Source organism: Eschrichtius robustus, chromosome 2 (assembly GCF_028021215.1).
Source record: "Eschrichtius robustus isolate mEscRob2 chromosome 2, mEscRob2.pri, whole genome shotgun sequence".
Classification (NCBI taxonomy): domain Eukaryota; kingdom Metazoa; phylum Chordata; class Mammalia; order Artiodactyla; family Eschrichtiidae; genus Eschrichtius; species Eschrichtius robustus.
In genome coordinates, this window is record NC_090825.1 from 113326716 (window position 1) to 113470894 (window position 144179).

The 144179-nt window shown below is 45.9% G+C and overlaps 2 protein-coding genes and 1 pseudogene across 3 annotated transcripts; 2 read left to right on the plus strand and 1 right to left on the minus strand.

The window, feature by feature from the left end:
- Positions 1-50093: 50093 nt before the first annotated feature.
- On the plus strand, positions 50094-92819 carry SLC25A48 (solute carrier family 25 member 48). 2 transcript variants are annotated; one of them, XM_068535929.1, is made up of 8 exons: positions 50094-50189; positions 54631-54674; positions 58141-58212; positions 60210-60468; positions 75629-75886; positions 78423-78556; positions 88342-88460; positions 91619-92819. In XM_068535929.1, exons 1-8 carry the CDS (start codon positions 50096-50098, stop codon positions 91632-91634), a joined length of 996 nt encoding a protein of 331 aa, XP_068392030.1. In that variant the 5' UTR covers positions 50094-50095; the 3' UTR covers positions 91635-92819. The 2 variants fall into 2 exon arrangements, with proteins under 2 accessions (XP_068392030.1, XP_068392031.1); XM_068535930.1 differs by having other exon boundaries at positions 50104-50189; positions 88331-88460.
- A 16616-nt stretch (positions 92820-109435) lies between these two features.
- IL9 (interleukin 9) lies at positions 109436-112495 on the minus strand. Its single transcript, XM_068534447.1, has 5 exons — positions 112382-112495; positions 112226-112261; positions 112108-112140; positions 110741-110872; positions 109436-109546 (listed from the first exon to the last, which is right to left on the minus strand). Exons 1-5 carry the CDS (start codon positions 112493-112495, stop codon positions 109436-109438), a joined length of 426 nt encoding a protein of 141 aa, XP_068390548.1.
- A 9168-nt stretch (positions 112496-121663) lies between these two features.
- Positions 121664-122483, plus strand: LOC137758920 (small ribosomal subunit protein uS2-like; annotated as a pseudogene).
- The last annotated feature ends 21696 nt before the right edge of the window (positions 122484-144179 follow it).

Consider the following 144179-nt stretch of genomic DNA (forward strand, 5'->3'; position numbering starts at 1 on the left):
GAGAATTTTCCAGGTGCCCCAGCTCCATTCTTATTGTAAAGCACATGTGTTTGAGTGGGCTACTTCTTTCAAGGGCAAATTTATGACCCCAGTACATATCCACCCCCTCTTTGGGCCCCTTCTGCAGCCTTACAGTAGACACGTTGGAGAACACACAGAGAGAAACAAAGACAAGAGAGGAGAGAGGGGCTGAAGAAGGGGCCACACCCCACCCCACTCCTCCTGAGATCTGATGAGTTCCCTGCCTCAGGCTCTGAGTTGATGCTTTGTCCTAGGATAATGTCTGGCTTAAGCCAGTTTGTTCCCTGAATCTAAACAGTCTCAAGTAAGGCCCACCGAAGACCAGCTTCCTCCCCTTGCACACCTGTAGGGAGAAGAGGGTGCCCAGAAGAAGCTGCCCGAGATCTGTGCTCAATCCAGGCCAGCCTCTTGCCCCTGGGACAGCCTGCCTTTCCACAAAGCATCTGGGACACAGCTGAGGAGCCCACGAAGTGTGTGCACCTGTCCCCTCCTCCAGACCTCCCCTCCCTCAAATGCCCCTGTGCCTCACTCTGTCCTGTAGATGGTTAGACCATCCTCAGTGGCCACCATTGAGGGAGGCCCCATATTCTAGAACTTGCCCATTGTCAGGCAACCCCCTCAAAATTTATCCATCCTGTGTTCTTCTCCCCCCAAATCCTGCAATTAGCTGATTGAATAAACTAAGTAACATTTTGGATTTAATGAACCGTAATCGCTCAGCATTAACCTAATACCTTGTTATTCAAAATGTGGCCACACACCTTATCTCTGATAAAGGAGGCAAGACTATACAATGGAGAAAAGACAGCCTCTTCAATAAGTGGTGCTGGGAAAACTGGACAGCTACATGTAAAAGAATGAAATTAGAACACTCCCTAACACCATACACAAAAATAAACTCGAAATGGATTAAAGACCTAAATGTAAGGCCAGACACTATAAAACTCTTAGAGGAAAACATAGGCTGAACACTCTATGACATAAACCACAGCAAGATCCTTTGTGATCAACCTCCTAGAGAAATGGAAATAAAAACAAAAATAAACAAATGGGACCTAATGAAACTTAACAGCTTTTGCACAGCAAAGGAAATCATAAAAAAGATGAAAAGACAACCCTCAGAATGGGAGAAAATATTTGCAAATGAAGCAACTGACAAAGGATTAATCTCCAAAATATACAAGCAGCTCATGCAGCTCAATATCAAAAAAACAAGCAACCCAATCCAAAAATGGGCAGAAGACCTAGACATTTCATCAAGGAAGACATACAGATGGCCAAGAGGCACATGAAAAGATGCTCAACATCACTAATTATCAGATAAATGCTCATCAAAACTGCAATGAGGTATCACCTCACGCCCGTCAGAATGGCCATTATCAAAACAGCTAGAAACAATAAATGCTGGAAAGGGTGTGGTGAAAAGGGAACCCTCCTACACTGTTGGTGGGAATGTAAATTGATACAACCACTATGGAAAACCGTATGGAGGTTCCTTAAAAAACTAAAAATAGAACTACCATATGATCCAGCAATCCCACTACTGGGCATATACCCTAAGAAAACCATAATTCAAAAAGAGTCATGCACCACAATGTTCATTGCAGCACTACTTACAATAGCCAGCACATGGGAGCAACCTAAGTGTCCATCGACAGATGAATGGAAAAAGAAGATGTGGCACATATATACAATGGAATATTACTCAGCCATTAAAAGAAACTAAATTGAGTTATTTGTAGTGAGGTGGATGGACCTAGAGTCTGTCATACAGAGTGAAGTAAGTCAGAAAGAGAAAAACAAATACCGTATGCTAACACATATATATGGAATCTAAAAAAAAATGGTTCTGATGAACCTAGGGACAGGACAGGAATAAAGACACAGATGTAGAGAATGGACTTGAGGACACCGGGAGGGAGAAGGGTAAGCTGGGACAGAGTGAGAGAGGAACATTGACATATATACACTAACAAATGTAAAACAGCTAGTGGGAAGCAGCCGCATAGCACAGGGAGATCAGCTCGTGCTTTGTGACCACCTAGAGGGGTGGGAGAGGGAGGGTGGGAGGGAGACGCAAGAGGGAGGGGATTTGGGGATATACGTATGCATATAGCTGATTCACTTTGTTATACAGCAGAAGCTAACACAACATTGTAAAGCAATTATACTCCAATAAAGATGTTTAAAAAATAAAAATAAAAAGAATGACGTGTAAACTCAAAAAAAAAAAAAAAAAAAATGTGGCCACAGACCAGCAGCAGCAGCAGCACTTGAGAACTTGTTAGAAATACGGAATCTCAGGTTCACCCCAGACCTTCTGAATCAGACTCTCCAGTTTAACAAGATCCCCAGGTGATTCTAATGCACATTAAAGTGTGAGAAGCAGTGAGATTTAAACGACATTTTGTCCCTTTCGGCGGATTATTTTTAATGTGAGACATTTCATGTTAATGATGCTGGTGGTTTGGCATTTTCACACTTTTACTAAGCTTTTTCACAAATATGAGCTTCTGTGGTTATCAGAGCAGCTAGATTATGAGTTCCTGGAGATGCCAGGACCCGAGGGATTTCTCCTGGCAGCCCCCCTCAGGCCTGGCATGTGACCCCAGTTTAATAAGTAGCTGAACAAATGAATAAATTTAGGGGCCCCTGAGGGAGTGAACAGCAGTCATTATTTCCATTTTGCACATGAGGAAACTAAGGCTCAAATAGGTTGAGACTTGCTCTAGTTTAGTTCATAAGTGTCAGAACTGAAATTCCATCACTAGCTTCTAACTTCCCATCTCCAAGTGATGGAGGCTTTTTGATGCTCTGTTTCAGGGAGATTTGTGTGGTCCCAACTCCCCCACCCCACCTCTCCTCCTTGTAGCTGTGGTGTCTGCGTGGAACGACCTCCCTGCTCTGGGGCTGGGTGAGCGGAGAACCCCGTGGCACTCCACACAGCCCACCTGAGCCTCCATTCCGGCAAGCTGTCACAGGCCTGTGTCCACAGCGTGCTCCCCTCGACACCCAGGTGGCCAGCTGTGGGAAACCATGCCAGAAGCAGTTCCAGGAGAAGGGACTCCTGCAGCTCACCTCCCTTGCCCCTCCCGGCAGGAGTACGGGCAAGGCTTATTGAGAATGATTTCTGGGTTGTGAAGCTGTTAAGTTGGAATCATCTACTCTGGGATGCCCCCTTCCCTCTGAGGGCTCTGGCCATGCACGTGGAGCAGGTTAGATGTGGCCCGGTACAGAGAGGCACATATTCATTTGCTTGTAGGACCTCTGGGTGAGACCCTCAGGCAGAGTAAGTAATCAGGCAGAAGTGGGGAAATCCCAGACCACAGGAATGCATGGAGCCTCCCACGGGGAATTACTGCAAAGGATGGAAGCAGATGAGGGCTTTGCGGTTCCACTGATTCCTCCAGCCCCCGTCCTGGGCCTCACAAATGGGGCGCACAGACAAGGAAGGAGCCAGGAGGGTAGATGTCAACCTTCATCCTTTCCCACAGCGGCAGCCCATCACCTCGTGCCTTCCTGCAATCACTTCAGCTTGTTTGCAGGTGGAAGCCTGCCTCGATCTCTGGCTTGCAATGCAGACCAACCCCAGTGGGGTTGGGTATGGTCACCCCCTACACAGTGTGGCTTAGGTGCCCTGGACACCCAAAGCACTGAGGAAAGGTAAAATCACTAGTGAGAGTTGGCACTCTTTGAGCACTTCCTACACCTGGCACCTTCTAAACACTTTACCTGCATCAAGTCATCTGATCCCCACCCCAGACCAAAGAGATAGGAAGACTCTGTGATTATCCCCATTTTACAGATGAAGCAAAAGAAGCCCAAAACAGCCACGTGATTGCTCAAGCTCACACACTTGTGAGTGGAAGACCCCTTTTAACCACATCTCGGGGTTAGTGAGTTAGGGGACGACAGCATGGCTTGGAGGTAGGAGGGGTCCCTGTGGCCCTGTACGGTGCAGTTAGTCTCTGTGCCAAGGTGACATGCAGACCACACTCTGCCCAGTGTTCTGGGCTCAGGCCTGGAGTGGGGGGCGATGACACTGGAGAGATGATGCCGAGGGGCAGGCCAAGGAGTCTGAGCTTTCCCCACAGACGAAGGGAATCCCTGAAGGGGAGTAGGAATCTGACCCATGGTTCAGGAAGGACCCATGGTTCAATCTTGGGGGCCCGACTGGAGAGGCAAAAGACAGGACTCCTAGAGGCTCAGAGAAGGCTCTTTCGGCAGGCAGGGCAGACCGTAGGAGGTGAGGGCTGAACTGGGGCAGAGACAGTGGGGCTGAGCAGGCAGGCCATATCTGAAAGAAATAGCAGAGGTGCAAATCAATAGAATGGGACCACTGATTCAATGTCTGCAGTGGTTCCTCTTCTGGGCTGGGGTTTCAGCCCAGAATGGGCACTTTGCTGTCTGTCTTTCTCTGTGGATGTGGGAGTCACTACGGCAGGGAGGAAGTGGGTCAGGGTTGTGTTCAGGTTCCTGGAGTTGGCCCAGGGCCCCCCGCCCCAGCAGGGTTGCACCACTCTTCCCGAAAGCCTAATGCGATGGTGAGTGACTTGGGATGGCTCCCCTCGGCTTCGGTGGCCTTTTCAACCCCACCTTCCCACTCCTCCCACCCTCCCCCGCATGGCCTGAGCCATCGTCCCTTCACGGGCTGATGTAGACACTGTAGTGTAGCTGCTGGCTGGGCTGCTGCCCAGGAGGGGGTCAGGAGGCTCTGACTGGCAGAGGTGACTTCTCCTCTCAGGACTCTCTCTAAAGCCCCAGGGGGTGGATGAAAGGTTTGGATACGGGAGAGATGGCATAAAAATGCACGTGTAGAAAAAACCAAATTTCTTAAATTACTAATCCATCCGTTCTGTGCTAATGCCTCCTGAAAGAAAACTTTCATCTTGGATAACACAGCCTTTTCTCTCTTGGAACCATTCATACCTGTAATTAAGAAGCTGTGCCTCATTAAAGCCATGGCCCTGGATTACAAAGCTGGAAGGCCTGGCTTGACCAGGGTGTAGCTTTCTGGGGCTAAAATCAGGTTCACGTGCCCTTGCCCTTGTGCAGTCCTGTCTCCCTGGGCTGCATGGCTCCCTCTTTATATTTCCTGGCTTTTACTTGGGTCTAGTAGATGCCTGTCGTGATTTATTCTTTAATTCCTAGCACTATTAACTGTGCCAGTTACCCAGAAACAGTTTCCAAGAGTCTGTTTTCCAAGGCTTTGTGGTAGATGTAGCTTGGACCCCTTGTCACCTGGTGGTGTGTTTCCACCTTGAAACACGACTCTCACTGTTGAGAAGACATTTTGACAGAACCGTCTTCCTTTCCTCAAGACAGAGGCTGTTTCCTACAGGGAAAAGTGACCTTCGGTCTTACCTAGCTCCCAGATCCAGGACATCCATCAGATCCTCAGCAGGGAGAGAAGCAGGGCTGAGCGCAATCACTGAGAAAACTCGGGGAGAGCTGCTCAACTCCACAACCCCCCACCATGCACGTGGTTGGTGTACTGACTTACACAGCTGGGGGTTTTTTGGTTTTTTTTAATCTTTTTTTTTTTAACATCTGTATTGGAGTATAATTGCTTTACAATGGTGTGTTTCTGCTGTATAACAAAGTGAATCAGCTATACATATACATATATCCCCATATCTCTTCCCTCTTGCGTCTCCCTCCCACCCTCCCTATCCCACCCCTCTAGATGGACACAAAGCACCAAGCTGATCTCCCTGTGCTATGCAGCTGCTCCCCACTAGCTATCTATTTTAAATTTGTTAGTGTATATATGTCAGTGTTCCTCTCTCACTTTGTCCCAGCTTACCCTTCCCCCTCCCCGTGTCCTGAAGTCCATTCTCTACATCTGTGTCTTTATTCCTGTCTTGCCCCTAGGTTCTTCAGAACCTTTTTTTTTTTTTTTTGATTCCATATATATGTGTTGACAGCTGGGGTTTTAATGAGCACCTTTATATGGGCCCACGGGTAGGTGGTGGTCTGGGTTTCAAGCAGAAGAAGGTGAGCTTACTGCTGACCTAAGCACCTCCAGAATCTCCTGTACAGCCACAGAGGGTAGATACAATTTCCCACAGGGACCATTCTCTGATCTCATTGGTTATCATTTCTTTACACCTTAGTGTGAATGAGTCTGCTACTTCCTGAGGAGTAGTGTGTAAACCTCTCTCATGGTAGACAGTTGGCTTTGTTTCCTCTTCAAGAGGTTTCAGGCATCTGTGAGAGGAATCTTGTCCAACAAAGAGTCTTTCCTGATATTGTGACAGAAAGGCAGTCCCTGATTTTATCTATGTAAAAGGTTAATAAGGGATATAGACCCATGGGTCTGAAACCTTAAATTACAAATATGGGATTTGGGTTGTGGAAAGCTCCAGATTAGGAAGAATGGCCTTTGAGATCATTTACCCCAAGCTCCTGCCAGCATGACAGTCCCCTAGTAGCAGTGTTTCTCAGGCTATTTAGACATTCCCCCCCTAATTGCTGCCTTCTGTGAAACTTGAGTATCAGTTACATCATATATCTGTTTGTGTACTATGGCCCTTTGGAGGGCGACAGCCATTATAATAGCTAAGACTTTTTGTCCCCCAAGCACTGATTTTGTCCTGTTGGTGTGTATCCCTCTCCCTGAGAAAGCTTGCTCTCTAGCCTATCCGTGAGCAGTAGCTATGCAGCTTCTGCTTGGATGTCACAAGTATCAGGGAGCTCACTACCTGTCTCCTTCTCAGGGTAGCCTTGGAATACTGCTCAGCAAGAGAGAACTATTGATACACACAACTTGAATGACTCTCCAGAGAATTATACCATGTGAAAAAAGCCAGTCCCAAAAGGTTACATACTATATGATACCATTTATATTATGTTTTTGAAATGATAAAATGTTAAAAATGGAAACCAGGTTAGTAGTTGCCAAGCATGAGGTGTGGTTATAAAAGGGCAATGAGAGGTATCCTGTGGCTCTGGGGCTGTCCTGTATCTTAACTGTAGGGGTAGATACAGTAACCTACACACGTGATAAAACTGCATTGAGTTGAAGACACACACATACACACACACACACACACACACACACACACAAGTACGAGTCAAAATAGAGAAATCTGATGGATTGTATGGTTGTCGGTATCCTGGTTGTGATATTGTGCTATAGTTTTACAAGATGTTAGCATTGAGGGAAACGGGATGAAGGGCACAGAGAATCTCTCTGTATTTCTTAAAGTTGCATGTGAATCTACAATTATCTCAAAATACGTTTAATTTTTAAAATAGCTAACTTTGAAAATAGAAATTAAACAAATTAAAGAGCCTATGTTTTCATTTTACAAATCTAGGATTTGTCTTTCCCTTTGGAATTTTCTTAGGGCCCACATCAATTGTCAGAGTCAGTCAGATTGACTTAAAAGACATGCAAATGAGCCCACTTGTGTACCAGAGGCAGCAAGAGTGTGCATCCCAGTGTCCTAGAGGTGGGGTGGGGGGGGGCCGTGTTTGCTGGGTGGGTCAGCGGAGCTGTTCAGACACGCAGGAGAAGCAGGAAGAATGGAAACCTGGCTTCCCTCCCTCCCCATGGAGCCCCAAGGGGAGGGACGGACGGGGAGAGGTAATGGGGGGCAGGAGAGGATGCTCCCATATTCCCCCTGGGAAATCACCTTCAAAGGAGCAGCAGGGGCAGGAAGGGAAGGCACTCAAGCTGCTACATGAAGAAGGAGCCAGGCAGAGGCTGAGAGCCCACAGAACCTTCAGTCAGGGAAGTGCCTAGACCTGCTCAGGAATGTGGGAGGGGGTTCGGGCAGCCCAGAGCTAGTCTCTGTGGATTGCACCTGCCCTGCCTCTGCCCCTTCTCACATGGCAGGGACATGCACCCCTTCTGCACCAACTTGGAGGTCACGGGTGCAGAGGCTCTGCCTAGCCCAGAGCAGAGCTTGGCTGCAGCCCATCCAGAAAAGGTTTTTTTTTAACCAGATTCTGAAGGGGCTCATAGATCAGTTGGATCAACAGTCCCCCACCAAAGTCATCTGTTTTGAAAACTCTATGTAATCCATTTCATTCTTACAGCTGGCTGAGGTTGCAAATGCAGTGGCCCAAAGTCACTGCAGCCCCTGCTCATTTTAGCAGCTGAGCTCCTTGATATGAGGTGGGGCTTTTCCCCAGGAAGACCCCCCCAGGGTGATCCAGGTGACTCAGACCCATCCCTCTGGCCTTACAGACAAGCCCCGTTTCTTGGGTCCAGGGCCGGCTGAAGCGGACTGCTGCCTGGACCCACAGAAGGGATTTGCATTGCCTACGTGCCCCTCCGTTGCCAGGACACAGCCAAGGTGCTTTTTAAGCACCTGAAAGCCTTGGTCGATGTGGAATCACTGCCTAGGCCCTCTGTGAAAGGAAGATGTGGATTTGGTGATGGGGGCCAGGCCCTGTGCTGAGCTCTTCACAGACACACAGACACAAACACACACACACACAGAGCCTCCACATTGCCCCAGTCTGACTTTGTCCTCCGTTCTCCTGCAGACGAGGCTTACAGAGATGAAGGAACTTGCCCAGGGTCCCAGCACTGGCTGTGCTCACCCTGAAACTCAGGTGTGTCCAACTTCAGAGCGGAGCTCTACACAACACGGCTGTCTGCTTTCTATTCACAGGTCCCACTCTGCAGGGCCTCTTCTCACCCCTCTCTGTACCTGATGAGGCAAGGCAGGTGGGGATTATGATCCCCTCAATAGAGGGGAGCCCAGATCTCAGAGAGGGCAACGTGTCCAGAGACCCCCAGACTTGGCAGCAGAACTGCTCTCTGCTGCTGACTTCAGTGTCCTTCCACCTAAACCACGAGACACCTCCTGTGACCTGAGAGACTTGTGTGACTGAGGACACACCTACAGAGGAGGAAGCTGGCTCTCATGGGAATCAATGTCCTTGTGACCCCAGTATTTGCTGTCACTGGTACTCAATGACAGTGGTTTCCTCAGCTGCTTTGATGCCCAGAGAAAGTTCCATAACACCTTTGGTACAGGTGTCCGTCTGGCCCTGCACAGCCCAGCCCCGGCACTACCCTGGCGGATCCTGGTCTCCTGATTGCCCGCCACAGCCCATTGCACAGAGATGCCAGGGTGGGGCAAGAAGGGAAAAGAGGAAAATCCTAGAAACCACTGGATTTACACCAACAAAAATGGGGAGTGGAGCAGGGGAGTGTAGGGATGGGACAAGACTATTTTCTGGGCTTCTCCTGGGGGGCGGGGTGGGTCCTCCAGCCGGAGTTATAGCACACCCAGGTTCTGGCTCCACCTCTGGCACTGACCCATGTTGTCTTCGCATTCTTGGGCATATCAGAGTGCAAGTGCTGCCCTGACGAAGGGGTGCTCTTAAGGGTAGCAGAGAGGGACCTGGCCCGAGGGCTCTGAGCTCCTGTTCCCGTTTCAGCTAGCATTGTTCCACCTCTGTCTGATTATACAAGGGCGCCCACCTAAGATTGCTGTTGAGAGGATTCCACACCTGAAGCTGGTTGAAAGCTACCAGCTGGGTGGTCTGAGTGCTGCACGATGGCAGCAGACCTCTGCTCTCCAGAACCGAGTGTAAGAGCTAGGAGAAATAAGAAGTAAGGACAGTTCCTGCAGGAGGAAGAGACTTCTAAAGGGGGAGTGGGTCAGGGAAAGGGAGAGGAGGCGACAAAGAAGAACTGTGTGTCCACAGAGGCTGCTGACAGCCCTGATCACTGACTGGACTGGTGCCAAAGCTCTGGGAAGATTACCTGGCCTCAGCCCAAGGAAGACGTGGTCGTGATGCCCTGGACTTCCTCTTCAATTATCATAAGATGTGCTCTGGTGACAACATGTTGCTGAAAACCAGAAATGACCAGCAGAGAGGGCCTGCAGCCCAGGTATGTGGGACTTCTCCCAGCCTGGGCAGAGTGCAGTCTCCATTCTGCAGGCTCCAGGCGCCATGCTGGAGGGGATGGTACAGTGCGGTTTTGCCTTTGTTGTGAACAATTTCAGAAGGCCCAGAGCAGAGCAAAGGCTGAAAATCAATTCTCTTCTCTTCCGAATCTCTGTGTAAGCATGCTAATTGAGCGGGCAGGGATCAGGAGTCTGTTTTTCTCTTTTAAATTTCTAACATTTCTCACTCACGTTTGCTCGACTTGAACACAGCACTGTGTCGGGCCCGACACAGTGCTGTCTGGGTCTGTCTGTCTGTTGGTCCATCCACCTGAAGGTCTATGCTGCCTGTCCCCAAGCTTCTCGCACTGTTAATAGCAGTGGGTACCTTCTGGGCAGTTTGACCATGTAAACTGGCTGGCTGAGGGATCCGTCGGTTGGTGTGTGAGCACAGAGGGAATTTTGTTTCCTTCCTCTTTCCAGGCCCTTGGCTGCTCCTCCACATTTTCATTTGGGCGGACAGTCAGGAACATGGTGTGGATTTGCATCACGCTGTCACTTACAAGGACATGTGGCCTTGGCCCTCGGACGAGTTCCTTGTTCCTTTGGAGACTCAGTTTCCTCACCTGGAGAGATGCATTCCAGTTTATGGACTGCCTGGGAGAGGCCACAGGAGTGGAGAGCCTGAGCCCCATCACAGCTGAGCTGAGGTGTGGCCTGGCCCGGTCCCAAGGAGGCTGGCATTCCAGGGCATCTTCCAAGATCCCCGACTGTCAGGACAATGACGGGAGTCATTGCTGTTGTTCAAACATGAGTGATTGTTACAGGTACTGCATCTCTCCACCCTGGCCACCCACAGGGGTCACCAGACAGGGCCAGAGCACAGGGGCCTGATATCCCTAAGTGACCCCTTTGCTCACTACACAACATCTGCTTCTCTTCCAAGAGGTCTGTATGGCTGGGTATCTTATGGCTGATGAAGTAGCTGGTCCTTGTGGGCCTCTACCTGAGGGTTCAAGGTTTCTTGATTCACAGGCTCCTTGCAGGCATGGGTTTTCATGGTCTGGCTCCCCCCAAACTTTCCCTTTGCCCTTATGTCTCTTTAACTCCCCATTGTGCCAAAAGTCTTGATGACAAAGCCCAACAATGTTTTTTCACTGGCCAGTCGATTGGCTATTATTTTATTTTATTTTTTTTTAAGATTTATCTTATTGATTGATTGATTGATTGATTGATTGCTATGTTGGGTCTTCGTTTCTGTGCTAGGGCTTTCTCTAGTTGCGGCAAGTGGGGGCCACTCTTCATCGCGGTGCGCGGGCCTCTCACTATCGTGGCCTCTCTTGTTGCAGAGCACAGGCTCCAGACGCGCAGGCTCAGTAGTTGTGGCTCACGGGCCTAGTTGCTCCACAGCATGTGGGATCTTCCCAGACCAGGGCTCGAACCCGTGTCCCCTGCATTAGCAGGCAGATTCTCAACCACTGCGCCACCAGGGAAGCCCCTGGCTATTCTTTCACCTACTGTAAATTTGCAAAATTCCCTCTTCAATAGGTCCTTTTGGGCCTGGAGCCATTTTGAATGGTAGCAAGTGGGAGAGGTGGAATATCAGAGAGAGAGAGAGAATGAATGAGGGGGACAGCTCTAGGGGTGGCGCCAGGGGCCCCTGAGCTACACATGCTCCCTTATCCTCTCTCTCTCTCCCTTTTTTACTTAAAAAATGGGACAAACCACAATGTAACAACTATAACAAAAATGTTGCTTTAATCACTCCTAATCCCATCAGTCAAGCAAATCAACTGTTTTTAATTTTCGCTTCCAGAGCTGGTCTGTAAGTAGACATTTTTCTAAACAGCTGTAATTGGAACACAATTTTGCATTCTGTGTTCCCCTTCTCTGGTAAGCCTGGCCTCACATTGCTACACAGTCTTCATAAGTATCATTCTTAATGGCGCACTCAATTGTGGCCTCTGAAATTTACTTGCCATCCCCATAAATGGCCATCACATCATTACTTGTAAGAGCTAAAATTATCTGGGAAACAAGTATCTAGGTTATTCTATAATTTCTCAATGTAACTGAATTCTAGAAGTATCTGGCCTTAACATGCTTCTTTGGGAAGGCACATCACTGTTCCAAGCCTGGAGCTGTTCTCCATGCCTCTGGTGTAAATAAATTTTACATTTTTGAAGGAGGCTCCAGCCCAGACCCCTTTGTCTGTCAAGAGCACAACCACAGGTCATTCTTTTCACGGTGACTTTTTTGAGTATGAATTCACCTTGATGGAAGACAGATCTTCCATCAACATTATCATCATCATCATCATACTAAGAGCTGCCGTTTATTGAGCATTTACCCTGTGCCAGGCACTGTGTTTTACATCATTATTTTGTTTAATCCCATCACTTGCTACTGCTTTTATCCTCAGTTACAGATGAGCAAACTGAAGCTCAGGATGCTGAAGTGGCTTGTCCGAAGTCTAATAGCTCTCAAGTGTCAGAGGCCTTGTCCAGCCCCACACCCCCTGGGAGGCATCCCTCCAGGATGGGTGAGCCTTTGCACCATCTACCTCCTCATGTGAGGGCCTTTCATCCAGGGCAGAGTTTGTCTAGAGCTCCTAAGGTGGGCTGCTGGGCCCAGGGAACCTACTGTCTTAGTCCATTTTGGCTGCTATAACAAAATACCACAGACTTGTGGCTTCCAAACAACAGAAATTTATTTCTCACAGTTATGGAGGCTGGGAGGTCCATGATTTATGGCACTGGCAGATTCAGTGTCTAGTGAGGGCCTGCTTTGGTGTAACCTCACATGGCAGAAGGGCAAGGGAACTGTCTAGAGTCCCTTTTGTAAGGGCACTAATCCCATCCTGAGAGCTCCACCCTCATGACTTAATCACCTCCCAAAGGCCCTACCTCCTAACATCACTTTGGGCATTAGGTTTCAACATATGAATTTGGGGGACGCAAACATTCAGTCCATAGCACTTACTACAATGAACCTTTCTTTAGAAGGGAAAGGAGACCTTCTCCCACCCCACAGAAGCCCTGGGCAGGATGGAGTGCCTGGTGAAGATAGAGCCGGGAGGCCATGTTTACTTTACAGAAATCGAGGCCCAGAGACGCCCAGAACTGGGAAGGGCCTCACCCAAGGTCACGGGGTGAGTCACTGGCATAGCCAGCACCCACAGGAGCTGGGTCTCCTGACTCTGTCCTCCTCACTGGGAAGTGATTTCAACAGACTACACCTCAAACTGAAGGAGAGGCTTTGGAATAGTCTAACCTCTCAGTTCTCAGAACATGTTGGTGCTGTCACATAGACAGTGCAGGGCAGGAACAGGAGAGAAGGCAGTGACTGGTGGCAAACAACATCGACTCAGATATGTCAGAAACACAACCCTGACTTGGCTTGTCAGACTTACTACAAAAGCTCCAGCCGAAGGGATTGCCAAAAAGGTGGGGCTCTTTGCTCTTTTGAGTCTTCCATAGGCAGCAAAACCCCCTGAGAGGGACCTTTACTATGACCACAACCTTTCCTGGGCAAAATTAAAGCTGCTATAGGAAGAGAGACAGCTTCATTCACTGATTCTTTCAACACTTATTTATTGAGAGTTTCTGTGCCAGGTAATGGGGATAATGGGGGAATAAGACCAGCTTCCGGTCCTTATGGAACATCCTCTTTGGTGGGGAGAATAAACTAGTAAACAAGATACTTCCTGAAGATAAGTGCTTTGAAGGAGGAGGGAGGTGTGGTGAGGACAGTGGGTGGAGGTGAGGGCAGGAAACCAACTTGGAGGCAGTTGTCAGGGATGGACGGCCCTTCTGGGGAAGAGGCGTGTGTGCTGAGACCCAGCAGAAGCTGCTCAGATCTGGGGGCAGAACACTCAGGCTCTAAGGTCGAAACAGCTGGGGGAGTTGCCGGAACAGAAAGAAGGGCAACGGGAAGAGATGTTGTTTTAGGTTCAGCATTAGTGCTGTTTAGAGCAAAGAGAGAACCCGCTGGGATTCCTGGCCTGTCTCCCCTTCCTCAGTCATCCACCTGGGCTGTATTCCTCCCTTGCCTCTGTACGTCACTCCAGATTGTCCCCTCATGAGCTCTGTGTGCACGCTCCAAGGAGCAGTGTGTGGCTGGGCGCTAGTGCAGACAGTAGCCCTTCGAGATGCACTGCTCCCTCCAGATTCTCAGTTCTCTCAGTCTGATGGCTTGTGTACATCTCTGATTGCTGCCTCCTCATTAGAAGCTGTTAACAGATCAAAACAGCTTTTCTTGGACTTTGTAAAGTAATAAGTCATGTTATGTTTACCTTTTGGTTACTAGGCGGAGTGCTAGGGTTTGCAAAAAGCCTGCCTGTGGTTATTTAATTGGAGAAAGCTGCTCTTGTTAAGGACTCAGCTCAACAGCCATTAGTTCCGGGAGAGACAGCCCTGAACAGGCCGTGCCTACTCATTTGCTGGTTCCTGATGGACACTAACTGACTCCCAGATCTCACTGCCCGTTGGCAGGGCTGATCCAGGTGTGCCCTGCACTGAGGCTCTGCTGCTGGGGTCTGGGCCTGGCTCAGCACTGACTGAGGAGAACCCCTGCCATCCCATCTCCTCTTCTCCTGAGGCTACAGACAGGGCAGGGGAAGGGAGTGCCCTGGGGGCTAACAGTGGACCCCCACCCCCATGGCTCTGACTCTGTGCTGCCACCTCAACAATGAGGCACTCCCAGGTATAAACGATATGCCCCATCTGTGTCCCCTGTGGGATTCAAGGCCTTTAATGAAGCCCACAGTACACAGCCTCGTGTCTGCCAATTTTCTGGGTATGGTCTCATCTACTTCTTTTTTCTTTTTTTGCCTTGTTTCAGATTTTTTTTTAATAGATCTTTATTGGAATTTAATTGCTTCATAATACCGTGTTAGTTTCTGTTGCACAACAAAGCGAATCAGCCATATGCATACACATGTCCCCATATCCCCTCCCTCTTGAACCTCCCTCCCATCCTCCCTATCCCACCCCTCTAGGTCATCGCAAAGCACCGAGCCAATCTCCCTGTGCTATGCTGCTGCTTCCCACCAGCCAACTATTTTACATTCAGTAGTGTATATATGTCGATACTACTCTCACTTCTCCCCAGCTTTGCCCTCCCACCCCATGTCATCAAGTCCATTCTCTATGCCTACCTCTTTATTCCTGCCCTGCAACTAGGTTCATCAGTACCATTTTTCTTTTTTTTAGATTCCATATATATGCATTAGCATACGGTATTTGTTTTTCTCTTTCTGGCTTATTTCACTCTGTATGACAGACTCTAGGTCCATCCACCTCACTACAAATAACTCAATTTCGTTTCTCTTCATGGCTGAGTAATATTCCATTGTATATATGTGCCACATCTTCTTTATCCATTCATCTGTCGATGGACACTTAGGTTGTTCCCATGTGCTGGCTATTGTAAGTAGTGCTGCAATGAACATTGTGGTGCATGACTCTTTTTGAATTATGGTTTTCTCAGGGTATATGCCCAGTAGTGGGATTGCTGGATCATATGGTAGTTCTATTTTTAGTTTTTTAAGGAACCTCCATACGGTTTTCCATAGTGGTTGTATCAATTTACATTCCCACCAACAGTGTAGAAGGGTTCCCTTTTCACCACACCCTTTCCAGCATTTATTGTTTCTAGCTTTTTTGATAATGGCCATTCTGACCGGCATGAGGTGATACCTCATTGCAGTTTTGATGAGCATTTCTCTAATAAATAGTGATGTTGAGCATCTTTTCATGTGCCTCTTGGCCATCTGTATGTCTTCCTTGATTAAATGTCTATTTAGGTCTTCTGCCCATTTTTTTTTTTTTTTTTTTTTATTTATTTATTTTATTTATGGCTGTGTTGAGTCTTCGTTTCTGTGCGAGGGCTTTCTCTAGTTGCGGCAAGTGGGGGCCACTCTTCATCGTGGTGCGCGGGCCTCTCACTGTCGCGGCCTCTCTTGTTGCGGAGCACAGGCTCCAGACGCGCAGGCTCAGTAGTTGTGGCTCACAGGCCCAGTTGCTCCGCGGCATGTGGGATCTTCCCAGACCAGGGCTCGAACCCATGTCCCCTGCATGGGCAGGCAGATTCTCAACCACTGCGCCACCAGGGAAGCCCTTCTGCCCATTTTTTAACTGGACTGTTTGGTTTTTTGATATTGAGCTCCATGAGCTGTTTGTATACTTTGGAGGTTAATCCTTTGTCTGTTGTTTCATTTGCAAATATTTTCTCCCATTCTGAGAGTTGTCTTTTTGTCTTGTTTCTGGTTTCCTTTGCTGTGCAAAAGCTTTTAAGTTTAATTAAGTCCCATTTATTTATTTTTGTTTTTAGTTCTGTTACTCTAGGAGGTGGGTCAAAAAAGGTCTTGCTGTGGTTTAGGTCAAAGAGTGTTTTTCCTATGTTTTCCTCTAAAAGTTTTATAGTGTCTGGTCTTACATTTAAGTCTTTAATCCATTTGGAGTTTATTTTTGTGTATGGTATTAAGTAGTGTTCTAATTTCATTCTTTTACAGGTAGCTGTCTAGTTTTCCCAGCACCACTTATTGAAGAGGCTGTCTTTTCTCCATTGTATGTTCTTGCCTCCTTTGTCGTAAATTAGGTGATCATATGTACATGGGTTTACCTCTGGGCATTCTATCCTGTACCATTGATCTATATTTCTGTTTTTGTGCCAGTACCATACTGTCTTGATTACTGTAGCTTTGTGGTATAGTTTGACGTTGGGGAGCCTGATTCCTCCACGTCTGTTTTTCTTTCTCAAGATTGCTTTGGTTTTTCAGGGTCTTTTGTGTTTCCATACGAATTGTAAGATTTTTTTGTTCTAGTTCTGTGAAGAATGCCATTGGTAGTTTGATAGGGATTGCATTGAATCTGTAGATTGTTTTGGGCAGTATAGTCATTTTCACAATATTGATTCTTCCAATCCAAGAACATGGTATATTTCTCCATCTGTTTATGTCATCTTTGATATCTTTCATCAGTGTTTTATAGTTTTCTGAGTACAAGTCTTTTGCCTCCTTAGGCAGGTTTATTCCTAGGTGTGTTATTCTTTTTGTTGCAGTGGTAAATGGGAGTGTTTCCTTAATTTCTCTTTCTGATTTTTCATTTTTTGGTGTATAGGAATGCCAGAGATTTCTGTGCATTAATTTTGTATCCTGCAACCTTACCAAATTCATTGATTAGTTCTAGTAGTTTTCTGGTAGCATCTTTAGGATTTTCTATGTATAGTATCATGTCATTGGCAAATATTGACAGTTTTACTTCTTCTTTTCCAATTTGTATTCCTTTTATTTCTTTTGCTTCTCTGACTGCCATGGCTAGGACTTCCAAAACAACGTTGAATAATAATGGTGAGGGTGGACATCCTTGTCTTGTTCCTGATCCTAGTGGAAATGCTTTCAGTTTTTCACCATTGAGTATGTTGCTTGCTGTGGGTTTGTCATATATGGCATTTATTATGTTGAGGTAGGTTCCTCTATGCCCATTTTCTGGAGAGTTTTTTTTTTTTTTTTAATTTATTTATTTATTTATTTATTTTATGGCTGTGTTGGGTCTTCGTTTCTGTACGAGGGCTTTCTCTAGTTGTGGCAAGTGGGGGCCACTCTTCATCGCCGTGCGCGGGCCTCTCACTATCGCGGCCTCTCCCGCTGCGGAGCACAGGCTCCAAACGCGCAGGCTCAGTAATTGTGGCTCACGGGCCTAGTTGCTCCGCGGCATGTGGGATCTTCCCAGACCAGGGCTCGAACCCGTGTGCCCTGCATTGGCAGGCAGATTCTCAACCCCTGCGCCACCAGGGAAGCCCTCTGGAGAGTTTTTATCATAAATGGGTATTGAATTTCGTCAAAAGCTTTTTCTGTATCTATTGAGTTGATCATATGGTTTTTACTCCTTAATTTGTTAATGTGGTGTATCACATTGATCGATTTGTGTATATGGAAGAATTCTTGCATCCCTGGGATAAATCCCACTTGATCATGGTGTATGATCCTTTTAACGTGCTGTTGGATTCTGTTTGCTAGTATTTTGTTCAGGATTTTTGCATCTATGTTCATCAATGATATTGGTCTATAATTTTCTTTTTTTGTGATATCTTTTTCTGGTGTTGGTATCAGGGTGATGGTGGCTTCGTAGAATGAATTTGGGAGTGTTTATCCCTTTGCAATTTTTGGGAAGAGTTTGAGAAGGATTGGTGTTAGCTCTTCTCTAATGTTTGATAGAATTCACCTGTGAAGCCATCCGGTCCTGGACTTTTGTTTGTTGGAAGATTTTTAATTACAGTTTCAATTTCATTACTTGTGATAGGTCTGTTTATATTTTCTAATTCTTCCTGGTTCAGTCTTGGAAAATTGTACCTTTCCAAGAATTTGTCCATTTCTTCATGGCTGTCCATTTTATTGGCATATAGTTGTTTGTAGTAGTCTCTTATAATCCTTTGTATTTCTGCAGTGTCAGTTGTGATTTCTCCTTTTTCATTTCAAATTTTATTGATTTGTGTCCTCTCCCTTTTTTTCTTGGTGAGTCTGGCTAAGGGCTTTTCAATTTTGTTTTTCTTCTCAAAGAACCAGCTTTTAGTTTTATTGGTCTTTGCTACTGTTTTCTTCATTACTATTTCATTTATTTCTGCTCTGATCTTTATGATTTCTTTCCTTCTACTGACTTTGGGTTTTCTTTGTTCTTCTTTTCTCTAGTTGTTTTAAGTGTAGGGTTAGATTGTTTATTTGAGATTTTTCTGGTTTCTTGAGGTGAGATTGAATTGCTATAAACTTCCCTCTTAGAACTGCTTTTGCTGTGTCCCATAGGTTTTGGGTCGTCGTGTTTTCTTTGTCATTTTTTTCTATGTATTTTTTTATTTCTTCTTTGATTTCTTCAGTGATCTCTTGGTTATTTAGTAGTGTACTGTTTAGCCTCCATGTATTTGTGTTTTTTACAGTTTTTTTCCTGTAATTGATTTCCAATCTCATAGCGTTGTGGTCAGACAAGATGCTTGATACGATTTCGATTTTCTTAAATTTTCCGAGGCTAAATTTGTGACCCAAAATGTGATCTCTCCTGGAGAGTGTTCCATGTGCACTTGAGAAGAAAGTGTATTCTGCCACTTTTGGGTGGAATGTTCTATAAATATCAATTAGATCTATCTGGTCTATTATGTCATTTAAAGCTTCTGTTTCCTTATTTATTTTCTGTTTGAATGATCTGTCCATTGGTGTAAGTAGGGTGTTAAAGTCCCCTACTATTATTGTGTTACTGTCAGTTTCTCCTTTCATGGTTGCTAGCATTTGCCTTATGTATTGAGGTGCTCCTATGTTGGGTGCATAAACATTTATAATTGTTATAACTTCTTCTTGGATTGATCCTTTGATCATTATGTAGTGTCCCTCCTTATCTCTTGTAACAGTCTTTATTTTAAAGTCTATTTTATCTGATATGAGTATTGCTATTCCAGCTTTCTTTTGATTTCCATTTGCATGGAATATCTTTTTCCATCCCCTCACTTTCAGTCTGTGTGTGTCCCTAGGTCTAAAGTGGGTCTTGTAGACAGCATATATATTGGTCTTGTTTTTGTATCCATTCAACCAGTCTGTGTCTTTTGGTTGGGGCATTTAGTCCATTTACCTTCAAGGTTATTATCAATATGTGTGTCCCTATTACCATTTTCTTAATTGTTTTGGGTTTGTTTTTGTGCGTCTTTTTCTTGTGTTTCCCGCTTAGGGAAGTTTCTTTAGCACTTGTTGTAAAAGCTGGTTTGGTGGTGCTGAATTCTCTTAGCTTTTGTTTGTCTGAAAAGCTTTTGACTTTTCCATCAAATCTGAATGAGATCCTTGCTGGGTAGAGTAATCTTGGTTGTTGGTTTTTCTCTTTCATCACTTTAAGTATATCCTGCCACTCCCTTCTGGCCTGCAGAGTTTCTGCTGAAAAATCAGCTGATAACCTTATGTGAATTCCTTTGTATGTTATTTTTTGTTTTTCCCTTGCTGCTTTTAATATTTTTTCTTTGAATTTAATTTTTGTAAGTTTGATTAATATGTGTCTTGGTGTGTTTTTCCTAGTGTTTATCCTGTATGGGACTCTCTGTGCTTCCTGGACTTGGGTGACTATTTCCTTTTCCATGTTAGGGAAGTTTTCCACTATAATCTCTTCAAGTATTTTTTCCCTTTCTTTTTCTCTTCTTCTTCTGGGATCCCTATAATTCGAATGTTGGTGCATTTAGTGTTGTCCCAGAGGTCTCTGAGATTGTCTTCAATTCTTTTCATTCTTTTTTCTTTATTCTGCTCCTTGGCAGTTATTTCCACCATTTTGTTTTCCAGCTCACTTATTCATTCTTCTGCCTCTGTTATTCTGTTATTGATTCCTTCTAGTGTATTTTTCATTTCAGTTATTGTGTTGTTCATCTCAGTTTGTTTGTTCTTTAGTTCTTCTAGATCTTTGTTAAACATTTCTTGTATTTTCTCAATCCGTGCTTCCATTCTATTTCCAAGATTCTGGATCATCTTTACTATCATTACTCTGAATTCTTTTTCAGGTAGATTGCCTATTTCCTCTTCATTTATTTGGTCTTGTAGGTTTTTACCTTGCTCCTTCATCTGTGACATATTATTTTGCTGTCTCTCTTTTTTTTTTTTTTTTTTTTTATATTAGTGGGATTGTGTTCCTGTTTTACTGGTTGTTTTGCCTGAGGCTTCCGACACTGGAGTTTGTAGGCTACTGGGTAGAGCTGGCTCTTGGTGCTGAGATGAGGAACTCCGTGAGACCTCACGCTGATGAATATTCCTTGGGGTCTGAGGTTCTCTGTTAGTCCAGTGGTTCAGACCCTGAGCTTCCACCGCAGGAGCTTCCCCACCTGACCCCCGGCTTGCAAATCAAGATCCCACAAGCCACATGGGGTGGCAAAAAAAAAAAGACCAATAACAAAGTAAAAAATAAAATTAGACTAGGAAACTAACAGATATGTTAGAAAGAATGTAAAAATAAAAATATAGATGAATCAACAACCAGAAGGTAGGTGTTGGCTGTGGAGAGCCGGGGCCTAAGCAAGGGCGAGGTTTGGGCGGTGGGTGAGGCCAATGCTCAAGACCCACAGGGCTGGAAAATGCCCTGGGGGCTGTGGGGGGTGGGACTTAGGCTCAAGGAACAGAAGGGGCCCAGGCGTGCCCTCCAGCCCAGTCTCAGAGGGCAGGGGACCTCACCTGGGAGCCCAGCAGGCTTCCTGAGCTCAAGAGGGTGGAGCAAACGCCCTCCTCTCCTCTCCTGCTCCTCCAGTCTGCGGTCTGGGAGGACCCCTCCTGCCTGCCTCTTCTGATCTCCCCGGCCTCCCTCCTGTGCCTCCAGGACCAATGCGGCTGGTGGGGGTGGGGAGGGTGGAAGTGGGGGCCTTGGAGGGCAGGGGACTGGCCTGGGAGCTCAGCAGGCTCCCCGGGCCTCAGTGAGCAGGGCAAACTCCCTCTGCTCCTCTCCCGCTCCTCCTGGATGGCCCCTCCCACCTGCCACTCCAGATCTCCTGGCCTCCCTCCTATGCCCCCAAGACCCACGAGGCCTGGACGGGGCTTTGGAGGGGGGAAGCAGCTTGGGATCTCAGTAGGCTCCCCTGCCCGAGTGGGCCAGGTGATCGCCCTCTGCTCCTCTCCTGCTCTTCCCAGAGAGTCCCTCCCACCTGCCTCTCCTGATCTCCCTGGCCTCAGGGGCGCTGATCTTGTCTGACCTCCACTTCTGCTCCGCCCTTGGTCCCCCTACGTCCTACTGGTTCACTGTGGGGTTCCTCCCATCTCTTTGGGGGTCAGAGTCCCCCAACAGTGGCCAGCAGGTGCCCTAGTTGTGGAGAGATGCTAACTCCGCGTCTTCCCACACCGCCATCTTCTCATCTACTTCTTATTCTTTTTTTTTTTTTTCTTTCATGTGAAAGCAGCTTTATTTTTGTTTTCCACTGACCCCTTAAATTTATTCTACAGAGTTACTTCTTCCCTTGCTCCTAGATAACCTACTTCTTATTCTAATTAAGCCTTTTATTTTGAGATCATTGTAGATCCACATGCAGTTGTGAGAAATAGTACAGAGAGATCCCACATAGCTTTTATCAAGCCTCCTCCAATGGTAACGTCTTGTAAAACTCTAATACAGTATCACAACCAGAATAGTGACCTTGATAGTCAAAATATAGACATAAGGATCCCCATGTTCCCCATAAGGATCCCTCGTGTTGCCTCTTTACAGCCACACCCTCTCCCCATCCCTCTACCCCTCCTTTACCATTTGCACAACCATTAAACTGTTCTCCATTTCTGTAATTTTGTCATTTCAAGAACATTATGTAAATGGACTCACCCAGAATGTACCTTTGGAAGTTGGCTTTTCCCACTCAGTGTAATTCTCTGGAGAGTCATGGTTGTTGTGTGTATCAATAGTTCCTTCCCTTTTATCATCAAGTAGTATCCGTGGTACGGATGGGCCTCTGTCTGCTTAACCTTTTACCCATTGAAGGACATCTGGGTTGTTTCCAGTTTTGTGCTACTCTGAATAAAGCTGCTATATACATTCATGTACAGGTGTTGGTGTGAACATAAGTCTTCATTTCTCTAGGATAAATGTCCAGATGTGAGATTGCTGGGTTCTATGATAGTTGCATGTTTAGTTTTTTAAGAAACTGTTTTTTTGAGGGACTGTTCTATTTTACATTCTCACCGGCTTTGTATGAGTGATTCAGTTTCTATATATTTTCTCCAGCATTTTGTGTTGTCACTCTGTTTTATTTTAGCCATCTGATAGGTACACAGTGATATCTCACTGTGGTTTTAATTTACATTTCCCTAACAGGTAATGGTGTTAAACATCTTTTCATGTGCATATTGGCTATCTTCATTATCCTGTTTGGTGAAATATCTTTTCTTGTCTTTTGTCCACTTTCTAATTGGATTGTTTGGCTTTCTTTTTACTGTTTGCTTTTGTAATTTGTTTACTTGCAAAGGATACTAGTCCTTTGTCAGATATGTGGTTTGCAAATATTTTCTCCCACTCTATAGCTTGTTTTTTCATTCTCTTAGCAAGGTGTTTTTCAGAGCAAAAGTTCTTAATTTTGATGAAGTCCAATTTATCAATTGTTCACTTTATGGATTGTGCTTTTGACGTTATATCTATGAACCCTTTCCTGGCCTTGAAGACTTTCTAATTTTTTCTAAAAGTTTTATAGTTTTAAAATTTACATTTATGTTCGTGATACACTTTGAGTTAATCTTCATATAAGAAGTGAGACTTAGGTCAAGGTTCATTTTTTTTTAACCCACAGATGTCCAGTTGTTCCAGCACCATTTGTTGAAAAGATTATCCCCTCTATTGATTTGCTTTTGCACTTTTGTCAAAAGTCAGCTGGGCATTTATCTGTGGGTCTATTTCTGGGTTCTTTTCTGTTTCATTGGTCTATGTGTGTCTCTACCAATACCACACAGTCTTGATTGCTGTAGTACATAGTAAGTCTTGAAATCAGGTAAAGTGATTCTTCCCATTTTATTCATTTTTCAAAAATTATTTTAGCTATTCTAGTTCCTTTGTCTTTCCATATAAATTTTAGAATAATCTTGCCTATATCTACAAGTTATCTTGCTGGGGTTTTGATAGGAATTTTGGGTTCTGTCTTTTTATAAATAACTTTTCTGTAGCTAGCACATAATTTGTGTATTATTTTTAATAGGATGAAAATTTTAAATTAGCAAAAAGAGAAATGATAACATCTACAAGTCTACCAATATATATATATCCTGCATAGTCTATTTCATAACCAAGCTGTCTTTCAGTTAGTATATTATGACTCTTTTCCCATAGCAGTATATACATTTCTATGTTATAATTTTAAATTGTTTCATAATATTTACCTGTGTGGCTATAGCATCCTTTATCTGATCAATCCCCCATTGTTGGATATTTAGGGATTTTTCTTTTTTTAATTTATTTTTCATTTACTTTTTTCTGTTATAAACAACACTGTAATAAGTATCTTAAAGCCACATCTCTGAAAATATCTTCAATTATTCCCATAGGAAAAACTTCTTTGAGTAAGTAGCTGGTGTTGTCTAGACTCTTATGTTTTTCTGAACTTAGATGGAGATCCAGTTCCTGGAACTGAAGATAATTTGTTTGTTTATTAGCTCAAAAAAAGGATTGAGCATCAAACCGCTTTTTACCTCTGGCTTGCCTACCACCTCGGTTTCATCCTCTTGGAATGCCCCCACTGCCACCCCACTCAGGCTTGGATGGGAGAGGGGACAGATGAGAGATCCAAGTTCTCCACAACTCTCTGTTCTTAACATCTTCTTTGAGGCTCTCCCTGTAGTTCAGAGCTCTGTGTCCTATTTCTAACCCCAGATGTAAAACAGATGGGAAATGGATCCTGTGCTTTACTCTTAGATTTCCCCCATACCCTTGCATTTGCCCAGTGATTCTCTAAAGCTGGTTCTGCCTTTCCTGAAAAAGGTACACAGGGACTCATGGGCCCTGCTTCCACCTCCATTGTCACTTACAAGCCCCTCTCCCCAACCCTGAGTAGCGTGTGACTATTTTCAGAAAACTCTTTAAGGGCTTCAAAGAGTAATAGGATAGTTTTCTGGGGTGCTTGTTAAAATTCTTGAATATATTTAAGGGATTTACATTTTCAAAGAGAGAATGTTTTCTGTTTGATGTTGAGAAAAGATGTTTTTTCTTTCCTGTGAATTTAAATAATTTGCTTGACTTTCTAGTGGAAAGACCACAGTGTTCTTACATTCTGGATGTGGCATTTGTTAGACTGCTTAATGACTGACTGCAGGGAGAATGTGTGTGTAAATCATTTTGAAATATGTTTTCAAACCAATGGCCATCTGTAAGTTGTCAGCTTTAAAAAAAAAAAAAAAGGCATCTTCCATGAATAGAGACGTTTCATTTCTTTGAAAGAAATAGTCACACAAAAAATCATAGTAGTTTTAAATGATCTTTAATGATGACCCAAAAGGTGCCTTCCAGAAGAAATGGAATAAGTCTTCCCCCTTGTGGATAACTAGGAAAGTACCTATTTCTCCAACTAAAATTTACATGCAAGAGTTCTGAGGGAACTGTAGGACATATGAATTTTTTTCCTTCTCATTTAAAAGTACATTTAAATAGTACATTTTATGTAAAATCTGTGTTGAAGTAACAAAATATCTCTGTAATGACTGATTGGCTTTATGACTGGTATTTTAAAATACACACACAAAGTTAGTACAAAGGTTAATGTGAGAGTGTATATATAATTTATACAATATTCCTTGAGAGTGTATATATAATTTATACAATATTCCTTTCTATCTGTCTGTGTATCTATGTATCTATGTATCTATCTATCTGTCACTTTAGAGATTCCTGTCCCGCATCCTCAGAGCCATGGCATCCCTGTGGGAAAGGTCACTCTTCATGTCCCCGTCGAGGTCTTGTAAGCTGAGAGGTTTAGGGTGCACCAGGAGGTTGTGTTCTCACAGGAGAGGTAACAGTAATCATCACTGTCATCTGGTGGGGAGGTTACTATGTTCCAGGCACTATTCTTACCATTTATGACTGTTCTCTAAATTAATTCTTGTCACAAGCTTAGGCTGTTATTATCCCCATTTTACAGCTGAGGACTCTGAGACTCAGAGATGGCTAGAGACAAACTCCCTGCAGGGGACAGGGGACAGGGAAAGCACTAGAGCAGCTCTGGGCATTCGGGGAGGCAGAAGGAGGCCATTCTCTCTGTAATACAGTCTGAGAAAGGCGGACAGAAGAAGTATGAGGACCTGTTATAAGCTGAATTGTATTCCCCCACATTCATATGTCAGAGCCCTAACCCCTAGTACCTTCAAATGTAATTTGGAGAGAGGGTCTTTAAAGAGATAATGAAGGCAAAATGAGGTCATTCAGAGGGGGCCTAATCCAATATGGCTGGTGTGCTTATAAGAGGAGATTGGGACATGGATGCGCACAGAGGGAAAGTCGTGAAGACACAGGGAGAAGGGACCCATCTACAAGCCAAGGAGAAAGGCCTCAAAAGAAATCAACCCTGCCTCTACCTTGACTTCAGACTTCCAGCCTCCAGGACTGTGAGAAAATAAATTTGAGTGTTTTAAGTCACCCAGTCTGTGGGGTTGTATTGTGGCAGCCCTAGAAGACTAATAGAGCACCTGTGGCCACCCGGGAGGTTTCTTGGAGGAAGGCTACTGGCTTGCTCTGGTGGGAGTAGGGTTGCCGTGTGAGAGAAGGCACAGGGGGCATTGTGCCGGGTCTTTTAAGGGCAGCGCAAGTCCAGTGGGCCGGAGGGGGCACTTGCTTAGTGGAGAGAGGAAGCTAGATGGTGAAGGGCCTAGAATGCCAGACCAGAGAGTTTGGATTTGGTTTCCTAAGCAAGAGGGAGCCACCAAAGGTTTTTGAGCAAGGGAGTGATAGGATAAAATCCGAATTTTAGAAAGAGAAGTCTGGGAGCAGGTTAGGTTGGCAGGGGAGTGTCTGAGGTTGGGACCAGCTGAAAGAGGCTGCAGTTGCCTGGGGTGAGAGTTTTAAGGGTCTGAATGAGCATGACTGGGGAACAGGTCAGAAGTAGATCCCCAAGAAGGAAGAGTTCATAGGTGACATGGAGGCCCCACAGGAGGGACCCGCATGGCACTGTCTGATAGGTAAGAGATATGATGACCAGAGTGTAGGGGGAGGCAAGGGTCGGAGAAGGAGGAGGACTTGGGTAAGAGCCGTAAACCCTTAGTGGCACCCGTCTGTTACTGTGACTGGTATGTATAAAAGCACGTCTTTGATTTGCCAGCATTGAAAAGCAGACAGTCCTCTTAGGTGAAAGTTTGTCCTTCTGACAAACTTCTTATCTGAATTGGAAGAGGGGCTAGTTGAGCAGCTCATATGGGGGCCCAGCTGAAAGGGGAAATTAAACACGTCAACAGTCCTTTCAAAAAGAAATAAACAATGTTAAAGGTACCAGGGGAGTTTCACACTCTTGAAAAGCTGCGGGTACCATGGCATGCTTCTGCCCCGAGATGGTTTAGGACAGGAACTTTATTGGAGCTTTTCCTGAAAAACAGTAGAAAGTAAGAAAATCCTGGGGGGAGAGAAGGAGGGAGACACCAGGAGCATGGGGGAGAGGGGAGAACACCCCCAATCGGTGGGAGGAAAGTTCTGCTCCTGGACGCACCCCAGGTGAGGGACTTAGGACCAAAGGCCTCAGTTTCTCCTGACAGAGTGACCTCAGGCCACCTAAGAGCAGCTTCAGGGCGATAAAGGTGTCACTTCTGGCAGGAGGAGGAAAACGCAAAGGACAATTCTGACCGCCAAAGACACAGATGTGGTGGAGTATTTTTTCCAACAAAGAAAAATCAAGTTGGCAGTTGAAACAGAATCCGCACTGTAGTTGAGCTCCAGGTTTTGAGCTGACATCTCACTGAGCATGGGCTACCCATCATGCAGGTCTCTGCACTCTGGGCCTTAGCTCTGCACCCCTCGCTCTATTCCCTTAGCTGACCACTCCTGTCTTATCGAATCTCTGCTTTCTCCAAACTCCACCTGGATTTTAGCAGCACAGGGATCATGTGTCCCTGCAAATCCGAATTTCAAACCTCCTGCAAGACGGTCACATGGTCCCTGTTACACAGATGAGGCATGAGGCACAGGGAGGGCTGATGTCCCTCCCCGTCTAGACTGTAATCTGTCTGGGCAGAGAGCACATTCTGCCTCCAGAGCAAGTGCTAGAAGCACAGGCTCCGGAGTCAAGGGCCCTGGGCCGAGACGCTTAGCCACACTGACCTGGAGTGAGAATCTCCACAACTGCGCTCTGAGTCCCTGCCCCTGGGATTATGAGGGTTTTTAAAGTGCTTCCTCAGCACAGTGCCTGGTGCTGAGTCCTGGCTCTACCTGGATAAGTCAGTCCCCATCCCTGGGCCTGATGATGCCCTGCTGGTCACGAGTGTGAGGATCCAGTGAGGATTCAGTGGGGCCAGGAAGGCCAACGCCTTGGGAACTGGCAGCAACGCCCAGCGGGTGGGCCCAGGGATAGGGGCTCTGCTGGACCAAACACTTGAGCTGCAGTTGGAGTACACTCTGGCTTGTACAGTGAGTTAGATGCATCTTCTCCGGGGCTCTGTGGGGCCGGGATGGCTGAGGGTTTGCCACACAAACCCCGGAACCCTGGACTTGCACAGCAGCCATGGGGAGGTGGCTCTCTAAAAGTCACCTGAAATGTCTTACAGGTAAAAAAGGCATCAACCCCACAGAAAAGCCTGAGGGGCTGGCCTTAAACTGTCTATATTTATGGGTTAGGGCAAAGTCTAACATGTGTTATGAAACGAAGATAACAACTTGTGATACATGATTTCCTTTACGTAAAATTAGTTATCCTCATCCACATCGACAGATACACGTGGACACAGGCCAGCCTGGAACCACATTCGCCAAACCAGAAGGGACAAAGTGTAGTGTCTGTGTCCCACAGCACAGACATTCTCACATCTCCTCCATGTTCTTTCCGCATCTGATTACAACCTATGATACAGATATTTAAAGACTCATATTTTTATTGAAAGAAAATCTACCTTGTCCCAAGCAAAAATATCTATAAAATCATAGCTTTGATGTGATAATTATATTTTTTCTAATATACATTAAATTAAATATATTTGCTATCAAAATAAGAACTGTTCCCCTGTGTGTCACCTGAAATCATTCTTCAATGGCAAAGTGATTAAGTACTTCAGCTTTGGAGTCTAACTGCCTAAGTTTGAATTCCAGCTCTGCCACTTAATACTGGCCATTGATTACTCAATACATTCTTAAACTTTTTAAACTTCATTTTCTTCTCTTTACATACCTGATAGGATTATTAAGTGGAAATAATCAATGAAAAATGATCAATATGGTTCCTGGCATAGAATAACCATGCAAATAAATGTGACTCTTGAAAATTGGTTCTCTTCATGCCGAAGTGTAACTAGTACTAAATTTGCCCTCCCACTGTGAATAGGAAAGTGGATAAACCAGGAAACCACTATTTTAAGACAGTGGAAAACAGAAAATGCAGGACAGTGATTCAGGCAAGAAAGGGAACAAAGGAGGTGAGCCCTAAAATCACCCCAGCTGTCCCTCTGAAGACCCTTTTCAAAATGCAGCAGGGAGGGGATACTCATTCAGAGCACAGTGCCTCAGTCTCTCTGAATCGAGAAGGCAGAGATGGATGTTCAAGAAAGATGAGATAACCAGAACTTGCATATGATTCCTTTTGTGTGATTTTAGGGGGAAGGCAAAAACCAAAGGGACAGATAACAGATCAGTGGTTAAATGGGGGTGAGGAGAAGGGGGTGCCTTCTACCAAGTGGTACAATGAGTGGTGGCCAGGAGGTACCGGGTTCCACCTCACAGGAGCCCCGTCTGCACCTCTCTTCCCAAGTGCACATTGAGCCGTGCCATGTGAGCATCTTGGAATCAGTCAGGTAGGAGTGTCTACACCAGTGAAATCAGCGGACACTCCCATCAGGGCTTGGTCGTGGTGTTTGTTTTTGAGAGCTGGTTTACCAGAACACCACTGGGCAAAAGGAATTTTGGGGGGGGGGTGATTAAACTGTTCTGTGTGTTTTTTATTGAAGTATAGTTGATTTACAATGTTGTGTTAGTTTCAGGTGTACAGCAAAGTAATTCAGTTATACATACATGTATATCTTTTTTTTTTTTTTAGATTCTTTTTCCTTATAGGTTATTACAAAATATTGAGTGTAGTTTCCCGTGCTATACAGTAGGTCCTTGCTGGTTTTCTATTTTATATATAGTAGTGTGTATTTGTTAATCCCAAACTCCTAATTTATCCCTTCCCACCCTCCTTTCCCGTTTGGTAGCCATAAGTTTGTTTTCTACATCTGTGGGTCTATTTCTGTTTTGTAAATAAGTTCATTTGTATCTCTCTCTCTCTTTTTTTTTTTTTTTTTAGATTCCACTTATAAGCAATATCATATGATACTTGTCTTTGTCTGACTTAACTTAGTATGATAATCTCTTGGTCCTTCCATGTTGCCGCAAATGGCATTATTTCATTCTTTCTTATGGCTGAGTAGTACTCCATTGTATATATGTAACACATCTTCTTGATCCATTCATCTGTCGTTGGACATTTAGATTGCTTCCATGTCTTGGCTATTGTAAATAGTGCTGCATGTATTACAGCACTGGGGTGCTGTATCTTTTTGAATTATAGTTTTCTCTCGATATATGTCCAGGAGTGGGATTGCAGGATCATGTGGTAACTCTATTTTTAGTTTTTTAAGAAACCTCCATACTGTTCTCCATAGTGGCTGTGCCAATTTACATTCCCACCAACAGTGTAGGAGGTGAACTGTTCTATATTTTGATTAAGGTCATGATTACATGTTGGTGTGCATTTGTCAAAATTCGTAGATCTGTACACTCAAAAGGGTATATTTTATTAACTAAAAAAGATATATATATAAAACTTGAAATATTTAGAAGTTAACATAAATTTATATGAAAATGCAAAGGACCTACAGTATGTTTTTATTTTTATATTTTAAAAATGTAAAATATTTTTTCAAATGACCAAAGCTGACAGACTCCTGTAGCTGATTTCAAGGAATATAGTAAATTTATAGCAATGGTTCACAACTGAAAGCTATTTTCCCCCCAGGGGACATCTGGCAATGTCTGGAGACATTTTCGGTTGTCATAACTCAGGGAAAGGGGTGCTACTAGCACCTAGTGAGTAGAGGCCAGGGATGCTGTTAAACATCCTACAATGCACAGAATAGCCCTCACAGCAAAGAATCATCTGGCTCAAGATGTCAGTATTGCCAAGATCGAGAAACTCTGATCACAGTAATCAAGGCAGTGTGGTATGGATCAACAAAACAGAACAGAGAGTCCAGGATATATGGACCCACACATCTATGACTGAGCTTTGACAAAGGTGCTGACGTATTTCAATGGGGGAAAGGAAAATCTTTTCAACAAGTAGTGTTGTCATAATGGATAGCCGAATGGAAAAATAAATCTTGATCCCCACCTCAAATCATGTCAATTAACTCAAAAGAATCATAGATCAAAATATAAAAGCTAAAGCTATAGAGCTTCCAGAAGAAAACAGAAATAAATCTTCACAATCTTGGGATAGGCAAAGATTTCTTAGGATTCCAAAAGCACAAATGAAAAAAAAAAATGGATTTCATCAAATTTAAAAACTTCTGTTCCCCAGAAAGACATTGTTAAGAAAATGAAAAGGCGAGACACAGCTTGGTAGAAAATATTCACGATAACATATTTCTGACAAAAGACTTGTATCCAGCATATATAAAAGCTCTTACAACATAACAATAAGACAGACAACCTTACAAAAAAGATATTTTGGAAAGGAGTTTCCTTTTCTAGCATGATAGTGTAAGCTCACTATTGTTCATTCCTCCCATTGATTATGACTAAAGATTCTGAACAAGATATAAAAACCAACTACCTGAGAACTCTAAAAAGTAGATGAAACAGATTATGGAGGAGAGTCAAAACTTGGACAGGTGATCCATGCAGGGGTAGTTTTACTAGGTTCCTTCTTTTTCTCTCTGTGTCTCTGTATCTGTCTGTCTGTCTCTCTGCTTTGCCTAGAGGGCCAACTCCATGAGCACAGTAGCAAAAGCAACAGTGGAAGGAGGGGGACCCTGGAAGGACAGAGAGTGTGGGGGAAATCCAGGAGGAGAGGGAGCCAGAAAAGAGGTCCCTTAATTCTTTAAACCTGCATACAAGTGTTGACCTAACCCCTGAGCTACACATGAGTGGGACAGACCCAAACCAGCACAGCCAAGCTTTGAGAACCAAAATCAGGTTTAAACCGTGTGCATAAAAACTTTTTTAAATGAGTTGTATGATTTCAGGGACCCATATTTTTAGCCTAATCACTAAATAATGTAAGTTCAGGACAGACCCAAACCACCACTACAACACAGCAAAGGTTTAGAAAACTGAACTTAGATTTGAACCACTGCATACAGAAGGTAAGACAGAACTTGCAGCTTGAACCTAACAGAGTTGATTGCCTTCTAAAACAAAAACATCAACTGTCTCCAGAGGATGCTATACAGGACCCAAATCTACACAACATAATATTCACAGTGTCCAGGACATTTCAGAATTACCCAGCACACAAAGAACCAGAAAAATGTGGCCAGTTCTCAAGGGAAAAGACAAGAGATGCCAGCTTCAAGGTAACCCATGTGTTGGAATTATCAAAGACTTCAAAGAAGCTTTTATAACCATGCTCCATCAGGTTAAAAAAAAATTCAGAATGAATAAAAGGGTAGAAGTTCTCAGCAGAGAAATAAAAACTATAAAAAAGAACCAGATGGACATATTAGAACTGAAAAATACAAAATCTGAAATTAAGAAGTTCACTGGATGATTTCAACAGCAGATTGGTGATGACCAGAGGAAAAACCTGTGAACTTGAAGAAATCAATAGAAATTACACAATCTGAGGAACAGAGAAAAAAGAAAATTAGAAAAATAATGAGCAGAGCCCCAGGGATCTGTGAGAAAATATATATTATAAAAATAACATATGTGTCATTGGAGTCCCAGAGGGAGAGGAGAAGTAAACTGGGAAAGAAATACTTGAAGAATATTTGGCCTAAAGCTTCCCCAATATGGTGAAAGACATAAATTGACACATTCAAGAGGCTCTACCAACTCCCAAAAGGATAAGAATATGAAAAATAATCTATAGAGACAGAGAGCAGGTCATAGTTGCCTGGGGATGGACCTGGAGGGAGGGAGAGATTACAGAAGTGCCGGAGGAAATTTGGGGGGGTTGATAAAAATATTTGTTAACCTGACTGATGGCTTCTCAGGTGTGGACATAAGTGAAAACTTATCAAACTGTACACTTTGAATAGATGCAGTTTATAGTACTTTAATGATAATAAAGTTGTTAAAATTGGCAAAAGATTTGGACGCTTGCAAATGAAGATACATGAATTGACAACGTGCACGTGAAAAGATTCTGTGTCATTAGTAATTAATGCAAATTAAAACCATAATGACATACCACTATATACCCACTAGAATGGCAAAAATTTAAAAATGATGGCAAGAGTGTGAAGCAACTAGAATGTTCCATACATTGCTGTTGAGAATATAAAAATGGTACAACCATTTTGGAAACAGCGTGGCAGTGTCTTATTTAGTTAAACATGCACTTACCATGTGATCAAGCTATGCGCATCCAAGGTATTTACCTAAGAGAAATGAAGACTATGCCCACATAAAGTCCTGTACCTATTCAGAGCATCTTTTTAATGGAAATGACGGAAACGCCTCTACACAGATGACTGGATAAACACACTGTTATGCCATACGATGGTGTACTGCTCATCGATAAAAAGGAGCGAACAGTGCCACAACAGGGATGAATCTTCAAATGTGGAATAAAAAGCTTCACACAAAAGTATGCGTATTGTGTGATTCCAAAATGAATCAGTAGCATCAAAAAGCAAATCAGTGGTTGCTTGGGGTTGGGAAGCAGAGAGAGGATTACCTGAAAACAAGTACTTCTGTATATTAATTCTGGGGTTGTTACATTAGTGTATAGATTGATTGGTATTGGTGAACCATATACTTTTTAGTGTATGTAAAGTAGACCTCGATAAAGTTGATGGTTTAAAAGATGACTGTATAACATGAATTGAAATTATGATAAAACTAAAGAGATCAAAACAATATGGTATTGGTACAAAGAGAGACAGAGAGGGACAGAATAAATTCGAGAAACTGACTTGTGTTTGAAATAGTTAAGAACTTAGAATGTGGGTTTACTTTGGTATTTCAAATCAGGTTGGGGAGAAATAAATTATTCATAAATGATGTTGAGTCAACTGACTAACCATTCAAAATATAAAATAAAATTAGAGCCTTATCTATTACCACTTACAAAAAATAACTTCCTCATGGATTCGAGAGTTAAGTCTATTAAAAGAGAAAAGCGGGCTTAAACGGCCCAGCAGTCCATGGGTCCCAGGGCAGAGAGATGGGGGAGCCCTGCCTGGGCCCCGGGGGGTCCGCTGGGTCACGCTTTGCCTGGAATCCTGCACTGCGGAAGCCTGAGGTCCTGGAGACGCCCAGGCCTTGTGGCTCCCCCGTGGTGGGCTGGGGCTCTCCTGTCTTGAGCCCTCAGGCTAAAGACTAACTCTGAAGTCCTCTTCTCCAGGCTGTCTTAGTGCTGAGGCTCAACTCTCCAATCTGTAAAATGGCCTAACAGTGATGCACTTTCTGACTTGAAAGTCTGTAGTGAGGACTGCATGTGGGAATCACCCAGTGGGTAGGACCCTTGGGAGGTGACGACAAATGCCAGTCTCTTCCCTCTGAGCAGGAGTACCAGAACTGGCAGAGAAGCCGGGGCTGCTGGCTCCATGGGAGAAAGCAGGCATTCGGCATAATCAGTCCTTCCGCGGCCGTCTCACTTCGTGCTCACTAGTGACCAGGGAAGAACAACACAGGAGGGGCTGCTGAGATGGAGAGCAGAGACCCGGGTCTCGGCTGCATCCCCGAGGGGACTGAGGCCCCCAGGTAAAGAGACGTCCAGACGCCCTGGGCGGCAGAACAGGTCCTTGGGACTCCTCCTCACCTCCTGCCAGAGGCCCCGGGGGACTCCACGAGTCTCGGGGCACAAGTCCCTGAGCAAGCTCACTGGCCCCGTCGTGGAGAACTGATCTGATTCCAGAAGATGTCCGCCTTCCCTTTGTCCCCCTGAGTCTCTGGGGGAGAGCTGGATTAAACTGAATTAAGAGGCAGGTGATGATCCCAGGTGTTGGGCGCTTGGGCAGGAGTCTCCATGGTAACAGAGCCATCTGGCTTTCTTGCCTGGCACCAGGCCTTGTGACTTCACGATGGAATCTTCTCGGACAGGCAGAGGGGGATTTGCTAGGGGGAAGAGGAGGTCAGGAGGAAGGCACCTGCTGAGGAGACTGTCTTTTCAGCCCGACTCTGAAGATGAGACTTGATCTTGTCATGACTCGGGGCTACTGCTGACTCTGGAACGGCCTCTGGAGGCGGTGTCCCAGGGACAGCGCAAGCAGCATTGTGCACGTGCCATTTTGCCGCGCCCCTCTGGGGAACTGGAGGCACACCTGGCCTCCTTCAATCCAGGCCTGGCTGGTGAAGTGGAGCCAGGACCCAGGCGGGAAAGGCTGCGGTTCAGGAGAGCTGCTGGCCCACCGCAGGGAGGTCCACGCTGGGCCAGCACTACCACATGGCAGGAAGGGTAAGGCCTAGGTGAGCCCAGCCCACAGAGGGGGCTGCCGTCATGGCGATGGGCCTCTCCCCACAAGCTGCTCACCAGGTGGGGCTGGGAAAGTGCTGCCAGTCTTCATCCTTATGCCGGATCCCTTCATCCACGCAACCAGCCGTCCAGCCGACCTGCGTGAACTAGTGTCCTAGGGCTGCCGAAACAAGTCACCACAAACTGGGTGCCTTCACACACGCAAATGTATTCTCTCACGGTTCTGAAGTCCAGGAGCCAAAATCAAGGTGTGGGCAGGGTTCCTTCTTCGGGGCTCAGAGGGAGAATCTGCTCCTTGCCTCTCTCCTGGCTTCTGATGGTTGCTGGCAATCCTTGGCATTTCTTGGCTTGCGGCAGCGTCGCTTCAGTCTCTGCCTCCATTGTCATGTGACATTCTCCCTGTGTCTGTGTCCAAATTTCCCTCATCTTATAAGGACACCAGTCATTGGATTTAGGGTCCACTCTAATCCAGGATGACCTCATCTTAACTGGGTTCCATCTGCAAAGAGCCTATTTCCAAATAAGGTCTCATTCATAGGTACCAGTGGTTAGGACCTCATTTCTTGTGGGGGACACAGTCCAACCCACGATACCATGTAAGTCACAGTGAGAAGACCACAGGCTTCAGAGCAGGGCAGACTCGGGCTCAAACCCCGGCACTGCTACTAGTCTGTCCTGTCTCTTTGGCACAACAAAGCTGGAAAGGCAAGTCTCTCCTCACAGGCCTCTTTAGGATTCCTGGAGAGAGAGGACTGCACAGCACAGTGCCCATGGGGTGTCTGGGGAGTGGCAGAAACTCAGCAAAGGTGGCTTGAGCGAGACACGTGGAACTCAGAAGAGGGCCTGGTACCCACTCTCCAGGAAGTTGCAGTCAGTAGGACAGCAGGCATTTAGCAAGGGTTAAGACTTACGATGGGGACCGTGTGCTCAAGCTGCACACAGGAGTTGGGGTGAGCATGGACCACATGGCCTTTGGTGAGGGAGGGGCGCTCAAGGCCCAGAGTCCCCATCAAGGATCAAGAAGGCCACGGCCAGACCACAATAGGTCCCTCCTATTGGGAGGGTCCTCCAATAGGGTCCCAGAGGCCACACATGTACCCCATGGACCCCACCACGTACCCATGGCCCTGATAGGCAAAGGTGGAGCATGGGCTGGCTTTTCACTGACAGGTGCTCTGGGTCCCTATGTTCCCTCAGGGCCTGGGAAGTAATTCCTCATTCTCCACCCCACCCTCCCCCACAAGAAATGGCTTCTCCCTCCTGTTGACATTGACTCTGGCAAAGACTTTGTTCCTGGCCAAGCCCAGTTCAGTACTCTTTCTTTCTTCCTCTTTCCTTCCCTCCAACCTTCCTTTCATTTCTTCCAATATTTGGTATCTACTGTATGCCAGGGCTCTTCTAGGCTCCAGGGATACGGAAGACAGATGGGCCTTGCCTTGGTGGACTTTATAAATTGTAGGATGAAAGGCGTTAATCAAGTAATCATGCAGACGAATGTTTCACAGCAGAGGAATGGGTGCCTTGAATGAGAGGAATCAGGATGGTGGGAGTCAATGGTAGAGTGATGCAACCAGACCAGGGGAGTACAGGAAGAGACCTTAAGCCAAGAGCTGTAGGAGAAGTCAGCTAGGAAGAGGGAGAGGGGAGAGATTCCAAGCAGGAGCATTAGCAAGTGCAAAGGCCCTGTGGCAAGAGGATGCTTGGCAAGTAAGAAGCACCTAGAGAAGGTCTATGTGGCTGGACTGGACAGAGTGAAGGGCGTATGAGATGCACGGAGAGTCAGCAGACTAGACTGATCATTTGTTGGAAAAGTATAGGCTGAGTGCCTACAATGAGCCAGGAACACCAGACAAAGACCACCGCACACATGCAGCAGGCAGACCACTGACTAAGAAAAATGCTTCAGTGCAGAAGTGAAGGGCGAAGTGATCCGGAGTCACACGGGGGAGGCAGGGGCTGGAAAGGCTCCTCTGAGCTGAGAGTCTAAGAGAGTCTTTAGAGCACAGGCTCTAAAGTGGGACCTGCTTGGTGTGACTGAGGAAGGGCAAGAAGGCTGGTGTGTCCCACGGGGAGCTTGCAAGTGAGGCTTGTGGGTAAGCCGACCCTGGATGGGAGCCACCCTGGGTTGTAACGAGGACAGCCACATTTGGAAAACCCCTCTGGCCTCCAGTGTAGGCAGGAGCTGGGGCGGGAGCTGAAGGGGCTGGGGGAGTTGGGTGCAGTGACAGATGGAACTCCTTTCTCTTCCCAGACGTCCCAGAAGAGCTGCGAGGCTGAGCCCAGAGTCTTGCCCTCTGAGAGCCTCCTGCAGGAGGACGACCCAGAGCCCCCGTCCCGGCAACTGCAGGCCACCGGTTCAAGGGACAGTGAGCCCCGCAGCAACCTTTACCTCTCCCATGGGCCCCTGGTGGCCTTGGAGTACCTGCCCTTCTTCCGCACCTACGGGCAGCTCCTGGCTGAGGAGGAGTTGGCCCCGCGGCCTGAGGTTTGCAGGGACCGAGGAGGAGACCAGAGTATCAGAGAGGAGTTCCCAGAACCGCCCAGTGGCTTCTTCCCTCATTACCGCTCCAAGGAGGAGAGTTTTCCCAGCCTGGCCCTTCCTGGCAGGTGGTGTGCAGGCTCCCATGACCCACCCACCCGGAGGGAGCTGCAGGCTTGCTGCTGCTGCAGGGTGACAGTCAGCGGCAGGTGTTCTGTGAGTTGGGGAGGCCACAGAGGGTGCAGGGGGCAGCACTGGGAGCCCTGGCAGACCTCTGTCCCGGGGCCCCGCACCCCAGGAGGCTTGACCAGGCCCCCGAGGTCGCTTGGGGCTCCTGGAGCAGCGTGTCGTTAGATAAGGGCACAGAGCCTGGAGGCAGGCCGCCTCAATCCCAGCTTGGCCACTTGCTCGGAGAGTGGCCTGGTGAATGTGTTTTAAGCCTCATGACCCTCAGTTTCCTTATAAAAGACAGAAAGTAGTAGTAGCTACTATTTGTTTAGTCCTTAGGCTCCCAGACAAATGATTCGTGTGTGTCGTTTCCTTTTTCCTAGTAATAGTCCTATGAGGTAGGTCTTGTTATTATTCCCATTTTATGGAATGAGCCTTGGAGAAGTTAGGCGACTTGGGCAAAGACACTGCTAGCAAGAGCAATCCTGGGATTTGACCGAAAGCCCGTGCCCTCCAGAGTTACTAAAGCCACTTCAGCCCCACAAAGCTGGCAACTTGCCCTGTGACTGCAGGATAGAGGAGGTGGGATGAGTGGGCTCTAATCCCAGCTGGGAGCCCTGGGAGGGGCGAGTGACATCACATCACCGAGTGCTTCCCTTCTGTAGAAGGTACGGCCCTGCCTTCTTCCCCTACGCTGCTGTGGAGTGGAGGCACAGGCCAGTCCTGGGAGCCTGGCTGACCATCTTGTCTCCTGCTGACCCAGGCTGGCCCAGCAGGCCCAGACCTCATCTCTGGGCTCTCTCACTCACCGACTCGCTGCCCCATCCTGCTGGTCTCAGCAGGGCACTCCCGTGACAGCGGCCTGGATGCACCTGTCTCCAGCGACGTTGCCTTCGGGGGCCAGGCCCTTTGTGCTTCAGGATTCGTGCCTTACCACAGAACCCCTGAGGAGTGGCTGCGCACGAGCCCTGGGCCTCCCGCCTGTCCACTTTGGGGCCAGGAGCCCACAGGGAAGCTGCCCACGCCTGGTGCAGCCTCCCTGTGCGGGAGCAGGAGCTGGGGGCGGCAGGAACCACCGGAGAACAGCCCCCAGCGCCTGATGATCAGCACACAGGCAGTGAAATGGCTGGGGGTGAGGTTCCCAGAGTTCAGTTTGCCCTGGAACTGGAGCTGGCCTGGGACTGCAGCCTTCAGGCCTTCATTTTCCCTCCCGGCGGGAGGACCCCAAGCCCCGGCAGGCTCCCCTGTTGGGCTGGAAAGAAGACCCTGCACCCTGCTAGCCAGTGGCTGTACCCCGGGCTCTGACTCAGCAGAGGGGAGAGCTCAGCCTGCACCCTACGTTCAGCCCCACCCCCAGGAAGTGACCCTACCACCCCGGCTGCTCCCACTCATCTCTCCTAGCTGGGAAACCTGCCCAGTGGAGAGCAGCTGCCCCCAAAGTGCCTCCACAAAGCAGAAGGAGCAGGGCTGGCTGGACACCTGAGAGGCGCAGAGACCAGAGACGAGTTTGTAAATAAATCATTCCACTAGAAGGGTTGGCGTTGGTGCAGTAATTTGATGCTTTGAAGTTATACCTGTGGCTTCCGTTTATTGAGCATTTACTATGTACTAGGCACCTCACAGAGACCACCTCCATAATCCTTAGGGGCATACACTTGTGTCTTCGCCATCCTACAGTTGAAAAAACAGGCTCAGAGAGGTTAAGTAACATGCCCGAGTTCACACAGCTCACCAACAGAGGAGCTGGGATTCACACCCAGGTCTGTCTGACCGGGGGGCCTGAGTGCTTGAGCACTTCCCCACATGCCCCTCCTCGGTGAGTCTTCACACGGCAAGGAGAGAGCCAGCTGCTGCCTGCCAGGCTCCCTTGGACCCATCCCCAGCTCTCCTTTCCTCACTGCCCCTCTGCCTTTCCTTCCCCAGCTTCCTGCTCTTCGGAGCAGCAGGCAGGACACGGCGACACAGCACACATCTGCCGAGGCCCTGCCTTCTTGGACTTCGTGGACGTGCTGTCTGGTGCCCCAACTCCAGGTTCCCCCCACGCACCACAGCAGAGGGCCCTGAGGCTGAAGCACGTGGGATGAGGACACATGGGTGTGTCCGCCCACCCCACCCACTCCTGGGACCGAGCACACGGACGTCAGCTTCTGTTTGAAACTGTCCTTGAGTGCCCAGTCATACACGTCATGTCCCACATTCACAGCCAGTCTGTCCCGCGGTGCTGATGCCATGACCCACACACCCCTGACGGCTGATTCCTATTCCTGCACCAGGGGAATGCCTGCACCTCCTCCCCACTCTTCCTGAGGATGAGGAAGTTGAGGAGGAGGGGAAAGAAATCAGTCGGTCACACTTCAGGTACATGGAAGAATTTCTTCTAAAAAAATCCACTTTTTGATATTTCCTGCGACTTCCCTTTGGGCTGGGGGACTTGGGGTTGGGAGTGTGATGGATGAAATCTAGGTGCCCTTGCTGGAAGACTCCTTGGCTTTGCTCTTGGAGTGGGGGAATTGGCCTGGTCCCTTGTGTGTTCCTCAGGGCCGAGTCTGGGCTGGGTCTGTGCTGGCTGGCATCCTTGAGCCCTCACTGCCCTCAAACAGTTGGGAGGTGTCTGGGTGTGAGTTAGAAACCAGGGGGGGCCACTCTTTCTTTGTGCTCTCCGAGCTCGGTCCCAGGTACGGCTCCCTCGTTCCATGTGTGGGGCTTGTAGAGCACAGGTAGGGCTGGGAGCCCTGCAGCCAAGTGCCAGGGCTGAAGAGACCCTGGAGCTTTTCAAGACTGAGAGCTCTCTTGAGGGAGTGGTTTGCAGGAAGGGTCTGGGGCAGAGAGATCCTGGGTAAGGGGATGGGCTTATCTGCAAGAGCAGTTTGCTCTCATCCATCCAGCTGGCACTGGCCGGGAGCTGCTCTGTGCCGACACAGACGTGAGCACATGTGAGGAGGCAGAGGCCGGAACAGTGGTGAGGGTTAACTTTTGTTGAGTGTTTACTGTGCACCAACCACAGTGCTGAGCACTGTACATGACTTAACACATTGATTCTGACTTTGGTTAGGTACAGGTAGCAGCCCCATTTTACAGAGGAGGATGTCCAGCCACAGGGAGATTAAGTGGCCAACCGAAGAATACAGAGCTGGAAAGCTTTAGAGCTAGGATCTAAACACTATCTAGCTCTGGGGTCCATGCTCTTAACTATTATGCTTGTATTAGATGTCTATTTCCATGTAATAAATTACCTCAAAACTTGGGGGCTTAACATAACAATAAACACAACTTCTCACAGCATTAAGGTTCAGGAATCTGGGAGCAGCTTGGCTGGGTGATTGTGGCTTGAGATCTCTCGTGAAGCTGCAGTTAAGGTGTTGGCCAGGGCTGCAGTCATCTGAAGGCTTGACTGGGCCTGGAGGAACTGCTTCCTCCCTCACACGACTGGCAAATTGGTGCCGGCTCATGGCAGGAGGCCTCAGCTCCTCACCTCGTGGGCCTCTCCACCAGGCTGCTTGAGCAGCTGCACAACATGGCAACTGGCTTCCCCAGAGCAAGTGATCCCAGAGACCAAGACAGAAGCTGTAATGCCTATTAACAACTGAGCCTCAGAAGTCACATATTTTTACCTCTGCCATATGCTGTTGGCCACACAGGTGAGCTCTAATTCAGTATAGAAAGAGACCTCACAAGGGCATGAATGGTGAGAAACATTGGTGACCATCCTGGAAGATGGGCTACCATATGCTCTAATATAAGGTATAGTGCCAAATTCTGGGGATTTGTGGGGAGAGAGGGCTCATTCACCAAAGCAGGCCCTGGAGTTGGGGTGTGGCATCAGAGGGGAGTGGCATTAACACTGTACTTGGGAGGGATGTGCTAAGATAACAGGGCTGTATCCCCAGAACCCAGCATTATGCCTAGTTCATGGGAGGTACTCAAGCATTCATTGTTGGATGAATGGATGAGGCATCAATAAAGGCAGAAAAGGGGGCACATTCTGGTTTTATGGGGCCTAAACTTAGGGGAGGAGTGGAGGAAGGGGGATGGAAGCCACCTTGGTCATTCTGAGGCACCTTCGGAGGCTGCATGCAAGAGGAAAAGGGTGGAGCTCCTCAGGAGAATGTGGAGAGGGGTCTGGAAGAAGTGACAGGCAGGGGCAGAGCCGGAGCTCGGCTGCTTTGCTGGGAGACCCGGCTGCAGCAGAGCCATGTAAGGCATGGGGCAGTGGGCAATTTCCCTTCTGCACCGCCCTCCCCAAGTGGACTTGTACCTCATTTAAGTCTGGTTCTCCTCAGCCTTCTCCCTGGCTACAGATTTGTCACTTAGGAAATCTGTATTTTGGAGAAAATTGAATCCACATGGTTTTGAGATTTTGTTCTTTTAAGTTTTTTCTTTGTACTTGCATCAAAAATGAGATGTCCTTGGAGTCCTTTAAATCTCCCCTCTCTTAAAAACAGGAAGTTGCTCTTTGCCATGTTCACACTGACCCTGGAGCAGACAGCAGTGGGTTTGGGTGGGTTCCAAGCTGAGAGTTCTGTCACCCCGTCTCTTTCTTCGAGGTGTGGGGTCTTAAGTCTGGCCTTTCTTTTAATAGATGGAGAAACTGAGGTCCGGAAGGAAGAGTGCATCCAGAGATGCACGGCAAGTGGGAAGACCTGTGCTATCTCTGCGGACGGAACACGTTGCTGGTTCTCGTGCCCACACCCCACCCTCACCCAGAGGCTGGTGAGTGTGCTGTGCATGTGCTGGGGTGAGGGGAGCGAAGGGACACCACAGCCCTTCTGAGAGGCTGGACCAGCACAGGCCTCAGCCTCCCCAGGCAAGCCCGCCAGGTTCCCACAGAGAGCAAGGCTGGTGTGCAAGGAGCCCAGGCCCGCTTCAGGGTGGGCCAGGGAGGTCTGTCCAGGTGAGATGCAGCTAGCTCCCAGATGGGTCCTCCGTCCACTCACAGGGGCAGCAGGAGGACTGGGGACTGCCGATAGACAGCAGATGCTACCGCCCACAGAGTCACCTGGCCAGCCAGGGTCCTGGAGCTCAGACTCCAAGCCTTCAGCCTCCTCTGCCACAGCAGGCGAGCTCTTTTGGCTCCCGTGGTCTCTCCTGGCTGGGGTCACTCAGCTCTGCCCTCTGCCTGTGATGTGATGGATGCCCTCTCTACTGCCTCCACAGGCCAAAATCCAGATCGGCTTTTTAGGACCAGCTCCTTCCTGAGACTTCGGAGTCTGGCTCCTCTTCTTTTCAGCTCAGGCATGAGATGAGGTTTCCTGGTCTCCCTCGGAGTCCCACAGCTGGAGTTTGAGCCGCCGGTGGAGGAGACTCGCCACACGGCGGCAGAGATGGGGCCGCCATTCCCGACACAGACTCCGCTCTCACCATCCGAGTCACCAGCTCTCTGCACCCCAGGCAGTTCAGCACACAGCAGTGCTCAGCAGGGGCCGCTGGATGTGACCTCAACAGCTGCGGTGGAGTCCCCCCGCCATCGCCCACCCCACGCCCCTCTTCTCCTGCAGAAATCCCTCAATCCCAGGTTTCCTGGTCCCTGACTTGCCCGGCCTCTGCTTGTCCTCCGCACAAGCCCGCTTATGCCCATCAGCTGAGAAGAAAAGGGCGGGCTTGCCTTGTTCTCAGATGTGCAAAGAGCCATCTCGGCCCACAGGACCCTGGCAGGGAGGCAAGGACTGAGGGCAGCCCAGGGCGCTCCCCTTGATTCCTGAGACATCTGCTCCAGCAGCCCTAAGAATGTGAGCGTAGTTGGCAAAGGTTAATACCATCTCCCCGATGGTGGAGAAGCTGAGTCAGAGAAGTTAGGACATTTATGCACAGGGGCCAGGCCAGGGAGGGGGCAGGGCTTTGGGGAAAGTCACCTCCACTTTCTGAGGCTTGGCCAGGAGGCAGCACCTTGGTTATGAGCTGGGTCCTGGAGTCAAACTAAAGGTGTGAATCCTTAATCCTCCACTCACGGAGGTTTTGTGTGGTTTTGGAGAAATTGCTTAACCAACCTGAGCTTCATTCTTCTCACCTGAAAAGTGGGGAATTGCCTCACAGAATTCGATGAGCTAGTGTAGGAAGAACATATAGCACTGGCCCAGCTTGGAGCGCTGAGGTGGAAAAGAACCTGGTAAATCTGAGGCCTGGATGAGTCAAGGCAAGTGAAGAGGTGGAGGTGTCACCTCTCCTTACTGGGGGCTCTCCCTCCAAGTACAGAGTCAGCTCCCAGGAAGCCTCAGATGGGTCCTCATCAAGCCCCTCAGAGGTCCTCTCTGGTACCCTCAGACTCCTCCTGAGCCTCCCGTGTCAGCACCTCTTTCGTTGCCCAAGTGTATACTGGCTCTGACTCTGCCAGCCCAGTGCCAGGGAAACTGGGCCAGGAACCTCTCCCCCTGCTGCAGCCAAGCCTGTCCTTTCCTCCTGGGAGTTCCAAGTGCTGTGCAGCAGCGCCCTCTGCTGACATATCTTAAGAAGACACCCACAGCCAGCATCTCCATGGCCCAGAATTTTAGAGTTCTCTGGACACTGAGGAGACTCGTCTCAACTCTACAAAAAGCAGAGGGGAAATTGAGCCCTGGACTTGCCCAAGGTGCCCAGTGAGCAGCAGCACCAGAAGCAGAGCCCAGGCAGCCCAGCCTCCCAGCAGCTGCTTTGCCCCCTCACTTCACGGCCACTCGCCTCTGTTACTTGGCTTGGAGCATCAAATTGAATGGGCACTGGACCAAATACAGTCAGAACATGCTCTGAACAGACTCTCTCAAAGAACTCTCAGTAAAAGAAGGAATCCTGCCCCAAATGAGAAACTCCAGTAGCACCTTCAAAATCACTCATCAGAGTCAGGGAAGGGACCCCAGAGCTCCCATTGTCTGAGGCCGGCACAGGGGTGATGCAGCAGGTACAAACACCCAAAGAAGAAAGACAAGACATGCATGTGTCCCACTTCATTCATTCATTTGCACTCAATCATTAGTCATTGCCGTTCATCTGCTCTGCAGCAGAGGCTTAGAATGCAGCAGCAGTGGACAAGGCGGTCAGCTCCTACCCTCCTGGGCCTCCCAGGCATTGCACAGACTGACCAACACGGTGAGGGCTGGAAGGAGAAGCAGGGGGCCTCGAGAGGGGCAATGAGAGAGCCCTCTCTGCAGAGGATGTTTCAGCTTAGTCCCAAGGGAGGTAGAGCTGGCCTTGAGGATGGCAAGAGGAGGGAGCTGCAAGCAGAGGGAGCGATTAGTGCAAAGGCCCTGAGCTGGAAAAGCATCTGGAACTTTTGAGGGCCTGCAAGGAACCAGGCTTCTGTGACACGCCAAGAAAGACCCTGGTCTCTTCTGCTCTGCCTTGTATCTGGACTCCCTTTTTGACTGCCAGCAGGCAGCAGGCCCTTCAGACTTGGTCTCCATGGCCTCCCTTTTTAAGGCCCGCTGAGCAGGGATGTCCACCAGGCCTCTGCCAGGCTCTGCAGGTCCAGAGGAGAATAAGGCAGTGCCCTCTTCTCAGTGTGTCCACAGTCCTGACGGGAAGACAGACTATAATCCATAGAGCGTGATGGCAGTGCTATGCCTATGCCTGGAATGTTCTGGAAATACAGTTGAAAGACAGCAGATCCAGCATGGAGTGGGCCGTGAGTGCTTCAAGGAAGGCCTATCAGGAGAAGCTGTCTGAGTTGAGTTTCAAAGGAGTAAGGTGTGAGGGTTAGCTAGAGAAGAAGTGGGGAAAAGGGGGTTCCCAACAAGGGAACATGTGGGCGGGCACACATGTGAAAAGCATGTGGGGCGTGGAGGACATACCACTCAGCTGGGGCTTTGGCCTGAGGGGAGGGCTGGGGTGGTAGGAGGTGAGAAGTGGAAAGGCAGCCGAACCCAGGCCCACAGACCCTCACATGCCAAGCTAAGGAAGTGGAATTAGACTCAAGGTCGTGGGGAGTCATTGGAGGTCTGTCAGCCGGGGAGCAGGAGCAGATTCAAGGTCTCAGAAGCTCACTGTGGCAGCTGCTGGAGGGACAGAGGGTTGGGGCAGAGGGACCCAGGGGCTTCTGTCCACCATGATCCAGGCAGTCAGAAGCACAGGGCTGGGCTGAGCTACATTGGGAGACGTCAGAGAGGGATGGATGTCGGGGCTGGGGAGGAGATGGACCCTGGACTTCACGGCTGATGGGATGAGGCCTTGGGGGAGAGAACAGAATCGAGGGTGATGCCCAGTGTCTGGTTTGGGTGGCCAGCTGGGTGGGGCACTGGAGGGATAGTTAGAGAGTTAGTTAAACAGAGAGTCCATAAAAGGATGCGCTGAGTTAGAGATGACATGGGGCCATCCAAGTAGAGGAGTTGAGTAGAGGAGAGACAGGTAGGAGATGAGGTGTCGAGGCTGTGATCTGAGAGGTGACGGGTATGGCTGGGAGAGGGTCCAGGTGAGGGCCCTGAGAGTCCCCAAACGGAACGAGGGGCAGGAAGTGAGTACCAAGAACAGAGAGAAGGAGAGAGAGCGCAGTAGTCAGGGAGAAAGGCCGCCCCACCGGGTGAGGGCAAGCTTCCAGAAGACAGAGGAGAGCAGGGAGCAGGGCAGGGTCTCTGCCACGGGGTGTCAGGTGGGAGCAGCTGGCCCAGGTGTAGCAGGTGGGGGACCTGGGCTTGGCCAAGGAGGTGGAGCCATGCGGCTGGAGAGACTCAGGGTGTAGCCAGGGGGCTGCAGGCCCGGGGGAAGTGGGGGGCCTTCCCTGACTGCTGACTGACACTTGACTCCCCTCAGTGCTCTCACAGCCGCCCCCATGTGGTGTCTCAGGCAAACGGTCCCCTCTCTGCCAGAGACCTTCCCAAGAGCAGAGACTGACACAGACTAGGTGCTTGGGAAACTGTTTACCTGAAAGGGCAAATGAGAAATGGGAAGTGGGCCACTCATTATCAAAGACTGTCAGCATCGCCCAGCTGCTTATCCCCACTGCAGTGGAAGATGCTCTGGGGGTTACCTTTGGGGAAGGAGCTGAAGAAGAAAGGAAATTGGGCTTCTTTCTGACCCTAGCAACCCAGGGAGTTGATCTCTCTGTGCCTCAGTTGCTTTACCTGCTCTCTCCCAAGGGTGGAATACAAGTGTGCACGGCAGCGCTACAAATGCTGCCCCAAAGCAGGGAAGCCAGGAACAAGTAGCAGCTCAGAGTCCTCCCCAGAGTCAGCATTCTGCTGGGTCTAGGATTCTCTGGCCAGGCCGTTGGCTGCCACGAGACCTGGGGCCTCCCCCTACCTCCCTCGTTGGTGTGCCTGCTGGGCAGATCTGTGGCCCACATTTGGGAATGGAGCACAGAGGTTCCTCCTGGAAAGGAGCCCACACCCTCCGCTCTGCTGCAGCTCATTAGCAGTTCAAGCAGCCGCTTTCTGGGCCCGGGAGGCTGTCCCAGGGCTCCGGAGCCTCTGCCTGCCAACTCAAGGCTTTCTTACTTGGTGCCAACACAGGACTGAGGGAATGACAATCCGCCTGGCACCCTCTGGGTGGTCCTCCAAAAGAGCAGGCAGGCCTTGGTGAACTGGCAGGCTCTCCACCTGTGGACCGGCTTCAAGGTGAGTTCACACAATGACCACTCTTTGGAGACCTTTCATTTCTCATAACTGTCCTGGCACGCGTCCCAAGCATGGCAGGGCACAGCATGGTGAGGGGGGAGAGGTGCTACTGGTAGCCCCACTCCTCTCAGCCCTTTTCGGATCAAGCCTCAGTGGCAAACTTTGTCTTGCTTTGGAAGAAGGAGCCCTGGGCAGCTGCCACACCATGATGGTCTTGATGATGGGACATAAATGTGCCAGTGGGAGAGGCCCAGCAGAGGCCCCTTCCTTCAGACATTACCCCTCACCATTTTTTGCAATCCCAGGTGCTAAGGCTGGGTCCCTGCTGGAAACTAGCAGGACACTGAGGTACACCAGTCCTCCTCCTTCTTGGAGGGAGGCCAGGGAGCTCTCACTGGACCAAAAGCACCTCCACGTAGCCAGGTCACATTTCCCGGTAAGCATGGACCTCCAGCTGGGACCTGGCTGGGTGCAGGGCTGCCTACAGAGAGGGAGTCTGAGAGAGAGGTGACCACCCCTCTGCTTTCCGGGCTGGCTCAGGCTGAGCCTGGGCCTGGAGGGGGCTGGGCCCCTGCAGAGTCAGACATGACCCTGGCCCTCCAGGTCTTGCTTGCTCTGGGGCCAGGGCCTGGGACATGGCTGGAATGGCAATAAGCATCACTGCCTGGGGGTGGGACAGGGAAGAGAGAGCCCATGGCTGATGGCGATCAGCACAGGCTCAGGGAGACATGAGCACCCCATGAAGCACCATTTCAGGACAAGGAGCTGGATAGGAAAGTGGAGGGCAGGGTGAGAAGTGTGTGGAGAGAGGTCAAGAGCAAGGCTGTCCCTAGAATTCCTCCACCAGCTCACAGCTGGGGGGCATGAGACCCCCTGACTGGTTAGGGTCTCATTAAACCTCCCTGAGTCTCCTATGAGCCGCCTCATCTCTATTTTACAGGTGTACACAGTTAGGGTTCTACCAGAGAAACAGAACCAGAGGGAACCTCTATGTTACATAATTGTAGGGTCTGGCTGGGCAAGTGTGAAATCTGGAGGGCAGGCTGGCAGGCTGGAAATGCTCATTCCACAGGTGGCATTTCTTCCTCAGGGAAACCTCCATTTTGCTCTAAAGGCTTTCACCTGATCGGACGAAGCTCACCCAGATTATCAAGGATAAGCTCCCAGACTTAAAATCAGTTGGTCGTCACCTCCACAGAATCCTTTCCCGGCAACACCTAGATGAGTGTTTGATCAAATCACTGGGTACCGACCGTCACCCAGCCAAGTTGACACATAAAAGTGACCATCGCCGGGATGACCCCCAGTGCCTGCTCACAGCTACTGTGAGGGGGAGTGAGGAAGTAAGACTGTGCACAGACTCTGGCTTGAAAACATCCTCAGGGCAAGGCAGCTCTGGCTCCGTGTGCTTGTCTGGAGCGTGCGGGTAGTGCGTTTGCGGGCTGGTCGGAAGTGTTTGAGCCAAGGAGGCTGAGCTGGGTTTGGGTCTGCTTGTCTGCAGGGGGTGGGGGCTGGCTCAGAGAGCCCTGGGGGCTTTGTGGGTGCGGCATAAGCGGCTTCGGGGAGCTTCGAGGCAGGCACTTCCAGAGGCACAGTGTGCTGCCTGGCCACCCAGACCTCACGCCCAGGCAGCTCTCAGAGGAAATTTCCAGGCTAGCCTCATCCCTCCTGAAAGCCTGGCCAGGGGCAGGCTGAGAGTTTTCAGGGCTCTGGAAATTCCCACCTGGCCCGGGTGCTCTCAGCAGGGGGCTGTGTGCCCTCAGCCGGGGGGTGCTGCAGGACCTTCAAGTCTGGGTGGGGTCTCCCCTGGGCTCTCCACCGTGGCAGCCAGGTCTTCTGGGAATAAGCTCAAATCTGTCCTCACACAGCTAAACCTATAACTCAGGTGCGACAACTTTCATCTCCTAATCTGGACCAGTTTTCTAAAAGATTAAAATCTGTGTGTCATACAATCATTTCCCTAGGAATGGGGATAATAATAACACCCATCTCACGGGGCTGCTGTGAGGAGTAAGCCCAGGTACAGTGAAGGGGGCCCGATTTCAGTGCCCAGGAAATGTTGAACATTATTAAGAGCGAGTACTTATTTAGCGCTGATTTGGAGCCTGCCCCTGGGCTAGGTGCTTTCCACACATTATTTCAGTAATTCAGGAATAGATAGGGTTTTGAAACCTGGGGGCTGGAGAAAGGTGTGGAGTGCAGGCGGGAGAAGAGCCCCTGACCACTAAAGTTGTTATGGAAAATTGTGTGTCCTTTGTATTTTATAGCGAAACTGTCCATGGCTTTCAATCAGCTCAAAGAATTGAGAACTTCTGGTTTAGTTGATAGTTGGACATTCAATTATAATTATTTCAGCTCTGTTTTAGCTTAAAAGAGGATGTGTCCACCCAGCTAAATAATCCTATCACAGAGAGACCTTGGTGTTTGTAATCAAATACTTCTGGACCTCGGATAAAGCCTTCCTCTGTACCTCTTGTCATGAACTTTGAAAAAATGTCCCTGAAATCATTTCCAGTGTCTCGGAGGAGATGTGAAGAACTACCATAACTACCGGTGGACACTCCCTCGCCCGGTCCGCGCGCTGCGCCTTTAAGGTCTACTGGGGGCGTGATGTCAGCTGCCCGCGGGCACTTGGAGCGGGACCCGGGCGGCCCGCGCGCTTCGGCGATTCCGAGCCATTCCGAACCCGGCGTGGAGGAGGAACTCCCGTGAGCTCCGCGTTCCTGACTTGGCCCGACCGGCGCGCTCGCCCGTGGGCCATGACCAGCAGACCCTGAATGGGCACCGACCCGGCTCCGGGAACGCGAGGCTCTGCGGCCCCGGCCATGGGCAACTTCCAGCTGGAAGACTTTGTGGCGGGCTGGATCGGAGGTGAGCGCATCCCCGGATGGGAGGGACCCCCAGAGGTGAGTGCGCTGACGGGACAGCCCGGCCCGAGAGGAAGAGAGCGAGCCAGCCGGGAGTTGCGCAGGCGGAGTTGCCACGCCGTGCCGGGTCAGGGAGCTCCGCGCCCGGGCGCTGCCCACACGCGCCCTAGGTGCGCGCTGCCCGCCGCCCGGCTGGTCTTGCCGCTCCTCGCCTGCTGCCGCGACCCCGGGGGAGCTTCATCCCGAGCCTGCGATTTGCCTCAAAGTTTGGGTCCGCGGAACTTGATCCTGTAATGATTAAACCGCTGGTCAAAGCGGACAGCCAATGGAACGTCCCGGCGCGTACACACCCTTCGGCGCCCTGGTGCGCACCTGAGTCTGGGGACTCTGGGCTCACAGGAACTCGTGTTTGAGGGTGGCGTTTGACCGCCGCCCGCCCCCGCGCGCGGGATGCGGAGCCCGGCCTGGCGCTCAGGCCGACCCTTGTGGCGTCGGGCTGTGGGGAGCTGAGCGCACAGCTGGGAGCCCGGCACCGGCTGCAGGTGTCCGCTGCCAGATAGGAGGAACCCTTCGCGTTTTCAGCACAGCCAACTGTCACGCCTCTCCTCGGGCACTGTTGGGCCCGCCGGTCCCTTCCTACCACTCTTGGAGCCGCTCTCTGCTGAGCCTGGGGTGTGTTTGCTTGGGCGATAGTCGCATCCATTGCCTTGATTCTCCATTCTTCTCTTTCCAATAGGTCTATCCCTCCTCTTTGCTCAGCTATTGGGGGGGACGGGGTTGGGGGACTTTGCTTATCGTCAGATATAGCCTTTATTTTGGCTCCATCTAAGAGGACCATCAGAAAAGAGCTGTTGGCGAATGCAGCCCCTCCCCAAAGTAAAACCCTGAGACACTCAGGTAGAGGCTATGGCTAGCGTGTTTGTGCCCCACCAAGTGTTCTAAGTATGGAGACCAGGAGATTTGTAGGAAAGGAAAAAAAAACAAAAAAAGTTACTAACCAGCTAGGATCCTGGGTGGTTCCCCTTCTGGTGGCACCCTCCCACCTCCTAGCAGGAGTCCATGTCTGTCCTCCACAGGTGACAGGTGGCCGCAGGGCCCCTGCTTCTCACCCTCCCAAGCAAAGGTGATTCCTCTCACTGGGGGCAGTTCTTTTGCACAGGCTCCCTTGGGTAGGGCTGAGACCTGCCTCTCCTGACTTTGCCAGTCAGGGTGCTGTGCCCAGGGATCTACCAGGCACATCCAGACCCTCTTTGGACAAGCTTTCAGCCATTCGGAGGGAGAGGCTTTCCTCGGCTGCCCTTTAAATAGTCAGACCAACTTCAGTAGGGCTGCCAGGGGCTTTGTTTGAGAAATGTCCTGGAGGGTAAGACTGTCAGAGTAGCTCAAAATCTCTGATGACACAGAGACCCTCCCCAACTCACGCAGCAAGTAGTGGGTTGTCCTTTATTCTGCGATTGCCCTTACTTTGTTGATGTCAACATGGTTTTGTTTGTTTTTGTTTTTGCTTCCATGAAATGAACATGAATATATAGTAGCAATGAATACTTCATAAGTGTCAGGTGCTGTTTAAATGCTACATGGATACTTTTAAAGCAACTTTATTGAGGTTATTTTACATATCATAAAATCCACTCATTTCAAGTGTACAATTTAGTGATTTTTAGTAATTTTACCAAGTGGTGCAACCATTACCATAAACTAGTTTTAGAACATTTCATCCCCCAGAAAGATCCCTCATGCCCATTTACAATTAAACCCCATCCCCTGCCTCTCTCTCTGGGCAACCACTTTCAGGCTCTGTAAATTAGCGTTTTCTGGACACTTTATATAAACAGAATCATACAATGTGTGGTCTCAAGTCTATGTATATTTCTTTATAGCTCTATGAGGTAGCTACTATCATTACATCCCCATTTGACAGATGAGGAAATGGATACTCAGAGAAATTCAATGACTTGCCCAAAACCATACATCTAGGATGAACACTAGGATTCCAACCCAGACAGTCTGGTACCAGGGCCATTTTAAGCCCTGTACTCATCTATAGCTGTTTTCTCTCTCAATGACCTGTCATGATAAACTTTCACCATTACATCCTTCACATTTTGTTTGAAATTTTACTGGTCTGTAATATCCCAAGGTCTGGAAACCACTGACCTGATAATTCTGTTTCTTATCTTGTATCCCTGCTTTCAGATGGGTGGACTAATGAGTATGCAGGGAGATAATGGCCCAAGGCTGGGTCTGGGGCTGCTGCCCTGGGCTGAGGGATGCAGCCAGAGCCTGAGGACCAGAGCTCCTTCCTTCCCCTGAAGGGAGGAGTTCCTGTAGAGTGAATGGCCCGTCTTTCCGCTGCCCACCATCTTTCTGCCTCTGCCCCGTTCTGTGGGAAGGAGGGGTTGAGAGGGGCCTAGAGGTTCTAGACCAAGGGAACATTTGTTCTGGAATAGCTGGTTTCTCTGCCCTGTAGATATCTAATATTCCAGGACCCCTGATCTGCCCTACCTGGTGCAGTCACTCCTGCTGGCAGAGACACTTCCTTCCTCATCAGCGTGATGGGGAATTGGTCTCAGAAGGATGGCTCCTGTTTCAGTCTCACAATCACTGCCTTCTGTGGCATGGCCTCAGGGCGGTCTTGCTTGCCTCCAAAATCGTTCTGGCCTTCTGAATGTGTGTGCGGATGGGCATTTTTCATTGAAAAGATCCAGAGTATCCATCACCTTTTCAAAGAGGCCTTCTTAAAAAAAAAAATCAATAGGGATGGCAGCCCCTTTTGAGCATCCTGTAAGTGCCAAGCTCTGCTGGTACTTCACATTTTTTACTTCATTTCATTCTTAAAATGGAACCGTGAGGTAGGTGCTAATATTATTCCCACTACACATGCTAAAAGGGAGGTGTAGAAAAGCTAAATAACCTGCAGGAACCTGAAAAGTTTCTGGGTTTTCTCTTCATACCCTCCCTCTTTTTTTGAGGTGAAATTCACATAACATAAAATTAATCATTTGAAAGTATACAATTCAGTGGCATTTAGTACAGTCACAGTGTTGTGCAACCATCTATCTAGTTCCAAAACATTTTTCTCATGCCCAGAGAAGTTTCTGGACCCATTAAGCAGGTACTGCCATTTCCCCTCCTCCAAACCCTGGCAATCACTAATCTGCTTTCTGTCTCTATGGATTTACCTATTCTGGATAATTCATATAAATGGAATCATACAATATGTGACCTTTTTTGTCTGGCCTCTTTCACTTTGCATAATGTTTTCCGCATTCATCCACACTGCAGCATGTATCAGTACTTCATTCCTATTTATGTCTAGTAATATTCCATTATATGGATATACCACATTTTATTTAGCCATTCATCCAGCAGTGGACATTGGGTTATTTTTACCTTTTGGCTTTTTTGAATAGTGCTGCTATAAACATGTGTGTATATGTACTTGTTTGAGTGCCTGTTTGCAGTTCTTTTAGGTATATTTCTAGCAGTGGAATCGCTGGGTTATAGGGTAATCCTGTGTTTAACTTTGTAATAAGCCAAACTGTTTTCCACGGCAGCTGCACCATTTCACATTTCCACCAGCAATATATACGAGTTTCAATTTCTCTATATCATCACGAATACTTGTTATTTTCCTTTTCTTTCTTTTTTTTTTTTTTTTATTATAGCCATCCTAGTGGGTGTGAAGCAGAATCTCACCGTGCTTTTGACTTGCATTTCCCTAATGACCAATGATGTTGAGCATCTCTTCATGTACTTGGCCGTTTGTATATCTTCTTTGGAAAAATGTCTATTCAAGCCCTTTGCCCTTAAAAATCATTTTTTTCTTTTTAGTTGTTAGAGTTCTTTACATATTCTGGATATTTGACCCTTATCAAATATTCGATTTGCAAATATTCCCCCCCGCCCCTTCTGTAGGTTTCTTTACTTTCTTGAGAGTGTTCTTTTATGCACCAATGTTTTTAATTTTTATGACACCCAATTTTTCTTTTGTTGCTTGTACTTTTGTTGTCATATATAAGAATCTGTTGCAGATCTACATTCGTGGAGATTTCCCCCTATATTTTAGCATATGATTTCTATAGTTGCAGTGCTTCCATTTAGGTCTTCAGTTTCTTTTGAGTTAACTTTTGTATATAGTATGAGGCAGAGGTCTATTTATTCTTTTGCATGTGGGTAGCCAGTTATCCCAGCACCTTTACCTCCCTTTTTTTAGGGTACTTGTTTCTTGAGGCAGGGCCCAGGTTTTACTCCATTTTCTTTGCCTTCCTCCATGCGTGAGCCTGTGCCTAACACACTGTGGGGGGGGGGTCCCCTCTGGTGACTGGGCATTGACTGAATAAGTGAATGTAAGTGTCTGAGTCCTCTGTTCCGTCCTAAGAGCCAGCCAGTACAAGCGAGGAGTCCAGGGACTGAGTAACCAGGAAGTCCTCTTTGATCCACAGGTGCAGCGAGCGTCATCGTTGGCCACCCTCTGGACACAGTCAAGGTACAGTAGCCGTGTTGCCATTACCTTTTGGAAAGGGGCCTGGAGTGAGTCTGACTCCGGGAACGTGCCTGCTGTTTCTGACCCCCAGAAGGCCACCAGCGCAGGACAGGCTCTCTGTGCCAGTCCACGGGGGCGGAGCGCTAGGAGGCCCGGTTGGAATGCTCCCCCCTCCTTGCTGGGCAGTGATTTTGTTTTTGTGAAGCTCCATTTCTGCCTCCAGGCTCTCATGAGCTGCAGGGGAGGGGTGGGGCACTGTGAGTGCTCTCCTGCAAGCCTCTATTGAGCGAAGGAACCAGAATCTGGGCCCATAATCTAAGGTTGGGCCATTGGAAAAGATACTCCAGGCACAGAGAACGGCATGGGCAAAGACCGTGAGGTGGGGACACCACCAGGGGGCCATGCTTCGGAAGGGCCAACATGGCCACTTCTGCTGATGCATCAGGTTTGTGAAAGCAGCTACGGATCAGAGTCCAGGACCGGTAGGTCGGCACTCAATCCTTGGAGGCCTTGAACTTCAGGTTAGGACTCTAGACTTAGGTTGGGAATGGGAAGCCGTGATAACTTGACGGAGCCAGCAAAGCCACCTGGCATTGGGATCATCCACGCTTCTTGTTCTACACATGTGGAAACTGCCCCAGAAAGGGGAAGGGTGTCACCTCAGGTCACACAACAAATCGAAGGCTTGAGGAGTGAGATGTTACAAAGGGACATTCTTTGGGTCCACCCCCACCCCTGCCACCTGTCCCCATGGCGAGCAGCACTCACAGCTGTACCCTGAGAACGTGGCCACAAACAGTGCCTCCTCACCCTGACTTCCACATTTGTATCTAATGCTCTGCCGGGATCGTGCACAAAGAGGACCTCCCAGGCCCTTCTCCAGTGGCCACTGTGGTCCCCTTTCTCCCCATCTTCCTCCCTGCGTGACCGTGGGCCCCTCCTCAGTCAGAGCCCAGGCCTGCTCTCTTCTTGATGGGGGGGGAGGTCAGCCTATGTGTCTAAATAGTTAAAGGTATTTCCTGGCTCCTCACACCCCTCACACAAGCCCAGCCTTTTGCTCATACATCAAATGCATCTTGGATGCTTTCTCTGTGCAGGCACTGTGGGGCTGGCAGGGCAGCAGTGGTGGACAAAGCGAGTCCAGTCCTTGCCCCCGCAGGCCTAACAGCCACATTTCTGACCCGGGCAACCAGTGTCTCTCCCTGGTAGAGCATCCTTCCCTCACCTGCAGCTTGGTTAGGGGATGGTAGAGCTTGTTGGAACCCCCATCCTCATCCCCTGCCCCTGGCACAGGCAAGCCTGGCCACTCTTTGCCTGGCCACATGTCACCTGTAAAGACCAGGACTCTCCTTGTTTTCTCCACTCTGCCCCCTGAGCCTCTGCAGGGAACCTTTCCTGATACATAAAATCTTGTCTCTGTTCAGCCTGAGAACCTCTCTGCTGAGGGTCCCAGCCTAAAGATGCTGGCTTACATGGCTGGCCTCTGGGTCCAGCCCAGGGCTGTGGCCTGGGGCCCTTGTTTCTCTCCAGAACATCCCCCTTCATTCTGGCTGGCATTTTCTCTAGAGTTCCTGTTCACTGAGAAAGGTCTGGGCAAGAGCCTCAGAGTCAGAATAACCTGGAGTCCAGTTTCAGCCTCCCACATACTCTCCTGTGCCTAGGGCACAGCACTTAAACTCCCCAAGCCTCGGTTTCCTCATCTGTAAAATGGGCAAAGAGCACCTCCCCGGTGGGGCTGTCATGAGGATTGTCAAGTGGCAGTGAGGATAGAGTAGTGAGCGATCCCCTCCTGTCCTGAAGAATACACACATTGGAGTGTGGGGAGGCAGATGAGTGACTTGTTCCTGGTTTCCGGACTCGCCCCTGGGAGAGCCAAGCTAGAAGGATCTGGGCTGCTGACCTGGGTCAAAGACTCATTCCCTGCCCGCAGCTGCCTCACCACAGGTGGGAGAGCCGGCACTGGCTACTTGGTGGCAGTAGAGCTGGGGTCAGGATTCACTGCTGGCTCCCGGCACAGCTGGTGCATTTCAAGTTTATGTCTGATGCAATGTGACCAGGGTTTTCTACTCAGGGCTCAGCTCTCTATAGCCCAACTAGAGCACTGTAAGAGAATAAATTTGCATCGTTTTAAGCCACTGAATTTATCATAATTTGTTACAGCAGCGATCGGAAACATATACAGGGAATCAGCTTTCTTCATCTGTGAAGTGGGGATAGTATCCATGCCTCAGAGCATTTGTGGGATTCTGTGAGATAAGTTCCGTAAGATTTCCAGTGTTTTCCCAAGAATGCAGTTGGTGCATACTAAATGCCAACTCCTGTTACAACTGGAGGCCTTAGAGGCTTGAGCTGTGCTGCTGGCCTCGGTGGCAGCTTCCTCAAGAGTTGACAGACTTTTGCTCTGGTCTAGACCCAGAGTGAAGTGTGCTCTGGGCTCTTCTGTGGCTTTTCTCAGACCCTCTGCCTGTCTACGGATGCCCCCAGTCACCAGAGCCAGCCTCCATTAGAGGATGCCACAGTTTCACCCTCCGGCCCCTTGGTTAGCCAGTGCAAAGGGCCAAGTGCCACGGCCACGCTCGGCTCCAGGGACGAGAGGGGAATACAAGACGGCCCTGCCCCCAGAGGGGGAACCCAGATAAACCCTAAGTAAACAGACGAACAGATCACATCATTGCAGCATTTAAGCTCAGCCCCAAAAGATGAGCAGAAGCTGGAGAAAGAGCCTTCCAGGGGAGGAACGCAGGTGGAACATTCCGGAAGTGAGAAAAAACTGATGCTCCAGGGTCCAGGAATGTGCCGTGTGGCAGGCACAACGGGTGCGGAGGAAATGACATGCGAGTGGTGAAAGCCACGCTTCTGGGTGCTGGTTAAGGGTGGAATTTATTCTGAGTTTGGTGGGAGGCCACTGGAGAGCTTGAAACAGCAGTGACAAACATTCATCGTTGTTTGGAAAAGATTAGTCTGACTGTTGTGTAGACATAGGCGAAGGAGTTGGGGTGGGGGAAGCAGGAGGCCAGCGAGGAGCCCAGCCCATCATCAGGGTGAGAGATGCAGGGGTTCTGGAGATGAGAAGAGCAGGTTGCTCCTGAGAGTATTTAGGAGGGCAGAGTGACGGACAGCAGGTGGGCCAGAGCCGCGGGTTAGCTTTTTGTACTCAAGATGCAGCAGCATCATATGTCGCCACACAAACATTGCTTTTGCACAACAAACTGGCCTTTGTTCTTCCCTCAGACCAAGGGGACTCCTGCTGCATTTAGCAAGGTGAGAACGGGACTTGCAGGGAGGCGGTGCAGGTAGAGGACGCAAGGCCAGCCAGGCCGGGACTGAAGTCCAGGCCTCCTTCCTGACGGGGTCGCTGGGGCAGGGGCTTCCCTTCTCTGGGCTTCAGTGCTGGGAGCCCAGAGCCGTGAGGGAGGTGGGGGCGTAACCTGTCTCCGGCTGGCCCTCACGCCCTTGTCTTTCTCCGCAGGCTCGCCTGCAGGCCGGCACTGGCTACGGGAGCACGCTTAGCTGCATCCGCACTGTGTACAGGAGGGAGAGTGTAAGTGCTCCCGGGGTGGGGTCTCCTCCTGGGGACCGAGGTCACAGCCCTCACACGCGAGCAGCGGCACGCCCAGCAGGAGGCCTGTTCATTCCGCTCATCACCTTGGGCTCAATTTTCTCTCTTCATCTCACACCACTCCTCCAATATTATGTGTTACCTAAACTTAACCCTGCCCCCAAGTGGGATGTTATTGAGGAAAAAAACTGGTTTTGTGTCACCTCTCTGGAGAAATTCGGAGGCATTTAGAACCACAATGTGGAAAATTCCTACAAAAACAGGATGACCTGCCAGGTTTTCAAAACCAAATGTGTGGTGGTAAACCATGTGTTCGCAGGCTCCCTTTCTCCCAGCATGGGGCGGAGGGTGTGGGGGGCAGGCTCTTCTGATCCCAGACACCCAGAACGGGCTTGCACCACAGGTCACTCCAGACCGTGGGACCCAGGGGTTTTCTCTGCAAAGGGGAAATTCTGAATAACATTTTGTAGAAGAAGCATCAGGTGACCTTCTTGAGAATGAGTATGAGCTTTTGGAAGACTTTCCAAGGCTCCTCCTTGGGGAATTTAAAATAAGTTTTAAAATTTAGGATGAAATGACCTGTTGGTTTAAAGAAATAGTCAGGTGTAAGCCCTGTGGCAGCCCTGGGCTTTTCCTTGAGTCACTGGAAATGTGGCCCCGTTATTGACTGCTGTGCCCCCCAGGCTCCATCCTAGGAAGTGCCCTGGAGCTCGGGGGCCTCCTGCCTGCACCTGGAGGTTCTTCTCTTCAGACAAAATATGTCTGGTGTCCTGGTGTTGTTCTGACTCTCTTGATCGTCTGCTTTAAAATCAGGGTGAGCGCTGTAAACCCAGCACTCGTTGTTCCGGGGTAACGTTGTCCGATTCCTGCGTCCCCTGAATGGCAGCTGTTGAGCCTCCTTTTTGGCACATGTTCTCCGCAGTGTCTGCCAGCCAGCATCTCCACTCTGGGGTTTCTGTGGGGACTGTGGGCGTTCCTCTGAGACACAGCAGCTCAGAGCTAAGTGATGTCTCAAGTTATCTGAGAGACCTTGTTGTAGAGGAAGAGGCTGAAGCATGGTGCGTGCGTGCATATGTGTTTGCGTGCACACGTGTGTGTGGACGCCTGTGTGAGGAGGTGTCCTGCCCCTTGCCAATAGGGGGCATGCATTCAGGTCAGGATTAGTGGCTTTGAGTACAGCCTGGAGTTTTTGCAATGGCTTCCCGGTGCTTTTTCATCTTTGGCGCCATGTGTGCTGCACTGACTCCTCGAAGAGCCTGTGGAATTTTCCAGTTTCAGTGGAGCATCCGTGGTGTTTGCTGAGAACGCGGTGTGTATGGACAGAAGCCTTTTCGTGCTGTTCATCCGGGGACTCCCCCTCTGGCTTTTTTCCAATAGACTCCCATGCTCGGGGCACCCAGCTACATGCTGGCCCAGGTGCCCCTGGGATGCTGTGGGACCCTTCTTACCCCCTCACTACAGGCTTAGCGCTTTATATTTTAATTACCTGTCAGTTTGTCTGTCTGGGTCCCCCCTCCCCTGCCCCCAGACTGTGAGGTCAGTGAGGGAAGAGAGTGTGTCTTTCTTGTTGTCCTCCAGGGCCTGGCACATGCCCAGAGAATGCTTTTGTTGGAGTGACACATGAGGGAAGAGTGTGTGGTGCTTGGTAAGCCCACTACCCACTGGGGCTCCATGGGCTGCCCTCGGCCACAGCCCAAGAACACTGCCACTCCAGTGACAAATGCAGGTTCCAGGCCCAGCACATCACGGCTCAGGAACCAAAGCTTCATGCAGAAGCCGGTTCCTCCTCGGGTTAAGGATGCTCTCGCCCTCCCCTGTCTCTCCTCTCACATCAGCATCCTCTTTTATTCTTTCCACCAACGTACTGGTTTGCTTTTCCTATGGTGTCTCCCCCGCCAGCCCGTAGGCTCCAGGAGGGCAAGGTCTCTGCCAAGGGCAGCATAGGCCCTCATGCTTCCTCCCCCTGGGTCTCCCCACAGGTGTTTGGCTTCTTCAAGGGCATGGCCTTCCCCCTCGCCAGCATCGCTGTCTACAACTCAGTGGTGTTTGGGGTCTTCAGCAACACACAGAGGTTCCTCAGCCACCACCGGTGCCAGGAGCCCGAGGCCGGCTCACCCCGCGTGCTGTCCGACCTGCTCCTGGCCAGCATGGTGGCTGGCGTGGTCTCTGTTGGGCTGGGTGCGCCCGTGGACCTCATCAAGATCCGGCTGCAGATGCAAACACAGCCATTTCGGGAAGGTAAGCGGCCAGGGGAGGTGGCCTGGTGTCTGGGGACCTGTGACCCTTTCCTGGTTTCCCAGATCTGGGATTTGGTTAATAATCTTTTTGCGGAGCAGGGCATCTATGTTGAATCATTTTATCTATAGTGGTAACTCTTACTGGTTAAGGATTTTCTACGCGCCCAGCGCTTGCAAAGAGCCCCGCATGGGTTCTCTTAATTCATCTTCAGCACAATTCTCTGAGGCAGGTGCTGTGATTTTTTCCATTTTACAGATAAGAAAACTGGAGTTCCCAGAGGTTAAGATACTTATTCAAGGACACACAATTAATGACTGGCCAGTCAGGACCAGCTACATAATTTGCAGCCCCCCAGGGTGAAATGAAAATGCGATCTCTTGATCACAAATTAGTAAGAATTTTAAAAGGGCAACAGCAGAGCATTGTCAAGTGAGGGGCCCTGTGTGACTGCCCAGGTCTCAGACCCACACCTGCCCCCCACACACCAGGGAGTGCAGCCAGGGAGGCCTCAAGCTGGACTGGCTGCAGGGCCATGAAGCGGGCCGCCCCTCCCTCACCCTTGATGTCCCATTAGAGCTTCATTTCTTATGTGCTACATAGCTACTCCTGCGCCGCGAGCTGGAGCTGTCATCTCCTCCCTGCTGGGAAGGAGGTTTCTGACTCTTCTCCTGGAGCAGTTTTGATAAAGGAGGATGGAAAGAATGGGAAGGCACTTGCTGTGCAGAGCAGAAAGTGCCAGCTCCAGAGGAAGGATGAACTGGGGGGTCTTAGACAAATTTCAATACCTTGGGGTTTGGTCCTTGGCTCTCATTTTACTCTGTCTCCTCAGGGAAGATACTATCCCTTCCTGGGCCTCAGTCTCCTTTTCCGTATAATGGAAGGATTGCATCCCAGGTCCTTCCTGTCACCTCAGATACATACCTGACAGATCTCGTGGGTAAGACCCCTCTCCTTGGCAGCCTTCTGAATGGCCTCCGTGTGAACCCTCTGCCCACAGAGGCGGGGGGGTCGGCTCTGCCCCGTGGCTGAAGCCGCAAAAGCTCACTCAGGAGCGTCCGAGGCCAGTGCCTCTCCTGCCGCCAACCCAGGTTCCTCGAGTCAGCCTGCACTCCCTGCTCAGCCGGGGCGGTGTGTAGGGCAGGTCTGCACACACTCTGAGCAGAGTGCCGATGCCCCTCACAGGGGTCCCTGCCACCCCAAGAACATGAGCCACACCTGCTGGATGCTCACGGTCACTGTCAGCATGCGGGGAGATGCAGGGCAACAGACGGGTTGGCTCACCCGGAGGGTCACAGAGCGTGCTCCCATGGGGGCCGCCCAGGGAGATACGGGGCAGGCAGATCCTCGCCTCCATCTACCTGACATACTGAATCGTGTCTTGGTACAGCTCAGTTTGACCAAGGGGTCACACCTCTGAGAAGAGTTTGAAGCTCGCTGATCTGGTCCTATCCCAGAGGCAAAAGCAAAGATGTAGAGAAATGAAGGGCATCATGGACAGGCCTAGAACCCAGGAGCCCTGGCCCCCAGGCTGGTTTTTTGCGCTATCCTGTCTTACTTCCAAAAAGCTGTGTTAGTCTAGGGTGCAGAGGAAATCTCTCCATAGGCCTTAAAGCTCTTTGGGGTCCAGATGTTGCAAGAGTCTCGGTGATGAGGCTCCTGGGGGCAGCCCCACCTCCTTCACAACCAGGGCGCCTTGTCCACGGAAGGGGAGGAGAGAGGGGTAGGCATGCTTGTGTACGTGTGAGGGGGCCCTCAGCCAGCCTAGACACCAAGGAAGGTGTTTCTCAATAAATGCCGGTACATTTGGAGGCAAGTTAATTGGTAAACTTTCTCCACAGTGTTTGCTTCCATCCTCTGTTCTGTCCTCACCCACCTACACTTTTCCTGCAGAGGGTTCTAGAATGGTGGCTGACTTGGCAGGCTAAGGGCTGAGCTACAGGGGCCCTGAGGCCAGACTAGAAGCCTCCGGAGACTGGAGGAAGGATAGGAGCAGAACAGCCAGACCCCAGAAAGCCCCCAACGCTGGGCGTGCAGGAGCCTCACTTTTAGGGAGCTGAGCAGCCTCCGTTAGCAGCTGCCAAAGTTGCTAAGTGTTCATCGTGTCCTGACACTGTGTTAAGTGCTGTATGTGCATCATCTCATTTAATATCCACCCGACAGTGGGAGGTCAGCATGACTGTTAGCCCTGTTCATTTACCCAACACACCATAATTATGTACCTGCTGTGTGCCAGGCACAGGGCTGGGTGCTGGGGACATAGAGATGACCAAAAGACTCCAACCCTCTGGTAGTGCTCTGTCCAGCAGACGGGCAGACAGGAATTGGGCCACTCCAAACAGGGTGGGTGGCAGGGAGTGGGTTGGGCTGTCAGCCAGGCTGGGGGTCAGGAAGGGCTCTGGGGCAGGTGGTGGGAGGGGTGGAAGGAGAGCGTGGAGGTCAGTACCGTGCACCTAGTTAGGGCAGCACTGAGGGCCACCCACGCCTGCTCTCCTGGGCCATGGGAGCCTGAGGCACAGCCCACCTGGGCTGGGACTCTCTGGAACTGCCCGTCCAGGAAGTTGGGACCCTTCTGGAGCCTTGTTTCCTGGATAAGCCCTCTGAGCAGGGAGAACATGGGGATGGTGTGCCCTCCCTGTCCTTCTCCAGCATCTCAGGGCGGGAGGCGGTTTCTTGACCCTACTCCTGTACAGACGGGACCATGGCCTCAGGCTGTAAGTTCATCCGCATGGTGCCAGAAGGAAACCGGTTCTTAAGTAAACTGCTTGAGGCAGCAACAGAAAATAAAAATGTGTTTGTTCTGTCTTCCCCAGTGTGCCAGGAAGCTGACCTTTGGGGAGCTCAGGGAAGGCTCTTAATAAGAGACCAAGGGAGGTCCTGCACACAGTTTTTTCTCAGCCCTGCAAAGCTCGAAGTCATTATCACCTGATCCCAGGGGCTTAGCTGGCAGTGCGGACACAAAACGGTTGACCTGAGTGGGCGGAGGGAAGGTAGAAACCAAGACTGGAGGGTCCGCCTCAGCTGTGCCCCTAGAGCCTCTGATCTGGACTAACCCAGAATAGTCACAGCTATGGGGGCTGAGGAGCCAGTATTTACTTAGCCCTTACCATGTGCCAGGCACTGTGCGAAGAACTTAGTGTGTGTTTAATCTTCACAACAACCCAATTCCTAGACATTTACAAAGGGGAGACTGAGGCACAGAGAGATTCCATCACCTGCCTGAGGTCACTGCCCTAGTGGAAGGTGGAGCTGGGATACAGACCCAGGCAACTGACTCAGAGCCCACTGATGCTATTTCTGCTTCTGCCCCAGGGTTTTGTAGAAGCTGAGGCTACAACAACTTTGGTAATATCTGGGTCTTTGCACAAAATCATCATGTGCAAAACCAGTTGCAAACTTTGAGGGAGGAAAGGGGACTTGGAACATGTCTCCAAAATGACATTGTTCAAGTAGTGGGCATAGCTTGTGGGCTCCGAGGGATGGGTCTGAGTCCTGTGGCTTTGGGCAGCTCCGCTCTGCATGGCCCACTCTTCCTTACCTTCCCCTGTCCCCCCAGATGCATGGGGAAAGGGCTTTGGTGACTACAGGTGCTGGTCAGGATCAACTATTGGGGATAAAGCATGGGAGGCAGGCAGTGGGTCACCAGGCAGTACTTTCTGCCAGGAATCTCTCCAGAAGATGAGGAAGGATGTGGTTATCTTTCACTTGTTCCTCGGGAACCCTCTAGGCCAGAGATAGAAAACTCAAAGGCTCACTGGGACCAGGGAGGTAACATAAGTAAGCACGGGTACCTGGAAAATGTACCCTTTTCCATTTTTTGGACACCTACAGCCCTCCTAGCCTGTGTTTCGTTTTTCCTCTTTTTATTGAAACACAGAACATGCTTCACTTTCCATATCACTCTGCTGTTAGAAACACAGCAGTTCAAGCACATGTGTCGGCCTTGGTGCTGGGAAGGCAAGTCGGGAGCGGTACACACGGTTGCAAGCTGCCCAGATCCTGTCGGAGGGGTGGCTGCAACCCTGCTCCGGCTGACTGTTGCCGCGCGGCCTGGATCTTCTGCTTTTTAAGAGAAGGCAGAAAGCTAGATTTTCCCAGGGTCTTCCGATTGGAAATTGTCAGATAATTCAAGTAAAAACAAAACCAAACACAAACCAACGTAACACCATGCAGCCCAGAGCATCGTGTGGACGGGACAGTGTGGGGCTGCGGTTGGCTGCGAGCTTGTGGTCTCTGCTCTGAGTCAGGCCCGCTCTCCCTGATAACTGGGCTGAGATGGGTAATTGCAGGCTACCCTGTGCAGGGCTTGTGGGATTGCTCATGGCTTGTGGCTTTACCCCAGAATTGCCAGTCCACTTCCCGGGTGGAGACAACGAGCTATGAGAGACTAAGCCACGTACTGAAGGCAGGTGCCAGAGGCCTCTGGCTTCCCTGCTTTGGGGCATGTGTCAAGTAGAAAGGAGGCCATGGCGAGGTGAGAACTCAGCTCATCTGGTTGGAGACGTGCAAATATAAAGCCACTGAGTTCATCCTGACTGTCTGAATGTGGAGGGAGAAAGCGCCCATCCACCCAAATACAGTCACCGTTAACACATTCATATGTTTCCTTTTTCTGTTCTATATGCATGGATTAAATGTTTTAAGAGGTTGTACTTATATAGACAGTTTCATATCCTGTTCTTAATTCAATGTAAAACAGAAGCATCTTCCATGTTACTAAAATAGAATTATAAAATTAAAATAGATGGATAATATTTAAAATAGATGTACAACATTCCATCAAATAAACACACGCGCACACACACACATTTTGAGAGGGATGATACAGTGTAGTAAGAATTCAGTTCCTGGAGTTAGGCCACCTGCTTCTAATCTTACCTCCACCTGTTGTTGCCAAGCCTCAGTTTACTCAACTGCATAAAAGGCGTAACAGGAGTAGCTCCTTCATAACTGGGATGGGATGGGATAACATGTAACACAGGAAGATCTTACACAATGTCTGGTATATTGAAAACACGAAATAAATGTTAGCTATGCAAGTAAACTTATTATTTAGAAGTCTTCCTACTAGTGAACATTTAGGTTGTTTACAGTTCTTCCTCTTCTAAAAATAGTGATGTGATCAGCAAATTTGTCCATAAAGAGTTGCCTTCATTTACAGTCATTTCCCTAAATGTGTGGGCTCTTTGATTCGTGACTGGGTCAAAGACTACAGTCATTTTTAAGATTCTTGGTACGTATTGTGAAAGTTGTTAAACAGAGGGGTTTTACCAAATTACATAGGCAGTTGCTAAAGTTTAAAGGGAGGGTCCGTTTGGCGCTGCCTACCAGTACATGCTAGACGGCAGGTATCCTCATGAAAACTCTTCCAGCTTCACGGAGGTTTTCTCCTGGGGCCTCTGTCACTTGGCCTGAATTCATTCAGATCTGGCCTTGACAGTAAGGTGCCTGTGAAGGTGCCGTTTTCAAGTTATCATTACCCTTCGCCCAGGCATGAGCCTCACTAGGCACCCTGCTGGGCCCGAGCTGGAATTCAGGGGTGAGGTCCCTCTGCTGCCTGGGCCAAGTCACATCCTGGAGCCCAGTGGCCAATGGCACTCACTCCTCCCCCATCTGGGAGCTTTCAGGTCTGTGTTTTCATTAAGAGCCTAATTAATGTGCAGATCACAAAGCCCTCAACACCACAGGAGGCCAGAGTTTGGGGAATCAGAGGAGGACTCAGCATTAACTCTGTGCTGACCATCATAGTAGTTTCACCAGGCCCAGTTGGAGGCAAAGGGCTGAGGGTTACACTTGATTGAATTCACTCTTTGATTCATTCATTCACTAGCATTTCCCGAGGCCCTGCTCTGAGCCAAGCAGAGTAGGTAAATCAGGTATCAGACACACACAGCCCCTGCCTTCATGGAGCACTCAGTCTGGTGGGGAATCAGGTGTGCACCAGAATGAGAAGGGCCCCAGGAAGGCCCTGGAACCTCAGAATCTGGCTCTGCAGACCGGGAAGGCTCCAGAGAGGAAGTGGCTATTGATTGGGTGTTTGAATACTGGCTAGGATTTGGAGGTGGGGATGTAGGGAGGGAGAGGTGTTTCAGACTGAGAAACGATGTAAGGAAAGAGTCAGTGGCAGGGGACTTCCCTGGTGGTCCAGTGGTTAAGACTTCACCTTCCAGTGCAGGGGGTGCGGGTTCGATCCCTGGTCGGGGAGCTAAGATCCCACATGTCTTGCAACCAAAAAGCCAAAACATAAAACAGAAGCAATGTTGTAACAAACACAATAAAGCCTTTAAAACTGGTCCACATTCGAAGTGAGAGAGTGGCATGGACTTATATATACTACCAAATGTAAAATAGATAGCTAGTGGGAAGCAGCCGCATAGCACAGGAAGATCAGCTCGGTGCTCTGTGACCACCTAGAAGGGTGGGATAGGGAAGGTGGAAGGGAGACGCAAGAGGGAGAAGATATGGGGATATATGTATACGTATAGCTGATTCACTTTGTTATAAAGCAGAAACTAACACACCATTGTAAAGCAATTATACTGCAATAAAGATGCTAAAAAAAAATGGTCCACATTAAAAAAAAAACTTAAGAGTCAGTGGCAGGAAAGGCAAGCATGTGGCAGGATGAGGGGGGAGGGGTGGAAGATGCAGGGTCAGTTGTGAAGAGCCTGGATTTTTAGCCGAGTATGGGTTTCCTTTCTATTCTGCAGGCAGAGGAGCGTCTTGGACAGCAGCGTGACCTGAGCAAAGCTGTGTGGAAGGAAGTGAACCTGGCCTTCAGAAGGGATGGAAGGGGGTGGGACTAGTAGAGGTGAGGAGGCTGATTTGGAGGCTGCTCCACAGACCAGGCGAGAGGCTGGGAACGCCGGACCCAGGGCCACGGGCTTTGGCAGTAGAGGGGAGCGGCAGACGGAAAAGGCATTGATGGTGTAGAACCACCAGGCCAGGCAGGAGAGAGGGAAGTGTCAAAAATGACCCAGGATTTCAAAGTTGGGTGGCGATGAGGGCAGTGGTACCTCCCACACAGGGAATTAACCAGCAGATGAAGCATGCAAGACAGAGCTTGGCGTGGAGTGGGTGAGCACACACACTCATTGTCGCTGCTGCTGGTTTGGACCCTGGCTGGAGGGGTAGGCTCGAGTGAGAACGTGGGGACTTGACCTTGGTTCCTGTTGAGGGGGGGACTGCAAATGGAATGTCAGGGCTGGAGGTCTAGACGGGGGTGTGACAGACATAGAAGTGACAGCTGAAGTCACGGTGTTAGATGCAAATGCCAAGGTGAGCTGCAATAACCACCAGCGTAGACGTCAATGAGAAAACGCTGTGAAGGAGTTTGGGAGGGAGCTATACTGATGCTAACAGCTGTAGTTAACAAGTATTGCGCCCCAGCCATGTGCTCTGTGCTAACGCAAATCCTGTGATTCAGTCACCACAGCAACTCTATGGAATCCGCACTGTCATTCTCCATTTGACAGGTGGGGAAACTGAGGCTGGGCTTAAGTGACTTGTCCATGCTCCCTGGGCTGTTCCGCCCCGGACCATGCAGCTCCACACCCTGGGAACACAGTCCTGAGAGACTCGTGTCACCAACGTCGGGAAGGAGGGAGAGTTGCTGAAGTCAGGGTGACAGTGGGGACGGAGACCAATGGGTAAAGAAGGAAAAAGACTTTCTTTTCCAAGTTGGGAGGGGAGAAGGAAAGAGACAATTGCGAGAGAATTTTGAGGCAAGAGGAAGGAAGTTGAGGAAACCTGACTCTACCATACTTAAGATAATCTGATGGAATGAAAGGGACAGAGTGTGGCCAGGATTCGAGGAGGAGAAGGTCCTAATATCTGGACATGCCGAGAGGAGACAAGCTGGACTGGATGGTAACAGTGGGAGTGCCAGCTGCGGGGTGATCTGGGCAAGTAAGATCATCAGCAACACACCTGAACACAAAGCCCGTGTGAGCTCAAGAATCTGCATGATGGCAAAATGGGGTGAAACCATTTCTCCCTGGATCTTCTGAAATGTCTGGCTGAGAAGGTCAACAACTGTGCCTCAGAGGCCCTGACTACATCAGTTTGTCTCTTTGGCACCACAGTTTTATTGCTCCCATAAAGATGTGTGGCTGCCAAGAAGCATACTTATCTCCAGGCAGGTTAGCCTTTTGATACAGTGGACTTTCTAAGAATTTCCCAGTTCAGGGCAGGAATTAATGATGCTAAGCTCCGTAAAGAGATACGCATTGCTCCATTCAGTTCCTAAAGAAGGAAGCCTCTGGGAAGGCAGGAACCCTTGGAATGTGATAAGGGGCACTAAAACCTGGAGACTAGCCAGGACCATACAGTCGGGGCCTTCTTCTCAAGTAGGCTGTGTGCCAGTAGGAAGTGAGGGCTGGAGCAATGGCAACCCAAAAGTGGAGGGAGGAGGTTTGTGAAGAGGTCAGGCATATAGCCATGCAGTTCAAGAGGCACCCTTGAGTTCTGGACAGTGTGACTGAATATTTTTCAAACTGTGGTCCCACATAGCTTGCCAAGATTAATGAAGGTGTACACCACATAACACACCATTGTGTAAGTTACATACAGTGGGGACACATCCATTTGTTCTTTCAATCAATTGACAAGGGCAAATATTGTCCTGATTTCTAGACTTGACACTAGTGTTGGTAGTTCTCAGAGCTGGGTCGGTATCTACAATCTTCCCACAGTAGGCTTGGCAGGTTATGGCAGGTGACAGCAGGGCATGGCTGCCTGAGATTAGCAGGTCCAGCACTTCCGGAATCTGAAGTCACATCAGGGCAAGGTAATAAAGACAGGAACGATAACTATTTGCCTCAAGTAAAGTACATTTGCACAACACACATTTTAGTAAAGTACATTTGCCAACATTCTCAATTTTCACGAAAGCCAAATGATGTGGACAGGCCACTGGTTCTTCGCCTTTTGTGTATGATGAGGAAACTGCAGCCCAGTGTGGTTGAGTCCTTTGCACCAGGTTGTACAGTAAATAGCAACTGAGCAACAGAGCGAATCCCAGCTGCTCCTAATCCAGGGCTCTTTCTACTAAACCATCTACCTATCACGGACTCTTTAGATCATGAGAAAACTGCTGGACTCTTTAGAAACAGGAACTGGGCCAGAGCTTCCCAGTTGGTAATACCCTGGGGAAGTGAACTGAGGGGTCCCTCACCTTGTTCAAACCCAAACCACAGAGGTTATACCCAACCTGTTTGCTGGAGGACGTCCATCCACATTACTGGATGCTTCCATAGCTTCTTCGACAAGTGTGGCAGCTTATGATTTGGAAGTTTCTTTTAGCGTCTATAGTCTCTGGCACAAGGACCAGACAGGGCTGGGCTTGGAGGAATGCTGAACACAGGAGGTGAAGCTTTGGGAGGCCCCGGTGCTAGAGCTGCCGATCAGATGCTCAAGTGTTCACTGAATGGATGTTGAGGCACATAAGGCCCACAGTGTCAGGCACAGGGCCACAGTGCCTGGGACAGGCCACAGTGTGTGATCCCTATCATCAGGAAACTCAGTGAACCGGTTAAGGCAAAACAACATGCTCAGAAAACAGCAGCAGCCAGGACAGACCATGATAGGGGGTCCAGCCTTGATATGGACAAGGGGTCCCAGCTTTTTCTACAAGTACCTTTTAAATATATAAAATGGAGTCCAACCCATAGAACAGCTGTTTACTTTGTGTCCACAGATTAAGAAAACACATATGACAAGAAGCTACCATGGGTCATCAGGGTATTTAAGTAATTGTTATCGTGTTCCCACGATAGCACCTACACATGTGAGAAAAATGGCCAGACATGTATGTGAGATATATTAGGAATTCTGTCAATCTATAATGCTTGTGGGTTGGTGGGTCCCTTGAAATAACCCCATGCTGCCCCCTTCCATTTGAGAGCCTGCTGGCCCAGAGGCATTCGAACACAGAACACTTGGTGAGCCTGCACATCGCTAACTGGGGACCAGCAGGGCCTCATCAGTGGGTGGCGGACTTGTTAAGGATTTTCTGGAGAAAGTGACCTGTTGAGAAATGATGTTGTATTTCCACCCCACCCTAACATAGGCACACAGAGGAGGACTGGTGGCGCTCCCCCTTCCAGAGAGGCTCCTGAGGCCTGGGCCCTCCTTACCTCAGTGGATCAGTGACCAGTCACTGTGTTTCAGCTGACTTTCCCGTTTCCAAGGTCATGACCCACTGAAGAAATTGAACAACATTGCCTGAAAAAGGAAAGAAGTGAAACTTGTTCGTGTTTGTGTCTGGGAAGGGTACAGCGGGATGCAGTGGCAGGACCCTGGGTTCTGAGAAGAGGGGCACTAGTGGCAGATCTGAGGGGACCTCAGCCTGCATCTGGGCCAGTGCAGCCTCTCTGAGGTAGGAGGACCCCCAAGGAGTGGCTGCATGTGTACCTGTTAGAAGTGGCCAAACCTGGACACCTGCACTCGCTGCAGAGCTCCCTGCAGAGGCACCTGCCTACAGAGGGACCTCCTGGCCCAGGCAGGAGCCAGCAAGCAAGGCACCAGACACTGCTGCTGAGCGGTGGAGCCAGACGGCCACAGTGTGTGGTCCGAGGAGCGATGGCGGGGACTGAGCTGAACAAGGCAGGGGAGCCCGGAGGAGGGGTCTTTTTAGAACTGTGTAGGCCTTCCTAAGCTCCTAGGTGAAGGTTAGGAGCAGGTGGGGGGCAATTGTATCAACTTTGAACATCCTGCTCGTCTTGGTGTAGGGTGCTTGAGTTGACCCTAAATGAATTTGGGAAAACAAAGAAAACCACAGGCATCCTGAGTGTAACTCTACCTATCATAGTAAAAGGCTCTTGATTTAGAGAGTACAGCAAAAAATGGCCTTAATGGCAAAGTGATTAAGAAATAATCATGATAAGAAATAATCAAAATTTGATTCATCATCTTATCCTCATCTTAGAACAAGAAATTCTCATTAGAGAAACTAAATACATTTCGTTCTAGAAGGAAATATACCTAATGTGAACCCTTCACTTGCATGTGTACACCCCAAGCCAAAGTCCTGAAGGTTCCAGAACAACAGGCTGAGGGACAGTGGTTCAGTGTGAGCAGGGTGCCTACTTCCTTCCTTGGGTTCCTTGCACAAAGACAAATCCACATGTATCAGTTGTGCATATTTCCAAGAGCTGCTTGCCAGCAACCTCCCAAGTCAGTTCTTAAGGGTCACCAAAATTTGTTTTACACAAACTAAATTTGGTCCACTGCTAGAGTTACCGGAAGCTCTGATTCGGCGCTTTTCTAAGTCTAGCTGCCAAGGCTCCTGGGCAACTCCTTCCCCAGCTGAGCCACAGAGCATCTTGTGGTCTGAGCAACTGATCAGAATCCCAGCGGTCTTCTGCCTTGTGGTCCCTTATGAATTTTCCATACCACTATTGCTAAAGTAGGCGGGCCTGTAACAACTGTCACCCAAAAGAGATTTACTTCTCATTGAGTGACACGTCATTGATGTCACAGAATCCTTTTGCCTTGAAAAGCAGGAGAGGCTAGGTAGGCTTCTTAGCTCTGCTTGAGTGACCAGAACAGTTTATTTCAAGTCTAAGACGTCATTTTCTCAATAGGATATGGTGTCTGGTGCATGCCATGGTCAAAACTCACCAACTGTGCACTTACAAGCTACACCTTTTATGGAATGTAAATTATACCTCAGTTTAAAAAGAAACTAATAAAAACAGGCAGAGGAGGCCAGAGGAGAAGACGGGGGCTCTTAAGAGTGATTGGTCTTCATGGGAAAAAAGGTGAGACTTAAGAACAGGGAAGAAGTCCAGCCAAGAATGCATCATCTCAATGTAATAACAAGGACACATCAAACAAGCCTCAGATAAGGAAAGTTCTATTAACAAGAAAGGGGGCGGTGTAGTCTTGAAAAATGGCAGTGTCATAAAAAAAACAAAGAAAGGCTGTGGAAATGCTCCAAATGAAAGGAAGCTAAAGAGACATGACAACTAAATATAATACCTGATAGACTGGATCCTGTCCTGGGGGTTGGGGAGGAACACTCTATAGGTCAGCATGAGATCACAGGAAGGTATGAGCATAGGCAGTACATTAGATACAAGTATTGTCCATGTAGATTATGAACCCGGCTGTTGTCCCACAGTATGTAGAATGGTATCCCGAGTCTTAGGAAACACAGACTGAAGTATTTAGGGGTAAAGGGCCATTTTGTATGTAACTCACCCTGAAATGGGTCAGAGAATAAAATTACGTATGCATGTGTGTGCAAAAGAATTTCCTTATTGCTTATTTTGGGAGAAGAAGAATGAAAGTACAGATTTGGTTCTGGTTTGGGTCTTGATGTCAAGGCCAGTTCTCGTTTGGCCAAGTGTTTTTCCAATTTTATCAGATTCTCTCCTTCTATCAGTAACTCCTGAAAGCCACATTGTACCCGCAGCTGATTCGTGAAAACCCTGACTCCAGGTCAGGTCACTGTTACCTGGAGATGAACATGGCCCAGGCAAAGTTTAGGCATTGGGACAAAGGCATCTGTTCAGTTTAATTGCACACACGTGTTTGAGTGAAAAGTGGGGGGGCGGGGTGGGAGAAGAGGGGGAGGGAGGGAGAGAGCACACAAACCATAAAACAAATAAGGTAAAATGTTAACAATAGGTGAATCTGGGTAAAGGTGTTCTGTGTACAGTTTTCCTTTTTTGTACTTTTTTGTTTGCAAATTTGAAATTATTTCCAAATAAAAAGTTTCTTTAAAAATATTGGGGATGAGGGAGCTGGAAGGAGTTCCAAGGGCTTCACAGTATCAACTTGTGTCCAGAAGGCCTTGGCCACCAGTTCAGACTTGTGTCAGTATTCCAGGTCACCATGACAATTCTATTGCTGTAATAATTGTAAATGGATCATTTTCAAGCAATAAAAGCTAGATCGCTTATGTTACAATCCTAGGAGAATGTGAGAGAATTTCCTTATTGCTTATCCTGAAAAGAAAAGGAAAAAAGTACAGGGTTTTTGTTGACAAAGTCAGTTGGAGGTTGGACAAGTTTTTTTTTCAACATCTGTCCCCCAGACAAGCAGAATGTTATCAGGACATTCTCTTTCAATCAGTAACTTCTGAAAGCTACATCATACTCACAGTTGATTCATGAAAACCTTGACTCCTGGGACAGATCACTGTTACTTTGACATGAGCATGGCCCAGGCAAAGTTTATATGCTGGGACAATTAACATCTATGTGGGCTAGTGTCAAAATTTCCCAGGATGACCCTGGTGGTATCATAGTGGATTTGGGAGAGAAAGGGGTGTTCAGTGACCTCTCAGTAGACTCTCAAAGACCACAGTGTCTGATCTTGCTCTGAGCTCAGAGGGGCCTGTGCCCCTAAAAGTGGCCACCACCCCTGCTCACTCCCTGCTATAGACTATAGAATGAGACTCAGCCTCCTGCCCACGCTGTAGTTGGCCTAATGCACGTGGCCAGGATGCCTCTGTTCCCCCAACATAGAAAGAAAATACAGGATTAGTTTGTTCAAGCATACTTTCCAGGCAAATAGGAACCTCCCCCTGGACCTCGTCTACTTCCGGGTTGAGTGAAAAGGACAGGTTGTACTTTACTCCTAAATCTCCGGTTTGGACTGTGGCATCATGAAGCTGAGTATTTTTTCCTAACCTTCATTTGATAAAGATGGGGCTATGTAGGGGGCTTGGATATTCACCTATATAACAAAAGTGATCTGTCTTTTAGCCAGCATGTGTAAAACCCCATTGAGAGGGTGCTTACAGGGAATTAAACCCAGTTGGCAAAATACGCATGTGGTCACAGGCAAGCCTCATTCTGTTTCTGTCCTGGCCATGTCATGTTAGTTCTTCAAGAAGGGAAAGTTGAGAACATGAGTCTGCTTTATCTGCACTGGGACTAGGAGGTCTCTCTGGCCATGAGTCAAAGCTGTGCTAAAAGATCCATAGCAGAGTAGACAGGCATCAGACAGGGAGATGCAAGAAGCCCGATGGAAGAATTAGAGGGACAGACAGAGTCGCTACTTGCTGGCTACACACATCCTGTAAAGAAGCTACTGATATAACAACTGATGATCTGCCAGCAGAGACCCCAGAGGTCAGCTAAGGAGACAGCACCCTGTGCCCCTGGACTTTGAGGGGCCAATGACACCAGTACTGCCCTACAGCTGTTTCAGGGCACAGCCTGGCCAGGGCTGGAGAGAGTCAGTGAGAACATGTCCAGCCCTCCAGCCAGTGCATCCTGCACCCAACTCACACCAGTCAACTTGGTCTCAGTAATAATCTGGTGATAACATTACACCCCTATAGTGTTCCTAGCACCATGCTGAGCTCTTTATAGGTATTACCTTGTTTATACTCACAACAGCCTGTCCTCTTTTTTATTTAAAAAATACAATTTTCCAACTTTATTGAGATACAGTTGACATATAGCCTTGTGTAAGTTTCGGGCGCACAATGTGATGAATTGGTACACGTATGTATAGTGAAATGATTACCAAGATAAGGTCAGTTTACACATCCATCACCTCACATAGTTACCATTTTGTGTGTGTATGTGGTGAGAATGTTTAAGATCTGCTCTCTTAGCAACTTTCAAGTATACAATACAGTATTGGCCTGTCCCCTTTTCAAAAGTAAGGAAACAAAGGCTAAAAAGGTGCCTGCCAAGGTCAGAAAGTTGGTAAGCAGGGCCAGGATTTGGAACCAGGACAGTCTGGGTCCAAATCTCATACACTTTTTACCACACTATGCACGAGTACACACACACACACACACACACACACACACACACACACACAGTGTGTTGGGTTTTCCAGCCTCTGCTTCCAGAAGGAGCTTGGTATGCCTCAGCATATTTGATCCAAGGCATCGTGCAATCACATCTACTCAAAAAGACATAGTGATGGTTGACTGAGAACCTCTGGGCATTCTAAGGCAACAGGTGCTTTATCACCTGGCTGGGATTTTGTCCAGTCTGGCTGCACATGCTGGCAGGAGCTCCCTGTTGGGACTTCAGAATCCCCGTTTGGGCTGCCAAGATGGTCAGAAGTTTTGGTAAAAATCAATTGGTGACGTGAGTGGGAACTGTCAATGGGCTGGGCTGACTCCAGTGCCAGACAATGGTCATTCTCTTGCCCCCAGGTCACTTGCCATCTTTTTGCCCTGTCTTTGCAGCCAACCTCGGTTTGAAGAACAGGGTGGCAGCTCTTGGGGAGCAGCCAGCCTACCAGGGGCCTGTGCATTGCATCATAACCATCGTGCGGACTGAAGGCCTGGCAGGGCTGTACCGGGGCGCCAGTGCCATGCTGCTGCGGGACGTCCCTGGCTACTGCCTCTACTTCATCCCCTATGTGTTCCTGAGTGACTGGATTACGCCCGAGGCCCACACAGGCCCCAGCCCCTGTGCTGTGTGGCTGGCGGGCGGCATGGCAGGTAAGGGCGGCATGGCCGACCCCTGACCCCGTGCTGACCACGGCAGCGAGACAGCTGGGGAGCCTACCATGCCCTTCTCAGCCCTGGGGAAGGGCAGGGTTCATCCAGCCACTCATCCAACAATTCTTTGTTAAGTACCTGCTATGGCCAGACCTAGCCAGGCAGACGAAGGGCTACGAATGGGGAATGGTCCCCCCTCTTTCTCCCATCCCCTTCTCTCTGAGTCCCTATTTGGGCTCTTACAGCTTTCAGCTGGAAGGTATATTTTGAGCACTTACTCTGTGTCAGGTATCACTGAGCTTTGAAAAGAAAATCTGTTATCATGGCTCACCTTTTTTGAATACTGGCACCCTGCAAACCTTTCCAATGTGAGATTTTCATTAGCCCCAGAAGTAGGAATCAGTCTCCCCATTTTTCAGGTGAGAAAACAGGTTCAGCGTGACCAACTCAAGGTCACACCGCTAATGTAGACAGTATAGTAGGGACTCTGCAGTCAGAAAGATCCAAGTTCAAATCCACACTTAGTCATTTTGTGACCATGGACTGGTTACTTAACCTCCTTACTGAGAACCCATGCTGCATCCCCATTTCACTTTGGGTAAAAGTCAATGACCTTGCAATGGTTTCAAGACCATCAGCATTTCAGCTGCCTGTTACCCTTCTGCACTCATTTTTTTGCTACCGTCCCCTTACATTGCTCTGCTCCAGCCACACTGGTCTCTTTCCTACAACTTGACCGTGCCTGGCTCTCTCCCCACCACAGGGCCTTTGCACTTGCTATTCCCACTGCTTGGATTTAGCAATGCATAGGTCATCAGGGACTTTGACAAGACCCATTTGATGAAGAGAAGGGTGTGAAAACCTGATTGAAGTGGGATCAAGAGAGAATGGGATGAAAGAAATTGGAGAACCCAAGTACAAACAACACTTTTGAGAGATTTGAATGTGCTGTATTGGGAAAGAGAGAAACACAGCTATAGTCAGAGAAGGGTACGGAAGTCAAGAGAGGATTGCTTCTCAAGAAGGCGGATAACTGATGGGAACATACTGTATAGCACAGGGAACTCTATCGAATGCACAGTGGTGACCTAAATGGGAGGGAAGTCCAAAAGGGAGGGGATATCTGTATGTGTATGGCTGATTCATTTTGTTGTGCAGTGGAGGCTAACACAACATTGTAAAACAACCAAACACCAGTAAAATTTTTTTTAAAAAAGGCAGATAACATGGTATGTTTGATGCTGATGGGAATGATCCACTGAAGAGAAGAAAATTGTCATTCCTCCTCCTCATCATCTAATCAGCTGTGCTTGAAACTTAGGAAACACATAACAGAGCCCACGTCTTAGCCACCAGACCCCAGTGTTCCTGTTCCCCCGCCTTGTGCCTGAGGCCTAGCCTGTGCCAGCTCCCAGTAAGTGCTCAATAAGTACTTCTTGACTGAGAAGGCAAACAGGCCCCAGCTGCTCTCATTTCTGGTGAGAGCAGATGCGTGTGGCCTGGCAGTCAAACCTGGTTTTGTAATACCCTCTCCCATGGGCTGAGAACAGGGGAGTGTGCCAGGGCAGCACCTGGGCTGACTCCAGGGAAAGCGGCCCCATTTATCCTGGAAGAAGGCAGGAGGGAGGAGAGGTCCAGAGGGCTCCCAGAGGACCAAGGGCAGGAGGCCGGGGTGGGCAGGGGGCTGGGGACAGGCTAAGGCCTCTTTTGGGAGCCGCTGGGCAGCAGTTACAAAACCTTGCAAACCAGCTGCCTTGGACTTTGGCATCGGTTTGTTTTTCTCTCCCCATCAAAGAATGTGCCAATTTCTCTGTTTATACAATAACCTGGCGTTGTTTTCTTAGAGTCCTTTAAAGTCACAAAAGTACTCTAACCAGGACACCTGAACTTATCCAATGGAGATGACCCAGTGGCACATGGTCCTAAGGCTTCTATCCCACATCACTGGAAAAGATAAGAGCTTTTTAAAGACCTGCCCCTGCTCTTCTCTGCAATCCCTAAGCTGACCCTTCCTTGGCAAGCAGGCTGTCTGAAAGTGTTTGTTTAGCATCTTCTTCATGTTCATTCAGAGTAAATCCTGCCTCTGGGAAGCTGCCAGCCTTCAGCCTCAGGCCTCACCCTGGTCTCCCTCCCCTGTGCCCGGAAAGTACTATGGGGCCTGTTCCTGTTCCTCCAATAAAAGCTGCTAATAAAGCCTTCTGCTTAGGAAGCACTAGCGATGGACCTGGCACTGTGCTAAATGCTTCACATGCATCAGGTTATTTGTCCTCATAGCAACCCCATGAAGATAGGTACTGCTGGCCCATTTTACAGAAGACAAACCCAAGGCCTAGAGGTGGCAGGAGACTTCTGCAAAGTCCCACAGCAAGTGGCGAGGGAGGATCAAGAACCCCCTTCATAGGTCCTGACCTTGAGCTCTTTCCACGTCCCCCAGCAGCATATTAAGCCTCTGAATGGTGGAAATCTGCAGGGAGCCAGATCCCCTCCAGACCCCAACCAGCCAGCCCCTGATACCTATTTGTCTCTCTCTTAACAGGAGCAATTTCTTGGGGGACAGCAACTCCTATGGATGTCGTGAAGAGTCGACTGCAAGCTGACGGGGTTTATGTAAACAAATACAAAGGTGTCCTGGACTGTATCTCCCAGAGTTACCAGAAGGAAGGTCTTAAAGTAAGCCACACAGCAGTCATGCAGGGTCAGTGTCAGTCCCTGGAAGGTAGGGTCAGAGATTTTGGAAGATGTGAGACTACAGAGAAGGGAATCAGGAAACCGAGGTGCTGGCAGTTAAATTATGAAACACTTGTTTCATCCAGTCCTTGCCCCGGGCTGGAGGAAGAAGTGGGTGTGCACCCAGCTGATGGGTTCAGAGAGGACCGGTAACCTACCTGAGGTCACACAGCTGGTATGTGGCAGAGCCGGGGTCTGGACCCACATCTGTGTTACCGAAGCTTGCCTCCTCATCCAGAAAGGCTAGGAGCTCCTTCCTCACTCCCTGCTCAGCACCTCAGCCTCACCCCTCCTATAAGTGGGAATTCCCAGAACCACCTCAATCATCACATCTTGCAGGCTCCAATTCCCTGATCTGTCTTCTGCTTTCCACCCCACACAAGTCCAGATCCCATCACCTCTGGTCTCGGCTATTGAGGCAGCCTCCAGCCTGGCCTTGTCTTCCTTCTCCTGAACCTAAAGGGCTTATCCTAAACCCAAGCCTCTACTTGCCTCTAAACTATCTCAGAATGAAGATCAGGTTTCCACGTCTAGTGTCCAAAGTTATAAACATCCCCATCTATCTTGCCTCCCACTATACCCCCTAGTACCCTCATGCTTGCTCTTCCTCGAATGGGCCCCTGGCTTTCTTGGCATGCCTCTTAGAGTCAGCAGACTTGAGTTGAAAGCCAGGCCTGGCTACTTGTGAACTGGGGGAATCCAGGCAACCTTCCCCTCTCTGGGCCTCAATTTCTCCAATGATAATCACCCCTACCATGAACAGCAGAGATATTTATAGGTTAAGTTAAATTAGGCATATAAAAAGTGCTCAGGTTAATGTATAACACATAGAGAACACTTAGAAAGAGTCATCTGTTTAGCATTAGCATTATTATTAGTAGTTTCATTAGCGTTAATGTTACTATTGACCTCTGGGCCTTATCTCACGTGACTGCCTCATCCCAAGCCCTCCAATCCTTACTAACTGCCACGCCAGTGTGTCCAAACTTCTGTTTTTTTGCTCCAGTGGAGTGCCAGAGCTTCTCCTCTGGAAACCTGGACTTCCACAAAGGCTCTCTCATCTGTGTGTGACCTCCCAAGTCAGTGTTCTCCAGCTGCTCCTGGACTACAGCCAAGAGTGGCTGGAGCCAATTCACAGGCTACTGCAGGTTTTGCTGCCAGTACTGAGGTCTGTCTGCCTATTAGCTGATGCACAGGTGGGCAAGACTCCTCTTGGGTCCCTTGGTGTATGGTGCTGGATCCCACAACTCCCACAGAGGCACTTTTGTTCATGGATGGATGCTGAATTTTTGTTGTTGAAGTGAGGACAAAATAAGGGACATTTTGGGCTGCCACGATGCTAGTGTCACTCTCCCCATATATTTACCTTTTGTGAGACTTTTACAATATCTCTTCATACAGCTTCAAGTTACTGTCTAGTGATATTTTATTTCAGCCTGCAGGGCTCTCTTGAGCATTTCTTACAGGGTAGATCTAGTGGTGATGAACTCCTCCAGCTTTTGTTTATCTGGGAATGTCTTGATTTCTCTCTCACTCCTGAAGGATAGTTTTTCTGGATATAGAATCCTTTGTTGACAGTTTTGGTGTTTTTCTTTCAGCACTTTGGATATATTCGCCCATTGCCTTCTGGCTGCTAAAGTTTCTGATGAGTAATCTGTGGAAAGTCTTATAGAGGATACTTTATACCTGCTTTCAAGAGTCTCTCTTTGTCTTTCAAAAGTTTATTATAATGTGTCTTCTTGTAGTTCTCTTTGAGTTCATCTTACTTGGAGTTAATTGAGCTTCTTTGATGTTTGTATTCATGTCTTTCATCATGTTTGGGAAGTTTTTGGCCCTATTACTTCAAATATTCTCTGCCTCTCTCTCTCTCTCTCTCTCTCTCTCTCTTCCCCTTGGACTCCCACAATGAATATGTTGCTCTGTTTGATAGTTTCCCACAAGTCCCTTAGGCTCTGTTTACTTTTCTTCAATGTTTTTCTTTCTCTCAGACTCAATAATTTCTCTTGTCCTATCTTTAAGTTTGCTGATTCTTTCCTCTGCCTGTTCAAATAAACCTTTGAATCATTCTAGTAAAATTTTCATTTCAGTTATTCATTCATTCATTCAGTGCTTTTCAGCTCCAGAATTTGTTTACTTTCTTTTTTTTTTTTTTTTAAATTATTTATTTATTTATGGCTGTGTTGGGTCTTCGTTTCTATGCGAGGGCTTTCTCCAGTTGCGGCAAGTGGGGGCCACTCTTCCTCGCGGTGCGCGGGCCTCTCACCATCGCGGCCTCTCTCGTTGCGGAGCACAGGCTCCAGACGCGCAGGCTCAGTAACTGGCTCACGGGCCTAATTGCTCCGCGGCACGTGGGATCTTCCCAGACCAGGGCTCGAACCCGTATCCCCTGCATTGGCGGGCAGATTCTCAACCACTGCGCCACCAGGGAAACCCCCTTGTTTGCTTTCTTTCTGGGTTTTCTATTTCTTTATCGATATTTCTATTTTGTTCACATATCATTTTCTTGACTCTCTTCACATCTTTCTTTAGTTTTTCAAGCATCTTCAAGAAGGATATTTTAAAGTCTTTGTCAAGTAGATATGCTATCAGGTCTTTTTCAGGGACATTTTATTTTGATTTTTTTTCTTTGAGTGGACCATACTTTCCTGTTTCTTATATGCCTTGTGATTTTTTATTGAAAACTAGACATTTGAATCTAATAATGTGGTAACTCTGGAAATCCAATTCTCAGTCTTCCCCAGGGTGTGGTGGGTTTTGTTATTGTTTTTGATTGTTGTAGGCTATCTCTGTGCCAATGATCAACCTGAGGTGTAAACTTAAGGTTTTCTCAGTGTTTTTCTGAGCCCGTGCCTTTCCCTGGGCATACGCAGTCACTTTCTAATTTTCCTCATACATGCAGTTGCTTTTGAATGTCCTAGTCTTTAATGTCTGGCTCCCAAAAGAGGAAAAAGAGAGAAATGAAGGGAAGGGAAAGGGGCACCATCCCTTTAAATTCCCTGGAAGTCACTTCAGCCAGTGAACAAGGGGGTTGCAAGATGGAGGGGGAGGTTAAACAAGAATGAATGCCCTCCTCTTTGCACCTCATGATCAGAAACAGCAATCAGTGACCAGAACACAGAAGTCCAATATTTGGAGGACAAGGTTCTCATTGCCCACCCTGGTTCCCACAAGCTGTGTGCAGGTTACTCCAGGAACACGTGCATAGATGCCTGCCAAAGGGCTTGGGATGGGGGATGGGTAGCTGCTACTGTGCTAAATGCTGACATTGACTGAAATTAACCACTGCCCAAACCCTCCCCTGGAAGTTGGAAGCCTTCAGTAAACTCCAGAGTTCTAAAGTAGTTACATCAGACAAATTCTGTCTGTGTAATAGTTATTTAGGTGAGGAGACAGAGTCCTGGTATTTTCTACTCTGCCATGTTCCTAGAATTCTCACCTCAGTTGTTTTTTTTTTCTTTTCCAGTTTTACTGAGATATAATGGACATACAGTACTGTAGATGTTTAAGGTGTACAGCATAATGATTTGACTTACATATATCATGAAATGATGACCACAATAAGTTTAGTGAACATCTATCACCTCATATAGATACAACTTAAAGAAATAGAAAAATACTTTTTTCCTTGTGATGAGAACTCAGGATCTACTCTCTTAACCACTTTCATACATAATGTACAGCAGTGTTCATTATATTTATCATGTTGTACATTACATGTTGTACATCCCCTCCCACCACCCCTCACTTCTGGTAACCACAAATCTGATCTCTTTTTCTCTATTTGTTTGTTTTAGAAGTATAATTGACCTACAACACTTTGTTAGTTCCTGGTACACAACATAGTGATTTGATGTTCCTATGCATTTCAAAATGATCACCATGATAAGTCTAGTTACCGTCTGTCACCATACAAAGATATTACATAATTATTGACTATATTCCTCACACAATACATTTTATACCCATTACTCATTTAGTTTGTAACTGCAAGTTTGTACCTGTTAATTTCCCTCACCTATTTCTCTCCTCCTCAACATCCTTCCCCTTTGGCAACAACCTGTTTGTTCTCTGTATCTATGACTCTGTTTCTGGTTAGTTATGTTTGTTCGTTTTGTTTTTTAGACTCCACATATAAGTGAAATCATACAGTATTTGTCTTTCTCTGACTTATTTCACTTAGCATAATACCTTCTAGGTCCATCCATGTTTTCACAGATGTCAACATTTAATTCAGTCTTGGCTATTGTAAATAATGCTGCAATGAACATAGGAGTGCATGTATCTTTTCTAGTTAGTGTTTTTGTTTTCTTTAGGTAAATACCCAGGAGTGGAATTGCTGGGTTGTATGGTAGTTCTATTTTTAATTTTTTTGGGGGAACCTCCATACTATTTTCCATAGTGCTGCACCAATTTACATTCCCACCAACAGTGTGCAAGGGTTTCCTTTTCTCCACATCCTCACCAACACATGTTATTTCTTGTCTTTTTGATAATAGCCATTCTGACTGGTGTGAGGTGCTATCTCATTGTGGTTTTGATTTGCATTTCCCTGATGATTAGTGATTTTGAGCATCTTTTCATGTGCATGTTGGCCATCTGTATGTCTTCTTTGGAAAAATGTCTTTGCAGGTCCTCTGCCCATTTTTTAACTGGGTTGTTTGGTTTTTTGATGTTGAGTTATATGAGTTCTTTGTATATTTTGGATATTAACCCCTTATCAGATATATCATTTGCAAATATCTTCTGTCATTCAGTAGGCAGCGTTTTCATTTTGCTGGTAGTTTCCTTCACTCTGAAAAAGCTTTTTACTTTGATATAGTCCCATTTGTTTATTTTTGCTTTTGTTTCCCTTACCTGAGGAGACTGATCTCAAAAAATATTGCTAAGACTGATGTCAAAGAATGTATAGCTTATGTTTTCTTCTAGAAGTTTTATGGTTTCAGGTCTTACATTTAAGTCTTTAATCCACTTTGCATTTATATAGGGTGTGAGAAAGTAGTCCAGTTTTTCCAACACCATTATTGAAGAGGCTGTATTTTCCCCATTGTATATTCTTGTCTCCTTTGTCATAGATCAATTGCCCATATAAGCATGGGTTCATCTCTGGGTCCTCTATTCTGTTCCAATGATCTATGTGGCTGTTTTTGTGCCAGTATCATACTGTTTTGACTACTGTAGCTTTGTAGTATAGTTTGAAATCAGGGAGCATGGTACCTCTAGCTTTGTTCTTTGTTCTTAAGATTGTTTTGGCTATTCAGGGTCTTTTGTTTTTCCATCCAAATTTTAGAATTATTTGTTCTAGTTCCATGAAAAATGCCATTGATATTTTGATAGGGGTTGCATTTCATCTGTAGATTGCCTTGGGGAGTATGGTCTTTTTAATAATATTAATTCTTCCAATCCATGAGCATGGTATATCTTTCCAACTGTTTGTGTCATCTTCAGTGTCTTTCACTGATGTCTTATAGTTTACCAAGTACCTTTTACCTCCTTAGTTAATTTATTCCTAGGTATTTTTTATGCAATTGTAAATGGGACTGTTTTCTTAGTTTCTCTTTCTGATAGTTCATTGCTAGCAACAAATTTCTGTGTATTAATTTTGTATCCTGAAACTTTACTAAATTCATTGAAGAGTTCTGGTAGTTTTTTGGGGGCATCTTTAGGATTTCCTATGTATAGTATCATGTCATCTGCAAACAGCGACAGTTTTACTTCTTCTTTTCCAATTCAGATTCCTTTTATTTCTTTTTCTTCTCTGATTGCTGTGGCTAGGACTCCCAATACTATGCTAAATAAAAGTGGCAAGAGTGGATACCCTCGTCTTGTTCCTGATCTTAGAGGAAATGCTTTCAGCTTTTCACCATTGATTAAGAAGTTAGCTGTGGGCTTGTCATATATGGCCTTTATTATTTTTATCATAAATAGATGTTGAATCAATTGTCTTTTGTATTTTTTTAGCAGAAGCACAGATTGTGATTCAACCAATAAATACAGAGTGACACATAAGAGAGATTCAAAAGAGATGCTCAGTTTTTATTTGAGATTTTTTTTCTATTTCCCCAAATATTAATGTATCATTTTTCCAAAAAGCGCTGTAGAAGCAAAATATATTGCAGATATTATTTCCTCCAAAAATTTCTGTGTTCTGTTAAAAGCAAAGTCCTAGAAAACAACTGAGGTCAGATGATTGATTTCTTAACCTCAAAAGTATCTGACCCACAGTTTATATTCAGAGACAGGTTTTAAGCAGAGATAGCAATATTCAACTTGATTAACCACATCACTGACTGAAATTTTTTTTTATTAGTTGCTTAAAAAATTTGTAGTATGTGAACATAGGAAGCTTCAAAAGGTATAAGAGGATATACTGTCTAAATGTCCCTCCTGTGACCCCCTGCCAGTCTTCTCTCAAAGGCAATCACTGTTATAAGTTCCTTGTGATATATTTTCAAAATATTCACAGCCTATGCAAGCATATATGTGTGTGTGTATATTTATGTATGTTGGTATATGTGTTTGCATATAAACATACATAGCAACATGATTAAAAAAATAATCTTATACAGCCCTGGAAAGTTGGGTGGTCTCACAGTCAGATCCCCAGCAGCGGCAGGTGGAGCACCTTTTCCCAAGGCTGAGGGATGGCTCCAATCCTAGTGAGCTTGAGTGCTGGCTTTGTGGAGTACCCATTCCCAAACAGTCTTACTGCAGCTCACTGAGGCTGCAACCTATTCTCACTTCCCTATGGAAGAAGAACTCAGTGATAGTAAAGAATTGGAAAGGAGTCAAATAACGGCAATGGTCCCCAATTTTAGTAGCCCCTTGTAACTCAGTGATTACAAGTAAAGCAGTCTTTATGGTAGGGGAATTAGTAAGTCCATGGACTTCTGGGGCATTCCCAAGTCAGAACGGAAGAAAGGTGGGGTAGTTTTGGATCCATTCTCTGCCTGCTGCGAGGATCGTCCTAAACCACATGGGCCATGGCTCACACTTGGAGAGCTGTCATCTGCAATAAGGAGGCTGGAGGAGTGACTTGATGTCCTCTAGCTCCACAGAGGTGACTGTTGTGAGGGGGTTTGTGACAGTGGGATGAGACTGGATGACTCTAAGGAGAGATGGAGGGGACCATCTGTAAGTAGGCACCAGTGTTGGTTACTCTTTGGTTCTGCCACTTGGGGGATCTGAAGGCCTCCCTCCACTCCAGGAATCCCCCACTACCACAACCACCACCAGGATGCTTTCAGCCCAGAGACCATTCTTTTTTCACAGCAAGGAGTTTGTTCGTTCATGCATTCATTCATTCATTCACTCATTCATTCATCTGCCTGTCCATCCATCCATTGATTCATTTAATAAGATTTATAGAGGCTCCTCTAGGCCAAGCACCGTGCAGATGCTAGGGATTCAGATGTGAGCCGCACACACAGCCCTGCTGTCACTACTCTGACTGGGACTATTAATGAAGGGACAGACAAGTCATAGGTGACTGGAGGATGGTGTGAGAAGTGCTGTGATGGCAGAGATACTGAGGGCACAGAAGACAGCGGGCCATAATCCTACTTGGGGTGGCCATGGCAGGACTACCAGAGGGTATAGCCGAGTCTGGGGAGGATTCCAGCAGAGGGGACCAGAAGAGGCTCAGTGGTGAGAGAGAGCTGGCCTGTTAGGAGGAATGAATGGCAGGCCAATATACTGCCCACAGTGTCAAGTGTAAGAGGCAGCTCAGAGAAGTGCAAGGAGAGAGCATGTGGGTCCTGGCAGGCCAGGGTAGGGTATGGACTTGACCTTGGGAAGTGGGGAGCCATTGAGGATTCATGAGGAAAGACTCTGTCTACTGTTTTTGTGTTCCAAAAGCCAAGGTGATAGCCAGTAGCTCTGCACTCTTTTTGCCATCTTTGGGCCTCACAGCAGAGCAGGCCATAGCTAGGGGGAGGTCACCTCTGGCTGCCTGAAGTGGCCCACGGCTCCTGCACGGCCCAGTGCCGTGGGAGAGGAGGATCACATTCCAAGCTGCGTCCTGCCTGGCTTGCCTCGCCTTGCAGAGCCAAACCCCGGTGCACACGGGAGCCTCTGTGTGCACCCGGCATGGAATTTTCCTCTCAGAGCCTGACCCAGTTCCTTGCTGCTATTCAGTCACCCTGGCTGAGCCTGTGGAATTCCAGAAAGGTTAGACATTAGAGAGGAGTACTAATGTTACAAGGAGCCCTCTTGCCCCCTACCTGAATTGCTCCAGGGTTTGGCTGGGCCACTTGCTCACCTCTGGGGATCTTAAGCTCCCTTCCCTGGGGCCAAGGCTCCCTCACCCACCAAGGTACACTGAGGCCCTTCTCTCTCCTTCCTGACAAAGCTGCATGTCCCAGGCTGCCACGAGTGCCATGGTGCAGGCGCCTCTCCTGAAGGGATGTCTGTCACCTGATGTCCTGGCCCATGACAGTGGCCTGCACCTACCCTGACATCACAGTGTCCAACAACTAAGAAAACTGGGGACATGCAAGGGATTTCTACCTTCTGAAAATTATAGTACCAGGTCTAGTCCGTAAACAGTAAATTATACAGGCATCAATAAACAAGTTTACATCTTATACCTGACAGTTCTCAGGTCATTCACACTTGGGTAGTGATTTACCTTCAGACATGTGATCTCTTCCCAGAGAAGACATTTAATGACAGCTCCTCCCCATCCCACCCCTCACCAAGGCCCTTATTTATTCTCATCATGTTCTAGGTTATACTGTAGTTACTCCTGAATGGGGCTTATCTTCCCTAGTAGCTTATAAACTTCCCAAGGGCTGGAACCACGTCACAGAGATCAGTGTCTACCCAGCACCAGGCAGGAAGATTCAGGGTGGAAGGGAAGCATCTTACCATATTCCCCAGGGGTGAAGACAAATACAGTCTTCTTGTATTAAAGGCCGGGTTTAGGCCACTGGTACTAATACTCCTCAGCACTCATACTAATGACCAAAGTGGAGTGCTACTCTGTATGAAGTGGTGACTACTGATGATAAGGATGGTGGTGTGACTGTCAACAGTTAAGGAGTGCTTTACTGCCTGACAGGCACTGTGAAAATGCCTTTAAAAGCAACGTCTCATCTATTCCCTCAAAAACTGTAGGAGGTCAATAGTATTATTACCCCCATTTGACAGTTGGGAAAATTGACTTCTAGAGACTTTGCTATTTTCCCAAGTAACACAGCTACTAACTGGCAAACTGTACCTGGACTCCAGGTGTGTCATCTTGAGCAGGGCCTGAGTTCCCCCTACCCTGCCCCTTTGGGGACGTCCTGTGAAGCACCTGTCACAGTTGTTGGTCACGGCCGGGTGCTCTACCCCTGCAAAGCGTGTGGAGCTCTGACTTGCAGAGTCCCGAGAACCGAGCATGTGTGCGCATGCTCACGAGAGAGCCACAATTAAACGAGCGTATGTGGTGTTCGCGGGACTCACCTGTTGGCGCATAGTATGTAGCGCATGCGTACCGGGCCTGCGAAGGAACGCGCCTTCAGAAGTGACGTGGCTGAGGGCGGGGGCGTGGCTGGGGTGTGTGTGTGCTGGCGGGGGAGGGTCTCCACCTTCCCGGTCCTTTGGGCTCTGTAGGGTCCAGCCTGGGACAGGGGGCTGCGTGGGTGGGCAGCAGCGCCGGCCCTGGCTCTGCCCTCGGTGGCAGCCCTGCGGAAGGTGCAGGTCAGTGCCCTGTGATAACGCCGCCTCCTGCCAAAGGTGTTTTTCAGAGGCATCACGGTCAATGCCGTGCGGGGCTTCCCCATGAGCGCGGCCATGTTCCTTGGGTACGAGTTCTCGCTGCAGGCGATCCGCGGGGACCACGTGGCGACCAGCCCCTGAGCGCAAGGTCAGTGCACCTCCTTCCCAGCCACTTGTGCCCTCCTGGAGCTTAAAACTTTCTTCTTTGAGGTGAAAATGGTGTGGCCTTCTGAAATATCCCTCTGTCATTTGTTTCCTGTTTAATCTGTGTTAATTCTGGGCTAGAATTGCCACCCTTCTTGTCATCAAAAAGCCCTTCTGAAATGCCCACCTGTGGCTGATGGTGAGCTGGACGCTCAGTAACTGAGGTCGGCACAGAACTTACCTGTTTATAGTGAGCTCACCTATCTGTTTCCCGTTCAGTAGCTTCAACAGCCCTTAGAGAGACGCCTGTTTAGCTTCACTGTACAATTTAAATAACCCAGGCTCAAGACTGAGGACTTGAACCAGGGTGCCCACCGCCTGTTACACAGGCACCATCTCCCCACCTCCCTACTGAACTCAGTTTAGGTCTGAGGACAGGCTCCCAGAGTCTAGAGGACAGCCTCTGCTATACCATCCCTGCCTCCCTCACCCTCTCCTTTTCCTGTTCTCATTGTAGAAAGGTCACTGCAGCCAAAGGGATCTAAAAACAGAAATCTGAACAAGTGACTCCCTTGCTCCAGTGTCCTCAATGGCTTCCCATTGCCCTCTAGGTTATGTGTCGGTCCTTAACAGCCTCGTTCTCACCAGCATCTTAGACATACCATCCTCACTCTCGCCTCAGGGTCTTTGTGCATGCCGCCCTTGCCTGACACCCTCTTCTCAGGCCTTCCTCTTGTTTTTGGCCTCACCAACTCCTCTTTGTTGTTCAGGCCTTGGTGTAGAGGTCTCCTCCTCCAGGAAGCCTGCCCTGATGTCTCAGCCAGGAGGATGTGTGCCTGCTGTAGGCTCTGCTCTGTCCCTACCACATGCCCATGCATTATAACTGCCTGCCAACTTTCCTCACTCCCCAGCCAGCACGAAGGTTCCAGGAGAGCTGTAACTATGTTTTCACCTCTGTATCACTAGTGCTTCTCACGAAGCCTGGCACACAAATGGCCACTCAGAAACACCGTTGAGTAGATGGATGATCAACTTCCAATATCCCTTCAATTCCTCCCCTTCTTTTCCTCCCTTGTTTCTCCTTCTCTAGCCCCAAACTAGTTGTTTGCAGAGCTCAGAAGACAAAGTGGGATGAGTCACTGAATTTTCTAGAAAACAAGAGACCATTTTGCTTCAGTCGTGGTGACTGCAAATTCTCTCAAAAAGGATTGTCTTCATCAGGAAGGTCTAACCAACCTCCCTGTTGACTGCCCTGGGGCATCAGAGTCTGGCTAGGATGCGTGGATGGGGCCAGACCCTAGAGCCAAGGGAAGGGCAGGATGGATCAGGCTCATGAGAGTGAGCCCAGGCCCAGCCCTGGACGCTGGCTTTAAATCACATGCTTTAGCTTTTCACTAAAGCACCTGTATCCACAGCTTTCTGGCTTTTTGCCCTCTCTTACAAAAGGAAAAGGGCAGCAACACATTTTGCATAATTAAATATCCTGCGTAAAGAGTCACTGAACTTGGGTTATGTCCAGGACAGGGAAGAGAAGTCTGGTTCTTAAAGCTGTGCTCAGATACTGGGCACATCCCCCTTTTAACAGATGAAAGTGACTTTTAAAAAATTCTATCATAAAATCAATTTTTATTGTAGGAAAAAATAGAAAATACAAATAAACAAAAAGAACAAAATAAAAATACCTGTAATCTCATGACCTTGTTAATATTCTTCCAACTTTTTTATCCCCCAGATGGGATCCAACTTTACTCAGTATTTTATAACTCACTCCTCCCATTTACTAGTTCAGGACCATTTTTCCATGTCATTAAATCTTCAGCTGCAAAGCGGTTTTAACGCCAAGGCTTCACAGATCCCAGAGTCGCTGGACGCTTGCCTGAGCCATGGCACCCTGCCACTTGTGGCCACCCTGGTGATTGGCTACTTCAGGAGGAAAGAAGGCGTTTCTAGCAAGCCCAATCCTGATTGTCCTGGATTTGGCCTTTCAGAGCAGTGCCCCAACTGGAAGCTTTTCCTTCTGAAAGTGCTCTGATAGGACAAGGGGCACAGATGTCTGTGTGCCTTTTCTCTGCTGGGGTGGCGAGGGGGCTGGTGCCTCTCAGGTGGAGGAGGGCATTCCCAGTGGCTCTTCTGGGGCCTCATCTTGAACAAGCCTCACCCAAGGAGTTCAACTTCCTGCTCTAATCCAAGAACACCAAAGGCCTTTAATGAGTCCTGGGTCTGAATTTATCAAGTAGCGCTGAAATCTCGGGCAGGTCATGCCCCAGGCAGCAGTAAAACCCACTTTTTGAAGACAAGGCAGCCAGTGCCTGCCTCGTAACCTAGACTGAGGACAGAGTGGGATGAGGTAGTTAGAGAATTAGGGAGCCTAAAAAGTGGTGGGATGCTGTCTATCTCGATTCCTGGGCACAGGTGGTGGGAACGGCGTGGAATTGTTTCCAGGTGCCTGCAGGGAATAGAGTCCAGCCCCAAGCAGCTCCAGCCCCCTTCCAACCACCAGATACAGAGCTCTCCCCCCGCCCCCACGAAGTCCTGGGAAGGAAGAGCACTTCCCTCTCACTCATCCACTCAGTTATCTCGCTCCCAGATCACACATATGAGTGGCCCAAGGATCATTTGAAACCCAGTAAATACCGCACAAGGTGGTGGTTTTGTGATGTGGTTAGTTTTGTCTGTTCACATGGAGAAACCAGGATCAGACTGTACGAGGAAGATGACCTTTGGTGGTAGAAGTGGGGTCCCAACCACTGCTCAGCGGTCAGCACTTGTGAATCCAAGCACTGACCTGAATTCACAGGTCCGAGGCCTGTGAATCCAACTGCACCATCCCTACCGGCCCGCCAGCATCCCCTGCCCCCAGAACTTTCCTGGAATGATGCTGGTTCGCCCTCTGCTGTGACATTCAGACTTCATTGGCCCACTTTTCAACTTCAGGAAAATTCATTTTCAAGGCAGGAAGATACATGTTTTCCTACAATATCTTTTATCGAACTTTTACAAATAACACCGGACAACCTCATAGCCTTTCCCCAGTCTGTTCTCATGGCGATACTTTGCCCAGTGTTGCTTCACAAAAACAGTTTTCAGATGGATTGACTCCTGGATCTCGCTGACTGATAACCCCAGTTAGATGAAAGTCTTACCTTTCCTCTTTCTTCCCAGAACCAGCATCACCTGACCAGGGCCTCATTCTGCTACAGCTGATGCTGATGGCGGCGTCTCTAGAACCTGTGGTAGCGAATTTACTGAAGAGAAAGAATGCCTCCCCGCCGACCCTCAGCCACCCGGTCTCACCTCCGGAATCCCTGCTTTCCCAGTTGCAAGCACTCTTCCTCACCTCTGGGCTGGGGCCGCTGAGCTGCTGCCTTGGAAGGACGTTTGATTCATGACCATCTATTTCAGATCCTCACTGGCACCTGATATCAAGCAGGGTCAAATAGACCCTGCCCCCAAGACTGCTGTAAACTCGCTGGGAATTCACAGAGGAGCTGGAGTTGTCTCTGAGTTCCCAAATAAAAACATTTCTGTATCAGATGCTTCCGCCTGGCTTCCAAGAGACTGGCCACCCTCATTCTTCCCTCTGCTTAGACCCCTGTGGATGTCACCGGCCCAGAGAGGAGCCCTCTCGACACAGGTGAGGAGAGGAACTCAGATGGCAAGCTCGCTCCTTTTTCCCCAGCTGCCTCAGGTGGGCAGGGCGGCGGGGAAGCCTTGTAGCAGGTTTCTCTCCCTCGGACAGTGGCATGCGCGGCTGCAGCATCTCCGGGATGGCAGCATTGAGTGCAGGTCGGGTGGGCGTTCTCTGGGCCTTATTTTCACATGGAGGACAAAACAGAACAAAATGAACTCTTTGTCCACAGTCTGATTTCCATTATGATGTCATTAATCTAAATTTTACTTCTCCCTGGGACCACGTGGGGAGGCCACTGCTCTTTTGCTGTTATGTGTCCATGATGTCACTGCCACTTCCACGCCCCCAAGAGCGTCCCTAATCAGTCATACAGCCCCTTCTTCGTGAGCTGAATGCAGCTCCCGAATCCTTCTCAACACAGTGTCCTGGGAAGCCGCCACCAGCCAGCGTGATGCATCTATTCCTGGCTTAGATCCTGGTGGGGAAAATATCCTTAGATTCCCCACCACCACCCCTTTTTTCCCCCTTGAAAGAGTCTTCCTTGATTTTTCCACTGCCTCCCATCCCCCTTGAGTGATTTGGAGAATGTCTCTGAAAATCCCCTCCCCCAACAGACCCAGCACCAGCACAAAGCATGGCTCTGGCACCAAGTTGAAAGTGTTCAGTCTCCTCAACTTATGCTGTTACTGTAGCAAAGGGTTCCCTGCTTGAAATAAAACCCTCAGTATGGTCTCCTTGATTTTTCTCCTTTACTACCCCTGGCACTGCGGGGTCCCCGGGCAGCTCTATAGGCTGCGGTCTAAACTCTTCATCCCGCCAGCAGCAGGATGTTTGCTCATTCCTTCAGTCATCAAACATTTTTGAGCATGAGCATTGACTACATGCAGACGCTGTCCTTGATGCTGGGGACAGCCATGAAGGGCCCCTGTGGTACTTCCATTCTGGCATATTAGAGACGGTTGTCTTTACATGAGAGATGGGTCTGCATGCATCGCTGGGCCCGGCAGGCACTATGGATGCTGGTGAAGAGAGGCTGACTAGCATCTGGTTCATTCCCGGGGGAACCTGAGGTGTTTTGTATAACACAACCCAGAACATGTTTCTTAAGTCCTCCTCAGCTAGACCATTTCCTGGCGCTGCTGCTGGTTGCCAGTTTGTTCAGAAGAGTGTTGTATTCACGAGGCCAGGTGGGGTCTTCTGCTGGGTGCTCCTGATGAGCTGAGATCCACAACAACCTTCTTCAGGTGTCAGAACCTGTCCCAGGTTCTTCTGATCATCTTGGCTCCTCTGCATGATTGAAGGAGGTAAGTTAACATGGAAATATGATGCTAGCCGTATATTAAGTGCAAAAATGAAGTGGAAGGGTAAAATGTGTGATGTTACTCCTTTAAAAATATGTATGTTGGGGCTTCCCTGGTGGCGCAGTGGTTAAGAATCCGCCTGCCAATGCAGGGGACACGGGTTCGAGCCCTGGCCCAGGAAGACCCCACATGCCGCGGAGCAACTAAGCCTGGGTGCCACAACTACTGAGCCTGCATGCCACAACTACTGAGCCCGTGAGCCACAACTACTGAAGCCCGCGTGCCTAGAGCCCATGCTCTGCAACAAGAGAAGGCACCGTGAAGCCCACACACTGCAACAAAGAGTAGCCCCCTCTCGCCGCAACTAAAGAAAGCCCGCACACAGCAACACAGCACAGCCAAAAATAAAAATAAATTAATTAAAAAATATATATATATGTTATATAAATATATTCTAATTATGCATAATTATATAGATATTGAAAAGAATCTGGAAGGATACACACCAAACTTAATAGTGGTTATTTTGGGAATATGGAATTGGGGGAAGGCTTTCAATTTCTACTTTGATGATGATGGTGATTTCTCTGTGCACCACTATAGTGTTTCAATCTTTTACAGTGAGCATATATTGATTTTATAATTTTTAAAAATAAAGACACATCTATTTGCAGAGCTGGGTTCCATGCTGGGCACTTATTTCTCAGGCTCCCGCTGGCTCAGCTGCACAGGCCAACTTCAGGCTCTAAGTAACAGCCCTTCCTCTGCCTGCCCTGCCCACCCCAGTGCCAGTTATACACAGCCTGCAGCACACTTTCTGCACACACACACATACACACACACACGCACACACACACAGGAACACCTGGACAGCAAAAGGATGGGCCTCAATCTTAATGAAGTCACTCGACCCCAACCCAGACAAACCTCATGTGTAGCCAGTACTGGGAGGGGTCAACCAGCAATGGCCCCACTTCCTGTTAGATTCTCCTGGAGGAGATAATCTTGTGGAATAATTGGGACCAAAAGATGTGTGTTGAATCTGACTCTGTACCAGGTGCTTGTGCTAGGCATGCTGGGTGACCATGGCAGGGATCCTGCCCTCAGGAAGCTTAGTACAGGCTGATCTGTGTCATCATCAGGAATATGTTTACAAATGGAATTCCATTTTTTTTCGGCTGAGCCTTGCGGCATGTGGGATCTTAGTTCCCCGACCAGGGATCAAACCCGTGCCCCATGCATTGGGACCGCAGAGTCTTAACCACTGGACTGCCAGGGAAGTCCCAGAATTCCATTTTTCAGAGAGGCTGAAGACAGAACAGAATTTCACGCTAAGCACCAGGTTTGGTGCCTGTATCCTGGTCTTGAAGAACTTCAGATTTGCCCTTTTGCCTTCCTGGGGACGGCGAAAAGAATACCAATAACCATTATTCTACAGCAGAGGTTCTCCACAGCAGTCCTTTCACTCTGTAAAATTACGGAGGGCCGCAAGGAATTTTTGTTTATGTAGATTATAACATTTACAGAAATTAAAACAGAATTTTTACAATGTTGTGTTAGTTTCAGGTGTACAGCAAAGTGAATCAGTTATATGAATACATATATCCACTCTTTTAGATTCTTTTTCCATATAGGTCATTACAGAGTATTGAGTTCCCTGTGCTATACAGTAGGTCCTTATTAGTTATCAATTTTATATATAGTAGTGTGTATATGTCAATCCCTATCTCCCAATTTATTCCTCCCCTGCTTCCCCCCGGTAACCATAAGTTTGTTTTCTACATCTGTAACTCTATTTCTCTTTTGTAAATAAGTTCATTTGTACTATTTTTTTAGATTCCACATATAAGTGATATCATATGATATTTGTCTTTCTCTGTCTGACTTATCAGTACTTCACTCAGTATTACAAGCTCTAGGTCCATCCATGTTACTGCAGATGGCATTATTTCGTTCTTTTTTGTGGCTGAGTAATATTCCAGTGTATGTATGCACCACATCTTCTTTATCCACTCCTCTGTCAATGGACATTTAGATTGCTTCCATGTCTTGGCTATCGTAAACAGCACTGCAGTTGGGGTGCATGTATCCTTTTGAACCATGTTTTTTTCCCAGATATATGCCCAGTAGTGGGATTGCTGGGTCATATGGTAGTTCTATTTTTAGTTTTTTAAGGAACCTCCATGCTGTTCTCCATAGTGGTTGTACCAATTTACATTCCCACCAACAATACAGGAGGGTCCCCTTTTCTCCACACCCTCTCCAGCATTTATTGTTTGTAGACTTTTGAAGATGGCCATTATGACTGGTGTGAGGTGATACCTCATTGTAGTTTTGATTTGCATTTCTCTGATAATTAGTGATGTTGAACATCTTTTGGCCATCTGTAAAAACTGAGAATTTTTAAAGTATTTGTTTAAAGTATAATAAGCCCATTACATTTTAGCACACATATTTTAATGAAAACAGTTATCCTTTCCAAACAAAAATAAATAATGAGAAAAGTTGCACTGTTTTACCGTTTTGCAAAGCTCCTAATTTCTGGCTTAAACAGAGGACAGTTGGATTCCCATATTTGCTTCTGCTTTCGGTCGGTTGCGATATCCCTTGCCATGTAGTTTTCTGAAAACTCCATTGTACACTTGTGATAATATGAGAGTAAAAAGGGCAGATAATACCTTGGTGTCATATGAAAATAGTTTTGAGCACGGGTCTCCCTTTGAGAACTCCTGCTCTACAAAACAAAATCGGTCACCCAAAAGTGCTCTCGGCTGATGAACTGTAGAATTGCCACTAGGTGGCAGCAGAGGTCAACTAAATGCACCGCAGGTCGGGGCTTCTGGTACCTCGTGACATTGGTTTCAGTGGTTAGAGCATCTGGGCCCCATGACACTTCTCTTCCTGTTTTTTGGGATCTCATCATCTCTGTTGTTGTCATTGTTCTTTTACTTCTCTGTGGTGGAACTAACTTCAGACCAGGGAGACCTTGCCTTGGGTTCCAGCTCCAGGTCTGTAATCTGCTACCTGCATGAACTTGGCAAGATTTGGCCCTCCTGGACCTCAGTTTCTTCATCTGTAAAATGGCCACACTGGGTGGACCTCCCTTACCTATCTTCCAGGGATTCAGTAAGACTCTGTTGCTAAAGTGGTTTTCTAAACTGTGAAGTGCTAAACATAGGGGTCAGAGGAACGTGGTGGAGGTTGGGTACTCTGTGATTTTTCCTGTTTCGGTTTCAGGCTGTCTTCCTCTCTCTGAGTCTGGGTTGTTGGCATTTTTCATGGGATGACAGAGTGGCTGCGTCGGTGGTCCCTGAGCCTTGTCTCTGCCTCTAAAACTCTGACTTCTACAGATGCTCGGCTCCTAAGTCTCTGGACCCCCAAGTAGACCTCCAATATGCGTGTTTGGGGTGGGGTGGATGCAGATGCTAATGTGACCTTTCTGATGCCCAGGATATCTGTCGAGTCATTGATTCAAGTCCTCCAGGGTTCTGACTCCCAGTGCCTCTCTCTGACAGGCTGATATCAATGAAGTTTCCAGGAAACATTTGGTCAAGCAGAGGAGTCCAGCCTGTGAGCACCTGGGAGCCGGAAAAACCATCCAGAGAATGTCTGCTTTTTCCGGCTGCTGGTGGAGAGTGGGGAGAGGCCAGCATGCTCTGGGCCCAGTCAGCCTCACCAGTCACAGGACCCAGCCCTAACTGCCTTGTGCCGGCTGTCGCTCCCCTCCGCACCTGTAGATTATGAAGACACCACTGTGTCGAACCCAGCACTTGGCACTCCTTGCGTGCTTTACTGGTGTTTGTTGATTGACTCAGCCACATCCTCAGGTGTACAAAAAATAAAAGAAGCTTGCTTTTTTTTTTTTTTTAATTTAGTTTTTTTCAAGCTTCCATTCTACCTGGTGGCAGAAAAAGTAATTTTGCCATTTCGGATGTAAAACTCAGAAATTCCAAGTTAAATACAGCCAGTTCAGGATTTTCTCCTTCTTCTCCCTCTCCTGGGGTGACTTTAGATTCTCAGGGTGTGGGGTATAGGGAGAGGCTTCTTGCTCTCGGGAGGTGCTCCATCCTATGCTAGCATTCTTCCTGTCTAGTCCTGGAGCATGGCCTTCCCTCCATGGTGGCTGCTGTGGAAGCATCTTCATTCCCATCTGGTCCTGGCCACATGGTCCCTGCCTGCCATATCTGCCAACCCCGAGGCCCCTCTGGCCTTACTGTGCTCCATGACACATCCATGCCCCTCTCTGTCCTATGGGAAAAGCCTTGCCTTCCACACTGGAACTACTCAAGGGCATGCATCAGGCCCACCTTCCTGGGGCTCCCTATGCCACACCATGTAATGGGTGGCAGGAGACAGTTTCTTTTCCGATTGTCATCTCCCGGGGCACACAGGACATGTGGCTCAGGAGCCCTCCCTTCTCAGGTCCTCAAGCCTCCCTGGAGTTCTGCCACCGCCACTCCAAGCTCAGCTGGGGGAGAGGCACTCACCAGTGTCTGCTATCATCTTCTCTAACTTCTCTTCCACGATCCATAGGCTATTACTTCCTCCCCCTGGAGCTAGGAGCTCTACCTTTGGAAATTCAAAAGCCAAGATTTAACATTTATATTAATAAGTAAAGGACAGTCACTTCAGTCGATGCAGAAAAAGCATTTGACAAACTCCAATAGTTGTTCATGATAAAAACACTCAATGAACTGAGAACAGAAGAGAGCTTCCTCAACCTGATACAGGGCATCTACAAAAAGTCCACAGCCAACATCAAACTTATAGTGAAAGGATAGGTGCTTTCCTACTAAGATCAGGAACAAGACTCTGGCCACTTCTATCCAACATTGCACTGGATGTTGTAGCCAGGGTAATTAGGCAAGAAAATGAAATATAAGGCATCCACATTGGAAAGGAGAACTAAGCTACTTCTATTTACAGATGATATGATCTGGTATATAGAAAATCCTAAGGAATCCACTAAAACCTATTAGAACGAATAAACAAGTTCAGCAAGGTTTCAGGATATAAGATCAACCTACAAAAATCAATTGTATTTCTATATCTTAGCAATGAACATACCAGAAATGAAATTAAGAAAACAATTCTGTTTACAATTGTATTTGAATAATGAAATATTTAGGCACATTTTAATAAAAGAAGTACAGGATTTTTATACTAAAAACTACAAAACCTTACTGAAAGAAATTTTAAAAGATCTAAATAAATAGAAAGATACTCTATGTCATGGATCAGAAGACTAAATATTGTTAAGATAGCAGTACTTCCCAAATTGACATACAGATTTAATGCAATCTCTCTCAAAATCCCAGATAGCTTTAAAAAAAAAAAAAAAAAAAACCAAAACGCTAATCTTAAAACTCATATGGAAATGCAAAGGACCCAGAGTAGCCAAAACAATTTTGATATGTAAGAGTCAAGTTGGAGGACTCATTCTTGCCTATGACAAGGTTACAGTGATCAAGACAGCGTGGTGCTGGCATAAGGATAGACTCGTAGAGCAACAGGATAAAATTGAGAGTCCAGAAATAAACCCTTATATTCATGGTCAATTGGTTTTTGATGTGGGTGCCAAGATAATTCAATGGAGAAAGAATTGTCTTTTCAACAAATGGTGTTGGGACAACTGAGTATCCACATGCCAGAAGAGTGAAGTTGGAACCTTATCTCACACCATATATGAAAATTAACCCAAGACGGATCATAGACCTAGATGTAAGAGGTAAAACTATGAAACTCATAGAAGAAAACATAAAAATAAATCTTCGTGACCTTGGGTTAGGTAAAGATTTCTTAGAATACCAAAAGTGTAAGTGACAGAATAGAAAATAGACAAATTGGATGATAACTTAAAACTTTTGTGCTACCCATAGCATGAAGAAAAGGAAAAAGACAACCCACAAAATGGGAGAAAATATTTGCAAATCTTATATCAAATAAGGGACTTTTATCCAGAAGTACAAAGAACTCTTACAACTCAACTATAAAAAGACAAATAACTCAATTTAAAACTGGGCAAAGGCAGGGCAGACAGCAGAAGCAAGAAGAACTGCAATCCTGCAGCCTGTGGAACAAAAACCACATTCACAGAAAGAGAGACAAGATGAAAAGGCAGAGGGCTATGTACCAGATGAAGGAACAAGATAAAACCCCAGAAAAACAACTAAATGAAGTGGAGATAGGCAACCTTCCAGAAAAAGAATTCAGAATAATGATAGTGAAGATGATCCAGGACCTTGAAAAAAGAATGGAGGCAAAGATCCAGAAGATGCAAGAAATGTTTAACAAAGACCTAGAAGAATTAACAAACAAACAGAGAGGAACAATACAATAACTGAAATGAAAACTACACTAGAAGGAATCAATAGCAGAATAACTGAGGCAGAAGAACAGATAAGTGACCTGGAAGACAGAATGGTGGAATTCACTGCTGTGGAACAGAATAAAGAAAAAAGAATGAAAAGAAATGAAGACAGCCTAAGAGACCTCTGGGACAACATTAAACGCAACAACATTCGCATTATAGGGGTCCCAGAAGGAGAAGAGAGAGAGAAAGGACCTGAGAAAATATTTGAAGAGATTATAGTCGAAAGCTTCCCTAACATGGGAAAGGAAATAGCCATCCAAATCCAGGAAGCGCAGAGAGTCCCATACAGGATAAACCCAAGGAGAAACACGCCGAGACACATAGTAATCAAATTGGCAAAAATTAAAGACAAGGAAAAATTATTAAAAGCAGCAAGGGAAAAACGACAAATAACATACAAGGGAACTCCCATAAGGTTAACAGCTGATTTCTCAGCAGAAACTCTACAAACCAGAAGGGAGTGACATGATATACTTAAAGTGATGAAAGGGAAGAACCTACAATCAAGATTACTCTACCCAGCAAGGATCTCATTCAGATTCGACGGAGAAATTAAAACGTTTACAGACAAGCAAAAGCTAAGAGAATTCAGCACCACCAAACCAGCTCTACAACAACTGCTAAAGGAACTTCTCTAAGTGGGAAACACAAGAGAAGAAAAGGACCTACAAAAACAAACCCAAAACAATTAAGAAAATGGTCATAGGAACATACAAATAGATCATTACCTTAAACGTGAATGGATGAAATGCTCCAACCAAAAGACACAGGCTTGCTGAGTGGATACAAAAACAAGACCCATATATATGCTGTCTGCAAGAGACCGACTTCAGACCTAGGGACACATTCAGACTGAAAGTGAGGGGATGGAAAAAGATATTCCATGCAAATGGAAATCAAAAGAAAGCTGGAGTAGCAATACTCATATCAGATAAAATAGACTTTAAAATAAAGAATGTTACAAGAGACAAGGAAGGACACTACATAATGATCAAGGGATCAATCCAAGAAGAAGATATAACAATTATAAATATATATGCACCCAACATAGGAGCACCTCAATACATAAGGCAACTGCTAACAGCTGTAAAAGAGGAAATAGACAGTGACACAATAATAGTGGGGGACTTTAACACCTCCCACCAATGGACAGATCCTCCAAAATGAAAATAAATAAGGAAACAGAAGCTTTAAATGACACAATAGACCAGATAGATTTAATTGATATTTATAGGACATTCCATCCCAAAACAGCAGATTACAGTTTCTTCTCAAGTGCACATGGAACATTCTCCAGGATAGATCACATCTTGGGTCACAAATCAAGCCTCAGTAAATTTAAGAAAACTGAAATCATATCAAGCATCTTTTCTGACCACACGCTATGAGATTAGAAATGAATTACAGGGAAAAAAACGTAAAAAACACAAACACATGGAGGCTAAACAATACGTTACTAGATAACCAAGAGATCACTGAAGAAATCAAAGAGGAAATAAAAAATTACCTAGAGACAAATGACAATGATAACACAACGACCCAATACCTATGGGATGCAGCAAAAGGAGTTCTAAGAGGGAAGTTTATAGCTATACAAGCCTACCTCAAGAAACAAGAAAAATCTCAAATAAACAATCTAACCTTACACCTAAAGGAACTAGAGAAAGAAGAACAAACAAAACCCAAAGTTAGCAGAAGGAAAGAAATCATAAAGATCAGAGCAAAAATAAATGAAATAGAAACAAAACAATAGCAAAGATCAATAAAATTAAAAGCTGGTTCTTTGAGAAGATAAACAAAATTGATAAACCATTAGCCAGACTCATCAAGAAAAAGAGGGAGAGGAGTCAAATCAATAAAATTAGAAATGAAAAAGGAGAAGTTACAACAGACACAGCAGAAATACAAAGTATCCTAAGAGACTACTACAAGCAACTCTATGCCAATAAAATGGACAACCTGGAAGAAATGGACAAATTCTTAGAAAGGTATAACCTTCCCAGACTGAACCAGGAAGAAATAGAAAATATGAACAGACCAATCACAAGTAATGAAATTGAAACTGTGATTAAAAATCTTCCAACAAACAAAAGTTTAGGACCAGATGGCTTCACAGGTGAATTCTGTCAAACATTTAGAGAAGAGCTAACACCCATCCTTCTCAAACTCTTCCAAAAAATTGCAGAGGAAGGAACACTCCCAAACTCATTCTATGAGGCCACCATCACCCTGATACCAAAACCAGACAAAGATACTACAAAAAAAGAAAACTACAGACTAATATCACTGATGAATATAAATGCAAAAATCCTCAACAAAATACTAGCAAACAGAATCCAACAACACATTAAAAGGATCATACACCACGATCAAGTGGGATTTATCCCAGGGATGCAAGGATTCTTCAATATACGCAAATCAATCAATGTGATACACCATATTAACAAATTGAAGAAAAAAAACCATATGATCATCTCAATAGATGCAGAAAAAGCTTTTGACAAAATTCAACACCCATTTATGATAAAAACTCTCCAGAAAGTGGGCATAGAGGGAACCTACCTCAACATAATAAAGGCCATATACGACAAACCCACAGCCAACATCATTCTCAATGGTGAAAAACTGAAAGCATTTCCTCAAGATCAGGAACAAGACAAGGATGTCCACTCTCACCACTATTATTCAACATAGTTTTGGAAGTCCTAGCCACAGCAATCAGAGAAGAAAAAGAAATAAAAGGAATCCAAATTGGAAAAAAGAAGTAAAACTGTCACTGTTTGCAGATGACATGATACTATACATAGAGAATCCTAAAGATGCTACCAGAAAACTACTAGAGCTAATCAATGAATTTGGCAAAGTTGCAGGATACAAAATTAATGCACAGAAGTCTCTTGCATTCCTATACACTAATGATGAAAAATCTGAAAGAGAAATTAAGGAAACACTCCCATTTACCATTGCAAAAAAAAGAATAAAATACCTAGGAATAAACCTACCTAAGGAGACAAAAGACCTGTATGCAGAAAGCTATAAGACACTGATAAAAGAAATTAAAGATGATACCAACAGATGGAGAGATATACCATGTTCCTAGATTGGAAGAATCAATATTGTGAAAATGACTCTACTACCCAAAGCAATCTACAGATTCAATGCAATCCCTATCAAATTACCAATGGCATTTTTTACGGAACTAGAACAAAAAATCTTAAAATTTGTATGGCGGGGCTTCCCTGGTGGCACAGTGGTTGAGAATCTGCCTGCTAATGCAGGGGACACGGGTTCGAGCCCTGGTCTGGGAAGATCCCACATGCCGCAGAGCAACTATGCCCATGAGCCACAATCACTGAGCCTGCGCATCTGGAGCCTGTGCTCTGCAACAAGAGAGGCCATGATAGTGAGAGGCCCACGCACTGCGATGAAGAGTGGCCTCCGCTTGCCGCAACTGGAGAAAGCCCTCGCACAGAAACAAAGACCCAACACAGCCAAAAATAAATAAATTAATTAATTTAAAAAAAATTTGTATGGAGACAAAAAAAGACCCCGAATAGCCAAAGCAGTCTTGAGGGGAAAAAAGGGAGCTGGAGGAATCAGACTCCCTGACTTCAGACTATACTATAAAGCTACAGTAATCAAGACAATGTGGTACTGGCACAAAAACAGACACATAGATCAATGGAACAAGATAGAAAGCCCAGAGATAAACCCACGCACCTATGGTCAACTAATCTATGACAAAGGAGGCAAGGATATACAATGGAGAAAAGACAGTCTCTCCAATAAGTGGTGCTGGGAAAACTGGACAGCTACATGTGAAAGAATGAAATTAGAACACTCCCTAACACCATACACAAAAATAAACTCAAAATGGACTAGAGACCTAAGCGTAAGACTGGACACTATAAAACTCTTAGAGGAAAACATAAGAAGAACACTCTTTGACATAAATCACAGCAAGATCTTTTTTGATCCACCTCCTAGAGTAATGGAAATAAAAACAAAAATAAACAAATGTGACCTAATGGAACTTCAAAGCTTTGCACAGCAAAGGAAACCATAAAGAAGACGAAAAGACAACCCTCAGAATGGGAGAAAATATTTGCAAACGAATCAAGGGACAAAGGATTAATCTCCAAAATATATAAACAGCTCATGCAGCTCAATATTAAAAAAACAAACAACCCAATCCAAAAATGGGCAGAAGACCTAAATAGACATTTCTCCAAAGAAGATATACAGATGGCCAAGAAACACATGAAAAGCTGCTCAACATCACTAATTATTAGAGAAATGCAAATCAAAACTACAATGAGGTATCACCTCACACCAGTTAGAATGGGCATCATCAGAAAATCTACAAACAGCAAATGCTGGAGAGGGTGTGGAGAAAAGGGAACCTTCTTGCACTGTTGGTGGGAATGTAAATTGGTACAGCCACTATGGAGAACAGTATGGAGGTTCCTTACAAAACTAAAAATAGAATTACCATATGATCCATCAATCCTACTGGGCATATACCCAGAGAAAACCATAATTCAAAAAGACACATGCACCCCAATGTTCATTGCAACACTATTTACAATAGCCAGGTCACGGAAGCAACCTAAATGCCCATCGACAGACGAATGGATAATGAAGATGTGGTACATATATACAATGGAATATTACTCAGCCATAAAAAGGAACGAAATTGGGTCATTTGTTGAGACATGGATGGATCTAGAGACTGTCATACAGAGTGAAGTAAGTCAGAAAGAGAAAAGCAAATATCGTATATTAACGCATATATGTGGAACCTAGAAAAATGGTACAGATGAACCGGTTTGCAGGGTGGAAAATGAGACACAGATGTAGAGAACAAACGTACGGACACCAAGTGGGAAAAGGGGTGGTGGTGGTGGTGGTGGTGTGATGAATTGGCAGATTGGGATTGACATGTATACACTGATGTGTATAAAATTGATGCTAATAAGAACCTGCTGTATAAAAAAATAAAATAAAATTCAAAAATTAAAAAAAAAATGGGCAAAGGATTTGAATAGATATTTCTATACAAGTGGCCAATGAGCACATGAAAAGATGCATCACTAGTTATAAGGGAAAAGCAAATCAAAGCTACCGCGAGATACCACCTTATACCCACTAGGACGGCTATAATCAAAAGGACAGATAATAACAAATGATGACAAAGAAGTGGAGAAATTGGAACCCTCATACATTGCTGGGTAGAAATGTAAAATGGTGCAGCCACTTTGGAAAACAGTTTGGCAGCTCCTCAAAATTTAAACAGCATTACCTTATGACCTAGCAATTCCACTCATAGGTATATACCCGAGAGAAATGAAAACATGTTCGCACAAAAAACCTTTATATGAATGTTCATAGCAGCATTATTCATAATAGCCAAAGAGTGGAATCAACACAAATGTCTATCAACTGATGAATGGATAAATAAAATGCAGTATATCCATGCAAAGGAATATTATTTGGCTATAAGAAGAAATGAAGTAGAACTTCCCTGGTGGTCAGTGGTTAAGACTCTGTACTTCCACTGCATGGGATGTGGGTTCGATCCCTGGTGGGGTAACTAAGATCCCACATGCTGCACGGCGTGGCCAAAATAATAATAATAATAATAATAAAATAAAAATTAAAAAATAAAAAGAAATGAAGTACTGATACATGCTACAACATAATGAACCTTGAAAGCATCATGGTAAGTCAAAGATGCCAGTCCCAGAAGAACACGTCATATTCCAGTTATAGGAAAAATCCAGAAGAGACAAATTTATACAGTAGAGACAGAAAGTAGATTATTAGTTGATTAGGCTGGGGGAAGGGAGGATAGGGAATGTCTGCTAATGTGTACAGGGTTTCTTTTGCGGGTGATGAAAATGTTCTGAAATCAGATTGTGGTGATGGTTGCACAGCCCTGTGAATATACTCAAATCCACTGAGTTGTATACTTTCAATGGGTGAATGGTCTTTGCATTTCTGCTGAGCGCTCCCTTTGCAGAGGAAGAAAGGTGTTGGTCTGGGATGAATGAGGAGGGGAGCAGGGTAGGAAAGGAATTGCAGGGCTGAGACTGCACAGTATCTTCCTGCCTCAAATGGGATGGATGGGCAGAGAGGGAGAGACAGACAGATGGATGTGGACTGGTCAGCTTTCAGGCCAGAAGCATCTGGGCTTGGCTTTGGCCAGTGACATTGTGCCCTGATCTGGAATCTCCTGGGCACAACTCTGCTGGGGGCCTGGCTACCTGGACAAGGCAGCCAGGTTGTTGAGACTGACTGTGTTGAGAGCCGACACCCTCCTGTGGGTCAGATTTAAGAATGTAGCTCTTGAGTCAGTTACCTGAGCTGGAATCTTGGCTTTTCCACTTGTGAGCAGTGTGCCCCTGGCAAGTAATGTAACCATGTAAACTTTCTGGGCCTCGTTTTCCTCATCTGTGCACTAGGCATAATTGCAGACAATAATTCTACACCGACCTCATGGGCTTGTTGTAAAGATCCAACTAGATATTGAACAAAACATCATTAACTGAGTGCCTGGTACACAACAAACAATAAATGTTAGTCCTTCTTTTTCTCCTTTCTCCAAGGTGACTTCTAGATAAATCTCAGCTCCTCTGGCACAGGAAGGAGAGCAATGACGGGGCACCTCATCACAGGCAGGCCCTGAGAATCCTGCTTTGAACTGGCTGCAGGGGTGCATCCGGTGGGTAATGCCACCCTTGCAGAAAAGCCAAGGGAAACCGCCAAGCTCTGCTGGTGACTAAGCTGTGACAGTGGGTTGCAGCTTATCTCTCTGCCCATCTTCTCCGGCAGCTGATTGCATCCCCAGGTTGTGTTCTGAAACCATCACCAACCACCAGCGTCTGTCCTTGTTGTGATGCCCGTGTGGGGTGAGCATTGCTGAGGGGGCGGCTTCCAAGGCTGCAGGCTGTAAACCATGTTGTATAATGCGGCACACCTCTGCGTCTGGGGCCAGTCATTCAGAAAACCCAGATGGAGGAGACGAGAGAGAGGAGAGGAGAGGAGAAGGCCCTGCTGCCATGACCTGGATGCCACGGCGGGCTGTCCAGGGAGTCACAGAGGTCTACGGTCCTCCTGGAGGTGCCCAGTGCAAAGAGAGGGCCCCCCGTTGTGCAAGTGGGGCCAGAGCTAAAGAAATGCCCACAAATCCCTTATCATAATGTTGAAATCCAAGCAGCTCTGAAAGCCCAAGATTTGTTGAGACTCATTTGGTTGCCAAAGCTGACTACCTCACGCGATTGCTCCTCTGTTTTTTGCAGACTATTAATGTGTTTAATTACAGGATCCTGCCCCAGGCCCTGCTATGGATGTTATGTAATGTGTGAAGTGTGAATTGAGTATTCTCTTTCTAAACAGCTAAACGGTTTGAATTCTGAAAGCTCTCTGGACCCCAGGTTTTTGGAAAATGGAATGCGCACCCATATTATTATGAATCTTTTTTACCGTCAGGCTGTAGTCAGAGGGAACACAACACAGACACGATATACACAGAGTAAGAAAAGAGCAGAACGGAGAGAGCAAAGAGTTTGGAATCAGAGATAGCTGGGGCTGGATCCCTACTCTAACTCTTACCACCCGTGGGACCTTGGGAAGGTCACTTAATGTTTCTGAGCCTTAATTTCCTCATCTGTAAAACAGAAATAATAATACCTACCTCCTACGGTTTATTAGGAGATGAAATGAGATAATGCATGCTTAGTACATATAGAGTAAGGGCTTAATAATTACATGATTAATATTAATAAATAACAGTAAATGTGTTATTTGATAGACCATTTTCTCAGCGCTTTGTCCATGGGAATCCACAGGCCAGCTGGGGAGCCGGCACAGCAGCTATGGCCGGACCCTGCATTCGACCCACCCTGCAGGGCAGGCCTCCGGTGCTGGGAGCTGGGTGCCAAGAGGGAGGGCACTGAGGACACTTAGGGGTCAGACTCTGAGTCTCGGGGAGGAAATAATATAGGAGATGCTGGGAGATACTCATAAAAACAGTAATAGCTGGAGCTCGAATTCTCGTGCTATGAGAGGTCCAGAGGAAACCTCCTCGACAGAACCTATACCCCACTCGCACATCCCTGCCACGTGATGTTTTCCCTTTTCTCGGGAAGCCGATGGGTCAACAGACTATGACTGTTGTCTGTCTGTATGGAGGTCTGTGTCCTCTGCAACATGCCTGATGGCCTTCAGCACTGAGGGAAGACAAAGTTTAAACCAGTGAGCAGAAAGCCTCTGGACTTAGAGATCCAGCTTGTTGCCCTTTGATAGACATGTCACCGTCAGTTAATCACTGAGAAACTTGGCTCTTTCTGTCAAAACTAAGACTAAAATAATTATGATTGGATGTACCCATGGACCCACCATTTCTGCACCAAATAATAAAACACTCCCCTGACCTGGGCCCCCTTTGCTAAAACTCCTCCACTTCCCCTATGCGGGAGGGGCATGGCTGCAGGTGGAGGGCGAATTTCGTGCCACCCCCGTCACTAATGGAGCTGCACAGCTACAGGGACCACACTGCCCATATCATCAGAGAACCTCACCTCTGGCCAAGGCCTGTTTGCTGTGCAGGTCACATGGATATTTCTTGACATTGTAACCGACAGAAATGCCTTTGAGCAAATCCCTTTGAGGAATCCTGGCTCTGGGTGCTCTGAACTTTACGTATTATTGACATCAAAAGTACCAAAGGAGGGCTTCCCTGGTGGCGCAGTGGTTGAGAATCTGCCTGCCAATGCAGGGGACACGGGTTTGAGCCCTGGTCTGGGAAGATCCCACATGCCGCAGAGCAACTGAGCCCGTGAGCCACAACTGCTGAGCCTGCGCGTCTGGAGCCTGTGCTCCGCAACAAGAGAGGCCGCGATAGTGAGAGGCCCGCGCACCGCGATGAAGACTGGCCCCCGCTCGCCACAACTAGAGAAAGCTCTCGCACAGAAATGAAGACCCAACACAGCCAAAAATAAATAAATAAATAAATAAATTTTAAAAAAAAAAGAAAAAAGATGACTACTATCTTTAAAAAAAAAAAAAAAAAAAAGTACCAAAGGATGGTCTAGCCCCATAGGGAGAAGCAATTTTAACTTTACCAGTACCTAGAAAAATACTGCCCTTAGTAGATTCCTCTAAACCAGCGGCCTCCAGCCTTTTTGGCACCAGGGACAAGTTTCGTGGTAGACGATTTCCCCACGGACGGGAGTGTGTGTGGGGGGCTGGGGGATGGTTCAGGCAGTAATGGGAACGATGGGGAGCGATGGGGAGCGGCAGATGAAGCTTCGCTCGCCTGCCGCTCACTTCCTGCTGTGCGGCCCTGTTCCTAACAGCCCCAGACACGGTTCACGAGGCTTCAAGTCTGTGCTGAGGATAACGAGTCTTACTGTTATTACAGGAGTATTTGACCCATCAGCCCATTGACAGACTTGTAGCTTTCTTTGTTCTGAGCATCAAGGAACAAATAAGCACCTAGAGACCAGACAGTTTTTTTCCAAGATCTGTTTATTCCAAAATAAAGACATAAAATTTTAAACAAACTATTAAAACTGATTTTGACTTAGCATGGCTTATTTGATTTTTTAGTTGCAACCACTTAAAGAGGAGGCTTTCTAAATTCAATAAATAGAATAAATAACATTTCAGCTTCACACTCTGCCTCTCATCCTTTCTTTCTGGAAACTTTCCAGGAGAGTCTTCAGAAATGTCATCGTATTGCCTGCTGTGGTTTGGTTGCATGGCTTTTCACAGGAGAAAGACTGTTGGGATAAAAGTTGACAAAGGCAGAGTGACTAAAACAGTATGGAACCCAGCAGCCCCAGGAACCACCCCGCCCAGAGCCTGGTGAGTGGACGGGGGGGATGGTCAGTGGGGATGGGGGTGTGCTGGCAGTGGGGGGCTTGAGGCATGGAGCAAATGGATGGGGAGTCGCTAACATTTTGTGTAGGCGGCATAGGTGGTTGACTTTGAAGTAGGATTTCAGGGGTCTGCTTGCCACACACACAGACACACACACACACACACACACATATCAAGTGGCCCTAAATCTCTAAATCTCCTCATTAGAGGAAACTTTCTTGGGATGCTTTGAGGCTTAAAATTTTGTTATTGTTCTTTCTGGCTGTCCTGCCAAGGTCATTTTATAGCACAATGACTAAGAGTGGGATTTAGGGGTCCCAGAGACCAGAGTTCAAATCTCAGTGCTGCCACTTATTAAATATGCAGCCTTGGGCAAATCAGTTAACCTCACTGAGCCTCAGTTTCCTCCTCTACAATGTGAGGGTGGTAAATCTGACAATTGTCATTAAGGTAGGTATTCAATGAAACAGTATATATTAAGCATTTAGAACCGCATGCTGTTGATGGCAGAAACCCCCGCAGTTCAGTAGCTGAGTGAGGAGGGGCCCTCACATGGTGACGGTAATGAAAAAAGTTCACTCCCTCCCCTTTCCTCCAGCGACCAGGGTGTATGCTCAAGAAGAGGACGCACTGATGGACATTTAGGGCAGATGACAAGCTTCCACCTGGATGTGGATGTGTCTTCCTTTAAACACCTCCTTGGCCAATGGAAAGAAAACTTTAACTTACAGGCCAGAATATCCACTCGGCAAACTGAATCTCTAAGATAATTTAGAACTATATGGGTTACAGCCCTGATTCTCTAGATTTTAGCTTCTAATTACAATCAGGCTAGATTCTTTCATTACTCAAGAGGTGGAGAGAAGTAAAAGCCAACATAAGGGTGAGTGTTTTTTAAAGTGAGAGGGAACAATGAACCATCCGGGCAGATCTCACTTTAATTCTCTTGCTCTGATTAAATTTCGTATATGTCCCTAATCAACCTTGAACTACCAGTTCCAACCTTATCACCCTTTCTCATTCAGATGGAGTTGGCATTGACATTCACACAAAAATAACTAACCAGAGCACATCACAGATAAAAACACACTCACTCCACACTTGTTGTTCTGGAAGGCTTCAACTGTTTTCTTCACCCGATTGAAAATCAGCGGGAAACTTGTTTTCACTGTGGTGTTGGTCATCTGCGACAGACCCTCTTGTAAGCATGCTGTGGTGCAGTTGTCCTGGTAAATAACAAGGATTTAGGAAAAGAAACATTCAGAGGACAGCTTTGAGTAGGAATCACAAAGAGAATGCTTTTAGAGGCTATTTTAATTGAACCAATGTAATCTAAACTTGCATTGTGTTTTAGACAGGTCCCTTGCCAGGCTAGGAAATGATCTTCAATATTTCAAGGTGAAGCCCTTTTCCCACAGTGACACTCCCTGAAGATTTCCAGTATGTTGCACCCCAGGGAACATGAGGCCTGTGGACCCCAGGAAACAGCCAGTGCTGAGTCTACTTTTCAAAGGATGCTCCCTTGTTCCAAGTCTTGTCATAGTGAGTTTGAAAGTACAGAGAAAGGAAAAGCCTTTTCACACCAGCCTGATGGGATATGCCTGTTGAATACTGCCATTGTTTCAGCAGTAGCTAAAACCATGGATTAAAAACTAAGGGGATGGGCTGGGCCATAAATGTGTGGTTCCTCCTCAGAAGTCATAATATGCTCTTGTCATCTAATAGATGGACCATGGTAGGGTGTGACACCTGACCTCAGCTGTGGTGAAAAGCTCAGGTTCTCCCAGGCCTGGCTTGTGAGAGAGTCAAGCACAACAGCACCTTGGGTAGGTGCTGCTTCCTCACCTTAACCAGGAAATTCCTGCCACACTTCCTCTCTGCCAAAGTGGGGAATGACTCCCTGGAAACCCTTTTCACTTTCCCTCCACCCACAATCTCAGACACCCTATCCTCCTGGAAGGCAGGCTTCAAACCTTGCAATAGCCACTCTAAATCAGCTAAACAGAAGGATAGGGAGGGAGGGAGGGAGAAGGCAAAGTATGCAGAGAGTTTAGGCCAGAGGAAGGACAAAAGGACGTCATTTTATTTACATTGTTTTGCAACCCTAGAGATACCAGCAAATGGATTAGAAAACAGTGTGATATGAACTATATCATTTGTTATATTCTCAGTCCCAGTTTGATTTAATTGGGCACATGGCCACTAATCTAAAAACACATTCAAGATTCTTTTTTAAATATCGAAAAGTGTTCAGACTTCTCAAGGAGACTAAATGCAAAGAAATGTATATATCAATAGCATAGAATTTCAAGATTTTGAAAGGTTTTTAAAATTGTTACTATACTGTAACAATTATAACTAAGTAACAGTTTCTTATTTCAGATATCAAATAGAACAATTAATTTTGACTTAAAGGCTTTAAAAAAACACGATCAAGATTATTTTCTTTTACTATACTTACAGAAGGAATGGGCAGACACAAACAATCAGTCACCTGTGAAAGAGAAATTTCACAGTGAAGATTCCAGATGTGAAAACTAAAATTAGTTTGGAAAGATCTTAGAAGAGCATTTACTCACATTGGTGCTGCAGTTGCAGTTTGAAGGTGGATGTTTCTAAAAAAGTTAAGTGGAGAAACAAGAACCCATGGTGAGTGGTGCATTTTTCATCCTCTTATATTTCACTTAAATTTTCAATAATTGCCTTTCCCACTGGCGCCCCCCTCTGCAGATTACCTGCAGGTTGTTGATGAGGTACTCGACATCCTTGATCCCTGTCAAGGTCAAACACCTCTGGCTGGCCGCGGAGCAGAGGAGCAGGGCAGAGGCAAGGACCACAGCCAGGAGCATCTTGACAAGGGGCTGGAGCTTGGCCTTCAAATGCCTTCAAATCAAGTTGTATTTAAAGCTGCCCTGCAAACATGGGAAAACCCTGACATCAAACTGATACCAATGCCCACTTTTTCTCTGTAAATTTGGGCCACTTGACATTGAAACAATATTTGCGTGTGTATATATCTCAAACTGAGTCACTTGGCAAAGACTATGTTACACTGTCCCACGAAATACCATTCCTCAGAAAAGACACTTTTCAAAAAGTGGGGTATCAAGATGCTGCAGGAAAGGTTAAAGATCTTAAAACAATAATTTTTTTTAAGGCAGAGATTCTGGTTGTGAGAGTGAAAATACTTTCCATGAAAGCCCAGGTCTGTATTTTCCCCTTTTTACTTTATTGGAAATGCTGATATAATAGCCAGTCACTGGTATTCTGACGAAGGAGGGCAGGGAGGATGAGAAATAGTGCAGGAGAGCGGTTCTGTCATCAGGGATTTTGCAAGCTCTGTCTCGTCATTGCTACCTCAATCTTACTATACTTTACTCCCAAATCTTAAACTTGTCTTCCATGCTTGGGGCCAGATTCCCTACCTCACACAAATGCTTCCTGGAACAAGTGACTGAAGGAGGAAGTCTTCAACTTAAGCACAAGAATGCAGCAACAGTGCCCGTTAAAACTGGCCTGGAGGATTCCTTAGTGTCTTTAGGGAACTTACATAGCACTGTGCAACATCCAGTAAAAACTCCATGCTCAAAATAAGATAATAGTTAACATTTATTGAGTACTTATTACATACCAGTCACAATTCTAAGCACTTTATGGGAATTAAACCATGTAATGTGTACAGTCATCAAATGAGGTCTGTACTAATTTGTCATCCCCATTTTTTTACCTTTTAAAACGCTGACTGCACCTTAGCTTCTTGGTTCTTTGGAGAAGCTGTTCTAATCCCTATGAGCCAAGAAGCAGTCTTACTGTAGCCCTATGAAGGAAGTTGTATAATTATCCTCATTATTTTATTTTATAGCTGTGGAAACTGAGGCACAGAGAGGCAAACAATTTGCCCAAAGCCACACAGCCAGAAAGCAACAAAATTTGTATTCAAACCCAGAAGTCTGACTCCCAGGTTCAGTCCTTAATATTCTGGCTTTCCTGCTTCTCTGTGTGTTTTTTGTCTGCCTCTTCCATCAGGATATATACCTCTTGTGGGTCTACTTCACCCCTGTATCCTTAGCACTTGGGAAGGTGCCTGGGGAACAGTGGGCCATCACTAAATCCTTGTTGGGTCCAATCATGAATGTGAAAAGTTTTTGAAATAGTAAGAAATGTGCACATAAACTGAGATTTTATAGGATTTCAGACCTAGTTTCTAGGGTACATATTTGGAGGTGTGTGCACTTAAGAAAATATTTCTTCTACATAATAGAGACTGAAAAGGCACTTTGCTTGGCACTTTGTGCCATAGTGGCCAATGGGGACAAACCCATAGATTTCTCACCACTACTCTTACTACTGTAAGAGCGTGTGACATTATTGCTTTTCTCGTTGCACGTTGTTCCTTACGAGCGACAATGGTTCGTTGGTGTTTGGCGGCTCTATGTGGCCACACTATCTTGGTGGCAAACAAGGTAAAAAGAAAGTGGCTTTCTGCTTAATTCCCCAAATGCTCCCGCATCTCTAACTTCCAGGCCTGTCCTCTGCAGGCACTAAGAAGAAGGTTCAAAGGCTTCCCAGCCTATGGCAAACACTTTTATTACCGAGTCCAGTATCTATGCCCTTTCCTTGATGGTAGAACCCTGATTAGTTCTTGGTGGCAATGTGCCCAGCCAAACATTCACTTTTTCAGCCTCTCTTGCTGCTATAGGCGACCATGTGACATGTTCTGATCAATGCAATGTCTGTATAATTCTTTTGCTTTCTTGGTAGTAGGAGATAAAAGTAGCTGAAACCTGCCCTTACCCCTTATTCCAGTTTGGGCATGGATGTGATGGCAGGAGCTTCAGCAGCAATCTTATAACCGTGAAGGAATGGAAAAGAGAATTGCAGCAATAGCAGCACTAACATTTTACATAAATAGAAAATAATCATAAAAAACAATAAAAATAAAACCATGAAAGCAACACCAGAAAGTAACAATAAGAATAGAAGAGTGATACTAAATTCTAGCTAGATATCACTGCCTACTGAAGACCCTGAGCCTTGAAACTCAGTAAAAATGGAAAGCTGTTATAGAAATGGAAACTACCATGTGCTGGAGAGATGTTAAAAGATATGTGAGGGTCAGATTGAACCTTTTTCCCTGACATCATTGGAAGATTTAAAAGAGACTTGAAAGGGCAGTCATCTCACTGTGTGAATCAACATTATTTAATGCTGTGTGTATGAACCATGGAAATCATTCCACACAGCATCAGGTGTGCCCCTCACACTGAGGAAGACCCCTCTTACTGCACAGATGGGGGCTGTACCCAGAAAGACGAATGGATTTGTCCAAAGCCATATCTCTAGTTAACGGTGGGGGATAGTATAGTGTTGTGATTAAGACCAGGAAGCCTGAGAACACACTGCCTGGGTTCAGATCTTGCTTCTATCGTTTGTTAGACACATGGCCTTGGGTGGATGTCTTGACCTCTCCAAGCTTCCATCTCCTGACCATAAAACACTGATGAGTGTGGAAAATGGGGATAGGGTTGTTATATAAGGCCTATCTCAGAGAATTCTTGTAAAGATTAAAAGAAATGTTTATGCAGCGTGTAATGCAGATTAAGTAGTCTCAGTTTGAAATTTGACAGGGCAATGTAGTCTAGCTTAGGACTCAACAAACTGTAACCTACTTGGCCAGATTCAGTGTAAGTCCTGAAAGCTAAGAATGGTTTTTAATCCTTTCGAAGTGTTATTAAAAAATAATTAACAGATAAAAACAAAGAAGAATGTGTTACAGAGACCATATATAGCCTGTGATGTCTAAAATATTGACTATCTGACCCTTTACCAAAAACGGTAGTTCACATACCACATTCCTCATTTTCAGAAGATACCATCTGTTATCTGCCACTCCTGGGAAGGGCACAGCTAGGAGCTGGTGGCTCATGTGTCTCTTCTCCCATTGTCCTTCTGTTATTCAGGTCAGCCCTCCATACAGAGGGGAAGGGAGTGGGGGCCCTGGAATCTTCGGCTGCCTGATTCTCTGAAGTGCTGGAGGCCCATCATTTGCTGCAGCTGTCTGTGGAATGAGCTTGATGGTCCCACGAGCAAAAAATCTTCTCTTCGTGTAGCCATGACCCACCATCAGTGGTATCTAAAGTAGGCCCTGGTTTACTGGGAACAGTTTTGCATATTGAAGTCAGAAGAAAAGTGGGTGAACTAACATCCTTTTCTTCCTGGGCCAAATCCTGGCCTGACCAGCTAGCCTTGGGTCACCCACCCTCCTACCTAACCCCTAAGAGCTGGTGCTGGGGAAAGGTGATCAGTGGACATTGGTGCTCCTTGAGCAGGTTATCTAGCCTTTCCAAGCATCATTGTACCATCAACACTCACCCACACAGGAATCTGTGGCAGATCACCTAGGCCTACCTCACGGAGAGATAGGAGTGTTCCATTTGGAATACTTCTTCAGGAATGAGCCACGTTTCCATTTGGAAATTTGGTCTGGTCTGATCCAATCTCTGCTCATACTCTGCTTTCCCCTCACCTACCACCCTCCAGTCATGTTGGTTTCTTTCCATGTCCAGCCTCCAGGCCGTTGCTCTTGCTGAGTTCTGCCTGGAATATTCTTTCTCAGCTCTTCCATGTATGGCCCATTCTCATCCTTCAGGTTTCAACTCAAAAGCCACCTCCTCCACGAAGCCCTCCATGACCATAGTAGTCTTTGCAATCTGCATGATTCTGTCTTAGGGTCTATTCCTCCTTGTGGGCTGTAAGTTCCATGAGAGCCAATACGATGCTGACTCTTGTTCATTTGTATTCCCAGGGTGCAGTCTATATTAAGTATTTAGGAATTACTGGTTAAATGAATGAATGATGAATACATTTAATCTTTTAAAAGCTTATTAAATTTATATTATTTACGAAATGACCAATACATGTTCTCCATGGACCAGTAACAAAAAAAGAGCAAATATAACATTTTAAAAACCTGAGCCAGGAAAGTGATTCAGCAATGAACAAAATAAACCTTCCTGTTCTGTAGTCCCTTGAGAAATTTGAAGTACTTTTTAATCTCTTCTTCTTTTCAATTCTCATTGAACTACATGAGGAAGGCATGTCAGGTGTGGGAACTCCAGCTCTGTAAAGGATGAAACAGAGAGAGAGTTGACTATTCTTAACAATTCTTTCCCATCTCCCCACCCACTCAGTTATAAAAAAGAAAAGAATTAAAAGTACTTAAATGGTAGCTCTGCAGTTCAAAACACCATTAAACAGCAGATGTTTATCAATGCAAAGTCTACAATTTTTGAAGTTTAGCTTCTAGGATTTCTTTCAGTATCAAAATGCACGTATGCAAATGATCTCTTACAGAGGAAATACACCAAGCTCAGAAATTAATTACTCACCTATTTTATCAAGAAGATCGGAGAGTAAGATGCTTACCAAGATTTAGCATAGATAACATATCTTACAATAAATGACAAAAGACTATACTCAACCATTTATTTTGTTATAAAGATAAAGTTTGACATTTTTGTTTTGTGATAAAAACCCATGTGTCATGGATTATTTCTCTGGGAATAAAACAAAATGGTTATTTGTTCTAGGAAGCCACAGCACAAAATGATACACCCCAAAAAAGGCACTCAGGTTTCTAAGTAAAACCCATTCTATTTTTTTCTGTAAACAACCAAGAGATAACTAGTTATGAGAATCCTCAAGCACTAATTTCTTAATCAAATAGTTATTTCTAAGTTAGTATTTCCCAATCAAGTGTGATGGGGCAAACCCCACTGGATGTGCTGTCATCGCTTTAGGGGCTTCTCCCCCAAGGAGGTGATTTCTAGCTGGGTGCCCAACACCCTCCCCTTGCATCCATCCCTCCTAAGGAAATTCTGGGTCCCATGGACACAGAGCCTACTCTCCCAGACTGGCCCCTATGCAGTTTCTAGAGCTCCGAGACCAGCATCCTCTCTTCCCTCCCCTCCCCTCTTCTCCTCTGCACTGTTGGTGAATAACAATCCAGGCTATCTTTGTCGATGGAATTTTCACACCCTCCTATCGACACAGCCCATCATTACCTGAAACCTGCCCCTACATTAGTTAAAGACTGTGGGACCCCCTTTGCTGTGGCTAGTTTACTAGTGTCCATCTAATTAAGAAAGGATAAGAACTCCTGTTCTGGGTCCCATTGGGGAAGGCACTAGAATTTGTTGAACCCTTACTACATACAAGGGGACATGTTAAGCACTTTATGTATATTATGTGACTCAGGCCTCTTGACAATCTTTATTAGCCCCATTTTATAGATGTGGAAATTGAACCTTAGAGATGCTGAGAGTCACCTTAGTCACACAGCTGGCAGTGTGAACTGGATTTATCTGCTCAGCTGGACTCTCCGATTCGTCCCAATGACATGTCTACTTATATTGGTGCTATTGTACCATGACCTTTCGTTTCTGTGGCTCTTCTGTATATCTAAATATATGGTTGGGAATATCTGCCTGCTTCTTATTACTTGTCATTTTCAAAAGTGCCTTAGATGGCTTCAAACATTTATAGCTCTAGATTGGTTTTAGAATCCTTTTGATAAGTTTCCTCCCCAAAAAAATCATATTAGGATTTTAATTGGGATTGTGTTCAATATAAACTGAATTTAGGAAAAAATGATGTCTTTGAAATATTGAATCTCTCCATCCAGGATGATGATATGTCTCTATATATTCAAGCCTTTTTTATTTCCCTCAATTCAATTTTATATTTCTTTTTTCATACAGGTTTTGCAGAGTTTTGTGAAGTTTATTCCTAGGTCTACCTATTTATTCAACAGTATTTATTGAGAACTTATTATATCCTGAGCATTGTTCTAGGCCTCTGGGGATAAAGCAGTGAGCAAAACAAAGTACCTTGTCTTGGGAAGCCTACATTCTAGAAAGCAGAGAAAGACAATAAACAAACAAATATCTTGGTAATATGTCAGGTGGTCATAAGTGCCATGAAAATCAAAAGCAAGTGAGGAAACAGTGAGTGGTAGAAGGTGGGAGTTATGTTCTTTAAGGTAGGCAGTGATTTTGATCAGTATTAAATCTCTGATACAGTGATTTGAGTAGAGGTCCACAGAAAGTGGGTGAGTGCGTCAGGCAGATATCTTGGAGAATATTTCAGGCAGTGAGAATAGAAAGCTCAAGGGCCCTGAGGATAGAGTGTGTCTGCCATGTAGTAGGAACAGCATGGAGGCTAGTGTTTCTATAGCAGAGTGATTAAAGAAAGAATAGAAACATTGGGGTCAGAGAGGAGCCAGAAAGCAAATCAAATAGAGCATGATAGGCAGTGAGGAGGACTTGAGATTTTACTCGAAATAAGGTGGGCGCCATCAGAGAGCTTTGAGCAGAGGAATGACATGATCTGACCTATATTTTAGGTCATGAAGAATAGCTGCTGCATGGAGAATAGCTGGGACACAAGAGTGGAAGACTTGATCGCCTTTTACAGTTAGATCTGATAGGCTGCTATTGAGATGGTCTATATAAGAGCTGTTGGTGGCTTGGACCAAAGTGGTATCAATAGTGGTAGACAGATAATTCAGAATCTGGATGTATTTTTAAAGTAGAGCCAATAGATATGCTGGTGGGCTGGCTAAATGATGAGAGAGAAAGAGAAGAGTCATTAACTGACATAAGGAAGACTGCAGAAGAAACAGGTATTGGAGTGGAGGAGTTGAGATGGGGTGAATTTTGTTTTGGACCTGTTTAGTTTGAGATGCCTATTAAGCATCCAGGGGCCATGCTGAGTAGGTAGTTGGGTAAAAAGGGTAAAGAAAGAGATGAAGTGTTTTCTATTTTAATAGCTATTGAGTGCAGGATTACATTTTCTAACTGGTTATTGCTAATATTATAGGTATAGAAGTTAGCTTTTGCTATGTAGCAAAAGACCACAACACCTTAGTGGCATGCCACAATAATCGTTAATTTCACATGTATTTATGGGCTTCAGGTGGGCTTGACTGAACAGCTCTGCTGATCTTGTCTGGGCTCACTTATATATCTGCAGGTTTGCAGTAGTTGGTTAATCTAGGTTGGGCCTGGCTTCCACATACCTGAGACCGTTGGGATAATCCCATGTAAAAGTTCTTCTCATGGTAGTGGAAGACATGTAGGAGTAAAGCCCAATGCTTAGTTTCATCTCAGGCCTCTGCTTGCATCACTTCTGCCTACATGCCAGTACCAAAGCAAGTCATATGGCTGATCAATGAGTAGAGCAGGGCACCTTGCCCATGGTGAGAGGAGATGTAGCAGTTACATGGCAAAGAGCATGGATATGGGGAGGAGGGAGGAACTAGGCCAAGTGATGCAATCCAACACAAGAGAAAAATGATTAATGTTTGTATCTTTATCTTATACCCACCAACTACTGAACCCTCTTATTAGTTTTAATGATTTTCAATGGATTCTCTTGGTTTTTTTCCTTAAGTAGATGTTCTCATCTGAAAATAATAATCCTCTAGTCCAGGGATCAGCAAATTTTTCTTAAATGTCCAGCTAGTGGATATTTCAGACTTCGTAGGCCATATGGTCTCTGTCCCAGCTCTTCAACTCTGTTGCTGTAGCAGGGAAGTAGCTAGAGACATTACATACATTAACGTCTCTGGCTTTGTCCCAATAAAACTTTATTTAAAAATAAACAAGCAGCCAGCCCGTTTTCTGACCCCTGCTGCTATAATAAATTTCTTTAGAATACTATGTCTTGTTTCCTTTTGTTGTTATTTCACAGCTAGAATTAAGGAAATGCCATTGTTGTCATAGCAAGCCTTGTGGCCATTTTCTTCACTTTACTGGGAATACTTGCAGTGTTTTCCATTTAAATATCATGTTTGCTATTGATTTCATCATAAAGAATAGTTTTGTATTTCTAGTTTACTAAGTTTTTATTAGACATGTCTCTCAATTTTACAGAGTGTCTTTTTAAGTTCCTGTCAGGACCGTGAGTTTTATCTTTTCACTTATTCATGTGATAAATTATTTTAATAGATTACCAAATGTTGAATCATCCTTACATTCCTTGAATAAAATCTATTTGGTCATACTACATTACCATTTTAACACATTGCTGGATTCAACTTGCTATTCCTTTAATTTGAATTTTTTGAATTTTGACCTCCACTGGGAGGTCTTCCTAGGCTCAATCAAACATTCAGCTAAATGTGGACTCAGGTAAACATTCAAACTCACAAGACCATCCTAGGTCACACTCAGTACCTGCCTCCTCTGAAGGGTAGAGGATGGACATAATTTGCAGGAAGGCAGCATTCGTTGCTTCCCTCCATGGGAGCGGTCATCCAGGAGTCGTTCCTTTAGCCCTCCACATGAGATGGCTCAGGTGTGAAGAAGCAAGACTCCCACTGCAAGGGGATAGGATGGTGGTGGCTTAAAGGCCTTGTGCCCCATAGGAGCCAGTATCTCTTGGAAAAGTTCCAATGGGGGGGGGCTTCCAAGTCCCCTGCATTCAGGGGAGCCCAAGGCTGTGATGTCCCCATGAGGAATTATGGTTCACTGGTAGTCCTCCCAGTGCAGACACACTTTGCCAATCAGGCCCAGTTGATATTTTACCTTCATCTGGTTTTCAGGGAAACAGAACTAAAAAATTAATGGAAAGGCCAAATTCTCTTTTGGAAGGGGCAACTGTTGTGTTAATACAGTACATGCATCATCTACATCCATAAGTTCATTCTTAATTTTCCCTTTTTTACGCTTTCTTTTTCAGGTTTTGGTCAGGATTATGCTATCCTCATAAAGTGCGTTAGGAAGCTTTCCATCTTTCTCTATACTTTGTAAGAGTTTAATCAGCCTGAGAATTTTCAGTGTTCCGTCACGCTCCATGGAAAGCAGGGGATTTTTCTTGTTCATTTCCACAAACCCAGTGACAACAGTGCCTGGGACACAGCAATTAGATTATTTGCTGTCCTTTCTGTTCTACCTAAAGAGGGGTCCGTGGCATTGTTCTGGGTTCCTGTCGTAACTTAAAGGAAAACTTTCACAATGTCTGGAGCCCTTGAGGTCCTGCAAATGAAGGAGGGGATGTCCTCAAACTCCTAGCAGCAGGAACCCACTTAGGTGGCACCAACCTTGACTTCCAAATGGAACAGTACGTTTACACAAGAAAAAGTGATTGTATCTACATCATAAATCTGAAGAGAACCGGGAGAAGCTTCTGCTGGCAGCTCATGCCATTGTTGCCTTTGAAAATCCTGCTGGTGTCATGTCATATCCTCCAGGACTACTGGCCAGTGGGCTGTGCTGAAGTCTGCTGCAGCCAGTGGGGCCACTCCTATTGCTGGACACTTCACTCCTGGAAACTTCACTAACCAGATCCAGGCAGCCTTCTGGGAACTGCAACTTCCGGTGGTTACTGATCCCAGGGCCTGCCCCGCATGTCTCTGGGTAAAGCACACTCTCCTCTGCACCGTGTGGACGTTGCCGTCTCACACATGGTTCAAGGGCGCTCACTCAGTGCATCTGATGCGCCGGATGCCGGCCGGGGAAGTTCTGCGCCTGCGCAGCGCCATCTCCCGTGAACACCCGCGGAAAGTCACACCTGCTCTACTTCTACTGAGACCCTGAAGAGATGGTAAAGGGAGAACCGGCTACAGCTGAAAAGGTTGAGAGCACGGAGGAACTTCAGGGTGAACGGACTGCTCCAGCTCCCGAATTTACGGCGCCTCAACCGGAGGTGGCAGGCTCGGCTGCAGGCGCAGGGGCCCTCTGCCCTCTTTGGCGACTCCCCACTGAAGACCAGTCAGCCCGCCTCCCAGGACGGCACTGCAGCCAGTGGGTAGGTACATCCGCCAGGTCGCCTTAAGCTGTTCTTCCGCAGACTCTTAAACAGAAAATGCAAATTAGGTTGAAGGAAAACAACCGTTTCTTTAAAAAAAAAAGAGCATTGCTGAACGAATTAAGTTCTCATAAGAACTTGTCCATAAAATCTGGTTCTGATGACTTTCGGATGTTAACTCTGGCATTTTCTGTTTTTGTAATCTTTTTAGTGCTCTATTAGGTTTTTCACTTATTGATTTTTTTTTTTTTTATTGCACATATTCCTAGAAGATGATCCCAGATTTTTGCTAACAAAGTAGTGATATTGTGCATTTTGCCCACATTTTCTCTTTGGTGAAACTTGTAGGAAAGTTGTATAGTTGCTTATTTTCAGAGAATCAAGTTATGCTTTTATTTATCAATACTGTGTATGATTTTTCTTATTCTAATTTAGCATTTTTGCTATATTATAAATTATTATTGCCTTAATTAATTCCTTCTTACCTGATTTAGATTATTTTATTGTTCCTCTGCTAGCTCCTTAAGTCACATGTTTGCTTCATTTTTAAAACAGATAGTAGCTCCAGTTATTGAGTACACTATTACATGTATTATCTCACTGAATCCTCATAACACCCTATAAGGCCTCATAAGAAGTCTTTAGCATAGTGTTTATGAGTACAGACTCGAGCTACGGTTGCTGCCATTTGTAACTTGTGCATGTGACTTCTCTGTGCTCCTATTTCTTCACCTGTAAAATGGGATAATCATATAATCTACATTATAGGCCTGTTAAGGGAGATAAATAAATTCATACACATAAAGCCCCTAGAACCGTGTCTGGCACATATTTTGCACCATGGAAGTAGTTGATATTATTATTTAAAGATGAGGAATAGAAGCTTTATAAAGTTAAGTAACTCGCCCAGGATCACATAGTTATTACTAGATAAGAAGCCAGTCTTTTGAACACAGCAGCCTTGTGTAGATTTTGGGGTGTGGTTTGCTTGTTCTCATTAATTTCTTTTTTTTTTTTTTAAAGGAATTCCTTTATTTTTAAATTTTTATTTATTTATTTATTTATTTATTATTTTTGGCTGTGTTGGGTCTTCGTTTCTGTGCGAGGGCTTTCTCTAGCTGCGGCAAGCGGGGGCACTCTTCATCGCGGTGCACGGGCCTCTCACTATCGTGGCCTCTCTTGTTGCGGAGCCCAAGCTCCAGACACGCAGGCTCAGTAGTTGTGGCTCACGGGCCTAGTTGCTCCGCGGCATGTGGGATCCTCCCAGACCAGGGCTCGAACCCGTGTCCCCTGCATTGGCAGGCAGACTCTCAACCACTGTGCCACCAGGGAAGCCCTCTCATTAATTTCTTAATAGTCTATAATTTAAGTTTTGTTTTCTTACTTCATGAAGTTTCTATTGGTTTCTTCCTCTGAATGAAACCTTTTTGTTTCTTCCTATCCACGTGATCTTCATCCTTGGAACTCAGAAATTTCACCAGAATTTGTCTAGTTGTGGCTATTCTTTTTACTCCTGACCAGCAAATAGCCCATTTGATTTTAAGATCATAATCTTTCTTCCAATTAAAATCTTTTCTTTTAGTTTTTTGATCATCAATCTTCATTTTTGTCCTCCTATAATTCCTATTGTACATATTTTGAAATGTCTTAAACTTATTTTTCATGCCTTTGTTTTTCCCTTAAATTTCTTACCATTGTTTTTACTCCTGATTTCTGGGGGAACTTTTGGATTGGGTCCTTTAATTCCCAATTCAATTATTTGCAGAATCCAATCTGTTGTTTAACTGCCTCTATTGAGGGTTTTTTCCCCACCAATGAATATTTTAACTTAAAATTTTCAACGTGCATTCCAAATAGTATGTAATAAGCTCATGAAGCCCATCATGCACCATTTTTATAAAAATGATTAATTAAGAATTCCACCAAAGCTTTTATTTCCATTAAAGGTTCTTTGACCCTGGATACAGCCATCCAACTTCTCTTTCTCCGAAATCTGATACCCACTGTCAGACCCTAAACCAATTTATTTGGTTCAGGCTCACTCTCCCCCATACCTTACTTCAGCATCTTTCCATCTTCTTTTTTGATCTTTAATAAAGTTTTAATTTTAGAACAGTTTAAGGTTTACAACACAGTTGTGAATATAGTACAGAAAGTTCTCATATACCCCACATCTAGTTTCCCCAGCTATTAACCTCCTACATTTGTTACTTATGTACATGGTACATTTGTTACAATTGATGAACCAATATTGATACATTATTATTAACTGAAGTCCTTACATTATTCAGATTTTCTTAGTTTTTCCTTTATGTCCTTGTTCTGTTCCAGGATCCCATCCAGGACACCACATTATGTTTAGTCGTTATGTCTCTTTAGGCTCTCCTTGGCTGTGACAATTCCTCAGACTTTCCTTGTTTTTGATGACCTTGACAGTTTTGAGGAGTACTGGTCAAGCATTTTGTAGAGAATGTCCCTCAGTTGAGGTTTGCCTGATGGTTTTCTCATGATTAAACTGAGGTTGTGTGTTTTGGGAGGAAGACCACAGAAGTCAAGTGCTATTTTTGTCACATCATATCAAAGGTACATACATCAACATGACTTATCCCTACTGATGTTGACCTTGATCATCTGGCTGAGGTAACATTTGTCAGGTTTCTTACTGTTGATTATTCTTTTCTCCTTTTTCCGTACTGTACTCTGTAGAAGGAAGTCACCATACATAGCCCACACATAAGGAGCAGGGAGCTATGTTCCATTTTCTTGAGGGCTGAGTATCTACATAAATTATTTGGGATTCTTTTGCATGGGAGATTTGCCTCCTCATTTATTTATATCAGTATGGACTCATGAATATTTACTTTACACTTTGGGTTACAATCGAATACTGCCTTATTTATTTTGTTGCTCAAATTGTTCCAGCTTTAGCCACTTTGGAGATGTTTAAATTGTCTTCTGTGTCCCTTTTGACCCTATCATTGTGGCTTTTTTCGTTTTTTGAGCACTGTATTACTTTCTGGTACCAGAAGATATTCCAGGCTCACCTTGTCTATTTGCTTCCCCAGTCCTAGAATCAGCCATTTCTCCAAAGAGTGCGGATTCCTTTTATTGGAATGGTATTAGAAAGCAAGATGGAAGCTAGCTGTGTTCACTGCTGCTGGGGTTTTGTTTTTTTTCTTTTCAGTTGTGCAATTGTATTTTTTATCTTCAAGAATTGTTACATATTATTTGCTTTCCTAACAGCCTGCTCTTGCTTTATTGATACAATGTAAGAATAATAATTGTTAAAAATATATACACAGGAAGTGGGGGAGAGTGAAGCTCTTTTATTAAGCGCTTTTCATTCAGTATTATTTACTCTGAATGTTCCATTAAACCGCTGAGTACTTTTATATATTTGGTAATTTTTTGCTCTGCTGATGCATATGGACAGCTGTTCAGAAAGATAATCAGGATGGGCAGCTGAGATGGGTCCCAACAGAGACTATGTAAGCCAATGTAATTTCTTTCAGTCCTTAACAAACATAGAAGACAAATTTAGATGTATAATTTTTCTTTAGCAGCTTAGAGATTGAATAGTTTGTTCAGGACAGGGATGGTGCTGTAAGCAGTGCTAAGCTGCTTGGGTGGAATTTCATGTTAGCTCAAGAGCAAGGTCTCCTTCTTGTCTTGGAAGTTGGACATCAGCTAGCACAGAGCCTCCCTCTAGGTGACATCTTGGCCATCACAGAGTCTTCCTCCACCCAGAGGACAAGCCCTGTCCTCAGCAGCCTCAAGGATGCAGATTTTAAGCAAGGTTACTGGATTCCACTCCCCTTGGTCTCTAGCACCTGCTCTAGGTACTTTAGGTAAAAGACTCAAAACAAAAAAATATTGAACTTTGTCTCTGCTCACTCCTTTTTTTTTTAAACATCTTTATTGGAGTATAATTGCTTTACAATGGTGTGTTAGTTTCTGCTTTATAACAAAGTGAATCAGTTATATATCCCCATATCTCCTCCCTCTTGCATCTCCCTCCCACCCTCCCTATCCCACCCCTCTAGGTGGTCACAAAGCACGGAGCTGATCTCCCTGTGCTATGCGGCTGCTTCCTACCAGCTATCTGTTTTACATTTGGTAGTGTGTATATGTCCATGCCACTCTCTCACTTCATCCTAGCTTACCCTTCCCCCTCCCCGTGTCCTCAAGTCCATTCTCTACATCTGCGTCTCTATTCTTGTCCTGCCCATAGGTTCGTCAGAACCTTTTTTTTTTTTTTTAGATTCCATATATATGTGTTAGCATACGGTATTTGTTTTTCTCTTTCCGACTTACTTCACTCTGTATGACAGACTCTAGGTCCATCCACCTCACTACAAATAACTCAATTTCGTTTCTTTTTATGGCTGAGTAATATTCCATTGTATATATGTGCCACATCTTCTTTATCCATTCATCTGTCGATGGACACTTAGGTTGCTTCCATGTCCTGGCTATTGTAAACAGAGCTGCAATGAACATTGTGGTACATGACTCTTTTTGAATTACGGTTTTCTCAGGGTATATGCCCAGTAGTGTGATTGTTGGGTCGTATGGTAGTTCTACTTTTAGTTTTTTAAGGAACCTCCATACTGTTCTCCATAGTGGCTGTATCAATTTACATTCCCACCAACAGTCTTCCCGCTCCTTTTATAGTAACCTGCTCTATCTCTAGCTCCCTGAGGGGGTACAATGGCCCTGCTCCTCCTCCACGGCTAGTGACAGGTCCTAGAAACCCAGCCCAGCTTAGAGGGCAGGTTTCTCACTACCCACCCCACAACCCACTGGATTACTTAGACCTCCAGTGTCACTAAGCTAGTGAGAGGCAGAGCCAGGATTCAACCCATGCTCTTTGTATTATCTCATTCTGTCTCTCAGGTTGACCATTAAACAATTCAAACTCAATCACTGTTTGTATTGTTCTTTCCATAGTCTAGATAGTATTAACTTGATTAAACAGGTAAAATGGAATAGAGGAACTTAATAAAACTACTGTGGCCACAGTCACTGTTACAAGTGAAGGTCAGGGTAGGGGTAGCAGGCACCATGAACTCAGAGCAATGGTGGGGAGAAGCATCAGGCCACAGGCACCATGCACATCCTAGGGGTTTATTTCACGGCTCCTTTTGGTGGAAAAAAAGGCACCATCTCTGGCTACATTTCTGCTGTTTCCAGAATGCCTGGGACACCAAGCATGGGAACCAGCAGAGGCCTCACCCACAAAACCATGTGCTTTAGTGTCTGCCTAAAAGAATGAAAGACTAATGTGTTTTCCAAGTTGATTTCAGAAAAAAAGATAAGCAAAGCAAAGAAAGAAAGTCCCCTTGCTCTTCATGACGCTGCATAAGAGGCAGACTGGAGATCCTGTGCAGTACCTCTAAAAGTTCTCAGTAACAGCGGGGAATCTCCAATAGCCAGTGTTCACTTCAGTCATCCTGGTGGGGTTTCAGTTTGGCTCAAAGAGTGCAGAAATTGCTGAATAGAGTATCATCTTAGTTAACAATGGTTACACGATTTTATGAAGTTTTGCTACTAATGGTCCTTTTAGATAAGGTATTTGTTTTATTCATTCCAACTTGTCCTTATTATCCGTCTAAGGAAGCATTGGGGGTCTGAGGTAGGGTCAGGGTCAGTATCAGACTGTGGGTAGGGTCTTTTTTATAGGCTTGTCCCCCTGGGAATGTTTGATTCAGTTGCACACTCCCTTTTTCTGGAAGCCTGCTCCTCTTGTGGCCCCAGTGACAGCACATGCTCTTAACTTTCTTCTACCTCATGCACTACCTCTCAGTGTCCTTTGCTGGCTCCTGGCCCCGTCCAGCCTCTCTGTACTAGATTGCCCCAGCACTTGGTTCTGGGCTCTCAGCGCTTTTCTGCATGACTTAGATACTCTGCTTCATTCGTGGCTTTACCCCATCCACATGCTGGTTTCTCTCAGTTGTATCTCCAGCACTGGCAGTTTCAGTGAGCTCTACACTTGTGTTACAAATGTAACATATATAAGTATGTCTAGATTGCATTTCCCTCTGAATAATCATATCACCATTTCCGATAATCTCTTGGCCGTAGCAATGTGACTGGAAAGAATTTTTGTATCCTTCAATTATGTTAGAATTCTGTATATAGGGAGAAGATTCTCCCTGCCCCCACCCCATCTCTGCTGTCTGGGCTGTGATGCTTGCTTCCCAGGGCAGGAGAAGAATGGACCAGGATGAATGAAAGTTGGAAGCCCACCTCTTCTGGTACCAAGGGCTTGTTGGGAAAAGAAGGTGGGGCAGAAGAGGCAGACAATGAGAGTTTTTGTTCAGTCTACTTTGGAGGCTAAGAGAGGAGATCATCTCCCATCTGGGCCTGATGCCAGCTTGGGTGATGGGAGGCAGATGGTGGACAAACATCTCAGAGTAAAATCAGTGGTATGGCATGGTCAGGCAGAGACAGGGCTGGGTGGTCACTCTCTAAAGCTATCCTCAGTTCCCATGTGATGAGGATGGGACTCAGAAATGCCCACATGTTCCCAAAGTGTCTGTGGACCATGGCTGGGTAGAGAGCTAGTAAACAATCATAGGGCCACAGTGTGCGTTTGGGTCAGGAGCTGGGTGGAGAATATGGCAGGCACCCAGAGGGCTATAAAGGGCCAGCTGACAAGAGGCTGAATCACGCAGGGAGTCCCAGAGCCTTAACCGAGCTCTCACCAGCCATAGGCTGCCAGTTTCAGCAGTGAACACCGGCAGGGCAAGCAGTGACCAGGGCCATGCAAACAAGGTGCACTGCTGCAGAATCTGGAGGTGGTAGAGGACACCAAAAGGGGCAAAGACTCCTGCCAGGCACTGCTGGGTGTGCACCATGGGTGCCCAGCATCTTGGGGGAGAGAGGAGTGATGGGATGGAAATCTGAGAGATGGAACCTGTTTAAATTCTTCCCTCAGTTGAAGAATAGCAGACCGGGCTGACTCTAGTTCTCTTCCTCCACCTGTCCCCATCCCTCAGTGGGTCAGGAATCTTGAGGAAGATGTAAGAGGCTATGATCTCTTCACACTTCTGAGTTATACTTAATAGAGTCAAAAATTTCCTCAACTCATGTGTCTGACTGTTTGACACCTAACATGCATCTTAGGCTAACTTTGCCGAAATTGAATTCCAGACCCCTCTCCTAAAAATAAGCTCGCCCACTCCCCGATTTCCCTCCCTCAGTCAGTGACAGCACCGTACCCCATGGGTTTAAGGATCAGCATTGACTTCTCCTTTCCCCTCGCCTCTCACATCTAATCCATCAGTAAGTCCTGCCAGCTCTTCATCCAGGCATATCCTAAACCCACTTCTTTCTTTCTCCACCATAACTATTATCCCTACAAAGATTATTTCAATATCTTGCCCCCTGTTCTCACTCCTGAGGCTGCTTCCTGCCCATATGGTGCATTACGTGTGATAGAAAAATATACGCCTTTCTCCAGGCGAACGTAGGCCCATGCTGGACACAGGGCTTGGTGAGTGGTGCAAAAGCTGGATTTCAAGCCCACTCACCTACTCTGCCTGCCTTCCTTGCGTAGGATCCAACCTACATAAACAGAACCAGCACCCCTCCTCACTCCTAAGCTTCTCCCTATGATCCATTACCCACCAGCTGCCAGAGGGATCTTTTAAAAACATGAATCGGATATCACTGCCCTGGAAGACCCTCACTGTCTTCCCCAAACCCTTAGCACAGAGTTTCAGCTGCCCCCACCACCTGCTACCCCGTGACCCACGGTGTCCTGCATGCTGGGACCCCTGCTTCCTTCTTCAGCCTGTCACGCTCACTCATGGTCTCTCTCTCTCTTTCCCTCCTACACAATGCCAGTCCATTCTTTGTGCTCCTGATGTTCCCTCATGCTGGGAAATGCAGGCTGGCTCCTTGTCATCCATGTTCAAGCTCAAATGTCACCTCCTCAGTAAGGATTTTTCTAAATGCCCCTATTCATACCGCCCTCCTCCCACACCCTTTATCATATTACCTGTTTTGTTTTCTTGAGAGCACTTACCAACCTCTAAAATCATCTTTTTAATGAAAACATTTCCTCTCTCTCTCTCAATAAAAGTTCCAAAAGCAGGGACCATTTCTGTCTGGTCCACCTCTGTTTTCAGAGTCTTGAACAATGAATAGCACATATTTGTTGAATGAACACTTGAATTAAAGAATGAATGGTGAAGATGCATGTGGTGCTATTGTAGGTGTTTCATAAAAAGACTGCACTGCTGACCGGCAAAGTCAAGTATTTAGTGTTTCTCTGAGAGACAGTGACGTGGCCCTCGACACACGCAGAGGGAAGAATAAGCACAAGAAACCAGTGAGCAGTTTGCTGGACAGTGAACCGTACACTCATAAGTTTTTCAATAATAAATGACATGGCAAGTTGATATCAGCGCCATTGGCGAATCTTAACAAAAGTCATGCTTATATAAAGTTTTATCAGTATTTCAAAAGTTCAGAAATAATTATTATAATGTACTCTACATGGAATATAAAACCATTGATGGAAAATATTGATGTCTAGATTACCATATGAGTTAAGGCAAAGATTTCTTACCTAAAGAAAAACTTACTTTAACAAATAATTCACATAGTATATTCTATTTTGCTAATTTGATGAGGGTGAGAGTGAAATCTCCCCACCCCTTCCTTTTTATAATGTCTAAATTATATAACATGGTAAAGGATGCCCTTCAGTTCTGTGTTTATGATATTAAGGAATCTTTTGGGGTGTTGTCTTTCATTACTGAATTTAAAACTAGAAAAGAGCAAGTTTGAAAGTGTCTGGGTACTTTTACAAAGCCATGCAAAACATATTCTCCTGATGACCATCTTACTTTCTGACTCTGAAACTTATATTTTTACCTTTTGTCTTCATCCTGGTTGTGGTTTAAAAAGTCTGATCACAAAGAATGATAATAACACATACTAAACAGTAATTCAAATAGAATAATCTTAAAATCTATTCATCATCAAGTGCTCAAGTTTTCTAAAACATTATTCATTATGTTACTAAATCCAGGAACCGCCCATTTTCACACAGTTTATTCTACAGCCCTTGTAAATGAATATTACTACTTGTGACTGAGACCTGTCGTAACCAGTTCATGGAACTACTACAATTAGGGCATTTATCAAGAGTCACCATCTTCTGTTACCTTATTTGTTCCTAATGTTCAGTCCTCCAAAGATGGGCTTGTCGTCTGAGGCTCTGACTTGAGGTTTCTCTTCTCACGGTTTCTTCTGTTCAATTTAGGAGAAGCAGTAGTGGCATAGCAGACTAGGTTTCATGGCATTTATTGAGATTACTGTAAGATACTAGTTATTAATATACGCTCTGTTGAACAGTAGAAAAACCAATTGATTTTTACTTGAAACCCACTCTACTTTTCTTCTTCTTTCCTCTTTCTCCCCCTTATTACCTGCTTTCCTCCCTCCCTCCCTCCCTCCCTCCCTCCCTTCCTTCCTTTCTTCCTTCCTTCCTGTGTATACTGAGTTTCAACCATGCATTGAACCCAGTGTGAAGTAACTACACATGAACACATTTATAAAAGACCTTATTCTGTGCCTGGAACACAGTAGATGTTCCATTGGCAAAAGAATAGAATCAAGTACATGGTTTCTACCTTTGATCCTGGCATGATCAAATCTTTTATTTGGAGTTACCTAGGCACAAATCAATTAGTTTAAATTCTCTTATCATATCGTAGAATCTTTGGCAAATGATCCTTCATCTTTTGCTTAAATAAATGAATTTTGCCATGATGCAGTATGGTATGGAAAAAGACCTGTACTTTATTTAGAAAGTGTTGAATAATTAACAAGATAGAGTATATAAAGCACTGTGCAGTAGAAAATGTGTTGGAATGGAAATCAATAGATCTGATTTCAAGTCCAAATTTTGTTCCCAGTGTGCTGTGTAACCTTGAGTCTACCACTCCCTCTGTGTGAACCTCACTTTCCCCATTTGAAAAATTAGAGGATGTATTACTCAGGATTCTTTTAATCAAAAGTGACAGAAATCCAGCTAAAACTAATTCAGGCAAAAAAGAGAATTTTTCAAGTCAGACATCTTCAGGCATGGCTGAATCTGGGAATCAGACAGCATTGTTGGAACACTGTCCTTCTCTCTGCTCTGCTTATCTCTGTGTTGGCCTTACCTCTCCTCCTGCAGATGGACTTCCACTATGGGCTCAAAGGAAGGAGCCACTGTAACCTCACATTTGCACCATCCCAACTTATTAACTAGAGGAAAGGACTCCTATTTCCCAAGATCTGTATACCTATCTGAGGAAATCTGAGAATGGTCTGCTTTGGTCACATGGCTATCCTTTGGCCCTATCTCTGTTGCTAAGGGGAGTAGGTACTATCCTTGTTTGCATACAGATCACATGTCTACCACTGAAATTGGTTTTGGGGAGGGATCTTCTTGGTTGCCACCTGGTGTCCATTTTCTGGCCACAGAAAAGAGCTGGAAAGACTTGGGGTGGCACAAGTGTGCTCTCAGCCTTCCCAGGCAATCTGTTTCTCCAAGCCTCTGATAGATGAGGAGACACTGAACCAGAGAGACATTTCTCCTTTAAAGTAAACTATGGCGCATTTGCTTTGCTCATTTCTCTGCCCTGTCCTAGTGGATGGTAGTAAGTTTGGTTGCTTACTAGGAGGGTTTCTATTTCCCAAAGAGATGAGGTACTCGCCAAAAGTGAAATGGCTAGACTACGATGAAGTCTGGGCTAAAACTCATACCTACCTTCTCCCGTCCAGTGTCCTCTCCACACCACCATGCTTTTTCTTTGCTCAAGCAGGTAATACTGATTTACCACTTGGTGCCTGAGGTCATGGGCTACTCTAGTTTGGAGGCAGATGACAAGTTAATTCCTCCTGGGCCCAACTTGAAAATCTTCTTATTAGTTTATATGATTTGCATTCCTAGAACACAGGCATTTTTGGAGCATCCTGGTTAACAAGCTCAATCAAATATCACTGCCTTTGACTAAGATGTATAGAATGAATGACTATGTTGAATTATAGGACCTTTTGCAAGAAATGCAATCAGTCATTTCCAAGCACACACAAAAGCAAGACATGGAATGTGCACTGAGGGGCTCAGAGGACAGCAGTTAACGTTTAGGAACCTCAATTTCCTCACCTATAAAATGGGAGAGTTACACTAAGTGGCTTCTAAGGTCCTCCAGAAGTCTGTGAATATATGATTCATGGCCTGTTGGAGTCTCTTTCAGACTTTAGACCCATGGGGCAGAGTTTATTTTAATAAGTAGAGCAGCTATGTGCTGGAGATGCTTGGGGTGCAGGGGTTGTGAGTGTTTGGCCTACTTGACTCTATCTCCAGGGCGTTGGCAGTCAAAGTCCTGCCCCCAAACACAGAGGCCTGGCTTGTTGATTCCTGAAATGTCACCACTGGCACTTCATTCATTTTATTTCTGGCTTTGATCTCTCCAAAAGTGCATATAACAACTTTGGAAGAGGCAGCTTATTTGAGCTGTAATCAGAGGTTTCCTGTGTGCTAGTTTTGAAAGTAAGAAGAGTGAGGGTTCCGGGCATGAGAAGAGGGGATTTAAGGTGATGAGGGGCATGCCATTAGGAGACCAGGGCACCAAAGCCACACTCTAAACATTTGACAGCTTTGTAGGGGCTCAGTCTCATAAAGGACACTTGTCTTTAGATTTTAAGTGTGGTCAACACAGAGCCTATGTGTCACTCACACTGTGACCTCAGGAAAACACTTGTGGTTAAGAAAAAAGTGCTAAGAGTGAACCCCTCTTCCTTCGTCAAGCCTTCTCTGAGCAATCTGCTCAACTGCGATGTGGTAAGAAGACAGGAAGAACCAAGTGAAGTTAACTGAGGTCACTGGCTGGCCCAAGGTCGCCATGGCACTCTGTTGATAGTCAACACGTCATTTCACTTTTTTCTCATGCTAATAAGCAAGGCAACAATAGACTTTCTCAGGCTTAAATGACATATTGTAAATGTCAGCCTGCTGCTTGGGCTCCTCTTTCATTTTCCGTTCTATTACAAAGGTGTCAAAAGCCAGTGAGATTTTGAATCCATTAGGCCTTCTACTGCTACCTGATGTTTAAAGTGATGTATAAGTACATGTAATTATGGTACTCTTTTTTTAAAACACATTTTAAGATGTTCAAATGAAAGGTATTATTTAATACTTAATTTCTGAAAAATATAAAATGTGTAATGATTATATGCTGTCCTTAGCCTAAAATGAGAAGTTCTGTCTGTAATTCTGTCTTAGTACTTGTGCTGTTTTTTGTTGGAGTAGGGGTGGGGGAGTGGTAGTGACAGGTTATACCAACCTATCTATATATAGGCTTGCTCTGTCTATCCATCCATCTACCCATCTTCTGTCTACTGGAACAATTTTGTGAGATGACAAGACATTCATTTACTCATGCCTTTACAATTATGCTTTGAGTAATTACTATGTGCCAGGCGCTATTCTAAGTAGTGAGGATACAGCAGTGAATAAAACAGGCGAAAATCCCTGCCTGCCTGGAGCTTACATTCCAGTGGGAGCAATCGATAAGCAGAACATATAGTATATTGCACAGTGGTTAGTACTAAGGAGAAAATAAAGCAGGTGACATTTGAGTAAAGCCCTGAAGGAGAAGAGGGAGTAAGCCCTGTGGATGTCTATGGAAAGAGCATTCTAGATAGAGGGCAAAGTGAATAGCAAAGGCCCTGAGGCAAGAGTATACTGGGAGGGTTTGAGGAATAGAGAGTAGAGTGAGGGACGGACTAAGGAGGAGGTAGTAGATGAAGTCAAAGGGATGGGGTGGCAGACAGCGGACTGCAGGGAGGCTTCTTAGGTCCTTATAAGGACTGCCTTTTACTCTGAGTGGAAGGACACCATTAGAGGGTTTCAAGCAGAGGAGTGACATGGCTGACCTGACATTCTCACAGGAGTCCTCTGGCTACCGCATTAAGAATACATCGCAGCAGCAAGAGCAGAGGCAGGGAGGCCGTTAGGGGCCACCAAACACTCAGGAGAGATGGTGGTGGCTTGGATCAGGATTGTGGCAGTCAGGGTGAGGAGAGGTATTCAGATTCTGGACATGTTTTGAAGTTAGAGCTGAGATTTGCTGACAGATTTTACGGAAAGAAAAGAGAGAATTCTAAAGTTTTGGGCCTGAACTGAAAACATGGTGTTGTTATTTACTGAGATAGGAAAACAGCAAGAGAAGCAGGTTTTGAAGAAGAGGATCTAGAAGTCACTCCGGGTGCAAGTTTGAGATGACTATCGGAAATCCAAGTCCAAGAGAGAACTGGATATAAAAGTCTGGGGTTCAAGAGAGAGGGGAGGACCGGAGATCTAGACATGGGGGTCAATAACATGTAGATTGAACTTAAAGTCAGGAGAAGGGGTGACGTCACCAAGAGAATCAGCATAAATAGAGAAAAAAGTGCTCCCAGAACTGAGCCGGGGCAGAGGTCGAGGAGCTGGGAGAGGGGGCGGCCAAGGAGAGGAGTGGCCGTGTTAACGCAAGTTCACGTGCCCCACACACAGTGAGGCCAGACAAACTGAAACGTTGGAGTTTGGAGCAGAGAAATGCTTATGGCAAGGCCATGCAAGGGGAGGAGGTGGCTCACGCCCTGAAAAGCCTCGAGCTCCCGAAGGGTCAGCAAAGCATTTTTAAAGGCCAGGAGATGGGGGGTGGGGGTCACAGGGTAAGTGATCAGCTTGTGCACAGTTCTCTCATTGGCTGATGGTGAGGCAGCAGGGTGCTGTCACAGGGGTTAACATTATCAGTGCTTAGGCTCCAGGAGGCCTGGGGCTATGTGCTCATGGTCTCCAAGTAGTTCTTCCATTTGGTGGTGGTGGTGTGGGGTTTCACATCCACAAAACAACTCAGGAAATTTGCATCAAATACTGTTATCTAGGCGCTTCAGAGAGGAGCTAAAGCAGAGGATATAGGGGAAGGCCTGTCCCAGGAAGGCCCCATAGGGTCCTGCTCGGTTACAGCCAGAGGAACCAAGGGAAAACCAGAGACTGCATCCACAGTCTTTGCCATGGAATAGGACATAATTAAATAGTGTACTCAAAACATCATTATACGTTATTGTTCTATATTTAGAAAAGTGTCTGTGATTTGGGCTGGGAGTAGGACAAACCAAAGCTAAAAGAACAGGCTAATGTGATGTCTTCTGGTTAGAGAAAGGTGATGCCTTCCCATCATTTTTCCTGCTTTACAAGAGGCTGCATACCAAAGTTTAAAATTTGAAGCATTTGTTTTAAAAACTATTTGGGGATTTTTTTTTCTGCATAATTCAGGAGTAAAGTCATTATAATTCTCAACATATTTCTATGGAATATTAGCCAAAAATTTTTAAATTAAATTTAGGCTATTTGAAAATAGGTTTTATACAACGTCCAGAATAGAGGGCAATCTGAGTTTGTGAAAAGGAACTTTTACTCAAATCCTTTTCCTTTTATGGATAATGTTCTAACTCTATGTTGAGAACATTTAGGAAAAGTGCTAGGGATGCCATGAATATTGCATAAGAAATGCTGTGATTTATTAATGTTTTTAGCATAATTTTCTAGGTAGTTAACTCAAGGAAATGTAACTGAATTATACTCAGAGGTCAGTGAAGTAGTTGCACATCATCACCGTCACTTGTCAAAGGTAACCTATATATGGCATTCTACAAGCTTGATATTTGTTATTTTTTCTGGATTCAAAATGAAAACTGTTCCAAAGGGAAATACATCAATATAATAAGAGTTTGACTCGGTTCTCCTCTGAAGTACCCATACAATTTTTCTGCTAGAAAGAACGAGTCACTTTCAGGATATGACTCAACAGCAACTTGCTCTTAATGAGACACACTTCATTCAATAGTGGATGCTGTCATGATTTCCTTTCAAAGATTTGAAAAGTTCCCTAAAGGCAAGAAGGTGTGATCGATGTTGATAAAGGAATATGAGTAACAGAATTTTCTCTGAAGAGAAAACGTCTTTTATTAAACATAAGGGCAAAAATGCTCAACAAGGATTTGAGGATCTAAAATATACTCTTTCACTATGATTTGACCCAAACTGAATACATATTCTGTGAATCACCATCAAGGGAAGAAAATAGCTCCAGTTCTCACACATGAGATCTGCTCCCCACTTCTGGAGGAAAATCGTTCCCCCTAAGCCCAAAGCTTTGTGCCTTCTCAAAAGCCTGGACTCCTCCTCAAAGACCATCTTAGAGAGCACACCATGCCACGTGCTGGGTACGCATGTGGTCCGGAAAGTGGTTTCACTTAGATTTTTATTTGACATGTTTTGCACACCTCACCCCATTTTTATAAGGCTCAAATAAGAATACTCATTTGAAAGATTTAAAGATGTAACTCTCTCTCTAAGTGTTGAGCTTTATAATTTTACTCAACAGGGGGAGTCCACACAGGGAAATGTAAAAACCAGACATGCTGTGTTCTGTTTGAATGTCTACTGATGCAGTAGTTTAATTAATACCACCATCTAGGAGCCTTGGTGGTAGGTGTGTGATCAGCAGTGACGTGAGCAGTAGTGAACATCACTGTCGTGAGCATCTGGCTGTGTTGCACAGATGACTGTGTGGCTCAGTTTGTTCTTGCTCTGTTCTCTGTCCTGCACTGGTTACCATCGGTGTTGAGTGACGAACTCTGTTGATGTCTATGAGCCTGTTTTTTCAGTGTCTCCTTATTACCTTGGTAACAAAGAGCTGCCCTATTTCTGTTTGGGTACTTGATTGGTGTGTTCGCTGCCAGTCTACTGCTATGCTGTGGCATTTAAAATATTACTTCCCCTAAATATTAGAGTATGTTTTTCTATTTCCTCTGACAATTGTTCTACTTTTATGATCTAATGTAATTGACTGGCAATATAGTATATCCCTTATGATAATGAATAATAATCATTTTTTTTTAAAAACCCTACTTTGGAGCATTTTCTTTCTAAAACCAGTAAGTCAAATTAAACTATTGTGTAGTTAATTTCCAATCTTAAGATGTATTGTTTTTCAAAGATTTTAAATTAACATAGGAAAACGTCATAAACAAGAAAATTTAATACATTGAAAGTGTTTACTGTTCTATATAAGGAAAATATTTCAGCGTTAAATTTTTCTTCTTGTTAAAAAAGCTAAGACATTTTCATTCTTGCTAATGACTACTTTTTGAAATGCTCTAGAAATGGCTGATCACCAGGACAGCTATAAAACATGACCTACTAACCTACTTTTATCAAATGATTTGAAATGGCTGACCCTGTTTCTCTCTATAATCCCAGATTAGTGCTGACAATCAAATTAATAATATACATTTTGCCTTTCATAAATAAAGTGACTGCAGAAAATTATCTCCAAGTTAACGAAGTATTTCTATGAAATGTTTAAACATAGCAATAAATTAGTTTCTCTTTAAAACAAAGTATATTTGCAGAATCATTTACTTGAGTTATAGCTTTTAAAACCAGGTAATCTACAAAGTTGAACATAATTCAAAGTTATACTTTATTTTAAAGACTTTACATTATAAAAGCTTGACTAGAAAAGCATTAGTGAAAAGCAACAGGTTCAAAATCATTTTTCTTCTCTGTTTTAAGAAATAATAAGTTCAGATCCATGAGATGGTACAAAACAAGGCTACCTTACACCAGATAGGACATGGTGTTTATGAAATCTTGAGCTCCATGCAATCCCCTTGATTTTATTCACTTTTCAAAACAGGATAGTGGCTTTGAATCAGTATTGTCAGTGATGACTAACCCTGACCCATTTAGAAATGCTCATTTCATAATTCCCTCTTTTTACAGGGGCTTCATACTGTGTTTGAATACAGTAAAAAGAGCAGCAAGTTCTTCCACATTTAGGGACACACTAACTGGCATTTCTGATTTTAAAATTAAAAGCCTTAATTTTTACTTTACTAATTTTACCTTTACTAATTTCCTTTGGGGAAAGCTTAATCTAAAGGAATATGAAGTGAAATCAAAAAGTCTTAACCTAGTTAGAAAATAGCTTATATATCTTTTTAAATATTAAAAACCAAGTTCTTAAAAGGAAGGTAGGATAGATCTTCAGAGCATAATTATATTGATTTTAGGGTTCAATTGGGACAAACTGTAACAAAAACAACTTTTAGAGGGTCTTTTTATATAGGTAATGTGTTTGGCAAATGTGACATTGTTTTTTCCCATCACACTACCAAAAAAAAAAGACTTTTTATTCAGTAGCAACTATTACTGATATAATTCAAATGTATTTTTCTTTCCAGTAGGATACAGAGACAATTTAATTGTAGAGTTCTGAAATGATATTGAATCAAATGTGATTTAACCCCTGTGTAGTACAGACTTATCCTTACCTGAAGAGAGGTCTCATCTTCACCCTCAGCTCCCATAATGTGATCTCTAAGTCCGTGGAATGTTCTGCCTGTTAAGAGTGTCTTTGTTTACCTGGGGCTTTGGGCCACACCAAACAGTCTAACAATGTGATTTATGGTGAGGGCTTTGGGCCGTGTGGTATCATCTCTACCTCTGGAGGGGCTGGCGAGTAATCAGTCACACAGGCAGTCAACCATGTCTATGTGACCAAACCCCAATAAAAACTCTGCATACCAAGGCTCGGGTGAGCTTCCCTGGATTGCAATACTCCATATATATTGCCATACATTGTTGCCTGGAGAATTTAGTGTTGTCCATGACTCCACTGGGAGATGACAACTGCTGGCTTGCATGGGGAACTCTCCTGGTCTTTGCCCCATGCATCTCTTCCCTTGGCTGATTTGATCTGTATCCTATCACTGTAATTAACCATAACCATGAGTATAGCCACTTTCAGTGAGTTCTGTGAGTCTTTATAGCAAATTATCAATCTGAGGGTAGTCTTGAGAACTACCTGAATGGTGTCAGAAGCAAGATGGTCTTGGGTATCCCTGATATCTCTAGTTGGTGTCAGAAGTGACTGCAGTCTTGGGGACAGTCCTTTCCTGAACTTGATAATTCCCCAAAGTGAGACATTCTTTTATCCTTGAAAATATTTTTGGTGACATTTTGGTTGCACAATTTTACTAATATGACAGTCCTTATGGCTGTTCCCAAATATTCCAGGTTTTTCCTTCTAGATATGTGATAGAATTGCACTTTCTCACCCACCTAAATTTGAGTGTGGCCATTTTGACGAGCTTTGACCAATGAAATGAGAATGGAATTGACGTGAGGTTAGATGCATAAGATACAATTATGCATCCCACTGTCTCTTCCCCTCTGCCACAGACTGATAAGTTTCTAGATAGTAACTGTTCCATTATTCTTGGTCCCAGAATGAAGACAAGAGGGACCAGAGCTCCCAGCTGAATTATGAGAGAAACATAGCATGAGTGAGAATTAAACCGTTGTCGTGTTAAATCCTCGTGGTTTGCAGTTATTTGTTATGCAGCATAACCTAGACTATCCTGATTCAAACCACCAGAATCACTATTTGTTCATAGCATGACAATGACATTCCCTACAAAAGGACTATACAGAGATGCTCTTTTTAAAAATTATTATTGGCATAATTCTGTGGTCCTTAGTTTGAAATGAAGTATATCACAATTGTCTGTCCAGCATTATTTTAGATATGGCCGTATCTGTCAAAATCTAATGTAGTTGAACAAATAATTCCATATCTAGGATTATTATTCAGTAATATCTGCAGAAGTGAACTAAGACATATGATTTTCATAATAGTAAAAACTGGATTTCAGTGATAGGATAATAGTTAAAGGAATTGTGATTTTTCCATATAAGGGGAACTTCTCACTCATCCACTACAAAATATGAGGGGGAGACCTCCTATTCCAACCACGATAAACAGGGACTAGATTTACCCTCTATGGAAAAAAAAAAGGTGGGGCGGAGACAAAATATTAGAAGCAACAGCTTTCAAGACACAAGATATCAGAAGCCCTATGAGTGCCCCATTTTACTGCATCGAGAGCTTCTAGACTGCTATACAGGAAGGGGGAACCCAGGCTGAGTTTAGTGGACTCCCTGAACTTAGGTATTTGTGATATGCCACTAAAGCAGTACTTAGGGGGATAGTTATAGCACTAAATGCCTATATTAGAATAGAAGGAAAGTTCAAAATTAATGAACTCCACTTCCACCTTGAGAAACTAGAAAAAGTACATCAAATTAAACTCAAAGTAAACAAAGGAAATAACGATCAGAATAGAAATCAATGAAATACAAAACAGAGAAAACAATTCAGAAAATCAATGAAACCAAAAGCTGGTTCTTGGAGAAAAACAATAAAATTGTTAATAGTTTAGCCCGACTGAACCAGTAAAAAAAGAGTGTAGAGACAAATTACCAATATCAGGAATGAGAGAAGTGACATCATTACAGATACTATGGACATTAAAAGGATAATAAGAGAACATTATGAACAATATTATGCCAATCAATTTAACAACTTAGATGAAACAGACAAATTTCTTAAAAAATGCAAACTTCCAAAGCTCACTCAAGAAGAAATAGGTAACATGAGTAGCTCTATGTCTACTAAAGTAATTGAATTTGTAGATAAAAACCTTCCCACAAAATAAACTCCAGGCCCAGATGGTTTCATTGGTAAGTTCTACCAAATATTCAAGAATAAATAATCCATTTTTTTTAATAAGTAAGGTTTTCTCTATTTTTTTTTTTTAATTTTTATTTATTTATATATTTTTTATTTTTTGGCTGTGTTTGGGTCTTTGTTTCTGTGCGAGGGCTTTCTCTAGTTGCGGCAAGCGGGGGCCACTCTTCATGGCAGTGCGCGGGCCTCTCACTGTCGCGGCCTCTCTTGTTGCGGAGCACGAGCTCCAGACGCGCAGGCTCAGTAGTTGTGGCTCACGGGCCCAGTTGCTCCGCGGTATGTGGGATCTTCCCAGACCAGGGCTCGAACCCATGTCCCCTGCATTGGCAGGCAGATTCTCAACCGCTGCGCCACCAGGGAAGCCCAAACAATCCATTTTTATACAAACGCTTCTAGAATATTGAAGAGGAGGAAGTACTTTTCAACTTGTTCTATGAGGCCAGCATTACTTGTTATCAAAATCTGAGAAGAATACTATAAGCAAAGAAAATTACAAGTCAATATCCCCTATGAACATAGATGCAGAAATTCTAAACAAAATTTTAGCAAATTGAATTTAACAGTAGATTAAAAAGATAATAAATTATGACCAAGTCAAGTTTATCCCGGGAATGCAAGATTGGTTTAACATTTAGAAAGGAATAATGTAATTCACCATTTGAACAAACTAAAGAAGAAAACCATAAGACCATCTCAATAGATACGTAAAAAGCATTTGACAAAATTGAACATCCCCTATTCATTAAAAAAAAAAGAAGAAGGAAGCTCTCAGCAAAGTAAGAATGGAAGGGAGCTTCCTCAACCCGATGTAGGGTATCTATCAAAAGCCTATAGGTAACAACATACTTACTGATTAAAGATTGAATGCTTTCCCCCTAAGCTCAAGAACAAGCCAAGGGTGTCTGCTCTCACCAGTAATCTTCAACACCGTACTGTAGGTAAAGAGCAATCAGGCAAGGGAAAGAAATTAAAAGCATGTATTTTGGAAAGGAAGAAGTAAAACTGTCTTTTTCACAGCCAACATGATTGTCTATGTAGAAAATCCAGTGGAATGTACTAGATTCCAATGGAAGCTTCTAGAACTAAAAAGTGATTTTAGCAAGGTTGCAAGATATAAGATCAATGTACACAAATCAATTATATTTCTATATATTGGCAACAAATAATTAGAAATTTAAAATATAAAAAGAAATACTATTTACAACAGCATTTTAAAAACTATAAAATACCTAGGGATATCTCTGGAAAAAAATGTGTGCAAGACCTGTATGAAAACTCAGGCACTGCTGGGAGAAATTAAAGAAGAGTTAAATAAGTGGAGTGATATATTGTGTTCATCGATTTGAAGACCCAATGTTTTTAAGATACCAGTTCTCCCCAAATTGATTTCTAGATTCATGGTTATCTCTGGCAAGATCCCAGCAAGATTTTCTGTAGATATTGACAAGCTGAGTCTAAAATGCAAATGGAAATGCAAAGAATATAGAATAGCCAAGACAGTCTTTTTTTTTTTTTTAATTTATTTACTTATTTATTTTTGGCTGTGTTGGGTCTTCGTTTCTGTGCGAGGGCTTTCTCCAGTTGCGGCGAGCGGGGGCCACTCTTCATCGCGGTGCGCGGGCCTATCACTGTCGCGGCCTCTCCCGTTGCGGAGCACAGGCTCCAGACGCGCACGCTCGGTAGTTGTGGCTCACGGGCTTAGTTGCTCCGCAGCATGTGGGATCTTTCCAGACCAGGGCTCGAACCCGTGTCTCCTGCATTGGCAGGCGGATTCTTAACCACTGCACCACCAGGGAAGCTGCCAAGACAGTCCTGAAAGAGAACAAGTTGTAGGGCTAAAACTACCTGATTTTATTAATTATTATAAAGTTACAGAAATCAAGACAGTGTGATATTGGCATAAAGATGGGCAAATATATCAATTAAACAGAATAGAGGGTCTAAAAATAGACCCACACATACATGGATAACTGATTTTCCACAAAGATGCAGAGGCAATTCAGTGGAGAGAAGCAGTCTCTTCAAAAGCTAGTAATGAAATAATTGGATATACATATACAAAAAAAGTGAACTT

What these genes read in the sequence shown, in the direction of transcription:
- SLC25A48 (XM_068535929.1), top strand. Translation starts at nt 50,096, where the DNA reads ATGGGCACCGACCCGGCTCCGGGAACGCGAGGCTCTGCGGCCCCGGCC. An exon ending in AACACAGCCATTTCGGGAAG is followed by an intron (nt 60,469 to 75,628) that starts GTAAGCGGCCAG and finishes CTGTCTTTGCAG; the next exon opens with CCAACCTCGGTTTGAAGAAC. An exon ending in GCTGGCGGGCGGCATGGCAG is followed by an intron (nt 75,887 to 78,422) that starts GTAAGGGCGGCA and finishes CTCTCTTAACAG; the next exon opens with GAGCAATTTCTTGGGGGACA.
- IL9 (XM_068534447.1), bottom strand. Translation starts at nt 112,495, where the DNA reads ATGCTCCTGGCTGTGGTCCTTGCCTCTGCCCTGCTCCTCTGCTCCGCG. An exon ending in TGTGTCTGCCCATTCCTTCT is followed by an intron (nt 110,873 to 112,107) that starts GTAAGTATAGTA and finishes GTTATTTACCAG; the next exon opens with GACAACTGCACCACAGCATG. An exon ending in TCCAGAACAACAAGTGTGGA is followed by an intron (nt 109,547 to 110,740) that starts GTGAGTGTGTTT and finishes TTATCCCAACAG; the next exon opens with TCTTTCTCCTGTGAAAAGCC.